Source organism: Lampetra planeri, chromosome 77, assembly GCF_965212315.1.
Source record: "Lampetra planeri chromosome 77, kcLamPlan1.2.h2, whole genome shotgun sequence".
Lineage (NCBI taxonomy): Eukaryota > Metazoa > Chordata > Hyperoartia > Petromyzontiformes > Petromyzontidae > Lampetra > Lampetra planeri.
The window spans coordinates 1,531,177-1,672,630 of NC_136182.1; the positions used below are offsets into that span (position 1 = coordinate 1,531,177).

The 141,454-nt window shown below is 53.3% G+C and overlaps 2 protein-coding genes across 2 annotated transcripts; both read right to left on the reverse strand.

Moving 5' to 3' along the window:
• Positions 1 to 10,613: 10,613 nt before the first annotated feature.
• LOC144738062 (uncharacterized) lies at positions 10,614 to 107,716 on the reverse strand. Its single transcript, XM_078620968.1, has 16 exons — positions 106,279 to 107,716; positions 95,462 to 95,590; positions 89,874 to 90,443; positions 88,858 to 88,967; positions 85,683 to 85,744; positions 81,680 to 81,816; positions 81,134 to 81,189; positions 71,119 to 71,310; positions 69,222 to 69,378; positions 34,408 to 34,639; positions 27,930 to 28,164; positions 26,296 to 27,204; positions 20,034 to 20,075; positions 19,122 to 19,169; positions 18,082 to 18,133; positions 10,614 to 13,502 (listed from the first exon to the last, which is right to left on the reverse strand). The coding sequence occupies exons 1-16, from the start codon at positions 107,537 to 107,539 to the stop codon at positions 13,402 to 13,404; spliced, it is 4,293 nt and encodes a 1,430-aa protein (XP_078477094.1). The 5' UTR covers positions 107,540 to 107,716; the 3' UTR covers positions 10,614 to 13,401.
• Positions 107,717 to 109,599: 1,883 nt separating this feature from the next.
• Positions 109,600 to 132,654, reverse strand: LOC144738078 (uncharacterized). Its single transcript, XM_078620987.1, has 5 exons — positions 131,649 to 132,654; positions 127,866 to 127,908; positions 117,578 to 117,721; positions 113,519 to 115,938; positions 109,600 to 109,620 (listed from the first exon to the last, which is right to left on the reverse strand). The coding sequence occupies exons 1-5, from the start codon at positions 131,799 to 131,801 to the stop codon at positions 109,600 to 109,602; spliced, it is 2,781 nt and encodes a 926-aa protein (XP_078477113.1). The 5' UTR covers positions 131,802 to 132,654.
• Between the last annotated feature and the right edge of the window lie 8,800 nt (positions 132,655 to 141,454).

Here is a 141,454-nt window from a genome sequence, read left to right on the forward strand (position 1 = left end):
CGCCGCGCAACGCGGTTTTGGAATCGACGGGAGTTAAAGTTGGACTTGTGAACAAATCGACTTACGAACACATACCTCTGGAACCTAACTCGTTCGTAAGTAGATGAGTCCCCCACTCCCCCTATACAGGTTTCAATCTCTCAGGACACTCGGCCGTGGAATGTGCTCCTCGTATTTCTCGTGAAAGTTTTTCACTCGTGGGTGTCTGGCTAAGGCCAAGACTCAACTTTGTCGGGGTGTACGCTAGGATATGTTAACTACCTCGCCTGGTGTGCAGGAGATCGTGGGTTCGATCTCTGACCGTGATGTTACACGGTGGCTAGGAGATGTTAACTACCTCGCTGCAAAAAGAGCAACGTAGCTTAGTGGAGCCTTATCTGGTCAAAGTAATAATTTGTACATTAAATCTTGACTTGAAGCTTTCGTGACTGCAGCAATTAATATTCTTTGGGTCTTTCGGTAAAGTCCAGGGCTCCTGAAGTTGGGCGCACTACTACAAGTACAGACAGTCGTTAATTTCCCACATAAAGATAACCATCTCCACTTGTGCTGGCCCCAGAGCAGATGTACCCCGCCCACCTCGTTCTGACACTTGGGCTACTGCCCATCTTAAACCTTTAAAAACAGCTTGCCTTTGGGAGGGTTACCCCCTTTTTTTCATTCAACGGTTTTACTTAACTCGATTCCTGTGTCGTGGTCAAATTTTGTAATCAAAAGTTAGTCTAATTCCTGTTGTCCAAACAATTCCAAATTTTGCACACGTACTCAGATCCGGTGACAATGCATGCCTGTATCAAAATCGGCATCAATTAATTAGCTATTTTAAAGAAATTTTATATTGACGGTTTATTCATTAAATACTTATTTGTGTCGGTGAAAAACGCCGCGGTCCCTAAACTCTGGAATCGCCTCGCCCAAGAAGCAGGCACCACGTGCATCAGGCGCCATCGACGTACCTCTCGACCGCCAGTTAAACGAAGTTGTTAATAATAAAGCGGTTTAAAAACATGTTTTAAAGGAGTTTATCCCACCTGAAGAAGATCGCTTGTGTTGTGATCGAAACGTCGTGGTTTATTTATTTTAAATTACTTTTGAACCTAGCTACTTGACTTTACCGAAAGAACCAAATAATTTGTCACGTCAAAGTTAAGTCATTGCCTTGTAATGTGAAACAAATGATCTATCTCAGGACTTTAACGGTGTCAATTTGTGCCTCTTAATTCCTGTTAAATATTTTCACTCTGGGTTATCTGGTTAAGGCCAAGACTCAACGGTGCCACGCTGGCTAAAGGGGATGTTAAATACCTCGCCGAGTATACAGGAGGTCGTGGGTTCGATCCCGGACCCAAACGCCAGAGTGGCTAGGAGATGTTAACTACCTCGTGTGGTATACAGGAGGTCGTGGGTTCGATCCCGGACCCAAACGCCACAGTGGCTAGGAGATGTTAACTACCTCGCCTGGTATACAGGAGGTCGTGGGTTCGATGCTGAGATGTTGACTACCTCGCCTGGTATACAGGAGGTCGTGGTTTTCATAACGACCTTGACGATGCCTGCTACTGCTGCTGTATATTTGGGGTCTGTGCCTCTCTCCCCGTGGTGGTCTCTACGTGGATTTTTTTCTCAGAGTCCTCCGGTTTTTCCCCCCTCCACATTTTAGAATCAATGTCACCGCACGTTTATTGACTATTTGACTGCTGCTATAAACTCCCACGTGATGATGATGATGATATAATTAATTCATCTGTGACAGCTACATAACTCAGTGGGCTTCATCAGGTAAAATAAAAACATGTATATAGTTTTAGTATGGGTCTCTGTGGGTCTATATTGGTCTGTATGGGTCTCTGTGGGTCTGTATGGGTCTCTGTGGGTCTGTATGCGTCTCTGTGGGTCTGTATGGGTCTCTGGGTCTGTATGGGTCTCTGTGGGTCTGTATGGGTCTCTGTGGGTCTGTATGGGTGTCTATGGGTCTATGTGAGTCCATATGGATCTCTGTGGGTCTCTGGATATCTATGGGTCTCTGTGGGTCTCTGGGTCTCTGTGGGTCTGTAGAAACGCGCACTTCAGAGTGTTTGTCTGCTGCCATCAGTGTCCGCGTGATAATGCCGACGATGATATCAGCCACTCGGTTGAGCCGCCATGGTTTGTGCCAGCCAGGTCTGCTCCTACGTCGTTCAATGGGGCCTTACGTGGTCAAAATACGAAACATTGTTAATTTAAAGTTAAATCATTGCCTGCTATTGTGAAACAGATGAACACTCTCAGGAACTGAACGGTGTAAAGATGTGCCTCTTAATTCCTGTTACATATTTTCACTCTGGGTTATCTGGTTAAGGCCAATATTCAACCGTGCCACGCTGGCTAAAGGGGATGTTAACTACCTCGCCTGGTATACAGGAGGTTCGTGAGTTCGATCCCGGACCCTAACGCCCATGGTGGTTGGGAAATGTTAACTACCTCGCCTGGTATACAGTAAGACGTGGGTTCGATCCCAGATCCTGACTCCACGGTGGCTAGGAGATGTTAACTACCTCGCTGCAAAAATAGCTATGTCGCTCAGTGGAACCTTACCTGGTCAAAATTTAAATTGTTAAGTTAAGCCATTGCCTGCTATTGTGAAACAGATGCACTCTCTCAGGACCTTAACGGTGTCAATCTGTGCCTCCTAATTCCTGTTAAATATTTTCACTCAGGGTTATCTGGTTAAGGCCAAGACTTAACAGTACCACGTTAACTATCTCGCCTGGTATACAGGAGGTCGTGGGTTCCGTCCCGGACTCTAATGCCCTATGGCAGCTAGGAGATGTTAACTACCTCGCCTGGTATACAGGAGGTCGTGGGTTCTATCCCAGATCATAACGCCACCGTGGCTAGGAGATGTTAACTACCTCGCCTGGTAAACAGGATGTCATGGGTTCTGAAAATGAGCTACCCAGCTCGGCCGGGCCTTTAGCTGGTAGAACATTTAAAAGTTAAACGTAGTTTAGTGGAATCGATCGTAGCTCTGAATACGCTTAAAAAAACGAGCAAGAGCTGAACCTGAAAAGGAATTTTAAAGAAAATATTCGGGTTTTGTACCCTTAATGGCCATAAAGCCGGGAGTGGTGTTAACGTGTTAGAACACCAAAGAGATACCTATCGCAAGGCGTCGTCAATTGTGCATTAACCACACACAGTACCCGTGGTGCAGTGTATAGTAGCGTAGTATATCGTGTAGTGTAAAGTAGTAGTGTGTAGTGTATGTGTATAGTCGTGTAGTGTAAAGTAGTAGTGTGTCGTGTATGTGTATACTCTTTTTTTCAAGGCGTTATCAAGTAATGCATTAACCACGCACAGTACGGGTGGTGAACATGGAAACAAACATCGCTTTGATAATTATTATAATCATAATTGTTGTGTTATACGCATTGTTTTGAAGCTTTCGTGACTGCAGGAATCCATACTCTTTGGTTCTTTCGGTAAAGTCACGTAGTTGGAAATAAAATAAAATGAAACAAATCACGACGTTTCGATCGCAACACAAGCGGCCGTCATCTGGCGAAAGAAGCAAAAAGTTTAAGCAATTGTCTTTGAAACGGATGGACCTACACCAGATACACCAGAGACACCAGAGCTTTCTGAACGGCAAAGTCTCGCCAGCAGTGTCGTACCAGAGACCAGGACCAGGGCAATGCCACGCGTATCGAGAGCATTACTAGGTCGGGGTGATACCTTCTTTGCCAGTATCAAAGTATGAAAAATAAGAATAAGTTGATGCCCTTTCTGGCGGTAATCAGGGTTGCGATTTCGGCATGGAAAATGCGGAAGGAGGGTTCAATTTTTCCCGCATTTCTGCTAATGTCAACCGCAAACGGTGGAAAGACTACTCCTGTGACCGCGCGCTTTTAATAACACGTTAATGCGTTCTATTGGAAAGGATATATGCAAGGCCCAACATCACGCAGGGCTTTGAGCTACTGATTGCAATGAATATATGATTTCCGCATTTCCGCACAAGAACCACATACTTTATTCAAATGCAGAGCCGTGTTTACGTGCAAATGTACTTTATTCAAAGGCAGAGCGTGATTACGAGCAAATGTACTTTCTCTTCTTCGCATTCTTCCAGCGCTTCATGTTGTCTTCGGCATCAAAGTTGCTGAGTTTTGGTCCGTCGCGGGCGCAAACCATAAGCGCGTTCAACTGCTTGCACGTGAGGAGCGACCGCTCCTCGGTCTTGATGTTGTTTTGCAGAGAGAAGGCCCTCTCGCAGTCGACAGACCCGTGCGCCAAAGTCGCAGCGATCTTGATGAGCGTGAGGATCTTGGGGTGGGACTTTTGCATGTGCGAGTTGCTGCACACGACCTTGAGGATCTCCGTCGCGCCGACGCCGCGGAAGCTGCCGATGGCAAAGTACTTGTAGTGGTTGTACTCCGTCACGAGCTCGGAGGAGGAGGCGTCCGGCAGGTAGGTCTTGCCGAGCGCGACGATCTCGTGCACGCCAAAGGTCTGGATGTGCGCCGCCTTGGCGATCTCGTCTGGGTACACAACTTTAAGGTGAGTCGCGTGACACCGCTGCCCCCTTTGTTTGATGGGCTAACATCAGCAAGCGTCGGTGAATTCGTCTGCGTCCATTGTTACCACAGCGCTTGCCTGTCTCGCCTGTGCGCTGTTTGATATTAAAATGTCGGTGGCTCCGAAGCAGTCGCGTCGTCTCTCCACCAAGAGTTTATCGTCCCTCCTCCTGGCTCCTCCCCTTTTGTGTCTCTCGATGTGGGGCTCCTCCCCTGTCACTCATGCTCCAGTCACCTCCCTCTCCCTAACCCATCAATGACAAGCAGGCTAAAGCGAGTGGCTCCTCCCCCACTCTCTTCGTGGCTCCTCCCCTCCCCTGTCAATCATGTCTGAGTCACCTCTCTCTCTCCCCAATCCACCAATGACATGCAACCTGGATCGAGTGGCTCCCCTCATTTCTCTCTCTCTGGGGCTCCTCCCCTTTCACTCGTGCCCCAGTCAGCTCCCTCCACCCAACCCACCAATGACAAGCAGGCTGGAGTGAGTGGCTCCTACCCTCATGTTTCTCTCTCTCTTTGGCTCCTCCCCTCCCCTATCACTCATGCCCCAGTCACCTCCCTCTTCCCAACCCACCAATCACAAGCAGGCTAGGAGAGGAGGGAGGGGCCTTCCCCACACCCCTTCTCTTTCGTGCAGAACTCCCGCATCACGTGGGAGGGGGGGTTGTATGGGGCAGCTACTGCTGTCGCGACAGCCCACGTATTAAACTGATACTGGTAGGAACCTCCTGGTTACACCAGCCCACAGGGGATTATTGTGTCTGTCCGTCCGTTGTGCATCCAAAAATGGAGGGGTGGAGAGGGGAGGGTGGGGAGGGGCTGGCTGGTGAGGGGAGGGTGGTGAGGGGCTGGTCACCCCGTGGTGCCCTTATGAAACTCAACGTTTAACCTACTCACGCTGGCTTGTGTCCGACCTCACAGTCGGCCATATTTGCGGAATACACCACGCCGCCGTTGACCCTGGCCATTGACCGAGCAACCCAACGTTCCTACCAGCTCCCTCCGCAGGAATGTGTTGATAGTCTTGCATCTGAGGGAAGAACGCAGTCAAATATTGTGGAGTCAGAAAGAGAATCACAGCCACAGGAGCCGATTTAAAAACATCTTTGTTGTTCCGTTTTATGTAGGTCGGCGCACATTGAACCGAGAAGCGGGACCATAGTCATCGAACACTTTTTCCTCGGCCATCAAACAAAGACGGTCACTGCATCGCTCGCATTCAGATGCACTTCTGCGGCCGTCTGGAACGCCCCTTCCGATATTAGGAAGCCCCTGGGAGTTATCCACGTTTAAATCATCTAGGACTCATTTATTTGAAAGTGATGTTTGTGTTTAGTTTATTGTCCTTCACCCATGCCTCCGATGAGCACGGTTGGCTACATACAGAGGTCGCAACCGGGTACCCGATACCCGTACCCTACCCGATACCCGGCTACTCGTACTCGGCCAGGTACGGGTACCCGTTTGCGACCCTGGTGCGGCCGGGTACGGGTAAGGAATCAAAACCCGTTTGCGACCTCTGGCTACATACGACACGGAATAATTTCAACGCACAGTTCATAGGTGAGGCAGTGGCGGCTCGTGACATTTCCACGAGATGGCGCTGCTGTGAAACTATGGCTTTCTCATTAAGCAAAAACCTCGCCATGTTATTGGCCTTCCCGTGCAAATGATATGACCATCTTATCTACCAACGGTAGGCATTTATAAACAACTAGCGGTAAGTACCCGGCGTTGCCCAGGCGAAAAAGGCAGACGTAGTTACACACGCAAATCCATTGATACACACACATAGAGTTACACGCACAAATGGACTCACACATACATACATAGACTGAACAACAACAACCGCCATTCGCAACTAAGTGGCGGTGACGTCACAACAACGCTTGTGCCAGGCTATGTGCACCTTGAGGCCACGTGAAGTGTCGAACGCCCGCTGGCAAGAGGTCACGGGGCAAACCCAGATGGCACAGGTCGACTGACTGAGACGACTGGCTGATGCACCACCTGTGGCCCCTACTGTGGCAACTTTCTGTGCTTTAGCCCCAGCGCTCCGCTCGTTGTTGTGAGCATCGCTCCTCTGCCCTCCGTTGTTGTTGGAGGGTGACTGCCTCCAACTGGGCCGTAGCGTCCTTCAGGAGCCTACTCCACAGTGGCCGATCTTGACACGGCTGGTACCAGTCGTCCGCAAGTGGACTCAGCTCCAAGTCCTCCTGTAGCACATCACTCCATGTCTTGTCCAGCCCGTGCCGCGCCCGTTTATCTCCCTCGATCCGGCGGAACAAAAGCTGTTTGGGCATGTGGTGATTGGGCATGCGGGCTACAAGGCCCTTCCAACGCAGCCTTGCCTGCCGGAGGTGCTCACCGATGGGCCTTTGTCCAGATCTTTCGAGGATGTGTGAGCTCCTCACACAATCCAGCCTGGTTAAACCCAGGATTGATCGTAGGAAGGCCAGCCTAAATGTTTCTAACCAGCGAAGATGTTCCATTAGGGGGGTCCACGTTTCGCAAGCATAGAGAAGGGAGGGAATGACTGTGGCCAAGAAGACCTGAAGCTTCGTGCAGAGCGACAGACCAGGTAGCTTCCACACAGCGTTACGCAACCGATGAAAATATATTGCCGCTCGACTGATTCGGAGTGAGACCTCTGCTGTTAAACTGGAGCCGGTCATAAGCACACTGCCCAGGTATGGGAAAACTCTCCACTCTCTCCACAACTGCCCCATCACCGATTGGGAGTTGTGGGGATGGAGTGCCCGATGGTACAAAATACCCAGGCAAGTGCTTAGTTTTGGTGGGGCTGATGGTAAGGCCCCACCTCTTAGTGGCACACTCCAGTTTCAGCAGCAACGCCTCCAACTCCTCCTCTGAGTGAGCTGAAATTACCAGGTCGTCAGCATACATAACGTGGTTGACCAATAGGGAGCCAACCCTTGACTGCACCCGGGCATCGATCAGCTTCCCATTGTATCTGTACCAGATGTAAATTCCCCCGGTACAGCTATTGAAGGCTTCATAAACTCCGTGGTCCAAATAGATGTTAAATAATGTTGGAGCCAGAGGACATCCCTGTCGCAACGAAATGTGTACAGGGAATGGCTCTGACTCCCGGCCACATAGTTTTTCCCGGGCCTGCTCACCATCTTGAAGGTCCTTAATGAGCGTGAGCAGAGCGTCAAGGACTCCGAAAGCACGAATAACAACCCAGAGCCCAGGGCTACTGATGGTATCATAGGCCTTGACCAGGTCAATGAAGCAGAGATGTAGGTCTTGTTGTAATTCCCTACACCTCTGCTGTAGCAGACAGACAGAAAATATGGCATCTCTGCAGGACCCCCCTTTCCTGAAACCGCATTGGGGCTCCGCAAGCCTCTCCTCAGCGAGCCTAGCAAGGTGATGTTGAATAATCCTTGCCAGGACCTTTCCCGTCACACTGAAGAGTGATATGCCTCTGTATTTGTCCAGTCTGTCCAGTGGCCCAGACTGTTGTTATAATGTCATGTAGGACAGTCTGTGCACAAACGCCACCCTCCCTCAGCATTTCGCTTGGGAGATCATCTCTGCCCGGTGCCTTTCCTGGTCTCAGACTCTGGATCGCCTTCAGTACTTCCTCAACAGATGGCACCTCAGCCAGCCACTCGCAGACAGACACACAGACAGACACACAGACAGACACACACACGGAGTGTGATGATGACGACGACGATGATGATGATCCTAATCCATAAAACCATTCCCCGGCGCCAAAGATCTTGGACGAGGACGCACGGACGGACGGAAGGACGGAGCATCGCGGATCCTTGCACGAATCTCCTCACAATAATTTATTGCCATTAATTTAAAACCACAAAATTATAACAGATTCACAAAAGGCAAAGACACAAAGATTCCCCCGTGTAGCCTCTAACAGACTGTAGGGGCAAGTGCTCTTAGCGAGCAGCAGCTATGAAGGCCGGCACGGCAAACGAGGGAGCGGGTGGCCAGCGCCACCACGCCCGGCCGCCTTTGTCTCCCCAGTGGCGATGTTTACTACATGGGCATCGAACCCGGGTCGCGCAGCAAAGCGCTAACCGCTCCCCACCGATTTACATGCACACGGGTGTACATACACACACATATGCGTGTACACACACACACGCGCTCACTCTCCCTGGGTGTTGAAGGAGGGGTGACAATTGGCGGGGTCCCAGATTCGAATCTCCCACGCGACGCCAGACACGAGACGTTTGACGGAAGCGCGGCGATTCAATTGGCGATGATCGGTCGCTCGTTAAAAGTTATTTAAAAAAACATCCACCCAGCCCCGGCGCACTACGTCAACTACCACACGTCAGGGTCCAGGATCGAACCCATGACCTCCTGTATACCAGGCGAGGCAGTCAACATTTGGAGTTCGGGTCTGGGATTGAACCCACAACCTCCTGCATACCAGGCGAGGTAGTTAACATCTCCTAGCCACCGTGGATGCGAGGGTCTGGGATCTAACCCATGGCATCCTGTGTACCAGGCGAGGTAGTTAACATCTCCTAGCCACCGTGGATGTGAGGGTCTGGGATGGAACTCATGGCATCCTGTGTACCAGGCGAGGTAGTTAACATCTCCTAGCCAACGTAGAGTTACAAATGATTGGCCTGTGTGCCAGAGGAAGCCTCTTGGCTATGGCTTTGTCTCATCGGTGCCCTTAAGTCAGCGGCTCTTATCCTGTATAGTGTAGTGCATAGTACAGGGCAGTGTATAGTGCAGTGTAGAGTGATGATGCTCGTAACGAATTGGCACAAACATTCACTAATTGTCCGTGTTGGATGGTGGAGGACTTGACGACACACACAGCATTTATATTCATGCCATCTGACCCTAGCAAAAAAAATCCTCGTATACTCTGGAGCATACGCGATTCATTTTTTTTTTCACCGAATGAGGGGCGCAAAGGCCGAGAATAAGCAGCCTTAGAGTCGGACAAAGCGTCAACTCCTCCGTCTAGGAAGCGTCAACTCCTCCGTCTACGAATCGTCAACTCCTCCGTCTACGAAGCGTCAACTCCTCCGTTGAGAAAGCATCAAACTCCTCCATCTCAACAATGATTTGTGCCATGAAGACGTCATCATTACTACAATTATAACCCTTTCTGGAAATAAAACAGAATAATTTCTCAAGGAAATCCTCCCAGCATTAACCACACACGGCACTTTGTGGTGAACATGCAAACGATTAAACAACACCATGCTCTGGTAGTAATCGATGGCGTTGTCTGTGAAACTTATTGGTCCACACCAGAGACACCTTTCTTATGAGCCTCGTCTCAAACAGTGTTAGATTAGAGAACGCCAAAAGGCGAACAGCACAAGGACCATGCCACTGTCGGGGACATTATAGCGCGAGGCAAGCATGTTCAGCACAATTAGCTTGTGTGGTTAATGCGGAGAGGATTTCCTTGAAAAGGGAATTCCGTTTGGTGTATTAAACATCTCATAACCTTCTGTTTTATTTAGAGAAAGGGTAAAAATACCCTATTCTTACATTTTGATACTGGCAAGACAGTTCCCGTTAATATTATTAGGATCATAATAATAATCGTCATAATCGTGACGGTGGTATCGCATCGTGGCGATGTTCTGACATCGCGGGCGACGCAACTAATGGACGCCCCTCCCCTGCTAGGTAATAAAAGTAAAACTATTCTTAGGCTTTTTCGGTAAAGTCACGTAGGTAAAAATTTAAATTAATAAAAGTAAAATAAAAATAAAATAAAAATCACGACGTTTCGGAGGCAACACAAGCTTCCGTCTTCAGGTGGAACCGTCACAGCACGATTGCTGTATCAAGTGAGAGAAATTCCAAGGAAACAGTATTTGTATATATACTGGTTGAGGGTGGGAGGAGCCAAGGTAGGCCCTGAATATTATTTTTGTGAGGTTCGGTGCAGCTGAAGCAAGCTACCTTGGCTCCTCCCACCCTCAACCAGTATATATACAAATACTGTTTCCTTGGAATTTCTCTCACTTGATACAGCTATCGTGCTGTGACGCTTCCACCTGAAGATGGAAGCTTGTGTTGCCTCCGAAACGTCGTGATTTTTATTTCATTTTTATTTTACTTTTATTAATTTTAAATTTTTTACCTACATGGTGACTTTACCGAAAAAACCTAAGAATATGAATCCTTGCAGTCACGAAAGCTTCAAATCTAAAAGTAAAAATAACTGTAGGGGGATCACCTCTACGTAACAACGATCTGGGTTCCAGAGGTCTGTGATCGTAGGTCGATTTGTTCAACGTCATCTCCTGTCGAGTCCAAACGTGGTGTGCAGAGTCTGCACTACACACGCGGGAATGGCTTTAAAAGTCCCCTGTGGATGTGGATGTAGATGTCACTGGTTCTTCATGTTCTGTAGATGTAGATGCCACTGGTTCTTCACTTTCTGCAGATGTATATGCCACTGGTTCTTCATGTTTTGCAGATGTAGATGCCACTGGTTCTCAACGTTCTGTAGATGTAGATGCCACTGATTTTTCACGTTCTGCAGATGTAGATGCCACTGGTTCTTCACGTTCTGCAGATGTAGATGCCACCTCCACCGCCATCTGTTACTCTGGCCGTTTGAACTTACGACTCGCTATCAGTCCGATCAACTGCAACTGGACATTCGGGCAAGGTCTGTGCGTATCTCTCAAAGTTCGTAAGTCAAATACAAGTGGAGGAGTCCCTGTAATAATATATGTTCCAGCATAAAAATAACGTTCGCACGGAAACTTACAAATCGCCTCACCGTCCCGCGGTGCTAACTCTTAAATAAACAAACAAACAAAAACGACTTTATAAAGAACGGAACGAGAGCAGGAGGAGGATTCTTCCAACAACTCTGCGGATATCCATCTGATGATGATGTTGATGGTGATGATGGCGATGGTGATGATGGATGAAGATGATGGTGGTGATGATGGATGATGGTGGTGATGATGATGGATGATGATGATGCTGGATGGATGGATGATGATGCTGGTGGTGATGATGATGGTGGATGATGATGGTGATGCTGGATGGATGAAGATTGATGATGATGGATGAAGATTATGATGGTGATGCTGGATGATGATGATGATGCTGGATGATGATGGTGATGAATGAAGATTGATGATGAAGATGATGGATGAAGATGATGATGGTGGTGATGCTGGATGGATGATGATGCTGGATGGATGATGATGCTGGTCGTTGTAATCACCGGGAAAAAACGCCGCACGTGTTGCTCGAATAGTGAATGTGTGTCGCGGGGTTTTACTCTCCAACACACAATCTGCGCGTTGCTGTACCAGTAACGAGTTGGCTGCACATTTCGTTTACGTGGCAAAACGTTCACTGATAGAACATGTCGGGTGGTGGCGGGTTTAACGATGCATTCATAAACCCACAACAACAACAACCGCCATTCGCCACTAAGTGGGGGTGGCATCACCACGACGCTTGTGCCAGGCCATGTGCACCTTGAGGCTACGACGTGAAGTGTCGACCGCCCACTGCAAAGACGTCATGGGGCAGACCCAGCAGGTGCCACGGGGTCGACTGAGATGACTGAGACGAGTGGCTGATGCACCATCTGTGCCCCCTACTGTGCCAACTTGCTGTGCTTTAGCCACCCGGCGCTCTGCTCGTTGTTGTGAGCGTCGCTACTCCGCCCTGTTGTTGGAGGGCGACTGCCTCCAACTGCCCAGTAGCGTCCTTCACGAGCCTCCTCCACAGAGGCCGATCTTGACACCGCTGGTTCCAGTTATCGGCAAGTCCATTCAGCTCCACGTCCTCCTGTACCACATCACTCCATCTCTTCTCTAGCCCGTGCCGGGCCTATTTACCTCCCTTTATCCGACCGAACAAAAGCTGTTTAGGCATGCGGTGGCTGGGCATGGGGGCTACATAGCCCAGCCAACGCAGCCTTGTCTGCCGGAGGAGCTCACTGATGAGACTGTTCCAAATCTTTCAAAGATTTGTGAGCTCCTAACATAATACAGCCTGGTTAAACCCAGGATGGATCGTAGGCAGGCCAGCCTAAATGTTTCTAAGTTGTTTTCCAAGCAAAAAGAAGGGAAAGCATGACCGTGGCTGAGAAGACCCGAAGCTGTGTGTGGAGCGACAGACCAGGTAGCTTCCACACAACGTTACGCAACCGATGAAAAGATATTGCCGCTCGACTGATTCGGAGTGAGACCTCCGCTGCCAAAGCGGAGCCGGTCATGAGCACATTGCCCAGGTATGGGAAACTCTCCACTCTCTCCACAACTACCCCATCACCAATTGGGAGTTGTGGGGGTGGATTGTCTGACAAAATACCTAGGCAGGTGCTTAGTTTTGGTGGGGCTAATGGTAAGGCCCCACCTCTTAGTGGCACGCTCCAGGTTCAGCAGCAGCGCCTACAACTCATCCTCTAAGTGAGCAGCACTCAGGGTTCAAGGAAAATAGCAAAAAAAACTACGATGTTTCGATCGCAAAGCCAGCGGTCGTCATCAGGAAGATCAGGAAGATGAAGAGCGGTTGCGTTGCGATCGAAAATTCGTCGTTGTTTTTGTTATTTTCTCTTGAACCCATCTACCTGACTTCATCGAAAGACGCAAAGAATCTGATAAACGTCTTTCTGGGGGGGTGGGAGATCGGACCGCCGTTCTGTCCCCTAATGATGGCGATAGGTGTGACGCTGCAGGTTACTTTTGTGATGCAGTTAAAGAGCGATTTGTGATCGCGGGCTATTGGGGCAGACTCCCAATCCACCAACACCACGTCCACCTCCACCAATTTCATCTTCAACTCCTCCATCACCTCCTCCTCTGCTTTCTCCCCGCTCACAAGCCACTGTTCAGAGTTGGTAGTCGGAGTAGATATGCAGAAACTTGATGGAGTCTTTTCTGGACGGACGCATCGATTGAATCTCCATCTCCGGCTCTCTGCTCTCGGAAGCTGTGGGGGAGAGAGAAAGACATAAGAGAGAGTTAAGGGAGAGATAAGGGAGAGATAATAGAGAGATAAGGGATAAAGGATAAGGGAGAAAGGGAGAGATAAGTCGGTGTTTAGTTTTTTGTTGTGAGTGAGTAGGTGAGTAGGTGAGTGAGTGTGTGAGTAGGTGAGTGGGTAGGTGAGTAAGTGAGTGGGTGAGTGAGTGGATGAGTGAGTGGGTAGGTGGGTGAGTATGTAAATGTGTGAGTGAGTAGGTGAGTGAGTAGGTGAGTAGTAGGTGAGTGAGTAGGTGAGTAGGTGAGTGTGTGCGTCAATAGGTTAGTGAGCAGGTGAGTGAGGAGGTGAGTGAGTGAGAGAGCGAGTGAGTGGGTGCATGGGTGGGTGGGTGAGTGATTGGGTGAGTGTGTGAGTAGGTGAGTATGTGAGTGGGTGAGTAAGTGAGTGACTAGGTAGATGAGTGAGTGAGTAGGTGAGTGAGTGGATGAGTGTTAGGGAATAGATGAGTGAGTGTGTGTGTGAGTAGGTGAGTGAGTGACCGAGTGGGTGAGTGAGTGACTGAGTGACTGAGTGGGTGAGTGTGTGAATGAGTGGGTGGGTGAGTGAATGGGTGAGTGAGTATGAGTGGGTGGGTGAGTGATTGGGTAAGTGAGTGGGTGAGTGAGTACGTGATTAAGTGGCTTGTTGAGTGAGTGAGTAGGTGATCGAGTATGTGAGTGAGTGGGTGAGTGGATGAGTGAGTGGGTGAGTTAGTAGGTGAGTTAGTGGGTGAATGAGTGGGTGAGCGGCTTGTTGAGCGAGTAGGTGAGTGAGTGGGTTAGTGAGTGAGTGGGTGAGTGGGTGGGTGGGTTAGTAGGTGAGTGGGTGGCTGAGTAAGTGAGTGGGTGGCTGAGTAGGTGAGTGGGTGGCTGAGTGGGTGGGTGAGTGGGTAGGTGGGTGATTGAGTGGGTTAGTAAGTAGGTAGGTGGCTGAGTAAGTGGGTGAGTGGGTGGCTGAGTTGGTGGGTGGGTGAGTAGGTGATTGGGTGGGTTAGTGGGTGGGTGGGTGAGTGAGTGGGTTAGTGATTGGGTAGGTGGTGAATGAGTGGGTATGTAGGTGAGTGGTTTAGTTATTGCATGAATGAGTAGCTGGGTGAGTGTGGTAGGAGGTAGGCTGTTGAGTGAGTAAGTGAGTGAGTGGGTGAGTGGGTAAGTGACCATGTGACTACCAAACCGGGTGCAGTTCCTCATCCTGACTTGCTAATTCTCACTCTGCCTCTAGAGAGAAGTCTCCATCTCCGGAGTCTCCGTCTCGCTCTCTCTCCATGTTGAGACGTTAACTACCTCACCTGGTACGCAGGAGGTCGTGGGTTCGATGTTGAGATGTTGACTACCTCGCCTGGTACACAGGAGATCGGGGGTTCGATGTGGAGATGTTGACTACCTCACCTGGTACGCAGGAGGTCGTGAGTTCGATGTTGAGAGGTTAACTTCTTCGCATGGTATGCAGGAGGTCGTGGGTTCGATGTTGAGATGTTGACTACCTCGCATGGTACGCAAGAGGTCGTGGGTTCGATGTTGAGATGTTAACTACCTCGCCTGGTGCGCAGGAGATCGTGGGTTCGATGTTGAGATGTTAACTACCTCGCCTGGTGTACAGGAGATCGTGGGTTCGATGTTGAGATGTTAACTACCTCGCCTGGTACGCAGGAGGTCGTGGGTTCGATGCTGAGATGTTAACTACCTCGCCTGGTACGCAGGAGGTAGTGGGTTCGATTTTGAGATGTTAACTACCTCGCCTGGTTAGGCAGGAGGTCGTGGGTTCGATGTTGAGATGTTAACTACCTCGCCTGGTACGCAGGAGGTCGTGGGTTCGATGCTGAGATGTTAACTACTTCGCCTGGTACGCAGGAGGTAGTGGGTTCGATTTTTAGATGTTAACTACCTCGCCTGGTTACACAGGAGGTCGTGGGTTCGATGTTGAGATGTTAACTACCTCGCCTGGTGCGCAGGAGGTCGTGGGTTCGATTTTGAGATGTTAACTACCTCGCCTGGTACGCAGGAGATCGTGGGTTCGATGTTGAGATGTTAACTACCTCGCCTGGTGTACAGGAGATCGTGGGTTCGATGTTGAGATGTTAACTACCTCGCCTGGTACGCAGGAGGTCGTGGGTTCGATGTTGAGATGTTAACTACCTCGCCTGGTACGCAGGAAGTAGTGGGTTCGATCCCAGACACAAACGCTCATGGTGGCTATGAGATTTCGATTTAAAGCTTTCATGACTGCAGGGATTCATCTTCTTGGTTCTTTCGGCAAAGTCACGTAGAAGAGAAATAATAATATATTAAAAATAAAACATAAAAACATAAAAAAATTCTCACGACGTCTCGGCCACAACACAAGCAGTCGACCTCAGGTAAAGAAGCAAAGCTGTCGGAAAAACAGCGTCCCAATGAACATCGCCAAGCTTGGCAGCGTATATTTAAGCTGGTTCAGGGGAGGAGAGCGCCTTGACAAAGGAGTGTACATATGAACAGCGGAATTAAGCATATTGATGGAAAATGCAGATATGGGATTAGTCACTCCTTGTGGAATGTGTAGGTGGTGGGGGGGGGGGTCTCAAAGTCATATTATGCTCGTGTATTATGTAGGATTAGCAGTGATAAAGGGAGGAAGTAGAATTAGCAGTAATAAAGGGAGAGAAATTTTAATCGTGAGGAGCTGCAGCAGCCAAACCACCGTGTATCAAGCTCGTGCATTGTGTGGTCAACAAAAATGGAGGAGTTTCTAAAGAACTGCAAATGCCCTACTACCATATAATACACCTATGTGAAAAAAAAAATAGAAACTACATCAATATAATCAATGTGCTCAATATACTCTCCAAAAAGCTGAGATATTAACATTAAGTAACTGGGTATACGCTACACTATATAATGACTACCATATAGTGAACCGATAAAACACTAAAATATAAAAACATCAATGTAATCAATATACTCAATATACTCTCCAATAAGCTGAGCTACTAACAGTAAGTCATACATTACACTTCTATGTCGCAAAAAATAAATTATATTAATATGCCTCCAGCTAAACTTTTTTTATTTTCTTACATCATACGGATATACCCCGTACTATACACATTGAATTGTACGCTGCGTTACTATAGACTACCCTTTGACTTTAAACTATGCATTGTAATATTACACTATGTATTATTCTACACACCCTACTGTATACCACACTGCTGTATATTCACTATACAATTACGATACTATATATTAGCTTATACATTATATTAGACATTACACTATTATACTATTTATTATTATACAATCTGCTATACACAATCCCATTGACCGTCGCGTGAAAGGTACTAAGAGGAAGCAACGAAATATGTCAATGGGAGAGTGGTGGCAGGAGACTTGCAGCAGAGCAAAGACTCCATTCCCTGCAGAGAATACAAAAGATATATAGAAATTGTCTCTGTGTTTGTATATGTGGATGGCCTCATGAACGAATCTCTCATGGTAGCCGGATGGCTTGCAGAGAACCTCCGTCTTGGAGAAGTCGATGCCATGTGAGCCCACTGAATTAAAACAATGGTTTGCCATGGCTGAGGTGTTTGTCCTACCATGTTTCAGGTCTGCTTCATGTTCACGGATGCGGTCCGAGACATGTCGTTTCGTTTCTCCAATGTAACTGCTACCACAGAGACAACTTAGTTTGTAGACGCCAGGGTACTGTATGTCTGGAATCACATCTTTTACAGATGGGACCAGATCACGGATTTTATGTACTGTGTTGAATCAGACCTGGATATTGTGTTTATTCAGGATTTTGGAGATCTTTTTTGTGACCCCCGCAATGTAGGGTAAGGTGATGGTTTTGAATGGCTCCTCAAGAGGATCCTTCTTCATGGTTGGAGTGATGGCTTTGCGGATTGTGTAGTCGGAGTAACCATTAGCCTTGAGAGCTTGGCGTACGTGTTTGAGTTCACTGGCAATGTGTTTCATTGGGCTCTATGATGTAGTCTTGATAAGGGGATTCTTCTGGGATGGACGGTGGTGGGAATCCGGTTTTTCCTGTAGACAGAGTGGATCATTGAACCATCAGGTCTCCTTTTAATTAGGACCTCCAAAAACTGGAAAAACCACCTCTGCGGTACTAAACTCTACTCACCTGGTATCGACAATCAAGGGTATTTCCCTGTCCCCAGACGACCTGCTTGTCAGTTTTTATGTGGTTTCCTTATTCACCAAAGTTCCTGTACCTGACACCATCGCAATCATTGAAGACTTGGTTCATCAAGGACTGAATACTGAGATACCCCCCCTGGTGAGACACTGCTTAACGAATACATACTTCACCTGGAAGCACCCCAATGACCTCCCCCCCCATCTCCGGTTGTAGCCAACGTTTTCATGGAGAAATTTGAGACTGACGCCATGCAGACTGCCACTCTATGCCCGACCTTATGGAAGAGGTATGTGGATGACACTTTTATCATCTGGCCACATGGCCGGCCTGCTCTAGACCAATTCCTCGACAACATCAATTCCATACACCCAGCCATCAGATTCACCATGGAAGGCATACTCACAGTGAGACTTTGGAGGGTCGACTCGATCCAAACCGGTGCTGCTGGTCCCCTTCTGTCAGACAGAGTGGGGAGGAGAGAGGGGAGAGGAGGGAGGGAGGGAATAAGTATAACCCGTAAAAACAAAGTTTTTCACTATAAATCCTTTATATGCGTGGCGGCTAGAATCCTCTCGTCCTCTGGCTTGAGATGGCTGCCACCTATGGGTCAGATGATTGTCTGCCAGTATTAAGCAATTGGTAATTAAATATTTAATTTGTTTTCCCTAAACAGTGTAAAATTTAGGAAAAAAAATCACGAACATTAATTGTCTCGCACAACGAGTCTGTGTGCAAAATGTCAGCTCGATTGGATCACGGGAAGTGGGTTAAAAAACGACCGAAAGATGTGCACGGTCGTAAGCAAGCAAGCACGCAAGCAAGCAAGCGAACTTAATATAAAGGATTTAAAAAGACGATGATGCACTACACTATACACAGTACTACACACTTCACTATAAACTACTATACACTACACAACACACTATACACTACACTATACTACACACTACACTATACACTATACTATACACTATACACAACACTACACTATACACTACTGTAGTTTACACTTTACACTACTATAAACTACAATACACTAGACTACACTATGCACTAAACTATACACTACACTTTCCACTACACTATACACTACTATGCACAACACTACGATACACTACACTATGATACACTACACTACTATGCACTAAACTATACATTTCTATACACTACTATACACTACATTACTATAAACTGCTTACACTACACTGCTATACAGTACACTCTAAAATACTATACAATACACAGTACACTATACACTACAATACACTACACTATACACTACTATACACTACTATACACTACACTACTATACACTACACTATACACTACACACTACTATACACTACAACAATACGCTCCAATATGCACTAAACTATACACTACACTATTCACTACACTATACAATGTTTTATGTGAGCCAATCTTGACAGCACCACGACTCACCGATTTCTGTGTACCCAGTCCAAGCTTCTTCTTCAGCTCCTTGCGTACCTGGATGGAGAGGATTAGAAATTAGTCTATGGGTTTCTGTGTGGTGGTGAGTCTATGGGTCTCTGTGTGGTGGTGAGTCTGGGTCTCTGTGTGGTGGAGAGTCTATGCGTCTCTGTGTGGTGATGAGTCTATGGGTCTCTGTGTGGTGGTGAGTCTATGGGTCTCTGTGTGGTGGTGAGTCTATGGGTCTCTGTGTGGTGGAGAGTCTATGGGTCTCTGTGTAGTGGTGAGTCTATGGGTCTCTGTGTGGTGGTGAGTCTATGGGTCTCTGTGTGGTGATGAGTCTATGGGTCTCTGTGTAGTGGTGGTGAGTCTATGGGTCTCTGTGTGGTGATGAGTCTATGGGTCTCTGTGTAGTGGTGGTGAGTCTATGGGTCTCTGTGTGGTGGTGAGTCTATGGGTCTCTGTGTGGTGATGAGTCTATGGGTCTCTGTGTAGTGGTGAGTCTATGGGTCTCTGTGTGGTGGTGAGTCTATGGGTCTCTGTGTGGTGATGAGTCTATGGGTCTCTGTGTAGTGGTGGTGAGTCTATGGGTCTCTGTGTAGTGGTGGTGAGTCTATGGGTCTCTGTGTGGTGGTGAGTCTATGGGTCTCTGTGTGGTGATGAGTCTATGGGTCTCTGTGTAGTGGTGAGTCTATGGGTCTCTGTGTGGTGGTGAGTCTATGGGTCTCTGTGTGGTGATGAGTCTATGGGTCTCTGTGTAGTGGTGGTGAGTCTATGGGTCTCTGTGTAGTGGTGGTGAGTCTATGGGTCTCTGTGTGGTGATGAGTCTATGGGTCTCTGTGTGTACATGTCTATAACAAGAGTGAAGTGTCTATAACAAGAGTGAAGTGTCTATAGGTGAGTGAATTGTTATCGACTTACCTCTTTGTCGAGGAGGCAGTTAAAGATCAAGATGAAGAGGCCCTGGGGGCGAGAAGAACAAAGACAAAGATTCCCTGCGTAGCATTAACAGACCGTAGCGGCAATTGCTGCTAGCGTAACGTGTGGCACACAGAGGTGCACACGCTGACTTGGAGGCGATGTGTGTCTATCATGTCTGCCGGGTACTCGTCTATTGATGGCCTTAATCTAAGTTGTCTTGTGGTTGTTGTTGTTTGACTTGCATCCCACTGGGATTTTTGCCCACAGCGTTGGTGTACGCTGCTGTTGTATCCTCAAAAAAGAAATCTTGTAACTCAATTTGTACACACTTCCCAATATGCTATCGACTGCAAACTTGGTCTAGGTGTGTCATACTGATGACAACACGATATTCTATCATAAAAAATCCAAGACATATATTTTTAAACTTTTTACACGCTTTCATTTAACTTACAGTGTGTGTTGTCGTATCCAAAAACCTTGTAACTCAATTTCAACCGTATTCCCAATGTCGTATCGACTGCAAACGTCGTACAGCTATGTCATACTCATGACAAGACTATATTCTATCATTAAAAATAAAATATATATATTTTTAAATAATCTTTTTACGGCTCTAAGTGTCCACGCTCAACTGACGTTGGCTGTAAATCACCGCGGTCCCTTACGTCACGGCAAGCCTCGGGGAGCCACGCCCAGGGGCGGGGCATGTGGAAGGAGGGGGGAGGGGCGATGGGGGAAGGAGGCAGGGGGATGGGCAGCTCGGACAGTACATTTCATGAAAGCATGTTTTTAAAAGTATTTTAAAATATTTTATTCTGCAATATTTTGATGACTTTTCTTGGAATTTCTGTCTGCACAAAGTCATATAGTGACTTGAAGATGTTCAAATAACAGCCAAATAACACCCATGATCCCGAGCTAAGACTCAAGCGACGACGACCCGAATAGCAAAGAAACCCCCAAGACGATCCCGGTTGGGACTCCCCCTTCATTTCCCTGGCCACGGCCTTGCTGGGCCCTCGGCCACGCCCCTACACCGCTGGGTCAAGTCAGGGGCCGCCCCTAAATGACGTCACGCGATTTTGGACGATTTTGGACGATTTTTGACCCCCCCCTCCCCGTCGTCACACGGCGTCACAAAAAGTCAGACCCCCCAAATATGACGTCACAAAGTTCTGCCCCCCCCCCCAAAAAAGTATAAAACATGCTTCAAATCGCCTTCATCTATTGTCATTGTAGTGCGTATTTAATGTGGCGCTGCACTCTGATGTTGTAGGGGAAAACATTGATTAACAAGTCTATTTAATCAAATAGAACGTGTTGTCTATATTTATTTAAAAATAAATAATAAAAATAAAAATTATAGAAATAAAATTATTATTATTTATTTTTACCTACGTGACATTACCGAAAAAACCTACGAGTATGAATCCTTGCAGTCACGAAAGCTTCAAATCTAGAATATATTTATTTAAAGTTGCGCATTTTGATGTGACGTCACATTTCTCAAACACCCCCCCCCTCGTCACACATCGTCACAAATGTCTGACCCCCCCGCCCCTCGCCCCCCCCCCAGGTGCGTGACGTCATTTATGGACAGCCCCTCAGGGGCTCTGGGCTCCCTGCCACGTGTCCCTCGAGCCTCACTAGGGGAGGTTCCCGGCGCTAACGCGATGGTGACATCGTCTGCGTCACTACGCTAGCGAGTAGCAGCTGCTGCGTTCATTGTGCCAGGCGGTAATGTCCCACCGAGCTGCTGTGTGGACCTTTGTTAAGACATGCGACCTGGACATCACACGTTGATGGCCAGGTCCACCCAGTAGCTGATATCATCATCATCATCATCATCAAAATAAACCCACAGAGACCCATAGAGACACACAGTGACCCATACAGACTCATAGAGACTCACATAGACCCACAGAGACCCATACAGACCAACATAGACCCATAGAGACCCACATAGACCCATAGAGACCCATACAGACCCACATAGACCCATACGGACCCACTTAGACCCATAGAGACCCACATAGACCCATAGAGACGCACATAGACCTATACAGACCCACATAGACCCACAGAGACACATAGAGACCCACAGAGACCCATACAGACCCACAGAGACTCACATAGACCCACAGAGACCCATACAGACCAACATAGACACATACAGACCCACATAGACCCAGACAGACCCACATAGACCCATACCCATAGAGACCCCACATAGACCCACAGAGAACCATAGAGACCCACATAGACCCACAGAGACCTACAGAGACCCATACCCATAGAGACCCCACATAGACCCACAGAGACCCATAGAGACCCACATACAGCCACAGACCCATACAGACCCACATAGACACATAGAGACCCATTGCCATAGAAAAACACATAGACCCACATAGACCCACATAGACCCACAGAGACTCACAGAGACCCACATAGACCCACAGAGACCCACAGAGACCCACATAGACCCATAGAGACCCACATACAGCCACAGACCCATACAGACCCACATAGACACATAGAGACCCATTCCCATAGAAACACACAGAGACCCACATAGACTCACATTGACCCACAGAGACCCACATAGACTCACAGAGACCCACACTAAAACTAAACTATGTTTATGTCACCAGGTGTTATGCCCCACTAAGCTGCTGTGTGACTCTTCGTCAGAAGCCACCTGGCCGTCACAACATGACAGCAGCTCGATCACGTGGCTGATGTCATCATCATCAACATCACGTGGCTGATGTCATCAACATCAACATCACGTGGCTGATGTCATCATCATCAACATCACGTGGCTGATGTCATCATCATCATCAACATCATCATCACATGGACATTCATAGCAGCAGCCCAATAACCTAAACGCATAGAGACCCATACTCATAGAGACTCATAAAAACCCGACAGACCCCCATAGACCCTCAGAGACCAATAGACACCCACATATACCTACAGAGACCCATTAACATACAGACCATTAGACCCATAGACTCATATAGAACCATATAGAACCACGGAGACACACAGAGACACACAGAAACCTACAGAGACCCATAGATACACAGAAAACCATAGAACCACAGAGACCCACAGAAACCCAGAGAGACCTACATAGATATTCAGAGACCCATAGACTCATAGAGACCCATAGAGACCCACAGAGACCCACAGAGACCCATAGAGACCAATAGACCAACACAGATCCAGAGACTCATACAGATCCACATAGACTTATAACTCCCAAATCCTCTAAACGAGTCACATCATGTGCTGTTAGCAGCGCCTACAAAGGCCGAAACTGTGGCACACTTAGGGGGTTCGTCCCAGGGACATCCTGCATACCAGGCGAGGTAGTTAACATCTCCTAGCCACCTTGGGCTTTTGGGTCCGGGATCGAACCCACGACCTCCTGTACACCAGGCAAGGTAGTTAACATCTCCTAGCCACCGTGGTGTTAGGATCAGGATCGAACCCACGACCTCCTGCATACCATGCAATGTCATTACGAGCGAAACGTCACAATACTACTCACATTGTAAATCTTGTGGATTTACTCTCCAATACACTGGTGGGCTGAAGTAGTACACTACACTATACACTACACTACAACAGACTGCACTATACCCTACACCAGGGGTCCTCAAACTTTTTAAAATGGGGGCCAGTTCACTGTCCCTCAGACCGTTGGAGGGCCGGACTATAGCTAAAAAAACTATGAACAAATTCCTATGCACACTGCATATATCTTATTTTGAAGTGAAGAAACAAAACAGGAACAAATACAATAGTTAAAATGAAGAACAAGTAAAGTTAAATCAACAAACTTGCCAATATTTCAATGGGAACTATGGGCCTGCTTTTGGCTAATGAGATGGTCAATGTCCGGTTCCATATTTGTCACTGCTAGTCGTAACAAGTGATGCAAGTGTGCATCCGTTAGTCTAGATCTGGTTGGAGATTTCAAATGTTTCATTCTGGAAAAAGTCTGTTCACAGACATAAGTGCTGCCAAAGATGGTTGCCATTTTGAGTGCATGGTTCCTGAGATGAGGATATGTCTCAGAGGGGAGAGATGCATAGAAATGATGAAGGCTGCTTGACTTGAATGCGTCTTTCAGAGAGTCACAATTCTGCAGTTCAGCCAGTTCCATTTGGTAAATTGTATCCACATTTTCAATGTCAATAGAAAATGGGTTACGGAAAAGCTGTATGTCCTGTTCATGGAGATGAAGCTCTTTAAATCTAAATTGGAACTCCTTTTGCAATTTTTCCAGTGAATCCACACATGTTTTGTTTGGGAATTGCAACCAATGGTTTTTCCGCTAACAGATTTTGAGTTGTGGGGAGATGGCAGAAGTTTTCCTCCTTAACTTGTTTGAGCTCTGGTACTTATTTGTTTTTTGAAAGCAGAAACGCTGTAATCTGTGGAAGTAAGTCATAGAAACGTTTCAAAACTCTCCCTCGACTCAGCCAACGGACTTCTGTGTGGTACAGAACATCTTCATAGTCAACATTTAGTTCAGACAGAAATTCCTGAAATTGTCTGTGGTTTAGTGCATGAGCTCTAATGAAGTTAACACAAGATACCACAATTTTCATAACAGAGTTCCACTTCAGTGATTTACTACACAGCGCTTGTTGGTGGATGAGGCAGTGTATGGCTATTGGATGAGAATGGTTATGTTTGTCCATCTCTTGGTTAATGCAAGCAATTACTCCTTTCTTAGACCCCACCATGCTAGGAGCACCATCAGTTGTCACACTGGCTAGTTTAGCCCAATTCAGCTCCAAACCATTCACAGTTTGGCAAACCTTTTCATAGATATCCTCTCCTGTAGTTGTTCCTTTGATGCTTTGCAGTGCAGCAAGCTCTTCTGTGACTTCAAAATAGTCATTCATCCCACGAATAAAAATTAGAAGTTGTGCAGAATCACGAACATCATTGCTTTCGTCGAGTGCCAAGGAAAAATAGGAAAGTTTTTTTGTGGAGTTTTGCAAATGCTGATGCAAATTGTCTCCCATTTCTTCAATCCTCCGTGTAATTGTAGGTCCTGAAAGACTCACTGTACCAAATAAATCGGCCTTCTCTGGACACATATCTTTGGCAACAGAAAGAAGGCATTCTTTAACAAATTCTCCCTCCACGAATGGTCTGCCATTGCACGCTATTAGCTTGGCAACTTGAAAACTTGCTCGCAATGATGAAATATTTAGCTGCTTCTGCTTCACAAAAGTATTTTGCTGAGTTGTTAATGTATTTTTCAGTTTTAATATTTTATCTTTTCTCACTTCTCCGACCAAACAATCATATTTATCTTTATGTTGAGTTTCATAGTGTCGACGTAAATTGTATTCTTTGAACACAGACACTATATTCTGGCATATCAGACACACAGCTCTTTCCTTGTACTGCATGAAAAAGTAATCATAAGTCCACTGTTCTTTAAATATCCTACACTCCGAGTCAATTTTTCTCTTTCTTGACATCAGTTTCTTAGGGAGTCAAAATTGCTATTAGTAAAATACCAATATATATATACAGCGCTACAAAAACAATATACCAGCAATAACTTTGCCCACACAGAGACATACAGACTGCACTGCCCATCAATGCAGTCTGATTGGGGGAACTCCGCTTTTACCCCAGGCTCACACTGGTGCGGGTGCCATTAAAAAGTAAATACACCTGCAGTTTTGTTCAGATCGCAGTACATCCCCAGCACACAGGAATATCACTGGGAGTGGAGCCGAGGGGAGAGTGAGGGAGCTGAGGGAGGGAGAGCCAGTCAAGCGCAGCCAGGGGAGGGCTGGCAGCCTTAGGCCTGGGGGGCAAGTCCAGTCAATTGGCCCATTGAACCATTCACCAGCGCAGCCCAATGAGTGCCCACCGCCGCAGCTCAATCAGTGCCCACCGCCGCAGCTCAATCAGTGCTCACCAGCGCAGCCAAATCAGTGCGCGCCACCACAGCCCAATCAGTGCCCACCACCGCAGCCCAATGAGTGCTCACCAGCGCAGCCCAATTAGTGCTCACAAGCGCAGCCCAATTAGTGACCATGGGCTGGATAAATGTCCTCGGCGGGCCGCATGTGGCCCGCGGGCCGTAGTTTGAGGACCCCTGCCCTACACTATACACTACACTGCTATACATTACACTACCCAATCCCCAATGCGACAACAACAACAACAACAACCTACAACAACAACTTCCCCGCGCTCGCTCGCCCCGCACCTGCAGCGAGTTGAGGATGGCGAAGAAGTAGTGCAGTGCGTGGCTGGCCCTGCCCTCGGCGCTGAACGCGAAGATCCCGAGCCCCCACGTGACTCCGAGCAGCGGCGTGAGCACCCCGACGCTCCGAGCGACCAGCCGGACGTTCACGTCGGGGCTCCCCGAGACGACCGCGGACCTCTTCCGCGAAACCTTGGCCAGGACGAGCGCGAGCGCGACGAGGTTGGCGGCGAGCACGGCGAAGGCCGGCGCCACGAACGCGAACAGCGTCCTGCCGTGCTCCCAGTCGAGCCAGCAGGCTCCGTCGCGCAGATAGGCCCCGCGGGGGTACGTCGCCGCTACGGCGGCCGCCGCGATGACCGCGGGGACGCCGTAGCCGACGGCGAAGGCCGCGGCGCGGAGGCTGCGGGCGGCGAAGCGTTCGAAGACGACGACGACGACGTAGACGAGGAGGAGGCCTTCGCAGAGCATCCAGAAGAAGAGGGCGAGGTAGCCGAGGTGGACGAAGAAGGCGGCGGCCGTGCAGAGCGTGGGGCTGCCGAGGGCGTCGGGAGAGGCGGCCACGATGAACCAGACGTCGGCGAAGAGGAGCGACGTGCACACGTTGACCAGGATCAGGTGGCGGAGGCGACGGTTGGAGCGCCGGCCGGCGCGGCCGGTGGACACCGACGGGCGCCAGGTGACGGCTTCGATGGCGAGGACGGCCACCAGGGACAACATCGAGATGCCGACGCCGACGTAGGAGACGATCGAGAGGGTCGTGTCGTCCACGAGGTCGTCGCCGGGGGAGATGAGGATGGAGAAGGAGGTGGTGTGGTTGCACCGGCAGGAGAAGGCCGTTGCGTTGCCGGTGGTGACGGTGGACGTCAGCTGGCAGCCCACGCCGGACCAGCCGCCCTGCCCGTTGTTATACTGGGGGGTGGGCAGGATAGAGGGGGCGGGGCCAGGGGGGGCGGGGCAAGGGGGCGGGGCCAGGGGGCCTTGAGTCACGGCAACGTTATGAGAGCCCAACGGGGTGGCTCGGATATGTTGACGACCTCGCCTGGTACGCAGGAGGTCGTGGGTTCGACCACGTACCCTGACGCTCCACGCTGGCTAGGAGATGTTGGCTATCTCGCCTGGTACACGGTGACGTCATGGTCGGGATCGAACCCACGACCTCCTGCGTACCAGGCGAGGTAGTCAACGTCTACCTAGCGTGCACCGTGGGTGTCGTCATGCCCCCCACACCACCCACCACCACCACCCCCACCAACACCACCACCCCCCACCCCCACCAACACCACCACCCCCACCACCACCACCACCACCCCCACCAACACCACCTTCACCACCACCACCAACACCACCACCACCCCCACCACCCCCACCACCACCACCACCACCCCTACCACCACCACCCCCACCACCGCCACCACCACCCCCACCACCACGACCACCCCCACCACCCCCACCACCACCACCATCACCGCCCCCACCACCGCCCCCACCACCACCACCACCACCCCCACCACCACCACCCCCACCACCACCCCCACCACCACCCCCACCACCACCCCCACCACCACCACCACCTCCACCAGCACCACCACCACCCCCACCAACACCCCCACCACCTCCACCACCACCCTCCTCACCTTTGTGTCCCAGAACGTGCAGTGGACGATGCTGCCGCTGCCATTGTTGGCCACCGTGAGCGGGAAGCGCAGGACGATGTCCGTGACGCCCGTCAAGTTCCTCGGGTTGCTCACGACGGTGCTGAGGATGTGGCTCCCCACGGCCCGGCTCGCCACGGAGCCAGCGGAGCCGCCGCCCGCGCCGCTGCCGTTCAGCTCGGGGGTCAGCCGGAGGGGCAGGACTTCAGCCAGGGTCCTGCTCGCCCCGCCCACCCGTCCCACACACAGACACACAGACACACACACAGACACACACACACAGACCCATACACATGTAGTGCCATAGATGGGCCACACTTACCGGCAGTGGTGGACAGGGCCCATCTGCAGATACCTTGGACCCCCAGGGGAGGGGCCACTGTGCCAGCCCAAGAGGGGAGGGGCTGCTGGCTAAGCCCCTTAGCGCCACCAACGGGGGGCTGTGGGGTATCTGGAATCCCACACAACTCCACCCCTCGATGGGCAAGAGGGATGAAAGGGCCCCTCCCTAGCCGATCGGGGCCAGTCGAAGCTCAACACCCAAGACCAGCCAGCGTTGGACCCTGGACCCCCTCGTCCCGCTTGTCCTTGTAAGGGCCGGGACGCTGTGCGGGCCAGTGGTGGGACTCTGGGACTCCCGGCTCTACGTACTTGTAAGGGCGAGTTCCGAGGAAGGCAGAGTCCAGACCCACACCTTGGCTGCGTCGGGTCAAGTAGCCTCCCCTAGGGTAATTGTAGCCGGAGGACCCCAGAGCGTAGGCAGAGTCAGGCACGCTAGGAAGAGGCTGTGTCCCTAGGCTGTGTCCCTAGGCTGTAACAGAGTATCAGGACTGTTGGAGTGTTGTATTGTAATAAAGAAGCTACCTCTACAAGTGTCTCCGGAACCCATTACACACACACACAGAGAGCCATACACACACACACAGACCCACACGCACAGACCCACACATAGACCCACACACAGACCCACACACAGACCCACACACACAGACACACACATACACACACACAGACCCACACACATACACACACACAGACCCACACACACAGATCCACACACACACACAGACCCACACACACAGACCCACACACACAGACCCACATACAGATGTAGGGGTGTTAGAGAGAGAGCCCGTTATGCATGGCAGCTTATGGCAAACAAACACAGTGGGCGGGGCTACGTGGGTGCACGGGGAGGTGCTCTCTACGACGTCCGCGCCAGGCACCCCGGGGGGGCTGATTCGGAGTTATGATCCCCCGGGGCCCCACCCCTCAATGGGGGGGTTGGGTATAAAAGGGGATGTGTCGGAGGTGCTCGGGGAGAATGTTAAGCTAACCAGTGAAGACTGAAGACGTCTTAGCTAGAGCCCTGGACTCCCCTGGTTCGCCGTCCTTATCAGGGCCGAACAGGACCGAGCCAGCGGCGTGGTCCCGAGATCCAGAGCCGGTGCTCCTGTCAGAGCTGGTCTGGGACTCAGGGTACCGGGCCCGACTTACCAGTGTCGGGCCAGATAGCCTCCCCTAGCCCGTTAATGGAGGACTAGGAGGCAGGCTAGGAGTAGCTAGCGCGTGTATCCCCAGCTAGCCGGGTGAGGGGGCCGATACCCCCTCTAGTGTTGTATGCCACAACCGTGCTGTGTGAAATAAACCCATGTGCCTCCAACTCCGGCGTCCAAGAGTCGTGAACTCTACTACACAGACAGGCCCACACACAGACAGGCCCACACACCACACGCAGACCCACACACAGACACAGACCGACACACACACAACAACAACAACCGCCATTCGCCAATAAGTGGCGGTGACGTCACCACGACGCTTGTGCCAGGCCATGTGCACCTTGAGGCCACGTGAAGTGTCAAACGCCCGCTGGCAGGAGGTCACGGGGCAGACCCAGGTGCCACGGGGTCGACTGAGATGACTGAGACGACTGGCTGATGCACCACCTGTGCCCCCTACTGTACCAACTTGCTGTGCTTTAGCCACCCGGCACTCCGCTCGTTGTTGTGAGCGTCGCTACTCCGCCCTCCGTTGTTGTTGGAGGGCGACTGCCTCCAACTGCCCAGTAGCGTCCTTCACGAGCCTCCTCCACTGAGGCCGATCTTGACACCGCTGGTACCAGTCATCGGCAAGTCCACTCAGCTCCACGTCCTCCTTTACCACATCACTCCATCTCTTCTCTAGCCCGTGCCGCGCCCGTTTAGCCCCCTCGATCCGGCCGAACAAAAGCTGTTTAGGCATGCGGTGGCTGGGCATGCGGGCTACATGACCCAGCCAACGCAGCCTTGCCTGCCGGAGGAGCTCACTGATGGGACTTTGCCCAGATCTTTCAAGGACTTGTGAGCTCCTCATACAATCCAGCCTGGTTAAACCCAGGATGGATCGTAGGCAGGCCAGTCTAAATGTTTCCAACCTGCGAAGATGCTCCACTAGGGGGGTCCACGTTTCGCAAGCGTAAAGAAGGGAGGGAATGACCGTGGCCGAGAAGACCTGAAGCTTCGTGCGGAGCGACAGACCAGGTAGCTTCCACACAGCATTACGCAACCGATGAAAAGATATTGCCGCTCGACTGATTCGGAGTGAGACCTCTGTTGAACCGGTCATAAGCACACTGCCCAGGTATGGGAAACTCTCCACTCTCTCCACAACTGCCCTATCACCAATTGGGAGTTGTGGGGGTGGAGTGTCCGATGGTACAAAATACCCAGGCAGGTGCTTAGTTTTGGTAGGGCTGATGGTAAGGCCCCACCTCTTAGTGGCACGCTCCAGTCTCAGCAGCAGCGTCTCCAACTCCTCTTCTGAATGAGCAGCTATTACCAAATCATCGGCATACATAACGTGGTTGACCAATAGGGAGCCATCCCTTGATCGCACCCGGGCGTCGATCAGCCTCCCATTATATCTGTACCAAATGGAAATTCCCCCCGGTACAGCTATTGAAGGCTTCACGAACTACGCAGTCGAAATAGATGTTAAATAATGTGGGAGCCAGAGGACATCCCTGTCGCACCCCAAGGTGTACAGGGAAAGGCTCCGACTCCCGGCCACGTAGTTTTACCCGAGCCCGCTCACCATCATGAAGGTCCTTAATGATCGTGAGCAGAGGGTCAGGGACTCCGAAAGCACGAAGAACAACCCAGAGCCCAGTCCTACTGATGGTATCATAGGCCTTGACCAGGTCAATAAAGCAGAGATGTAGGTCTTTTTGGAATTCCCTACACCTCTGCTGTAGCAGACGGACGTAAAATATGGCATCTGTGCAGGTCCGCCCTTTCCTGAAACCGCATTGGGGCTCCGCAAGCCTCTCCTCAGCGTGCCTAGCAAGGCGATGTTGAATAATCCTTGCCAGGACCTTACCCGGCACACTGAGGAGTGAGATGCCCCTGTAGTTGTTACAGTCGGTATGGTCCCCCTTCTTAAAGAGGGGGACCACCAGGGCATCCTTCCAGTCCTGCGGAACCCGTCCAGTGGTCCAGACTGTTGTTATGATGTCATATAGGGCAGTCTGTGCACAAACGCCACCCTCCCTCAGCATTTCGCTTGGGAGATCATCTCTGCCCGGTGCCTTCCCTGGTCTCAGACTCCGGATCGCCCTCAGTACTTCCTCAACAGCTGGCACCTCAGCCAGCCACTCACAGGGGGTGACCTCTTCCAATATTTGAGGCACCGCAGCCTCAGCAGGGTTATCCCCACTTTGTGCCATGATGTTTTCCTGGCTGAGAGATTTTCCCTCCCCCGGGACCTCACAGAAATGCTCAGCAAATCTGCAAACCTGTTCCTGGGGGTCGGAGATTGGATCACCGTTTTTTCCTCTAATGATGGTAATAGGTGTGGCGCTGCAGGTTACTTTTTTGATGGAGTTAAATAGTGATTTGTGATCGCGGGCCACTGAGGCAGACTCCATCTCCTCAGCAACCCGCGACCACCACCCATCCTTACAGTGCCTTACGGCTCTCCGAACCTCCGAGCGAAGGCTGCGGTAAACCTCCTCATTCTCTGACGTGGGATGCTGTAGGCGATGAGAGTGGGCCTGTCGCTTTTTCTCAATTAACCTGAACACCTCCGCTGTCAGCCAGGGTTTCTGGGGAGGTCTGGACCGCATACCCAAAGCAGCCATTGCAGCTGCATGAGTCACAGTCTTAAACCTCGCCCATTTACCCTCGACATCAGGTGGAGTGGGGGACGATGCCAACCCCAGCTGCAAGCGATGATGAAATTCTCACTTGCAACTTTCATTAGCTAACTGAGACCAGGCCACTTTTGGTTGGAATGGGATCCTGGATGTACACCCACCACCGGAGTGGAAGAATGGCAGGCGCATCTTACAGATGACTAGTCGATGGTCAGAGGGCAGATCAGCTCCACGGTAGGTCCTGGTGTCAAGGACATGGGCTCGCATCCGCTGGTCCGTCACTATGTAGTCCAGCAGATGTTCTTGCTTGGACCCGGCATGTACCCATGATGTTGTGTGGATGCGCCGATGCCGGAAGAGCGTGTTGGTAAATACAAGCCCATGGGCTGCACAAAAATCTAGCAGCCTCCTACCGTTATTATTGAGCTGATCTGGCCAATGCCTTCCAATCACTCCAGACCAGGTGCCAGCATTATGACCAACTCGGGCATTGAAGTCACCCAACAAGATGACTCTGTCCCGAGCGGCCACTTTAGCCAGCACCTGTGACAGGAGGTCATAGAAAGCGTCTGACTCATCGGCTTTGCCTGCATCCCTCCACGGATGTTCGTCTTCGGTGGGGGTATAAGTTACCATGACCACCACTCCTCGCCTCTGGTTGATGGGAAGGCGAGCCCAAAGTATCCTGGGGCTTACAGCTTCCCACACCTCACTGCCACGCTGCCACGCCCCCTTCATTCTTTTGTTCAGAAGAAGAGCCACACCCTGTTGTTTGGCAGTCTCCTGCCCCGAGTAGAGGACTGTCCACCCCTCATGGTGGCAGGAGCCAGAACCGTTCCACCGGACCTCCTGAATGCCACAGAGATCCAGGCGGTACCGGTCCAGCTCCCGACAGAGGAGTGGCAGCCTCTCCTCCGCAGTGAGCGTTCGAACATTCCACGTGGCCATCCGCAATGGTTTTTCGTTGTTTCTGGAGGAGCCCCGAGGGTGAAAATTCAATCTCCTGGCTCCGCCAAATGGGGTTTGGCCAGGAGACGTCATAAAAGCCTGACCCCCCGGGGCCTCCGGCACAAGCTTATTAGTTACAGGTTTATGTTTAATTCGAGGTTTTGTGGTAATTAATTGAAGGTGGAGGGGTTACCAGCCCCTCGCACCCGTCCAGAGCCCCCGTTTAGCCACTGTGGTGGTCACAGACGCCATGAGGGGAGAGGCCAATGGGCATTGGCCCTCCCCCCACAGCACTGCCCACGACAGTGTTGCCCGTCCGGCACCGCGAGGAGGTAGGAGGTTGTTTTACTGGACACACACACAGACCCACATACACATACAAAGACAAAAATCCCTCATATAGCCTTAGCAGACTGAAGGGGCAAGTGCTGTCAGCGATCAGCACCTATGAAGGCCGGCACGGCACACGAGGGGGTGGGGTGGCCAACACCACGCCCGCCCGCCTTTGCCTCCCCAATGGCGATGTTGACTGCACATAACTCCAGGTACTCATTTGAGGCCGAGTCGACCTAGGGGAGGTCCATTACCGGTTCGGATAATATAATATACGCATTGTGTGGTTAATGCTGAGTGGGTGGGTGAGTGTGTAGGTAAGTGTGTGTGTGAGTGAGTGGCTGAGCGAGTGAGTGGCTGAGTGAGTGGGAGAGTGAGTTAGTGAGTAGCCGAGTAGCTGAGTGAGTGAGTGAGTGGATAGCTACGTGGCTGAGTGAGTGAGTGGCTGAGTGAGTGGCTGAGTGCGTGAGTGAGTGAGTGGGTAAGTGGCTGAGTGAGCCACGTAGCTATCCACTCACTCACTCACTCACGCTGAGTGAGTGGGAGAGTGAGTTAGTGAGTAGCCGAGTAGCTGAGTCAGTGAGTGCGTGAGTGAGTGAGTGAGTGGATAGCTACGTGGCTGAGTGAGTGAGTGGCTGAGTGAGTGGCTGAGTGCGTGAGTGAGTGGGTAAGTGGCTGAGTGAGTGAGTGAGTGAATGGCTAAGTGAGTGAGTAAGTGGGTGAGTGAGTGACTGAGTGAGTGAGTGGCTGAGTAAGTGAGTGGGTGAGTGAGTGGGTGAGTGAGTGAGTGAGTGGGTGGGTGAGTGGCTGAGTGAGTGAGTGGCTGAGTGAGGGGCTGAGTGAGTGGCTGAGTGAGTACGTTGGTGAGTGAGTGGGTGGGTGGGTGAGTGAGTGAGTGGCTGAGTGAGTGGGTGGGTGAGTGAGTGAGTGGGTGAGTGAGTGGCCGAGTGGCTGAGTGAGTGAGTGGGTGGGTGGCTGAGTGAGTGAGTGGCTGAGCGAATGAGTGGCTGAGCGAGTGAGTGGATGAGTGAGCGAGCGACTCACGTGAAGAGCATGCTCACGACGTAGGTGCCACCGCCGCCGCCGCGGTCGTTGGCGACGTTGTTCAGCTGCTCCTCACCGATCGTCACTGCAGTCTCCCCGGCGACTCCATCGCCCGCGAACACCTTGGAGTAGTTGCCCCACTGGGCGGCGCCGGCCCTGGCGAGGACGGTGCCCAGCAGCCGCACGTTGGCGCTGGTGATGTTGAACGGCGACGGGACGTCAGCACCGGCACCTTCGGGGGTGGAGGGAAATCGGTGAGCGGGAGGAGAGGGAAGGGGAGGGGGACGTGCAGGAGATGGTGACTGCCTCGCCTGGTACGCAGGAGGTCGTGGGTTCGATGTTGAGATGGTGACGACATCGCCTGGTTTACAGGAGGTCGTGGGTTCAATGTTGAGATGGTGACATCACCTGGTTTACAGGAGGTCGTGGGTTCGATGTTGAGATGGTGACGACATCACCTGGTTTACAGGAGGTCGTGGGTTCATTGTTAAGATGGTGACGACATCGCCTGGTTTACAGGAGGTCGTGGGTTCGATGTTGAGATGGTGACGATATCTCCTGGTTTACAGGAGGTCGTAGGTTCGATGTTGAGATGGTGACAACATCACCTGGTTTACAGGAGGTCGTGGGTTCGATGTTGAGATGGTGACGACATCACCTGGTTTACAGGAGGTCGTGGGTTTGATGTTGAGATGGTGATTACATCGCCTGGTTTACAGCAGGTCGTGGGTTCGATCCCGGACCCGAACACCACGGTGGCTAGGATATATTAAAAACCTACCCTGGTACGCAGGAGGTCGTGGGTTCGATCACGGACCCTGACGTCTGTTGCGTATTTGGAGTTTGCGTCTCTCTCTCTCACCTTGGTCGAGGGAATTTTTCTCCTGGTGCCGTCCAGCATCTCCCTGATTCTACGCGTGTCTCCCCGTGTCTCTTAGTGTATCCCAGTGTCTCTTAGTGTCTCTCAGTGTCTCCCAGTGTATGTGCCTGTAATCTGTGCCTCCGCATTTCTCTCCCTGTCTCCCAGTGTCTCCTCATGTCTCCCAGTCTCTCTCGCTGTCTCCCAGTGTCTCCCCGTGTCTCCCAGTGTCTCCCAGTGTATCCCCCTGTCTCCCAGTGTCTCCCAGTGTTTACCAATGTCTCCCCCTGTCTCCCAATGTCTCCCCCTGTCTCCCAGTGTCTCCCAGTGTCTCACCGTGTCTCTCAGTGTATCCCCTGTCTCCCCCTGTTCCCCAGTGTCTCCCAGTGTCTCCCCGTGTCTCCCAGTGTCTCCCCCTGTCTCCCAGTGTCTCCCCCTGTCTCCTAGTATTTCCCCCTGTCTCCCAGTGTCTCCCAGTGTCTCCTCATGTCTCCCAGTCTCTCCTGCTTTCTCCCAGTGTCTCCCAGTGTCTCCCAGTGTCTCCCCGTGTCTCCCCCAGTGTCTCCCCCAGTGTCTCCCAGTGTCTCTCCCAGTGTCTCCTCGTGTCTCCCAGTGTCTCCCCCTGTCTCCCAGTGTCTCCCAGTGTCTCCCAATGTCTCCCCCTGTCTCCCAGTGTCTCCCAGTGTCTCCCCGTGTCTCTCAGTGTCTCCCCTGTCTCCCCCTGTGTCCCAGTGTCTCCCAGTGTCTCCCCGTGTCTCCCAGTGTCTCCCCCTGTCTCCCAGCGTCTCCCCCTGTCTCCCAGTATTTCCCCCTGTCTCCCAGTGTCTCCCAGTGTCTCCTCATGTCTCCCAGTCTCTCCTGCTTTCTCCCAGTGTCTCCCAGTGTCTCCCAGTGTCTCCCCGTGTCTCCCCCAGTGTCTACCAGTGTCTCCCCGTGTCTCTCCCAGTGTCTCCTCGTGTCTCCCAGTGTCTCCCAGTGTCTCTCAGTGTCTCCCCTGTCTCCCCCTGTTTCCCAGTGTCTCCCGGTGTCTCCCAGTGTCTCCCCCTGTCTCCCAGTGTCTCCCCCTGTCTCCCAGTATTTCCCCCTGTCTCCCAGTGTGTCCCAGTGTCTCCTCATGTCTCCCAGTCTCTCCTGATTTCTCCCAGTGTATCCCCCTGTCTCCCAGTATTTCCCCCTGTCTCCCAGTGTCTCCCAGTGTCTCCTCATGTCTCCCAGTCTCTCCTGCTTTCTCCCAGTGTCTCCCAGTGTCTCCCAGTGTCTCCCAGTGTCTCCCCGTGTCTCCCCCAGTGTCTCCCAGTGTCTCCTCGTGTCTCCCAGTGTATCCCAGTGTCTCCCAGTGTCTCTCAGTGTCTCCCCTGTCTCCCCCTGTTTCCCAGTGTCTCCCCGTGTCTCCCAGTGTCTCCCCCTGTCTCCCAGTATTTCCCCCTGTCCCCCAGTGTCTCCCAGTGTCTACTCATGTCTCCCAGTCTCTCCTGCTTTCTCCCAGTGTCTCCCAGTGTCTCCCAGTGTCTCCCCGTGTCTCCCCCAGTGTCTCCCCCAGTGTCTCCCAGTGTCTCTCCCAGTGCCTCCTCGTGTCTCCCAGTGTCTCCCCCTGTCTCCCAGTGTCTCCCAGTGTTTCCCAATGTCTCCCCCTGTCTCCCAATGTCTCCCCCTGTCTCCCAGTGTCTCCCAGTGTCTCCCCGTGTCTCTCAGTGTCCCCCCTGTCTCCCCCTGTTTCCCAGTGTCTCCCAGTGTCTCCCAGTGTCTCCCCGTGTCTCCCAGTGTCTCCCCCTGTCTCCCAGTGTCTCCCCCTGTCTCCCAGTATTTCCCCCTGTCTCCCAGTGTCTCCCAGTGTCTCCTCATGTCTCCCAGTCTCTCCTGCTTTCCCCCAGTGTCTCCCCGTGTCTCTCCCAGTGTCTCCTCGTGTCTTCCAGTGTCTCCCAGTGTCTCTCAGTGTCTCCCCTGTCTCCCCCTGTTTCCCAGTGTCTCCCCGTGTCTCCCAGTGTCTCCCCCTGTCTCCCAGTGTCTCCCCCTGTCTACCAGTATTTCCCCCTGTCTCCCAGTGTCTCCCAGTGTCTCCCCCTGTCTCCCAGTATTTCCCCCTGTCTCCCAGTATCTCCCAGTGTCTCCTCATGTCTCCCAGTCTCTCCTGCTTTCTTCCAATGTCTCCCCCTGTCTCCCAGTGTCTCCCAGTGTCTCACCGTGTCTCTCAGTGTATCCCCTGTCTCGCCCTGTTTCCCAGTGTCTCCCAGTGTCTCCCCGTGTCTCCCAGTATCTCCCCCTGTCTCCCAGTGTCTCCCCCTGTCTCCTAGTATTTCCCCCTGTCTCCCAGTGTCTCCCAGTGTCTCCTCATGTCTCCCAGTCTCTCCTGCTTTCTCCCAGTGTCTCCCAGTGTCTCCCAGTGTCTCCCCGTGTCTCCCCCAGTGTCTCCCCCAGTGTCTCCCAGTGTCTCTCCCAGTGTCTCCTCGTGTCTCCCATTGTCTCCCCCTGTCTCCCAGTGTCTCTCAGTGTTTCCCAATGTCTCCCCCTGTCTCCCAATGTCTCCCCCTGTCTCCCAGTGTCTCCCAGTGTCTCCCCGTGTCTCTCAGTGTCTCCCCTGTCTCCCCCTGTTTCCCAGTGTCTCCCCGTGTCTCCCAGTGTCTCCCCCTGTCTCCCAGCGTCTCCCCCTGTCTCCCAGTATTTCCCCCTGTCTCCCAGTGTATCCCAGTGTCTCCTCATGTCTCCCAGTCTCTCCTGCTTTCTCCCAGTGTCTCCCAGTGTCTCCCCGTGTCTCCCCGTGTCTCCCCCAGTGTCTACCAGTGTCTCCCCGTGTCTCTCCCAGTGTCTCCTCGTATCTCCCAGTGTCTCCCAGTGTCTTTCAGTGTCTCCCCTGTCTCCCCCTGTTTCCCAGTGTCTCCCCGTGTCTCCCAGTGTCTCCCCCTGTCTCCCAGTGTCTCCCCCTGTCTCCCAGTATTTCCCCCTGTCTCCCAGTGTGTCCCAGTGTCTCCTCATGTCTCCCAGTCTCTCCTGATTTCTCCCAGTGTCTCCCCCTGTCTCCCAGTATTTTCCCCTGTCTCCCAGTGTCTCCCAGTGTCTCCTCATGTCTCCCAGTCTCTCCTGCTTTCTCCCAGTGTCTCCCAGTGTCTCCCAGTGTCTCCCAGTGTCTCCCAGTGTCTCCCCGTGTCTCCCCCAGTGTCTTCCAGTGTCTCCTCGTGTCTCCCAGTGTATCCCAGTGTCTCCCAGTGTCTATCAGTGTCTCCCCTGTCTCCCCCTGTTTCCCAGTGTCTCCCCGTGTCTCCCAGTGTCTCCCCCTGTCTCCCAGTGTCTCCCCCTGTCTCCCAGCATTTCCCCCTGTCTCCCAGTGTCTCCCCGTGTCTACTCATGTCTCCCAGTCTCTCCTGCTTTCTCCCAGTGTCTCCCAGTGTCTCCCCGTGTCTCCCCCAGTGTCTCCCCCAGTGTCTCCCAGTGTCTCTCCCAGTGTCTCCTCGTGTCTCCCAGTGTCTCCCCCTGTCTCCCAGTGTCTCCCAGTGTTTCCCAATGTCTCCCCCTGTCTCCCAGTGTCTCCCAGCGTCTCCCCGTGTCTCTCAGTGTCCCCCCTGTCTCCACATGTTTCCCAGTGTCTCCCAGTGTCTCCCAGTGTCTCCCCGTGTCTCCCAGTGTCTCCCCCTGTCTCCCAGTGTCTCCCCCTGTCTCCCAGTATTTCCCCCTGTCTCCCAGTGTCTCCCAGTGTCTACTCATGTCTCCCAGTCTCTCCTGCTTTCTCCCAGTGTCTCCCAGTGTCTCCCCGTGTCTCCCCCAGTGTCTCCCCCAGTGTCTCCCAGTGTCTCTCCCAGTGTCTCCTCGTGTCTCCCAGTGTCTCCCCCTGTCTCCCAGTGTCTCCCAGTGTTTCCCAATTTCTCCCCCTGTCTCCCAATGTCTCCCCCTGTCTCCCAGTGTCTCCCAGCGTCTCCCCGTGTCTCTCAGTGTCCCCCCTGTCTCCCCCTGTTTCCCAGTGTCTCCCAGTGTCTCCCAGTGTCTCCTCGTGTCTCCCAGTGTCTCCCCCTGTCTCCCAGTGTCTCCCAGTGTTTCCCAATGTCTCCCCCTGTCTCCCAATGTCTCCCCCTGTCTCCCAGTGTCTCCCAGCGTCTCCCCGTGTCTCTCAGTGTCCCCCCTGTCTCCCCCTGTTTCCCAGTGTCTCCCAGTGTCTCCCAGTGTCTCCCCGTGTCTCCCAGTGTCTCCCCCTGTCTCCCAGTGTCTCCCCCTGTCTCCCAGTATTTCCCCCTGTCTCCCAGTGTCTCCCAGTGTCTCCTCATGTCTACCAGTCTCTCCTGCTTTCTCCCAGTGTCTCCCCGTGTCTCTCCCAGTGTCTCCTCGTGTCTCCCAGTGTCTCCCAGTGTCTCTCAGTGTCTCCCCTGTCTCCCCCTGTTTCCCAGTGTCTCCCCGTGTCTCCCAGTGTCTCCCAGTGTCTCCCAGTGTCTCCCCCTGTCTCCCAGTATTTCCCCCTGTCTCCCAGTATCTCCCAGTGTCTCCTCATGTCTATCAGTCTCTCCTGCTTTCTTCCAGTGTCTCCCAGTGTCTCCCAGTGTCCCCCAGTGTCTCCCCGTGTCTCCCCCAGTGTCTCCCAGTGTCTCCTCGTGTCTCCCAGTGTATCCCAGTGTATCCCAGTGTCTCCCAGTGTCTCTCAGTGTCTCCCCTGTCTCCCCCTGTTTCCCAGTGTCGCCACGTGTCTCCCAGTGTCTCCCCCTGTCTCCCAGTGTCTCCCCCTGCCTCCCAGTATTTCCCCCTGTCTCCCAGTGTCTCCCAGTGTCTCCTCATGTCTCCCAGTCTCTCCTGCTTTCTCCCAGTGTCTCCCAGTGTCTCCCAGTGTCTCCCAGTGTCTCCCCGTGTCTCCCCCAGTGTCTCCCCCAGTGCCTCCCAGTGTCTCTCCCAGTGTTTCCTCGTGTCTCCCAGTGTCTCCCCCTGTCTCCCAGTGTCTCCCAGTGTCTCCCCGTGTCTCTCAGTGTATTCCTTGTCTCCCCCTGTTTCCCAGTGTCTCCCAGTGTCTCCCCGTGTCTCCCAGTGTCTCCCCCTGTCTCCCAGTGTCTCCCCCTGTCTCCTAGTATTTCCCCCTGTCTCCCAGTGTCTCCCAGTGTCTCCTCATGTCTCCCAGTCTCTCCTGCTTTCTCCCAGTGTCTCCCAGTGTCTCCCAGTGTCTCCCCCAGTGTCTCCCCCAGTGTCTCCCAGTGTCTCTCCCAGTGTCTCCTCGTGTCTTCCAGTGTCTCCCCCTGTCTTCCAGTGTCTCCCAGTGTTTCCCAATGTCTCCCCCTGTCTCCCAATGTCTCCCCCTGTCTCCCAGTGTCTCCCAGTGTCTCCCCGTGTCTCTCAGTGTCTCCCCTGTCTCCCCCTGTTTCCCAGTGTCTCCCAGTGTCTCCCCGTGTCTCCCAGTGTCTCCCCCTGTCTCCCAGTGTCTCCCCCTGTCTCCTAGTATTTCCCCCTGTCTCCCAGTGTCTCCCAGTGTCTCCTCATGTCTCCCAGTCTCTCCTGCTTTCTCCCAGTGTCTCCCAGTGTCTCCCAGTGTCTCCCCGTGTCTCCCCCAGTGTCTCCCCCAGTGTCTCCCAGTGTCTCTCCCAGTGTCTCCTCGTGTCTCCCAGTGTCTCCCCCTGTCTCCCAGTGTCTCCCAGTGTTTCCCAATGTCTCCCCCTGTCTCCCAATGTCTCCCCCTGTTTCCCAGTGTCTCCCAGTGTCTCCCCGTGTCTCTCAGTGTCTCCCCTGTCTCCCCCTGTTTCCCAGTGTCTCCCAGTGTCTCCCCGTGTCTCACAGTGTCTCCCCCTGTCTCCCAGTGTCTCCCCCTGTCTCCCAGTGTCTCCCCCTGTCTCCCAGTATTTCCCCCTGTCTCCCAGTGTCTCCCAGTGTATCCTCATGTCTCCCAGTCTCTCCTGCTTTCTCCCAGTGTCTCCCAGTGTCTCCCCGTGTCTCCCCCAGTGTCTCCCAGTGTCTCCCCGTGTCTCTCCCAGTGTCTCCTCGTGTCTCCCAGTGTCTCCCAGTGTCTCCCAGTGTCTCTCAGTGTCTCCCCTGTCTCCCCTTGTTTCCCAGTGTCTCCCAGTGTCTTCCCCTGTCTCCCAGTGTCTCCCCCTGTCTCCCAGTATTTCCCCCTGTCTCCCAGTGTGTCCCAGTGTCTCCTCATGTCTCCCAGTCTCTCCTGATTTCTCCCAGTGTCTCCCCCTGTCTCCCAGTATTTCCCCCTGTCTCCCAGTGTCTCCCAGTGTCTCCTCATGTCTCCCAGTCTCTCCTGCTTTCTCCCAGTGTCTCCCAGTGTCTCCCAGTGTCTCCCAGTGTCTCCCAGTGTCTCTCAGTGTCTCCGCTGTCTCCCCCTGTTTCCCAGTGTCTCGCCGTGTCTCCCAGTGTCCCCCCCTGTCTCTCAGTGTCTCCCCCTGTCTCCCAGTATTTCCACCTGTCTCCCAGTGTCTCGCAGTGTCTCCTCATGTCTCCCAGTCTCTCCTGCTTTCTCCCAGTGTCTCCCAGCGTCTCCCAGTGTCTCCCCGTGTCTCCCCCAGTGTCTCCCAGTGTCTCTCCCAGTGTCTCCTCGTGTCTCCCAGTGTCTCCCCCTGTCTCCCAGTGTCTCCCAGTGTTTCCCAATGTCTCCCCCTGTCTCCCAATGTCTCCCCCTGTCTCCCAGTGTCTCCCAGTGTCTCCCCGTGTCTCTCAGTGTCCCCCCTGTCTCCCCCTGTTTCCCAGTGTCTCCCAGTGTCTCCCCGTGTCTCCCAGTGTCTCCCCCTGTCTCCCAGTGTTTCCACCTGTCTCCCAGTATTTCCCCCTGTCTCCCAGTGTCTCCCAGTGTCTCCTCATGTCTCCCAGTCTCTCCTGCTTTCTCCCAGTGTCTCCCAGTGTCTCCCAGTGTCTCCCAGTGTCTCCCCGTGTCTCCCCCAGTGTCTCCCCCAGTGTCTCCCAGTGTCTCTCCCAGTGTCTCCTCGTGTCTCCCAGTGTCTCCCCCTGTCTCCCAGTGTCTCCCAGTGTTTCCCAATGTCTCCCCCTGTCTCCCAATGTCTCCCCCTGTCTCCCTCATGTCTCCCAGTATCTCCCCGTGTCTCTCAGTGTCTCCCCTGTCTCCCCCTGTTTCCCAGTGTCTCCCAGTGTCTCCCCGTGTCTCCCAGTGTCTCCCCCTGTCTCCCAGTGTCTTCCCCTGTCTCCCAGTATTTCCCCCTGTCTCCCATTGTCTCCCAGTGTCTCCTCATGTCTCCCAGTCTCTCCTGCTTTCCCCCAGTGTCTCCCCGTGTCTCTCCCAGTGTCTCCTCGTGTCTCCCAGTGTCTCCCAGTGTCTCTCGGTGTCTCTCCTGTCTCCCCCTGTTTCCCAGTGTCTCCCCGTGTCTCCCAGTGTCTCCCCCTGTCTCCCAGTGTCTCCCCCTGTCTCCCAGTATTTCCTCCTGTCTCCCAGTGTCTCCCAGTGTCTCCCCCAGTCTCCCAGTATTTCCCCCTGTCTCCCAGTATCTCCCAGTGTCTCCTCATGTCTCCCAGTCTCTCCTGCTTTCTCCCAGTGTCTCCCAGTGTCTCCCAGTGTCTCACAGTGTCTCCCCGTGTCTCCCCCAGTGTCTCCCCCAGTGTCTCCCAGTGTCTCTCCCAGTGTCTCCTCGTGTCTCCCAGTGTCTCCCCCTGTCTCCCAGTGTCTCCCAGTGTTTCCCAATTTCTCCCCCTGTCTCCCAATGTCTCCCCCTGTCTCCCAGTATTTCCCCCTGTCTCCCAGTGTCTCCCAGTGTCTCCTCATGTCTCCCAGTCTCTCCTGCTTTCTCCCAGTGTCTCCCCGTGTCTCTCCCAGTGTCTCCTCGTGTCTCCCAGTGTCTCCCAGTGTCTCTCAGTGTCTCCCCTGTCTCCCCCTGTTTCCCAGTGTCTCCCCGTGTCTCCCAGTGTCTCCCCCTGTCTCCCAGTGTCTCCCCCTGTCTACCAGTATTTCCCCCTGTCTCCCAGTGTCTCCCAGTGTCTCCCCCTGTCTCCCAGCATTTCCCCCTGTCTCCCAGTATCTCCCAGTGTCTCCCCATGTCTCCCGGTCTCTCCTGCTTTCTCCCAGTGTCTCCCAGTGTCTCCCAGTGTCTCCCAGTGTCTCCCCGTGTCTCCCCCAGTGTCTCCCAGTGTCTCCTCGTGTCTCCCAGTGTATCCCAGTGTCTCCCAGTGTCTCTCAGTGTCTCCCCTGTCTCCCCCTGTTTCCCAGTGTCTCCCCGTGTCTCCCAGTGTCTCCCCCTGTCTCCCAGTGTCTCCCCCTGACTCCCAGTATTTCTCCCTGTTTCCCAGTGTCTACCAGTGTCTCCTCATGTCTCCCAGTCTCTCCTGCTTTCTCCCAGTTTCTCCCAGTGTCTCCCAGTGTCTCCCAGTGTCTCCCCGTGTCTCCCCCAGTGTCTCCCCCAGTGTCTCCCAGTGTCTCTCCCAGTGTCTCCTCGTGTATCCCAGTGTCTCCCCCTGTCTCCCAGTGTCTCCCCGTGTCTCTCAGTGTGTTCCTTGTCTCCCCCTGTTTCCCAGTGTCTCCCAGTGTCTCCCCCTGTCTCCCAGTGTCTCCCCCTGTCTCCTAGTATTTCCCCCTGTCTCCCAGTGTCTCCCAGTGTCTCCTCATGTCTCCCAGTTTCTCCTGCTTTCTCCCAGTGTCTCCCAGTGTCTCCCAGTGTCTCCCCGTGTCTCCCCCAGTGTCTCCCCCAGTGTCTCCCAGTGTCTCTCCCAGTGTCTCCTCGTGTCTTCCAGTGTCTCCCCCTGTCTCCCAGTGTCTCCCCGTGTCTCTCAGTGTCCCCCCTGTCTCCCCCTGTTTCCCAGTGTCTCCCAGTGTCTCCCAGTGTCTCCCCGTGTCTCCCAGTGTCTCCCCCTGTCTCCCAGTGTCTCCCCCTGTCTCCCAGTATTTCCCCCTGTCTCCCAGTGTCTCCCAGTGTCTCCTCATGTCTCCCAGTCTCTCCTGCTTTCTCCCAGTGTCTCCCCGTGTCTCTCCCAGTGTCTCCTCGTGTCTCCCAGTGTCTCCCAGTGTCTCTCAGTGTCTCCCCTGTCTCCCCCTGTTTCCCAGTGTCTCCCGGTGTCTCCCAGTGTCTCCCCCTGTCTCCCAGTGTCTCCCCCTGTCTACCAGTATTTCCCCCTGTCTCCCAGTGTCTCCCAGTGTCTCCCCCTGTCTCCCAGTATTTCCCCCTGTCTCCCAGTATCTCCCAGTGTCTCCTCATGTCTCCCAGTCTCTCCTGCTTTCTTCCAATGTCTCCCCCTGTCTCCCAGTGTCTCCCAGTGTCTCACCGTGTCTCTCAGTGTATCCCCTGTCTCGCCCTGTTTCCCAGTGTCTCCCAGTGTCTCCCCGTGTCTCCCAGTATCTCCCCCTGTCTCCCAGTGTCTCCCCCTGTCTCCTAGTATTTCCCCCTGTCTCCCAGTGTCTCCCAGTGTCTCCTCATGTCTCCCAGTCTCTCCTGCTTTCTCCCAGTGTCTCCCAGTGTCTCCCAGTGTCTCCCCGTGTCTCCCCCAGTGTCTCCCCCAGTGTCTCCCAGTGTCTCTCCCAGTGTCTCCTCGTGTCTCCCATTGTCTCCCCCTGTCTCCCAGTGTCTCTCAGTGTTTCCCAATGTCTCCCCCTGTCTCCCAATGTTTCCCCCTGTCTCCCAGTGTCTCCCAGTGTCTCCCCGTGTCTCTCAGTGTCTCCCCTGTCTCCCCCTGTTTCCCAGTGTCTCCCAGTGTCTCCCCGTGTCTCCCAGTGTCTCCCCCTGTCTCCCAGCGTCTCCCCCTGTCTCCCAGTATTTCCCCCTGTCTCCCAGTGTATCCCAGTGTCTCCTCATGTCACCCAGTCTCTCCTGCTTTCTCCCAGTGTCTCCCAGTGTCTCCCAGTGTCTCCCCGTGTCTCCCCCAGTGTCTACCAGTGTCTCCCCGTGTCTCTCCCAGTGTCTCCTCGTGTCTCCCAGTGTCTCCCAGTGTCTCTCAGTGTCTCCCCTGTCTCCCCCTATTTCCCAGTGTCTCCCCGTGTCTCCCAGTGTCTCCCCCTGTCTCCCAGTGTCTCCCCCTGTCTCCCAGTATTTCCCCCTGTCTCCCAGTGTGTCCCAGTGTCTCCTCATGTCTCCCAGTCTCTCCTGATTTCTCCCAGTGTCTCCCCCTGTCTCCCAGTATTTTCCCCTGTCTCCCAGTGTCTCCCAGTGTCTCCTCATGTCTCCTAGTCTCTCCTGCTTTCTCCCAGTGTCTCCCAGTGTCTCCCAGTGTCTCCCAGTGTCTCCCCGTGTCTCCCCCAGTGTCTCCCAGTGTCTCCTCGTGTCTCCCAGTGTATCCCAGTGCCTCCCAGTGTCTCTCAGTGTCTCCCCTGTCTCCCCCTGTTTCCCAGTGTCTCCCCGTGTCTCCCAGTGTCTCCCCCTGTCTCCCAGTGTCTCCCCCTGTCTCCCAGCATTTCCCCCTGTATCCCAGTGTCTCCCAGTGTCTACTCATGTCTCCCAGTCTCTCCTGCTTTCTCCCAGTGTCTCCCAGTGTCTCCCCGTGTCTCCCCCAGTGTCTCCCCCAGTGTCTCCCAGTGTCTCTCCCAGTGTCTCCTCGTGTCTCCCAGTGTCTCCCCCTGTCTCCCAGTGTCTCCCAGTGTTTCCCAATGTCTCCCCCTGTCTCCCAATGTCTCCCCCTGTCTCCCAGTGTCTCCCAACGTCTCCCCGTGTCTCTCAGTGTCCCCCCTGTCTCCCCCTGTTTCCCAGTGTCTCCCAGTGTCTCCCAGTGTCTCCCCGTGTCTCCCAGTGTCTCCCCCTGTCTCCCAGTGTCTCCCCCTGTCTCCCAGTATTTCCCCCTGTCTCCCAGTGTCTCCCAGTGTCTACTCATGTCTCCCAGTCTCTCCTGCTTTCTCCCAGTGTCTCCCAGTGTCTCCCCGTGTCTCCCCCAGTGTCTCCCCCAGTGTCTCCCAGTGTCTCTCCCAGTGTCTCCTCGTGTCTCCCAGTGTCTCCCCCTGTCTCCCAGTGTCTCCCAGTGTTTCCCAATGTCTCCCCCTGTCTCCCAATGTCTCCCCCTGTCTCCCAGTGTCTCCCAGCGTCTCCCCGTGTCTCTCAGTGTCCCCCCTGTCTCCCCCTGTTTCCCAGTGTCTCCCAGTGTCTCCCAGTGTCTCCTCGTGTCTCCCAGTGTCTCCCCCTGTCTCCCAGTGTCTCCCAGTGTTTCCCAATGTCTCCCCCTGTCTCCCAATGTCTCCCCCTGTCTCCCAGTGTCTCCCAGCGTCTCCCCGTGTCTCTCAGTGTCCCCCCTGTCTCCCCCTGTTTCCCAGTTTCTCCCAGTGTCTCCAAGTGTCTCCCCGTGTCTCCCAGTGTCTCCCCCTGTCTCCCAGTGTCTCCCCCTGTCTCCCAGTATTTCCCCCTGTCTCCCAGTGTCTCCCAGTGTCTCCTCATGTCTCCCAGTCTCTCCTGCTTTCTCCCAGTGTCTCCCCGTGTCTCTCCCAGTGTCTCCTCGTGTCTCCCAGTGTCTCCCAGTGTCTCTCAGTGTCTCCCCTGTCTCCCCCTGTTTCCCAGTGTCTCCCCGTGTCTCCCAGTGTCTCCCCCTGTCTCCCAGTGTCTCCCCCTGTCTACCAGTATTTCCCCCTGTCTCCCAGTGTCTCCCAGTGTCTCCCCCTGTCTCCCAGTATTTCCCCCTGTCTCCCAGTATCTCCCAGTGTCTCCTCATGTCTATCAGTCTCTCCTGCTTTCTTCCAGTGTCTCCCAGTGTCTCCCAGTGTCCCCCAGTGTCTCCCCGTGTCTCCCCCAGTGTCTCCCAGTGTCTCCTCGTGTCTCCCAGTGTATCCCAGTGTATCCCAGTGTCTCCCAGTGTCTCTCAGTGTCTCCCCTGTCTCCCCCTGTTTCCCAGTGTCTCCCCGTGTCTCCCAGTGTCTCCCCCTGTCTCCCAGTGTCTCCCCCTGCCTCCCAGTATTTCCCCCTGTCTCCCAGTGTCTCCCAGTGTCTCCTCATGTCTCCCAGTCTCTCCTGCTTTCTCCCAGTGTCTCCCAGTGTCTCCCAGTGTCTCCCCGTGTCTCCCCCAGTGTCTCCCCCAGTGTCTCCCAGTGTCTCTCCCAGTGTCTCCTCGTGTCTCCCAGTGACTCCCCCTGTCTCCCAGTGTCTCCCAGTGTCTCCCCGTGTCTCTCAGTGTATTCCTTGTCTCCCCCTGTTTCCCAGTGTCTCCCAGTGTCTCCCCGTGTCTCCCAGTGTCTCCCCCTGTCTCCCAGTGTCTCCCCCTGTCTCCTAGTATTTCCCCCTGTCTCCCAGTGTCTCCCAGTGTCTCCTCATGTCTCCCAGTCTCTCCTGCTTTCTCCCAGTGTCTCCCAGTGTCTCCCAGTGTCTCCCAGTGTCTCCCCCAGTGTCTCCCCCAGTGTCTCCCAGTGTCTCTCCCAGTGTCTCCTCGTGTCTTCCAGTGTCTCCCCAAATCTTCCAGTGTCTCCCAGTGTTTCCCAATGTCTCCCCCTGTCTCCCAATGTCTCCCCCTGTCTCCCAGTGTCTCCCAGTGTCTCCCCGTGTCTCTCAGTGTCTCCCCTGTCTCCCCCTGTTTCCCAGTGTCTCCCAGTGTCTCCCCGTGTCTCCCAGTGTCTCCCCCTGTCTCCCAGTGTCTCCCCCTGTCTCCTAGTATTTCCCCCTGTATCCCAGTGTCTCCCAGTGTCTCCTCATGTCTCCCAGTCTCTCCTGCTTTCTCCCAGTGTCTCCCAGTGTCTCCCAGTGTCTCCCCGTGTCTCCCCCAGTGTCTCCCCCAGTGTCTCCCAGTGTCTCTCCCAGTGTCTCCTCGTGTCTCCCAGTGTCTCCCCCTGTCTCCCAGTGTTTCCCAATGTCTCCCCCTGTCTCCCAATGTCTCCCCCTGTCTCCCAGTGTCTCCCAGTGTCTCCCCGTGTCTCTCAGTGTCTCCCCTGTCTTCCCCTGTTTCCCAGTGTCTCCCAGTGTCTCCCCGTGGCTCACAGTGTCTCCCCCTGTCTCCCAGTGTCTCCCCCTGTCTCCCAGTATTTCCCCCTGTCTCCCAGTGTCTCCCAGTGTATCCTCATGTCTCCCAGTCTTTCCTGCTTTCTCCCAGTGTCTCCCAGTGTCTCCCCGTGTCTCCCCCAGTGTCTCCCAGTGTCTCCCCGTGTCTCTCCCAGTGTCTCCTCGTGTCTCCCAGTGTCTCCCAGTGTCTCTCAGTGTCTCCCCTGTCTCCCCTTGTTTCCCAGTGTCTCCCAGTGTCTTCCCCTGTCTCCGAGTGTCTCCCCCTGTCTCCCAGTATTTCCCCCTGTCTCCCAGTGTGTCCCAGTGTCTCCTCATGTCTCCCAGTCTCTCCTGATTTCTCCCAGTGTCTCCCCCTGTCTCCCAGTATTTCCCCCTGTCTCCCAGTGTCTCCCAGTGTCTCCTCATGTCTCCCAGTCTCTCCTGCTTTCTCCCAGTGTCTCCCAGTGTCTCCCAGTGTCTCCCAGTGTCTCCCCGTGTCTCCCCCAGTGTCTCCCAGTGTCTCCTCGTGTCTCCCAGTATATCCCAGTGTCTCCCAGTGTCTCTCAGTGTCTCCCCTGTCTCCCCCTGTTTCCCAGTGTCTCGTCGTGTCTCCCAGTGTCCCCCCCTGTCTCTCAGTGTCTCCCCCTGTCTCCCAGTATTTCCACCTGTCTCCCAGTGTCTCGCAGTGTCTCCTCATGTCTCCCAGTCTCTCCTGCTTTCTCCCAGTGTCTCCCAGTGTCTCTCCCAGTGTCTCCTCGTGTCTCCCAGTGTCTCCCCCTGTCTCCCAGTGTCTCCCAGTGTTTCCCAATGTCTCCCCCTGTCTCCCAATGTCTCCCCCTGTCTCCCAGTGTCTCCCAGTGTCTCCCCGTGTCTCTCAGTGTCCCCCCTGTCTCCCCCTGTTTCCCAGTGTCTCCCAGTGTCTCCCCGTGTCTCCCAGTGTCTCCCCCTGTCTCCCAGTGTCTCCACCTGTCTCCCAGTATTTCCCCCTGTCTCCCAGTGTCTCCCAGTGTCTCCTCATGTCTCCCAGTCTCTCCTGCTTTCTCCCAGTGTCTCCCAGTGTCTCCCAGTGTCTCCCAGTGTCTCCCCGTGTCTCCCCCAGTGTCTCCCCCAGTGTCTCCCAGTGTCTCTCCCAGTGTCTCCTCGTGTCTCCCAGTGTCTCCCCCTGTCTCCCAGTGTCTCCCAGTGTTTCCCAATGTCTCCCCCTGTCTCCCAATGTCTCCCCCTGTCTCCCAGTGTCTCCCAGTATCTCCCCGTGTCTCTCAGTGTCTCCCCTGTCTCCCCCTGTTTCCCAGTGTCTCCCAGTGTCTCCCCGTGTCTCCCAGTGTCTCCCCCTGTCTCCCAGTGTCTTCCCCTGTCTCCCAGTATTTCCCCCTGTCTCCCATTGTCTCCCAGTGTCTCCTCATGTCTCCCAGTCTCTCCTGCTTTCCCCCAGTGTCTCCCCGTGTCTCTCCCAGTGTCTCCTCGTGTCTCCCAGTGTCTCCCAGTGTCTCTCGGTGTCTCCCCTGTCTCCCCCTGTTTCCCAGTGTCTCCCGGTGTCTCCCAGTGTCTCCCCCTGTCTCCCAGTGTCTCCCCCTGTCTCCCAGTATTTCCTCCTGTCTCCCAGTGTCTCCCAGTGTCTCCCCCTGTCTCCCAGTATTTCCCCCTGTCTCCCAGTATCTCCCAGTGTCTCCTCATGTCTCCCAGTCTCTCCTGCTTTCTCCCAGAGTCTCCCAGTGTCTCCCAGTGTCTCAGAGTGTCTCCCCGTGTCTCCCCCAGTGTCTCCCCCAGTGTCTCCCAGTGTCTCTCCCAGTGTCTCCTCGTGTCTCCCAGTGTCTCCCCCTGTCTCCCAGTGTCTCCCAGTGTTTCCCAATTTCTCCCCCTGTCTCCCAATGTCTCCCCCTGTCTCCCAGTGTCTCCCAGTGTCTCCCCGTGTCTCTCAGTGTCCCCCCTGTCTCCCCCTGTTTCCCAGTGTCTCCCAGTGTCTCCCCGTGTCTCCCAGTGTCTGCCCCTGTCTCCCAGTGTCTTCCCCTGTCTCCCAGTATTTCCCCCTGTCTCCCAGTGTCTCCCAGTGTCTCCTCATGTCTCCCAGTCTCTCCTGCTTTCTCCCAGTGTCTCCCCGTGTCTCTCCCAGTGTCTCCTCGTGTCTCCCAGTGTCTCCCAGTGTCTCTCAGTGTCTCCCCTGTCTCCCCCTGTTTCCCAGTGTCTCCCCGTGTCTCCCAGTGTCTCCCCCTGTCTCCCAGTGTCTCCCCCTGTCTCCCAGTATTTCCCCCTGTCTCCCAGTGTCTCCCAGTGTCTCCCCCTGTCTCCCAGTATTTCCCCCTGTCTCCCAGTATCTCCCAGTGTCTCCTCATGTCTCTCAGTCTCTCCTGCTTTCTCCCTGTGTCTCCCAGTGTCTCCCAGTGTCTCCCCGTGTCTCCCCCAGTGTCTCCCAGTGTCTCCTCGTGTCTCCCAGTGTATCCCAGTGTCTCCCAGTGTCTCTCAGTGTCTCCCCTGTCTCCCCCTGTTTCCCAGTGTCTCCCCGTGTCTCCCAGTATCTCCCCCTGTCTCCCAGTGTCTCCCCCTGTCTCCCAGTATTTCCCCCTTTCTCCCAGTGTCTCCCAGTGTCTCCTCATGTCTCCCAGTCTCTCCTGCTTTCTCCCAGTGTCTCCCAGTGTCTCCCCGTGTCTCCCCCAGTGTCTCCCCCAGTGTCTCCCAGTGTCTCTCCCAGTGTCTCCTCGTGTCTCCCAGTGTCTCCCCCTGTCTCCCAGTGTCTCCCAGTGTTTCCCAATGTCTCCCCCTGTCTCCCAATGTCTCCCCCTGTCTCCCAGTGTCTCCCAGTGTCTCCCCGTGTCTCTCAGTGTCTCCCCTGTCTCCCCCTGTTTCCCAGTGTCTCCCAGTGTCTCCCCGTGTCTCCCAGTGTCTCCCCCTGTCTCCCAGTGTCTTCCCCTGTCTCCCAGTATTTCCCCCTGTCTCCCAGTGTCTCCCAGTGTATCCTCATGTCTCCCAGTCTCTCCTGCTTTCTCCCAGTGTCTCCCAGTGTCTCCCAGTGTCTCCCCGTGTCTCCCATAGTGTCTCCCAGTGTCTCCCCGTGTCTCTCCCAGTGTCTCCTCGTGTCTCCCAGTGTCTCCCAGTGTCTCTCGGTGTCTCCCCGGTCTCCCCCTGTTTCCCAGTGTCTCCCCGTGTCCCCCAGTGTCTCCCCCTGTCTCCCAGTGTCTCCCCCTGTCTCCCAGTATTTCCCCCTGTCTCCCAGTGTCTCCCAGTGTTTCCTCATGCCTCCAAGTCTCTCCTGCTTTCTCCCAGTGTCTCCCCTTGTCTCCCAGTATTTCCCCCTGTCTCCCAGTGTCTCCCAGTGTCTCCTCATGTCTCCCAGTCTCTCCTGCTTTCTCCCAGTGTATCCCAGTGTCTCCTAGTGTCTCCCCGTGTCTCCCAGTGTCTTCCAGTGTTTACCAATTTCTCCCCCTGTCTCCCAATGTATCCCCCTGTCTCCCAGTGTCTCCCAGTGTCTCCCCGTGTCTCTCAGTGTCCCCCCTGTCTCCCCCTGTTTCCCAGTGTCTCCCAGTGTCTCCCCGTGTCTCCCAGTGTCTGCCCCTGTCTCCCAGTGTCTTCCCCTGTCTCCCAGTATTTCCCCCTGTCTCCCAGTGTCTCCCAGTGTCTCCTCATGTCTCCCAGTCTCTCCTGCTTTCTCCCAGTGTCTCCCCGTGTCTCTCCACGTGTCTCCACGTGTCTCCCAGTGTCTCCCAGTGTCTCTCAGTGTCTCCCCTGTCTCCCCTGTCTCCCCCTGTTTCCCAGTGTCTCCCCGTGTCTCCCAGTGTCTCCCCCTGTCTCCCGGTGTCTCCCCCTGTCTCCCAGTATTTCCCCCTGTCTCCCAGTGTATCCCAGTGTCTCCCCCTGTCTCCCAGTATTTCCCCCTGTCTCCCAGTATCTCCCAGTGTCTCCTCATGTCTCCCAGTCTCTCCTGCTTTCTCCCAGTGTCTGCCAGTGTCTCCCAGTGTCTCCCAGTGTCTCCCCGTGTCTCCCCCAGTGTCTCCCAGTGTCTCCCAGTGTCTCCTCGTGTCTCCCAGTATATCCCAGTGTCTCCCAGTGTCTCTCAGTGTCTCCCCTGTCTCCCCCTGTTTCCCAGTGTCTCGCCGTATCTCCCAGTGTCCCCCCTGTCTCTCAGTGTCTCCCCCTGTCTCCCAGTATTTCCACCTGTCTCCCAGTGTCTCGCAGTGTCTCGCAGTGTCTCCTCATGTCTCCCAGTCTCTCCTGCTTTCTCCCAGTGTCTCCCAGTGTCTCCCAGTGTCTCCCCGTGTCTCCCCCAGTGTCTCCCAGTGTCTCCCAGTGTCTCTCCCAGTGTCTCCTCGTGTCTCCCAGTGTCTCCCCCTGTCTCCCAGTGTCTCCCAGTGTTTCCCAATGTCTCCCCCTGTCTCCCAATGTCTCCCCCTGTCTCCCAGTGTCTCCCAGTGTCTCCCCGTGTCTCTCAGTGTCCCCCTGTCTCCCCCTGTTTCCCAGTGTCTCCCAGTGTCTCCCCGTGTCCCCCAGTGTCTCCCCCTGTCTCCCAGTGTCTCCCCCTGTCTCCCAGTATTTCCCCCTGTCTCCCAGTGTCTCCCAGTGTTTCCTCATGCCTCCAAGTCTCTCCTGCTTTCTCCCAGTGTCTCCCCTTGTCTCCCAGTATTTCCCCCTGTCTCCCAGTGTCTCCCAGTGTCTCCTCATGTCTCCCAGTCTCTCCTGCTTTCTCCCAGTGTATCCCAGTGTCTCCTAGTGTCTCCCCGTGTCTCCCAGTGTCTTCCAGTGTTTCCCAATTTCTCCCCCTGTCTCCCAATGTATCCCCCTGTCTCCCAGTGTCTCCCAGTGTCTCCCCGTGTCTCTCAGTGTCCCCCCTGTCTCCCCCTGTTTCCCAGTGTCTCCCAGTGTCTCCCCGTGTCTCCCAGTGTCTGCCCCTGTCTCCCAGTGTCTTCCCCTGTCTCCCAGTATTTCCCCCTGTCTCCCAGTGTCTCCCAGTGTCTCCTCATGTCTCCCAGTCTCTCCTGCTTTCTCCCAGTGTCTCCCCGTGTCTCTCCCAGTGTCTCCTCGTGTCTCCCAGTGTCTCCCAGTGTCTCTCAGTGTCTCCCCTGTCTCACCTGTCTCCCCCTGTTTCCCAGTGTCTCCCCGTGTCTCCCAGTGTCTCCCCCTGTCTCCCAGTGTCTCCCCCTGTCTCCCAGTATTTCCCCCTGTCTCCCAGTGTATCCCAGTGTCTCCCCCTGTCTCCCAGTATTTCCCCCTGTCTCCCAGTATCTCCCAGTGTCTCCTCATGTCTCCCAGTCTCTCCTGCTTTCTCCCAGTGTCTCCCAGTGTCTCCCAGTGTCTCCCAGTGTCTCCCCGTGTCTCCCCCAGTGTCTCCCAGTGTCTCCTCGTGTCTCCCAGTATATCCCAGTGTCTCCCAGTGTCTCTCAGTGTCTCCCCTGTCTCCCCCTGTTTCCCAGTGTCTCGCCGTGTCTCCCAGTGTCCCCCCTGTCTCTCAGTGTCTCCCCCTGTCTCCCAGTATTTCCACCTGTCTCCCAGTGTCTCGCAGTGTCTCCTCATGTCTCCCAGTCTCTCCTGCTTTCTCCCAGTGTCTCCCAGTGTCTCCCAGTGTCTCCCCGTGTCTCCCCCAGTGTCTCCCAGTGTCTCTCCCAGTGTCTCCTCGTGTCTCCCAGTGTCTCCCCCTGTCTCCCAGTGTCTCCCAGTGTTTCCCAATGTCTCCCCCTGTCTCCCAATGTCTCCCCCTGTCTCCCAGTGTCTCCCAGTGTCTCCCCGTGTCTCTCAGTGTCCCCCCTGTCTCCCCCTGTTTCCCAGTGTCTCCCAGTGTCTCCCCGTGTCTCCCAGTGTCTCCCCCTGTCTCCCAGTGTCTCCACCTGTCTCCCAGTATTTCCGCCTGTCTCCCAGTGTCTCCCAGTGTCTCCTCATGTCTCCCAGTCTCTCCTGCTTTCTCCCAGTGTCTCCCAGTGTCTCCCAGTGTCTCCCAGTGTCTCCCCGTGTCTCCCCCAGTGTCTCCCCCAGTGTCTCCCAGTGTCTCTCCCAGTGTCTCCTCGTGTCTCCCAGTGTCTCCCCCTGTCTCCCAGTGTCTCCCAGTGTTTCCCAATGTCTCCCCCTGTCTCCCAATGTCTCCCCCTGTCTCCCAGTGTCTCCCAGTATCTCCCCGTGTCTCTCAGTGTCTCCCCTGTCTCCCCCTGTTTCCCAGTGTCTCCCAGTGTCTCCCCGTGTCTCCCAGTGTCTCCCCCTGTCTCCCAGTGTCTTTCCCTGTCTCCCAGTATTTCCCCCTGTCTCCCATTGTCTCCCAGTGTCTCCTCATGTCTCCCAGTCTCTCCTGCTTTCCCCCAGTGTCTCCCCGTGTCTCTCCCAGTGTCTCCTCGTGTCTCCCAGTGTCTCCCAGTGTCTCTCGGTGTCTCCCCTGTCTCCCCTTGTTTCCCAGTGTCTCCCCGTGTCTCCCAGTGTCTCCCCCTGTCTCCCAGTGTCTCCCCCTGTCTCCCAGTATTTCCCCCTGTCTCCCAGTATCTCCCAGTGTCTCCTCATGTCTCCCAGTCTCTCCTGCTTTCTCCCAGTGTCTCCCAGTGTCTCCCAGTGTCTCACAGTGTCTCCCCGTGTCTCCCCCAGTGTCTCCCCCAGTGTCTCCCAGTGTCTCTCCCAGTGTCTCCTCGTGTCTCCCAGTGTCTCCCCCTGTCTCCCAGTGTCTCCCAGTGTTTCCCAAATTCTCCCCCTGTCTCCCAATGTCTCCCCCTGTCTCCCAGTATTTCCCCCTGTCTCCCAGTGTCTCCCAGTGTCTCCTCATGTCTCCCAGTTTCTCCTGCTTTCTCCCAGTGTCTCCCCGTGTCTCTCCCAGTGTCTCCTCGTGTCTCCCAGTGTCTCCCAGTGTCTCTCAGTGTCTCCCCTGTCTCCCCCTGTTTCCCAGTGTCTCCCCGTGTCTCCCAGTGTCTCCCCCTGTCTCCCAGTGTCTCCCCCTGTCTACCAGTATTTCCCCCTGTCTCCCAGTGTCTCCCAGTGTCTCCCCCTGTCTCCCAGCATTTCCCCCTGTCTCCCAGTATCTCCCAGTGTCTCCCCATGTCTCCCGGTCTCTCCTGCTTTCTCCCAGTGTCTCCCAGTGTCTCCCAGTGTCTCCCCGTGTCTCCCCCAGTGTCTCCCAGTGTCTCCTCGTGTCTCCCAGTGTATCCCAGTGTCTCCCAGTGTCTCTCAGTGTCTCCCCTGTCTCCCCCTGTTTCCCAGTGTCTCCCCGTGTCTCCCAGTGTCTCCCCCTGTCTCCCAGTGTCTCCCCCTGACTCCCAGTATTTCTCCCTGTTTCCCAGTGTCTCCCAGTGTCTCCTCATGTCTCCCAGTCTCTCCTGCTTTCTCCCAGTTTCTCCCAGTGTCTCCCAGTGTCTCCCAGTGTCTCCCCGTGTCTCCCCCAGTGTCTCCCCCAGTGTCTCCCAGTGTCTCTCCCAGTGTCTCCTCGTGTCTCCCAGTGTCTCCCCCTGTCTCCCAGTGTCTCCCAGTGTCTCCCCGTGTCTCTCAGTGTGTTCCTTGTCTCCCCCTGTTTCCCAGTGTCTCCCAGTGTCTCCCCGTGTCTCCCAGTGTCTCCCCCTGTCTCCCAGTGTCTCCCCCTGTCTCCTAGTATTTCCCCCTGTCTCCCAGTGTCTCCCAGTGTATCCTCATGTCTCCCAGTTTCTCCTGCTTTCTCCCAGTGTCTCCCAGTGTCTCCCAGTGTCTCCCCGTGTCTCCCCCAGTGTCTCCCCCAGTGTCTCCCAGTGTCTCTCCCAGTGTCTCCTCGTGTCTTCCAGTGTCTCCCCCTGTCTCTCAGTGTCTCCCAGTGTTTCCCAATGTCTCCCCCTGTCTCCCAATGTCTCCCCCTATCTCCCAGTGTCTCTCAGTGTCTCCCCGTGTCTCTCAGTGTCTCCCCTGTCTCCCCCTGTTTACCAGTGTCTCCCAGTGTCTCCCCCTGTCTCCCAGTATTTCCACCTGTCTCCCAGTGTCTCGCAGTGTCTCCTCATGTCTCCCAGTCTCTCCTGCTTTCTCCCAGTGTCTCCCAGTGTCTCCCAGTGTCTCCCCGTGTCTCCCCCAGTGTCTCCCAGTGTCTCTCCCAGTGTCTCCTCGTGTCTCCCAGTGTCTCCCCCTGTCTCCCAGTGTCTCCCAGTGTTTCCCAATGTCTCCCCCTGTCTCCCAATGTCTCCCCCTGTCTCCCAGTGTCTCCCAGTGTCTCCCCGTGTCTCTCAGTGTCCCCCCTGTCTCCCCCTGTTTCCCAGTGTCTCCCAGTGTCTCCCCGTGTCTCCCAGTGTCTCCCCCTGTCTCCCAGTGTCTCCACCTGTCTCCCAGTATTTCCGCCTGTCTCCCAGTGTCTCCCAGTGTCTCCTCATGTCTCCCAGTCTCTCCTGCTTTCTCCCAGTGTCTCCCAGTGTCTCCCAGTGTCTCCCAGTGTCTCCCCGTGTCTCCCCCAGTGTCTCCCCCAGTGTCTCCCAGTGTCTCTCCCAGTGTCTCCTCGTGTCTCCCAGTGTCTCCCCCTGTCTCCCAGTGTCTCCCAGTGTTTCCCAATGTCTCCCCCTGTCTCCCAATGTCTCCCCCTGTCTCCCAGTGTCTCCCAGTATCTCCCCGTGTCTCTCAGTGTCTCCCCTGTCTCCCCCTGTTTCCCAGTGTCTCCCAGTGTCTCCCCGTGTCTCCCAGTGTCTCCCCCTGTCTCCCAGTGTCTTCCCCTGTCTCCGAGTATTTCCCCCTGTCTCCCATTGTCTCCCAGTGTCTCCTCATGTCTCCCAGTCTCTCCTGCTTTCCCCCAGTGTCTCCCCGTGTCTCTCCCAGTGTCTCCTCGTGTCTCCCAGTGTCTCCCAGTGTCTCTCGGTGTCTCCCCTGTCTCCCCCTGTTTCCCAGTGTCTCCCCGTGTCTCCCAGTGTCTCCCCCTGTCTCCCAGTGTCTCCCCCTGTCTCCCAGTATTTCCTCCTGTCTCCCAGTGTCTCCCAGTGTCTCCCCCTGTCTCCCAGTATTTCCCCCTGTCTCCCAGTATCTCCCAGTGTCTCCTCATGTCTCCCAGTCTCTCCTGCTTTCTCCCAGTGTCTCCCAGTGTCTCCCAGTGTCTCACAGTGTCTCCCCGTGTCTCCCCCAGTGTCTCCCCCAGTGTCTCCCAGTGTCTCTCCCAGTGTCTCCTCGTGTCTCCCAGTGTCTCCCCCTGTCTCCCAGTGTCTCCCAGTGTTTCCCAATTTCTCCCCCTGTCTCCCAATGTCTCCCCCTGTCTCCCAGTATTTCCCCCTGTCTCCCAGTGTCTCCTCATGTCTCCCAGTCTCTCCTGCTTTCTCCCAGTGTCTCCCCGTGTCTCTCCCAGTGTCTCCTCGTGTCTCCCAGTGTCTCCCAGTGTCTCTCAGTGTCTCCCCTGTCTCCCCTTGTTTCCCAGTGTCTCCCCGTGTCTCCCAGTGTCTCCCCCTGTCTCCCAGTGTCTCCCCCTGTCTACCAGTATTTCCCCCTGTCTCCCAGTGTCTCCCAGTGTCTCCCCCTGTCTCCCGGCATTTTCCCCTGTCTCCCAGTATCTCCCAGTGTCTCCCCATGTCTCCCGGTCTCTCCTGCTTTCTCCCAGTGTCTCCCAGTGTCTCCCAGTGTCTCCCAGTGTCTCCCCGTGTCTCCCCCAGTGTCTCCCAGTGTCTCCTCGTGTCTCCCAGTGTATCCCAGTGTCTCCCAGTGTCTCTCAGTGTCTCCCCTGTCTCCCCCTGTTTCCCAGTGTCTCCCCGTGTCTCCCAGTGTCTCCCCCTGTCTCCCAGTGTCTCCCCCTGACTCCCAGTATTTCTCCCTGTTTCCCAGTGTCTCCCAGTGTCTCCTCATGTCTCCCAGTCTCTCCTGCTTTCTCCCAGTTTCTCCCAGTGTCTCCCAGTGTCTCCCAGTGTCTCCCCGTGTCTCCCCCAGTGTCTCCCCCAGTGTCTCCCAGTGTCTCTCCCAGTGTCTCCTCGTGTCTCCCAGTGTCTCCCCCTGTCTCCCAGTGTCTCCCAGTGTCTCCCCGTGTCTCTCAGTGTGTTCCTTGTCTCCCCCTGTTTCCCAGTGTCTCCCAGTGTCTCCCCGTGTCTCCCAGTGTCTCCCCCTGTCTCCCAGTGTCTCCCCCTGTCTCCTAGTATTTCCCCCTGTCTCCCAGTGTCTCCCAGTGTCTCCTCATGTCTCCCAGTTTCTCCTGCTTTCTCCCAGTGTCTCCCAGTGTCTCCCAGTGTCTCCCCGTGTCTCCCCCAGTGTCTCCCCCAGTGTCTCCCAGTGTCTCTCCCAGTGTCTCCTCGTGTCTTCCAGTGTCTCCCCCTGTCTCTCAGTGTCTCCCAGTGTTTCCCAATGTCTCCCCCTGTCTCCCAATGTCTCCCCCTGTCTCCCAGTGTCTCTCAGTGTTTCCCCGTGTCTCTCAGTGTCTCCCCTGTCTCCCCCTGTTTACCAGTGTCTCCCAGTGTCTCCCCGTGTCTCCCAGTGTCTCCCCCTGTCTCCCAGTGTCTCCCCCTGTCTCCTAGTATTTCCCCCTGTCTCCCAGTGTCTCCCAGTGTCTCCTCATGTCTCCCAGTCTCTCCAGCTTTCTCCCAGTGTCTCCCAGTGTCTCCCAGTGTCTCCCCGTGTCTCCCCCAGTGTCTCCCCCAGTGTCTCCCAGTGTCTCTCCCAGTGTCTCCTCGTGTCTCCCAGTGTCTCCCGCTGTCTCCCAGTGTCTCCCAGTGTTTCCCAATGTCTCCACCTGTCTCCCAATGTCTCCCCCTGTCTCCCAGTGTCTCCCAGTGTCTCCCCGTGTCTCTCAGTGTCTCCCCTGTCTCCCCCTGTTTCCCAGTGTCTCCCAGTGTCTCCCCGTGTTTCACAGTGTCTCCCCCTGTCTCCCAGTGTCTCCCCCTGTCTCCCAGTATTTCCACCTGTTTCCCAGTGTCTCCCAGTGTCTCCTCATGTCTCCCAGTCTCTCCTGCTTTCTCCCAGTGTCTCCCAGTGTCTCCCAGTGTCTCCCCGTGTCTCCCCCAGTGTCTTCCAGTGTCTCCCCGTGTCTCTCCCAGTGTCTCCTCGTGTCTCCCAGTGTCTCCCAGTGTCTCTCAGTTTCTCCCCTGTCTCCCCCTGTTCCCCAGTGTCTCCCCGTGTCTCCCAGTGTCTTCCCCTGTCTCCCAGTGTCTCCCCCTGTCTCCCAGTATTTCCCCCTGTCTCCCAGTGTGTCCCAGTGTCTCCTCATGTCTCCCAGTCTCTCCTGATTTCTCCCAGTGTCTCCCCCTGTCTCCCAGTATTTCCCCCTGTCTCCCAGTGTCTCCCAGTGTCTGTTCATGTCTCCCAGTCTCTCCTGCTTTCTCCCAGTGTCTCCCAGTGTCTCCCAGTGTCTCCCAGTGTCTCCCCGTGTCTCCCCCAGTGTCTCCCAGTGTCTCCTCGTGTCTCCCAGTATATCCCAGTGTCTCCCAGTGTCTCTCAGTGTCTCCCCTGTCTCCCCCTGTTTCCCAGTGTCTCCCCGTGTCTCCCAGTGTCTCCCCCTGTCTCTCAGTGTCTCCCCCTGTCTCCCAGTTTTTCCACCTGTCTCCCAGTGTCTCGCAGTGTCTCCTCATGTCTCCCAGTCTCTCCTGCTTTCTCCCAGTGTCTCCCAGTGTCTCCCAGTGTCTCCCCGTGTCTCCCCCAGTGTCTCCCCCAGTGTCTCCCAGTGTCTCTCCCAGTGTCTCCTCGTGTCTCCCAGTGTCTCCCAGTGTCTCCCCGTGTCTCTCAGTGTCCCCCCTGTCTCCCCCTGTTTCCCAGTGCCTCGAAGTGTCTCCCCGTGTCTCCCAGTGTCTCCCCCTGTCTCCCAGTGTCTCCCCCTGTCTCCCAGTATTTCCCCCTGTCTCCCAGTGTCTCCCAGTGTCTCCTCATGTCTCCCAGTCTCTCCTGCTTTCTCCCAGTGTCTCCCAGTGTCTCCCAGTGTCTCCCAGTGTCTCCCAGTGTCTCCCCGTGTCTCCCCCAGTGTCTCCCCCAGTGTCTCCCAGTGTCTCTCCCAGTGTCTCCTCGTGTCTCCCAGTGTCCCCCCCTGTCTCCCCGTGTCTCCCAGTGTCTTCCCCTGTCTCCCAGTATTTCCCCCTGTCTCCCAGTGTCTCCCAGTGTCTCCTCATGTCTCCCAGTCTCTCCTGCTTTCCCCCAGTGTCTCCCCGTGTCTCTCCCAGTGTCTCCTCGTGTCTCCCAGTGTCTCCCAGTGTCTCCCCCTGTCTCCCAGTGTCTCCCCCTGTCTCCCAGTATTTCCTCCTGTCTCCCAGTGTCTCCCAGTGTCTCCCCCTGTCTCCCAGTATTTCCCCCTGTCTCCCAGTATCTCCCAGTGTCTCCTCATGTCTCCCAGTCTCTCCTGCTTTCTCCCAGTGTCTCCCAGTGTCTCCCAGTGTCTCCCAGTGTTTCCCCGTGTCTCCCCCAGTGTCTCCCAGTGTCTCCTCGTGTCTCCCAGTATATCCCAGTGTCTCCCAGTGTCTCTCAGTGTCTCCCCTGTCTCCCCCTGTTTCCCAGTGTCTCCCTGTGTCTCCCAGTGTCTCCCCCTGTCTCTCAGTGTCTCCCCCTGTCTCCCAGTATTTCCACCTGTCTCCCAGTGTCTCGCAGTGTCTCCTCATGTCTCCCAGTCTCTCCTGCTTTCTCCCAGTGTCTCCCAGTGTCTCCCCGTGTCTCCCCCAGTGTCTCCCCCAGTGTCTCCCAGTGTCTCTCCCGGTGTCTCCTCGTGTCTCCCAGTGTCTCCCCCTGTCTCCCAGTGTGTCCCAGTGTTTCCCAATGTCTCCCCCTGTCTCCCAATGTCTCCCCCTGTCTCCCAGTGTCTCCCCGTGTCTCTCAGTATCCCCCCTGTCTGCCCCTGTTTCCCAGTGTCTCCCAGTGTCTCCCCGTGTCTCCCAGTGTCTCCCCATGTCTCCCAGTGTCTCCCCCTGTCTCCCAGTATTTCCCCCTGTCTCCCAGTGTCTCCCAGTGTCTCCTCATGTCTCCCAGTCTCTCCTGCTTTCTCCCAGTGTCTCCCAGTGTCTCCCAGTGTCTCCCCGTGTCTCCCCCAGTGTCTCCCCCAGTGTCTCCCAGTGTCTCTCCCAGTGTCTCCTCGTGTCTCCCAGTGTCTCCCCCTGTCTCCCAGTGTCTCCCAGTGTTTCCCAATGTCTCCCCCTGTCTCCCAATGTCTCCCCCTGTCTCCCAGTGTCTCCCAGTGTCTCCCCGTGTCTCTCAGTGTCTCCCCTGTCTCCCCCTGTTTCCCAGTGTCTCCCAGTGTCTCCCCGTGTCTCCCAGTGTCTCCCCCTGTCTCCCAGTGTCTTCACCTGTCTCCCAGTATTTCCCCCTGTCTCCCAGTGTCTCCCAGTGTCTCCTCATGTCTCCCAGTCTCTCCTGCTTTCCCCCAGTGTCTCCCCGTGTCTCTCCCAGTGTCTCCTCGTGTCTCCCAGTGTCTCCCAGTGTCTCTCGGTGTCTCCCCTGTCTCCCCCTGTTTCCCAGTGTCTCCCGGTGTTTCCCAGTGTCTCCCCCTGTCTCCCAGTGTCTCCCCCTGTCTCCCAGTATTTCCTCCTGTCTCCCAGTGTCTCCCAGTGTCTCCCCCTGTCTCCCAGTATTTCCCCCTGTCTCCCAGTATCTCCCAGTGTCTCCTCATGTCTCCCAGTCTCTCCTGCTTTCTCCCAGAGTCTCCCAGTGTCTCCCAGTGTCTCAGAGTGTCTCCCCGTGTCTCCCCCAGTGTCTCCCCCAGTGTCTCCCAGTGTCTCTCCCAGTGTCTCCTCGTGTCTCCCAGTGTCTCCCCCTGTCTCCCAGTGTCTCCCAGTGTTTCCCAATTTCTCCCCCTGTCTCCCAATGTCTCCCCCTGTCTCCCAGTGTCTCCCAGTGTCTCCCCGTGTCTCTCAGTGTCCCCCCTGTCTCCCCCTGTTTCCCAGTGTCTCCCAGTGTCTCCCCGTGTCTCCCAGTGTCTGCCCCTGTCTCCCAGTGTCTTCCCCTGTCTCCCAGTATTTTCCCCTGTCTCCCAGTGTCTCCCAGTGTCTCCTCATGTCTCCCAGTCTCTCCTGCTTTCTCCCAGTGTCTCCCCGTGTCTCTCCCAGTGTCTCCTCGTGTCTCCCAGTGTCTCCCAGTGTCTCTCAGTGTCTCCCCTGTCTCCCCCTGTTTCCCAGTGTCTCCCCGTGTCTCCCAGTGTCTCCCCCTGTCTCCCAGTGTCTCCCCCTGTCTCTCAGTATTTCCCCCTGTCTCCCAGTGTCTCCCAGTGTCTCCCCCTGTCTCCCAGTATTTTCCCCTGTCTCCCAGTATCTCCCAGTGTCTCCTCATGTCTCTCAGTCTCTCCTGCTTTCTCCCTGTGTCTCCCAGTGTCTCCCAGTGTCTCCCCGTGTCTCCCCCAGTGTCTCCCAGTGTCTCCTCGTGTCTCCCAGTGTATCCCAGTGTCTCCCAGTGTCTCTCAGTGTCTCCCCTGTCTCCCCCTGTTTCCCAGTGTCTCTCCGTGTCTCCCAGTATCTCCCCCTGTCTCCCAGTGTCTCCCCCTGTCTCCCAGTATTTCCCCCTTTCTCCCAGTGTCTCCCAGTGTCTCCTCATGTCTCCCAGTCTCTCCTGCTTTCTCCCAGTGTCTCCCAGTGTCTCCCCGTGTCTCCCCCAGTGTCTCCCCCAGTGTCTCCCAGTGTCTCTCCCAGTGTCTCCTCGTGTCTCCCAGTGTCTCCCCCTGTCTCCCAGTGTCTCCCAGTGTTTCCCAATGTCTCCCCCTGTCTCCCAATGTCTCCCCCTGTCTCCCAGTGTCTCCCAGTGTCTCCCCGTGTCTCTCAGTGTCTCCCCTGTCTCCCCCTGTTTCCCAGTGTCTCCCAGTGTCTCCCCGTGTCTCCCAGTGTCTCCCCCTGTCTCCCAGTGTCTTCCCCTGTCTCCCAGTATTTCCCCCTGTCTCCCAGTGTCTCCCAGTGTATCCTCATGTCTCCCAGTCTCTCCTGCTTTCTCCCAGTGTCTCCCAGTGTCTCCCAGTGTCTCCCCGTGTCTCCCATAGTTTTTCCCAGTGTCTCCCCGTGTCTCTCCCAGTGTCTCCTCGTGTCTCCCAGTGCCTCCCAGTGTCTCTCGGTGTCTCCCCGGTCTCCCCCTGTCTCCCAGTGTCTCCCAGTGTTTCCTCATGCCTCCAAGTCTCTCCTGCTTTCTCCCAGTGTCTCCCCTTGTCTCCCAGTATTTCCCCCTGTCTCCCAGTGTCTCCCAGTGTCTCCTCATGTCTCCCAGTCTCTCCTGCTTTCTCCCAGTGTATCCCAGTGTCTCCTAGTGTCTCCCCGTGTCTCCCAGTGTCTTCCAGTGTTTCCCAATTTCTCCCCCTGTCTCCCAATGTCTCCCCCTGTCTCCCAGTGTCTCCCAGTGTCTCCCCCTGTCTCTCAGTGTCCCCCCTGTCTCCCCCTGTTTCCCAGTGTCTCCCAGTGTCTCCCCGTGTCTCCCAGTGTCTGCCCCTGTCTCCCAGTGTCTTCCCCTGTCTCCCAGTATTTCCCCCTGTCTCCCAGTGTCTCCCAGTGTCTCCTCATGTCTCCCAGTCTCTCCTGCTTTCTCCCAGTGTCTCCCCGTGTCTCTCCCAGTGTCTCCTCGTGTCTCCCAGTGTATCCCAGTGTCTCTCAGTGTCTCTCAGTGTCTCCCCTGTCTCCCACTGTTTCCCAGTGTCTCCCCGTGTCTCCCAGTGTCTCCCCCTGTCTCCCAGTGTCTCCCCCTGTCTCCCAGTATTTCCCCCTGTCTCCCAGTGTCTCCCAGTGTCTCCCCCTGTCTCCCAGTATTTCCCCTGTCTTCCAGTATCTCCCAGTGTCTCCTCATGTCTCTCAGTCTCTCCTGCTTTCTCCCAGTGTCTCCCAGTGTCTCCCAGTGTCTCCCAGTGTCTCCCAGTGTCTCCCCCAGTGTCTCCCAGTGTCTCCTCGTGTCTCCCAGTGTATCCCAGTGTCTCACAGTGTCTCTCAGTGTCTCCCCTGTCTCCCCCTGTTTCCCAGAGTCTCCCCGTGTCTCCCAGTATCTCCCCCTGTCTCCCAGTGTCTCCCCCTGTCTCCCAGTATTTCCCCCTTTCTCCCAGTGTCTCCCAGTGTCTCCTCATGTCTCCCAGTCTCTCCTGCTTTCTCCCAGTGTCTCCCAGTGTCTCCCCGTGTCTCCCCCAGTGTCTCCCCGTGTCTCCCCCAGTGTCTCCCCCAGTGTCTCCCAGTGTCTCTCCCAGTGTCTCCTCGTGTCTCCCAGTGTCTCCCCCTGTCTCCCAGTGTCTCCCAGTGTTTCCCAATTTCTCCCCCTGTCTCCCAATGTCTCCCCCTGTCTCCCAGTGTCTCCCAGTGTCTCCCCGTGTCTCTCAGTGTCCCCCCTGTCTCCCCCTGTTTCCCAGTGTCTCCCAGTGTCTCCCCGTGTCTCCCAGTGTCTGCCCCTGTCTCCCAGTGTCTTCCCCTGTCTCCCAGTATTTCCCCCTGTCTCCCAGTGTCTCCCAGTGTCTCCTCATGTCTCCCAGTCTCTCCTGCTTTCTCCCAGTGTCTCCCCGTGTCTCTCCCAGTGTCTCCTCGTGTCTCCCAGTGTCTCCCAGTGTCTCTCAGTGTCTCCCCTGTCTCCCCCTGTCTCCCAGTGTCTCCCCCTGTCTCCCCCTGTCTCCCAGTATTTTCCCCTGTCTCCCAGTGTCTCCCAGTGTCTCCCCCTGTCTCCCAGTATTTCCCCCTGTCTCCCAGTATCTCCCAGTGTCTCCTCATGTCTCTCAGTCTCTCCTGCTTTCTCCCAGTGTCTCCCAGTGTCTCCCAGTGTCTCCCCGTGTCTCCCCCAGTGTCTCCCAGTGTCTCCTCGTGTCTCCCTGTGTATCCCAGTGTCTCCCAGTGTCTCTCAGTGTCTCCCCTGTCTCCCCCTGTTTCCCAGTGTCTCCCCGTGTCTCCCAGTATCTCCCCCTGTCTCCCAGTGTCTCCCCCTGTCTCCCAGTATTTCCCCCTTTCTCCCAGTGTCTCCCAGTTTCTCCTCATGTCTCCCAGTCTCTCCTGCTTTCTCCCAGTGTCTCCCAGTGTCTCCCCGTGTCTCCCCCAGTGTCTCCTCCAGTGTCTCCCAGTGTCTCTCCCAGTGTCTCCTCGTGTCTCCCAGTGTCTCCCCCTGTCTCCCAGTGTCTCCCAGTGTTTCCCAATGTCTCCCCCTGTCTCCCAATGTCTCCCCCTGTCTCCCAGTGTCTCCCAGTGTCTCCCCGTGTCTCTCAGTGTCTCCCCTGTCTCCCCCTGTTTCCCAGTGTCTCCCAGTGTCTCCCCGTGTCTCCCAGTGTCTCCCCCTGTCTCCCAGTGTCTTCCCCTGTCTCCCAGTATTTCCCCCTGTCTCCCAGTGTCTCCCAGTGTATCCTCATGTCTCCCAGTCTCTCCTGCTTTCTCCCAGTGTCTCCCAGTGTCTCCCAGTGTCTCCCAGTGTCTCCCCGTGTCTCCCATAGTGTCTCCCAGTGTCTCCCCGTGTCTCTCCCAGTGTCTCCTCGTGTCTCCCAGTGTCTCCCAGTGTCTCTCGGTGTCTCCCCGGTCTCCCCCTGTTTCCCAGTGTCTCCCCGTGTCCCCCAGTGTCTCCCCCTGTCTCCCAGTGTCTCCCCCTGTCTCCCAGTATTTCCCCCTGTCTCCCAGTGTCTCCCAGTGTTTCCTCATGCCTCCAAGTCTCTCCTGCTTTCTCCCAGTGTCTCCCCTTGTCTCCCAGTATTTCCCCCTGTCTCCCAGTGTCTCCCAGTGTCTCCTCATGTCTCCCAGTCTCTCCTGCTTTCTCCCAGTGTATCCCAGTGTCTCCTAGTGTCTCCCCGTGTCTCCCAGTGTCTTCCAGTGTTTCCCAATTTCTCCCCCTGTCTCCCAATGTCTCCCCCTGTCTCCCAGTGTCTCCCAGTGTCTCCCCGTGTCTCTCAGTGTCCCCCCTGTCTCCCCCTGTTTCCCAGTGTCTCCCAGTGTCTCCCCGTGTCTCCCAGTGTCTGCCCCTGTCTCCCAGTGTCTTCCCCTGTCTCCCAGTATTTCCCCCTGTCTCCCAGTGTCTCCCAGTGTCTCCTCATGTCTCCCAGTCTCTCCTGCTTTCTCCCAGTGTCTCCCCGTGTCTCTCCCAGTGTCTCCTCGTGTCTCCCAGTGTCTCCCAGTGTCTCCCCTGTCTCCCCCTGTTTCCCAGTGTCTCCCCGTGTCTCCCAGTGTCTCTCCCTGTCTCCCAGTGTCTCCCCCTGTCTCCCAGTATTTCCCCCTGTCTCCCAGTGTCTCCCAGTGTCTCCCCCTGTCTCCCAGTATTTCCCCCTGTCTCCCAGTATCTTCCAGTGTCTCCTCATGTCTCTCAGTCTCTCCTGCTTTCTCCCAGTGTCTCCCAGTGTCTCCCAGTGTCTCCCCGTGTCTCCCCCAGTGTCTCCCAGTGTCTCCTCGTGTCTCCCAGTGTATCCCAGTGTCTCCCAGTGTCTCTCAGTGTCTCCCCTGTCTCCCCCTGTTTCCCAGTGTCTCCCCGTGTCTCCCAGTATCTCCCCCTGTCTCCCAGTGTCTCCCCCTGTCTCCCAGTATTTCCCCCTTTCTCCCAGTGTCTCCCAGTGTCTCCTCATGTCTCCCAGTCTCTCCTGCTTTCTCCCAGTGTCTCCCAGTGTCTCCCCGTGTCTCCCCCAGTGTCTCCCCCAGTGTCTCCCAGTGTCTCTCCCAGTGTATCCTCGTGTCTCCCAGTGTCTCCCCCTGTCTCCCAGTGTCTCCCAGTGTTTCCCAATGTCTCCCCCTGTCTCCCAATGTCTCCCCCTGTCTCCCAGTGTCTCCCAGTGTCTCCCCGTGTCTCTCAGTGTCTCCCCTGTCTCCCCCTGTTTCCCAGTGTCTCCCAGTGTCTCCCCGTGTCTCCCAGTGTCTCCCCCTGTCTCCCAGTGTCTTCCCCTGTCTCCCAGTATTTCCCCCTGTCTCCCAGTGTCTCCCAGTGTATCCTCATGTCTCCCAGTCTCTCCTGCTTTCTCCCAGTGTCTCCCAGTGTCTCCCAGTGTCTCCCCGTGTCTCCCATAGTGTCTCCCAGTGTCTCCCCGTGTCTCTCCCAGTGTCTCCTCGTGTCTCCCAGTGTCTCCCAGTGTCTCTCGGTGTCTCCCCGGTCTCCCCCTGTTTCCCAGTGTCTCCCCGTGTCCCCCAGTGTCTCCCCCTGTCTCCCAGTGTCTCCCCCTGTCTCCCAGTATTTCCCCCTGTCTCCCAGTGTCTCCCAGTGTTTCCTCATGCCTCCAAGTCTCTCCTGCTTTCTCCCAGTGTCTCCCCTTGTCTCCCAGTATTTCCCCCTGTCTCCCAGTGTCTCCCAGTGTCTCCTCATGTCTCCCAGTCTCTCCTGCTTTCTCCCAGTGTATCCCAGTGTCTCCTAGTGTCTCCCCGTGTCTCCCAGTGTCTTCCAGTGTTTCCCAATTTCTCCCCCTGTCTCCCAATGTCTCCCCCTGTCTCCCAGTGTCTCCCAGTGTCTCCCCGTGTCTCTCAGTGTCCCCCCTGTCTCCCCCTGTTTCCCAGTGTCTCCCAGTGTCTCCCCGTGTCTCCCAGTGTCTGCCCCTGTCTCCCAGTGTCTTCCCCTGTCTCCCAGTATTTCCCCCTGTCTCCCAGTGTCTCCCAGTGTCTCCTCATGTCTCCCAGTCTCTCCTGCTTTCTCCCAGTGTCTCCCCGTGTCTCTCCCAGTGTCTCCTCGTGTCTCCCAGTGTCTCCCAGTGTCTCTCAGTGTCTCCCCTGTCTCCCCCTGTTTCCCAATGTCTCCCCGTGTCTCCCAGTGTCTCCCCCTGTCTCCCAGTGTCTCCCCCTGTCTCCCAGTATTTCCCCCTGTCTCCCAGTGTCTCCCAGTGTCTCCCCCTGTCTCCCAGTATTTCCCCTGTCTCCCAGTATCTCCCAGTGTCTCCTCATGTCTCTCAGTCTCTCCTGCTTTCTCCCAGTGTCTCCCAGTGTCTCCCAGTGTCTCCCAGTGTCTCCCAGTGTCTCCCCCAGTGTCTCCCAGTGTCTCCTCGTGTCTCCCAGTGTATCCCAGTGTCTCACAGTGTCTCTCAGTGTCTCCCCTGTCTCCCCCTGTTTCCCAGTGTCTCCCCGTGTCTCCCAGTATCTCCCCCTGTCTCCCAGTGTCTCCCCCTGTCTCCCAGTATTTCCCCCTTTCTCCCAGTGTCTCCCAGTGTCTCCTCATGTCTCCCAGTCTCTCCTGCTTTCTCCCAGTGTCTCCCAGTGTCTCCCCGTGTCTCCCCCAGTGTCTCCCCCAGTGTCTCCCAGTGTCTCTCCCAGTGTCTCCTCGTGTCTCCCAGTGTCTCCCCCTGTCTCCCAGTGTCTCCCAGTGTTTCCCAATGTCTCCCCCTGTCTCCCAATGTCTCCCCCTGTCTCCCAGTGTCTCCCAGTGTCTCCCCGTGTCTCTCAGTGTCTCCCCTGTCTCCCCCTGTTTCCCAGTGTCTCCCAGTGTCTCCCCGTGTCTCCCAGTGTCTCCCCCTGTCTCCCAGTGTCTTCCCCTGTCTCCCAGTATTTCCCCCTGTCTCCCAGTGTCTCCCAGTGTATCCTCATGTCTCCCAGTCTCTCCTGCTTTCTCCCAGTGTCTCCCAGTGTCTCCCAGTGTCTCCCCGTGTCTCCCCCAGTGTCTCCCAGTGTCTCCCCGTGTCTCTCCCAGTGTCTCCTCGTGTCTCCCAGTGTCTCCCAGTGTCTCTCGGTGTCTCCCCGGTCTCCCCCTGTTTTCCAGTGTCTCCCAGTGTCCCCCAGTGTCTCCCCCTGTCTCCCAGTGTCTCCCCCTGTCTCCCAGTATTTCCCCCTGTCTCCCAGTGTCTCCCAGTGTCTCCTCATGCCTCCCAGTCTCTCCTGCTTTCTCCCAGTGTCTCCCCTTGTCTCCCAGTATTTCCCCCTGTCTCCCAGTGTCTCCCAGTGTCTCCTCATGTCTCCCAGTCTCTCCTGCTTTCTCCCAGTGTCTCCCAGTGTCTCCCAGTGTCTCCTAGTGTCTCCCCGTGTCTCCCCCAGTGTCTCCCAGTGTCTCCTCGTGTCTCCCAGTGTCTCCCAGTGTCTCTCAGTGTCTCCCCTGTCTCCCCCTGTTTCCCAGTGTCTCCCAGTGTCTCCCCGTGTCTCCCAGTGTCTCCCCCTGTCTCCCAGTGTCTCCCCCTGTCTCCCAGTATTTCCCCCTGTCTCCCAGTGTCTCCCAGTGTCTCCTCATGTCTCTCAGTCTCTCCTGCTTACTCCCAGTGTCTCTCCCAGTGTATCCTCTTGTCTCCCAGTGTCTCCCAGTGTCTCTCCGTGTCTCCCAATATTGCCCGTGTCTCCTCATGTCTCCCCTGTGTCTCCCCCAATGGCTCCCCGTATATCCCGATATTTCCCCGTGTCTCTCCCGATGACTCCCGTTGACTCCCCCATGTCACCCCCCTGTCTCCCCAGTGTATCTCCCCGTGTCGCCCCGTATATCCCAGTATCTTCATCCCCCCCCCCAAACCCGCCCACACCTGCCCACATGCTCACGTGTGCCCGTGGCGAGGCTCGTGGTGTTCATCCTCGTCACGAAAGTCTCCACGGTGCCGAGGAGGTCGGAGCTGTCCGACTGGTTCAGCATCTGCAGCGACTTCCAGGAGTCCAAGTTGCTCATCGCCAGCAGGTTGCTCGCCGTGACGAGGAAGCTCTGTCGAGAGGTGGCACGGCGGGTAGAGTCACTGTACACTACACTATACACTACACTATACACTACACTACTATACACTACACTATACACTACACTACTATACACTACACTATACACTACACTACTATACACTACACTATACACTACACTACTATACACTACACTATACTACACTATACACTACACTACTATACACTACACTATACACCACACTATACACTACACTATACACTACAGTATACACTACACTATACACTACACTACTATACACTATACACCACACCATGCACTACACTATACACTACACTATACACTACATTATACACTACACTATACACTACACTATACACTACACTACTATACACTACACTGCACACTACATTATACACTATACACTACACTATACACTACGTTATACACTGCACTACTATACACTACACTATACTATTATACACTACACTATACACTACACTATACACTATACTACTATACACTACACACTACACTATACACTACACTACTATACACTACACTACTATACACTACACAACTATGCACTACACTATACACTACACTATACACTACACTATACACTACACTATACACTATACACTACACACTATACACTACACACTATACACTACACTACTATACACTACACTACACTATACACTACACTATACACTACACTATACACTACACTACTATACACTATACACCACACTATGCACTACACTATACACTACACTATACACTACACTATGCACTACACTACACTACTATACACTACACTATACACTACACTATTATACACTACGTTATAATATACTACACTACTACACACTACACTATACACTACACTACTATACACTACACTATACACTACACTACACACTACACTACACACTACACTATACACTACACTACTATACACTACACTACACACTACATTATACACTACACACTACACTATACACTACTCTACACTCTACACTACACTCTACACTACACTCTACACTACACACTACACTACTATACACTACACTACACACTACATTACACACGACACTGTTATCCACTACACTATACACTACACTATACACTACACACTACACTACACTACACACTACTATACACTACACTACTATACACTACACTCTACACTACACTCTACACTACACTCTACACTACACTACACTCTACACTACACTCTACACTACACACTACATTACACTATACACTATACACTACACTACACACTAAAGACTACACTACTATAAACTACACTCTACACTACACTCGACACTACACTACACACTACACTATACACTACACTACTATACACTACACTACACACTTCACTACTATACACTACACTACACACTACATTATACACTACACGCTACACTATACACTACACTACACACTACACTCTACACTATACACTACACTACACACTACACTACACACTACACTACACACTACACTGTTATCCACTACACTATACACTACACTATACACTCTACACTACACACTACACTCTACACTACACTACACACAACACTATACACCACACTCTACACTACACTCTACACTACACTCTACACTACACTACACACTACACTCTACACTACACTCTACACTATACACTACACTCTACACTACACTACACACTACACTATACACTACACTGCACTCTACACTACACTATACACTACACCACGGCACACTGGGGCTCACCTCCGCCACCTGTTTGCCGAAGACGATGCTCTTGTTCTGGGTCGCCATCGCGATCAGCCCCAGCGCGGCGCTCGCAGCGCGGATGCTGTCGGGGGTGAGGCTGCCCCCTACAGGGTTCGTCTGCATGGTGAGGTTTTGCAGCAGGATGGGAACCTCCCTCTCCACCACCTCCTTAGGCTGGTTTTGTAAATCCTGTGGGGGAGGTGAGAGATGCATATACAGTGTATTATATAGTGTAATGTATAGTGTAGTTTATAGTAGTGTATAGTGTAGTTTATAGTAGTGTAGTGTAAAGTAGTGTAGTGTATAGTAGTGTAGTATATAGTAGTGTAGTGTATAGTAGTGTAGTGTATAGTGTAGTGTGTAGTAGTGTAGTTTATAGTGTCGTGTATAGCGTAGTGTATAGTGTAGTGTATAGTAGTGTAGTGTATAGTAGTGCAGTGTATAGCAGTGTAGTTTATAGTGTAGTGTATAGTAGTGTAGTTTATAGTGTCGTGTATAGTGTAGTGTATAGTGTAGTGTATAGTAGTGTAGTGTATAGTAGTGCAGTGTATAGTAGTGTAGTTTATAGTGTAGTGTATAGTAGTGTAGTGTATTGTGTAGTGTAGTGTATCGTGTAGTGTAATGTATAGTATAGTGTATAGTAGTGTAATTTATAGTGTAGTGTACAGTAGTGTAGAGTGTAGTGTACAATAGTTTAGTGTATAGTAGTGTAGTGTATAGTAGTGTAGTGTATAGTAGTGTAATATCGTTGAGGACTCTTGGACGCCGGGGTTGGAGGCACACGTATTTATTCCGCGTCAGTTGGCACAATCACGGACATACAACATTGGAGGGGGTATCGGCCCCCTCACCCGGCTAGCTGGGGATACACTTGCTAGCTATGCCTAACCTACCTCCTAGTCCTCCACTAACGGGCTAGGGGAGGCTATCTGGCCCGACACTGGTAAGTCGGGCTTACGGTACCCGGAGTCCCAGAGCACTGGCTCTGGCTCTCGGGACCACGCCGCTGGCTCGGTCCTGTGCGGCCCTGATAAGGGCGGCGATCCAGGGGAGTCCAGGGCCCTATCTAGACGATCTTCGGTCTTCACTGGTTTAGCTTAACATATCTCTCCAAGCCCTCCGGCTCATCCCCTTTTATACCAAACCCCCCGCTGAGGGGTGGGGCCCCGGGGGATCCCAGCTCCGAGTCAGCCCCCCAGGCTGCCCGATGCGGACGTCGCTGGGAGCACCTGCCCGTGCACCGACATAGCCATGCCCACTGTGTTTCTTTCCCATCTGATCCCATTGTATACAGCCCCTCCGTAACACCCCTACATCACCCCCCCCTGTACAGCTCGCAGCCGTCCCGGCTGCAAAAAACAACAATAAAAGTGTATTTACCCCTTGAACCCGCGTGTGCCTCACAATTTTTTTCAACAATAACAAGACCACCAACAAGAACCGCAACAGCAAGAAGAGAATTAACCCGGCGCACCCCCCTGAATAAATACGAATACCGTAAGAGCACCCTATATACAATATGTAGGAGAACACACCACACACACAACACACAATGAACACAACATATGTACAATCCAATGTGCAGGAAACACACCACCCACACAACACACAATGAACACAACATATGTACATTTCTCCGGGCCTCACAAAAGTCTGCGCATTTTTGCGCGCGTTCTTGCAGCGGGCCTGTCACACGGGGCAACCCCGGATGGCGGACTGTCGGGTGGCAACTGTCCGTCTCCGAGTGAGTGTCTTTTTGATGCCGAGAGACCCTCGGCATCCCCAGGAGGGGTTGTCGGGCGTGAGCCCGTCACTCCTGGTGCACCTGGGGGCGGGACAGCCGGCAACACGTCAGGTGAGAGCAGCGGAGACGGACCCTTTGAGTCGGTCGACCCCCCACATGTTTGGCCAAGCGTGTGTGAAGTGGGAAATCATACCGCAACGAAGGGTTTTAATCTGGACGGGTGCACAAACCACCGCCGCTTCCCCCATTTGATGCGTACGCACTGCGGCCGCAAAATCTCAACCACCTCCACAGGGCCCTGCCAAGGCCGCACCAGTTTAGAGGAGGTTGCAAGTGGTACCGGTGGACAGTGCAGCCATGCCTTGTCCCCCGGCTTCCACTGCAGCACGTGCGCCCGACCCAGTCTGAGTCTCTCATTAGCTTTCTGACGGAGGTCGGAATTTTGCATGGCAGCATCCCGTGCCTCTGTTAATTTAGCAAGATTAAATTTAACATGGTCGGCCAATTTAGTTTTACCCTGCGGCGCGGGAATCTGCAGCTGGGCCCGAACAGGCGGGTCAGGTTCGCGGCCATACATCAGGAAGAAGGGGGAAAATCCCGTTGCCGCATGGGGGGCCATTCTATATGCTGCCAAGACCCCTTGAATTTGCAGGTCCCAATCGGTCTGTGAGTCCGAAACCTGCTGTGACAACATCAACGTGATGGTTCGATGCAGACGCTCGACCATCCCGTCAGTTTGCGGGTGATACGGGGAGGTACGAATTTTTTTCGTGCCCAGGAGCTCACAGACTTGTTGGAGTAGTTTGCCGGAAAGATTTTTGCCCTGGTCGGTCAGCAGCCGCTCCGGAGCACCTTTGTCCAGGACGTATCCCTGGACAAAGGCCTCCACGATGGCTGCTGCCGACTGGTTGGCAAGGGGCCAGGCCATAGGCCAGCGCGTAAAGTACTCCACACCGGTCAACAAATATCTATTGCCCCTGGGGGTGGCGGGGAATGGGCCCAGAATATCCAGCGCGACAAGCTCGTTGACTCTGGAGACTTTGATAGATTGCAAAGGCGGGTTAGACTCCCGTGCTGGTGGTTTCCGTTGCGCACACCGAGGGCATGACCCCAACAGATCCGCGACATCCCTTGTCATGCCCGGCCAAAAAAAATCAAGCTGGAGCAAGGCGAGGGTCTTTTGGGTCCCCAGGTGGAGGAGGCGCTCATGAGCTGCCCACACCACCTTACCCCGCAACGCAGAAGGGACCACCAGCTGGTGTCGATGGGATCTCCCGTCCCAATGCATTAGCATACCCTGGACCATTTCCCATGAGTCGGCATCACCCCTCCCCCGCCCAGCACCCCCGACGTGACGACGCAACGCGAGGAGGGAGGTATCCTCCATCTGGAGGCGCCCCCATTCAGTGACAGGCAACCCCAACAGGGAATCTTTTCCCTGTTGTGCGATCGAATTCGTCATTGACGCTGCGTCGTCGGCGGCCGCCAAGACCGGAACGGATATCTGACCCGGAGGCCTGCAACGTCCCAACCCCAGGAGGCATGCACATTCGGAGGTGGTTGGCATGCACGACAGAGCGTCCGCATTGGTGTGGCGAACGCCCTTATGGTACGTAGTTTCAAAATCAAAGTCCTGGAGAATCTCCAACCATCGAGACAATTGTCCCGATGGTTGTTGAACTCGCAGGGCGTACTGTAGTGCCGCATGATTTGTACGGACGGTGAAACGCCGACCGTACAGATACGGGCGGTACTGTTGGATGAAATTGACAATTGCCAACAGTTCCCGACGGGTGACACAATATCTTTGCTCCGCTGGAGACAACACCCGACTACCGTACGCGACTACCCGTTCTACGCCGTCAACCACCTGGGAAAGCACGCCCCCAATACCCGTGTTGCTCGTATCGGTGTTGAGCAAAAAGGGTTTAGAAAAATTGGAGTAAACCAAAAGAGGAGCTTTCACCAGAGCGTCCCGAAGGGAGCGAAAAGCAGCCTCCTCCTCCTGTCCCCAATGAAACCGGACCCCCTTTCACGTCAAAGCGTGTAGGGGCTTTGCAATTGTCGCAAAATCCGCGACAAACCGTCGGTAATACGACGCGAATCCAACGAAACTCCTGACCTCTCCCACAGAGGTGGGAGTCGGCCAGGAGCTGACGCACTGCGTTTTGGCGGGATCGGAAGCAATACCTGAGCGTCCGACGATATGTCCCAAATAACGCACAGATTCGCGTAACAGATGACATTTTTGGGGTTTCAATTTCAAATTAGCAGCCCGCATTTTGAGGAAAACCACCCGCAACCTCTGGAGATGTTCGTCAAATGTTTTGCTAAAGACGATAACGTCATCCAAATAAATCAAGCACGAGTCCCATTGCAATCCAGCCAAAACCAATTCCATCAATCGCTGGAAAGTTGCCGGCGCTGAGTGTAGTCCCATCGGCAACCGGTTGAATTGGAACAGGCCGTGCGGTGTACGGAATGCAGTTTTAGGCTTTGAATCATCGTCCAGAAGAAGCTGCCAGAAACCCGAAAGCAAATCCAATGTGGAGAAGAATCGCGCTCCCGCCAAGGCGTCAAGTGATTCGTCCATCCGTGGGAGCGGGTATGCGTCGGCAACATAAATTTTGTTGAGGCGACGAAAATCGACGCAAAAACGCAACGAGCCGTCCTGTTTTTTAACCAGGACGATCGGCGCTCCCCAAGGGCTGGTGGAGGGAGAAATGATGTCGGCGGCTAACATGTCATCAACGGCCGATTTGACATGGTCCTTTTCGGCGGGTCTTAACCCAAAAGGATTCTGGCGAATTGGCGCGCTGTCACCTGTATCAATATGGTGACGCAGCAGATGAGTACAGCCCAAATCGAATTTGTTCCGACTGAAAACGTCGGAAAATTCACGCAGCAGTGTTTTAAGCTTTTGACGCTCTAAATCCGACAGGTCCGTCGATCCTGCACAAAGCGCCTCGAGCCACCCTTCATCGCTGTCCGAATGTGGTCGCGGCAGAGGGACAGTGCTTACGTGATTCGCGACGGGTTCCTCACAGGGCACCGGCGTTGCGTGAGCAAGCACGGTCCCCTGTGGAACCACCACCGTCTGCGACCCCACATTGAGGACCGCGATGAAAGGATCCCCGTCCCCTTTAACGATGGTCTGGGCCGGAATTAAATGAGGTTCGCTAACCCCGGCCCTAGACGGCCCCAGCAGAACCCCCTGGTCCCCAATGCTTTTAGCGAAGGGCCGACGAAGTTTAAGAGGCACCAACATTTGTGCCCCCGGCAGTACGCGTACCGTTCTATCGACGAACGCCGGTACCGTCGCGAACGCTGTCCGACTCGCAGCGGGGGACGGCAGAAACGCCATGCGTCGGCCCGACGGGAGCTCAATGCAGCCCTGGTCGATCACAATACGAATCGGCATTTTGCCCAGTAGGTCCGTCCCCAGCAGGCACGGAATCGCCAGCGAGGAGGAAACAAAAATCGGGCCAGATAATTTGATATCACCGATACAAATTTGCGCTTGAATTTGTCCAATGATGCCAAGTGAGCCCCCGTTAGCAGCATAGAATGGAACGTTAACGGGCAGCAAAGGACGGCTCTGGACAGGAAGAATATTGTAAATTAGTTCTGAAATGATGGTTGCCGATGCTCCCGTATTGACCAGGATGCGCACCTCAACCCCGTCAATGTGCCCCACAACGGCCGACGATCCCGACGATGCAGCCTCAACGGGATGGGCCAACACGGACCACTGGCTGGGTTCGATATGAGTCCCCACAGTGGTGCGTGTTGGCGCGACGGTGTGCAATGTCGGCCCCCGTTCGCTGTGGTGTGCGAGTGTGTGACGGGTGTGTGCATGGGTCAAACATGAGGGGTGCCGCGACTTGCCGGGTTATGTTGATGGAGCTTGGGAGGAGGGCCGGCGTCCTGTCAAGGCGTCGTCCCGCGCTGCCGAGGAGAGCGGCACCCCGAGGCGACATGGCCCCGGATGCCGCAATTGTAACAGCGTGGGAGCGCTGGCGACGACGATGGATGGTCGAGGCGGCTCGACCCGTCCCGGCCCGCCCGTACTCCCGTTCTCTGATGCAGTTGACGATCGACGGCGCAAATTTCCTCCGCCGGGAGTGTGGCTGCAGCCACTGCACGCCCGGTCGCTGCCTTGCTGGCCTTCCGTCGCTGCGAGAGTAGGTTGGCGTGGAGGAGTCGGGCAGCCTGGAGGGAACACATTTCTGCGTCGTCCTGTGCCACGACGACGATGTCTAAGTCGTCCGCCAGCAGGAGGATCTTCTCGGTTACCATAGCGTCCAGACCTTCGTTGTCCATTCGTGGGAAGGCCGTCTTTGCTAGTGCCAGGAGACTCGTACGATACGCCAGGGGCGACTCCTTTGCACCTCACTGGCGATCATAAAAGAGCTGCCTGCAGTCCGACGGTGGTCCGTAGACTGCAGCCAGCAGCTACAGTGCCATCTGCAGCATGGAGCGTTTGTCCTTCGATGCTGATGTAAGAGTGGCGAGGGCGTCGCTGTCGAGGAGCGCCGGCAGCGCGCGGCGAGCCTCGGCATCTGTCCACTGCGCCATTTCCTGATGCGTGAGGAAGCGCCGCTGGAAGCCGCCCCAGTCGCCATCCTCGCCAACAAACTCCTTGAGTGGAGGTAGCCGTTGGTGTAACGCAGCGGCTGCCGTGGAAGGTCGCTCTCCGTTGTCACCGTCACTCTGCTCGGCTTCGGCGCGAACGACGGATGGCATCGCCGGTCGCACCAGTGGTGACGCTCTGTCCGCTGGTGATGACGCGGCAGCCACTGTACGTCCGACGTCGGATGCGAGGCTCAGGCCGGCCACGCCCTCAGCAACTGCTGCGGCGATGGCGGGAGATTCGAAGTTGGGCTCCGTCGAAATGGCGGGAAGGCGCACTGGTCGTCGGCTGTCGTCGCCCCGTGGCGGTCCACCAGCCCCCAGCCGTGTGATCTGTTCGAGCGTGGCGGCAGCAGCGTACAGCAGCTCCGCCAGTTTTGCGTGAGCCTGCCTCAGTCCATCTGTCGACGGATCTCCCCCATCCCAATGCTGCGGTGTGGATGCATCCGGCCCCGGCTGCTCGATGCCTTCTTCAGCCGTCTCGTGCTCCACAACTGCATCGGTGTCCTCAGCCTCCGGTACCCTGGCTCGAGCTGTCCGGCGCGTGTCCATGTTCGTGGTTGTTCACTTCTGTCACCAGATGTAATATTGTTGAGGACTCTTGGACGCCGGGGTTGGAGGCACACGTATTTATTCCGCGTCAGTTGGCACAATCACGGACATACAACATTGGAGGGGGTATCGGCCCCCTCACCCGGCTAGCTGGGGATACACTTGCTAGCTATGCCTAACCTACCTCCTAGTCCTCCACTAACGGGCTAGGGGAGGCTATCTGGCCCGACACTGGTAAGTCGGGCTTACGGTACCCGGAGTCCCAGAGCACTGGCTCTGGCTCTCGGGACCACGCCGCTGGCTCGGTCCTGTGCGGCCCTGATAAGGGCGGCGATCCAGGGGAGTCCAGGGCCCTATCTAGACGATCTTCGGTCTTCACTGGTTTAGCTTAACATATCTCCCCGAGCCCTCCGGCTCATCCCGTTTTATACCAAACCCCCCGCTGAGGGGTGGGGCCCTGGGGGATCCCAGCTCCGAGTCAGCCCCCCAGGCTAGCCCGATGTGGACGTCGCTGGGAGCACCTGCCCGTGCACCGACATAGCCACGCCCACTGTGTTTCTTTCCCATCTGATCCCATTGTATACAGCCCCTCCGTAACACTCCTACAGTAGTGTAGTGTATAGTAGTGTAGTGTATAGTAGTTTAGTGTATAGTAGTGTAGTTTATAGTAGTGTAGTTTATAGTAGTGTATAGTGTAGTGTATAGTAGTGTATAGTGTAGTGTATAGTGTAGTGTATAGTAGTGTAGATTATAGTGGAGTGTATAGTGTAGTATAGTGGTCTAGGTCAAGGCAGTGAGGTTCTTGAGAAGGAGAGGTGGGGGGTGGTCACGGGTTGCTGAGGAGTTAGAGTCTGCCTCAGCAGCCAGCGATCACAAATCACTCTTCAATTTCATCAAAAAAGTAACTTGCAGCACCACACCTATTGCCATCATTAGGGGAAAGAACGGTGATCCAATCTCCGACTCCCTGGAACAGGTTTGCAGATTTTGCTAAGCATTTCTGTGAAGTCCTGGGGGAGATGAAATCCCTCCACATGGAAAAGATCGTGGGACAAAGTGGGAATGACCCTGCTGAGGCTGCGGTGCCTGAAATATTGGAAGAAGAAGTCACCCCCTGTGAGTGGCTGGCTGAGGTGCCATCTGTTGAGGAAGTACTGAAGGCGATCCAGAGTCTGAGACGAGGAAAGGCACGGGGCAGAGATGATCACCCAAGCGAAATGCTGAGAGAGAGTGGCGTTTGTGCGCAGACTGCCCTACATGACATCATACCTAAAATCTGGACCACTAGACAGGTTCCGCAGGATTGGAAAGATGCCCTGGTGGTCCCCCTCTTTAAGAAGGGGGACCACACAGACTGTAACAACTTCAGAGGCATCTCACTCCTCAGTGTGCCGGGAAAGGTCCTGGCAAGGATTACTCAACATCGCCTTGCTAGGCACGCTGAGGAGAGGCTTGCGGAGCCCCAATGTGGTTGCAGGAAAGGGCGGTCCTGAACAGATGCCATATTTTCTGTCCGTCTGATACAGCAGAGGTGTAGGGATTTCCAACACGACTAACATATTTGCTTTATTGACCTGGTCAAGGTCTATTCCATCAGTCAGCCTAGGCTCTGTGTTTTTCTTCACACTTTTAGACCCTCTGACCCTCTGCTCACGATCATTAAGGACTTTCATGATGGTGAGCTGGCCAAGGTAAAGCTACGTGGCCGGGAGACAGAGCCTTTTCCTGTTCACCTTGGGGTGCGACAGGGATGTCCTCTGGCTCCAACATTATTTAACATATTTTTTAACCACGTAGTTCACGAAGCCTTCTGAGGCTGATTGATGCCCGGGTGCGGTCCAAAGATGGCTCCATATTGGTCAACCACGGTATGTATGCCAATGATTTGATAATTGCTGCTTACTCAGAGGAGGAGTTGGAGGTGCTGCTGCTGAACCTGGAGCGTGCCAATAACAGGTGGGGCCTTACCATCAGCCCCATCAAAACTAAGCACCTGCCTGGGTATTTTATACCATCAGACACTCCATCCCCACAACTCACAATTGGTGATGGAGCAGTTGTGGAGAGAGTGGAGAGTTTCCCATACCTGGGCAATGTGCTCATGACCAGCTCTGGTTTAACGGGAGAGGTCTCACTCCGAATCAGTTGAGCAGCATTATATTTTCATCAGATGTGCAATGATGTGTGGAAGCTAAATGGTCTGTCGCTCCACACAAAATTTTGGGTCTTCTCGGCCACAGTCATTCCCTCCCTTTTCTACGCTTGCGAAACGTGGACCCCCGTAATGGAACATCTGCGCCGATTAGAAACTTTCAGTCTGGCATGCCTACGATCCCTCCTGGGTTAAATCTGCAGGCTGGATTGTGTAAAGAGCTCATAAATCCTTGAAAGATCTGGACACATTCCCATCGGTGAACTCCTCCGGCAGGCAAGTCTGCATTGGCTGGGTCATGTAGCCCGCATGCCCAGCCACCGCATGCCTAAACAGCTTTTGTTCAGCAAGATAGAGCTACTGGGCAGTTGGAGGCAGTCGCCCTCCAACAACAACGGAGGGCGGAGGAGCGAGGCTCACAACAACGAGCGGAGCGCCGGGTGGCTAAAGCACAGCAGGTTGGCACAGTAGGGGGCACAGGTGGTGCATCAACCAGTCATCTCGGTCATCTCAGTCAGTCGACGCGTGGCACCTGGGTCTGCCCCGTGACCTCCTGTCAGCAGCGAGCCTTTGACACTTCACGTGGCCTCAAAGTGCACCTAGCCTGGCACAGGCGCCGTGGTGACGTCACCGTCACTTAGTGGCGATTGGTGCGGCCATTGGTGTTGGTGATGGTGGTGGTGTTGTTGGTGATAGTAGTGGTAATTGATGGTGGGGATTGTGATGATGGTGGTGGTGGTGGTAATGATGATGGTGATAATGGTGGTGATGATGGTGATGATGGTGATGATGGTGGTTCTGGTGTCGATGGTGATGGTGGTGATGATGGTGGTGATGATGGTGATGATGGTAATGATGATGATGGTGGTCGTGGTCGTGACTATAGTGGTGGTGGTGGTGGTGATGATGGTGATGGTGGTAATGATACTCACCTTCGATTGATTTAAGATCTCATTAAGCCTCTCAGTGGTGACGTTAGTGGTGGTACCTGCGGACGGTCATCAATGGGACAGGGTCAGGATTGAGATCGAACCCACGACCTCTTGCGTACCAGGCGAGGGAGTCAACATCTGCTAGCCACGGTGACGTTAGGGTCCGGGATCGAATCCCCGACCTCCTGCGAACCAGGCGAGGTAGTCAACATCTCCTAGCCACCGTGGGTGTCAGGGTCCGCGATCGAACACACGACCTCCTGCGCACCAGGCGAGGTAGTCAACATCTCCTGGCCACCATGGCGTTAGGGTCCGGGATCGAACCCATGACCTCCTGCGCACCAGGCGAGGTAGTCAACATCTCCTGGCCACCGTGGCGTTAGGGTCTGTGATCGAACCCACGACCTCCTGCGCACCAGGCGAGGTAGTCAACATCTCCTGGCCATGGTGAGCATCAGGGTCCTGGATCGAACCCACGACCTCCTGCCCCCGGGGCGAGGTAGTCAACATCTCATAACCCCCCCCTCCCCATCTCTCACCACGTACCGTTGATGTTGAAGTCCCGGATGACCGGAACTCCGGCCGCTATCAAAGCGTCAATGGCCAAGGCGGTCAAGTTGGTGACCTCGGAGTCGGTGAGGCTGTAGCCACTCACGTTCACGGATGCTAGGACACTGCCGGGCCTGCAACGGCGGGGAGAGACATGCGGGTAGTGGGTGAGTGGGTGGGTGAGTGGGTGGGTGGGTGAGTGAGTGAGTGGGTTAGTGAGTGGGTAGGTGGGTTAGTGAGTGGGTAGGTGGGTGAGAGAGTGGGTGTGTGAGTGGGTTAGTGAGTGTGTAGGTGGGTGAGTGGGTAGGTGGGTGAGTAAGTGGGTAGGGGGTGAGTGAGTGGGTGAATGAGTGGGTTAGTGAGCGTGTAGGTGGGTGAGTGAGTGGGTAGATGGGTGAGTGAGTGTGTAGGTGGGTGAGTGAGTGGGTGAGTGAGTGGGTTAGTGTGTGTGTAGATGGGTGAGCGAGTGGGTAGGTGGGTGAGTGAGTGGGTAAATTAATGAATGGGTTAGTGAGTGGGTAGGTGGGTGAGTGAGTGGGTAAATTAATGAATGGGTTAGTGAGTGGGTAGGTGGGTGAGTGGGTGGGTGAGTGAGTGGGTTAGTGAGTGAGTGGGTAGGTGGGTGAGAGGGTGAGTAGGTGAGTGGGTGAGTGGGTGGGTGGGTGAGTAGGTAAGTGGGTGGGTGAGTAGGTGAGTGGGTGGCTGAGTGGGTGAGTGGGTGGGTGAGTAGGTGAGTGGGTGGGTGAGTGGGTTAGTAAGTAGGTAGGTGGGTGAGTGGGTGAGTTGGTGGGTGAATTGGTGGGTGAGTGGATGAGTGAGTGAGTGAGTGGGTTCGTGAGTGGGTAAGTGGCTGAGTGAGTGGGTGAGTGGGTGAGTTGGTGGGTGGGTGAGTAGGTGAGTGGGTGAGTGAGTGAGTAGGTAGGTGAGTGAGTGGGTTAGTGAGTGGGTAGGTGGCTGAGTGAGTGGGTGAGTGGGTGGCTGAGTTGGTGGGTGGGTGAGTAGGTGATTGGGTGGGTTAGTGGGTGGGTGAGTGAGTGAGCGGGTTAGTGATTGGGTAGGTGGGTGAATGAGTGGGTAGGTAGGTGGGTGGGTTAGTGAGTAGATGAATGAGTAGCTGGGTGAGTGTGGTAGGAGGTAGGCAGGTGAGTTAGTGGGTCGGTGATTGGTTGGGTGGGTAGGTGAGTGAGTTAATGGCTGGATGGGTTATTGAGTTAGTGAGTATGTTAGTTAGTGAGTGGGATAGTGAGTGGATGAGTTGGTAAGTGAGTTAGAGAGTGATTGAACGTGTGATAAAGTAAGTGGGTGATTGAGTGAATGGGTGACTGAGTGGGTGAGTTAGTGGTGGTGTGGGTGGGTGAGTGAGTGGGTGAGTGAGCGAGTGATTGGGTGGGAGAGTGTGTGAGTGGGTGAGTGGGTGGGTGAGTGGGTGAGTGAGAGGATGGTTGAGTGAGTGAGTGGCTGGGTGGGTGAGTGATTGATTGAGTGGGTGGATGGGTGGGTGAGTGAGTGGGTGAGCGAGTGAGTGTGTTAGAAGGTGAGCGGGGAGTGAGTGGCGCAGTAGTTAGGAAGGGCAGCGAGTGGGTGATCGGTTTGGTGGGTGAATTCATTAAAAAGTGGATGGGTTAGTGAGATAGTGAGTGGGGTAGTTAGTGATGGGGTAGTTGAGTGGGTAAGTGAGTGAGAGAGTGATTGAACGTGTGATAGAACAATTGGGTGAATTAGTGAATGGGTGATTGAGTGAGCGTGCGGTTATGTGAGTGGGTGAGTGGTCTATGGTGCAGTGTTGGGTCTCAATGCTGAGTCTATGGTACAGTGTTAAGTCTTTGGGTAGCATTGCTGAGTCTCTGGGTAGCAATGTTGAGTCTATGGGTAGCATTGTTGAGTCTCTGGGTAGCAGTATTGAGTCTACGGGAAGCATTGTTGAGTCTATGAGCAGCAGTGTTGAGTCTATGAGTAGCATTGTTGAGTCTATGCTGCAGTGTTGAGTCTCAGTGCTGAGTCTATGGTGCAAAATGCTAAGTCTATGGTGCAGTGTTGAGTCGATGGGTAGCAGTGTTGAGTCTATGGTGCAGTGTTGAGTCTATGGGTAGCAGTGTTGAGTCTATGGTGCAGTGTTGAGTCTATGCGTAGCAGTGTTGAGTCTACGGTGCAGTGTTGAGTCTATGGGTAGCAGTGTTGAGTCTACGGTGCAGTGTTGAGTTTATGCGTAGCAGTGTTGAGTCTATGGTGCAGTGTTGAGTCTATGGGTAGCAGTGTTGAGTCTATGGTGCAGTGCTGAGTCTATGGTGCAGTGCTGAGTCTATGGTGCAATGCTGAGTCTATGGTGCAGTGTTGAGTCTATGGGTAGCAGTGTTGAGTCTATGGTGCAGTGTTGAGTCTATGTGTAGCAGTGTGGAGTCTATGGTGCAGTGTTGAGTCTATGGGTAGCAGTGTTGAGTCTATGGTGCAGTGTTGAGTCTATGGGAAGCAGTGTTGAGTCCATGGTGCAGTATTGAGTCTATGCGTAGCAGTGCTGAGTCTATGGTGCAGTGTTGAGTCTATGGGTAGCATTGTTGAGTCTATGGTGCAGTGATGAGTCTATGGGGAGCAGTGTTGAGTCTATGGACAGTGTTGACTTTATGGGCAGTGTTGAGTCTATGGGTAGCAGTGTTGAGTCTATAGTGCAGTGTTGAGTCTATGGGTAGCAGTGTTGAGTCTATGGTGCAGTGGTGAGTCTATGCATAGCAGTGTTGAGTCTATGGTGCAGTGTTGAGTCTATGGGTAGCATTGTTGAGTCTATGGTGCAGTGTTGAGTCTATGGTGCAGTACTGAGTGTATGGTGCAGTGTTGAGTCTACGGTGCAGTGCTGAGTCTATGGTGCAGTGCTGAGTCTACTGTGCAGTGCTGAGTCTACGGTGCAGTGCTGAGTCTATGGTGTAGTGTTGAGTCTATGGTGCAGTGTTGAGTATATGGGCAGTGCTGAGTCTATGGTGCAGTGTTGAGTCTATGGTGCAGTGTTGAGTCTATGTGCAGTGCTGAGTCTATGGTGCAGTGTTGAGTCTATGGTCCAGTGTTGGGTCTTTGTGCAGTGCTGAGTCTATGGTGCAGTGTTGAGTCTATGGGCAGTGTTGAGTCTACGGTGCAGTGTTGAGTCTATGGGTAGCAGTGTTGAGTCTATGGTGCAGTGCTGAGTCTATGGTGCAGTGTGGAGTCTATGGTGCAGTGTTGAGTCTATGGTGCAGTGTTGAGTCTATGGGTAGCAGTGTTGAGTCCATGGTGCAGTACTGAGTATATGGTGCAGTGCTGAGTCTATGGTGCAGTGCTGAGTCTATGGGTAGCAGTGTTGAGTCCATGGTGCAGTGCTGAGTATATGGTGCAGTGCTGAGTCTATGGTGCAGTGCTGAGTCTATGGTGCAGTGCTGAGTCCAGGGGCAGTGCTGAATCTATAGGCAGTGCTGAGTCTTTGGGCAGTGCTGAGTCTATGGTGCAGTGCTGATTCTATGGTGCAGTGCTGAGTCTATGGGTAGCAGTGTTGAGTCTATGGTGCAGTGTTGAGTCTATGTGCAGTGCTGAGTCTATGGTGCAGTGCTGAATCTATGGTGCAGTGCTGAGTCTATGGTGCAGTGTTGAGTCTATGGTGCAGTGTTGAATCTATGGGCAGTGCTGAGTCTTTGGGTAGTGCTGAGTCTATGGTGCAGTGCTGAGTCTATGAATATCAGTGTTGAGTCTATGGTGCAGTGTTGATTCTATGTGCAGTGCTGAGTCTATGGTGCAGTGCTGAGTCTATGGGTAGCAGTGTTGAGTCTATAGTGCAGTGTTGAGTCTATGTGCAGTGCTGAGTCTACGGTGCAGTGTTGAGTCTATGGGCAGTGTTGAGTCTATGTGCAGTGCTGAGTCTATTGTGCAGTGTTGAGTCTACGGTGCAGTGCTGAGTCTATGGTGCAGTGCTGAGTCTATGGTGCAGTGCTGAGTCCAAGTGATTGCGGAGTGACGGAGTGACGCGAGTTTAAGCGGTCCTCACCGGAAGTTTAAGATCGCCACTTGCACGAACCGAGACCCGAGGCTCTGATAGGAGCTGGTGAGCTGTGGAACGGGGGGGGGTGGAGGTGGTGGGTGGAGTGGTGGGGGGGGGGAGTAGTGGGGGGGGGAGAGCCGTGTCATCAAAGCAATCGTTTATTTCATTATCGTTGTCACAGTCCCACAAGGACACAAACCGTGCCCTGTGGGGTCACGGGAAGAGAGCCATCGCAGATGACGAGCAGGAGGTCAGGGTTCTCTCGTCGGCTATGGTGTGGTGTATAGTATAGTGTAGTGTGTGGTGTGTAGTGTAGTGTGTGGTGTGTAGTGTATAGTATAGTGTGTGGTGTGTAGTGTAGTGTAGTGTGTGGTGTGTAGTGTAGTGTGTGGTGTGTAGTGTATAGTGTAGTGTAGTGTGTGGTGTGTAGTGTAGTGTGTGGTGTGTAGTGTATAGTGTATAGTGTGGTGTGTAGTGTAGTGTGTGGTGTATAGTGTATAGTAGTGTATTGTGTTTATTGTAGCGTATAGTGGTGTAGTGTATAGTGGAGTGTGGTGTATAGTGGAGTGTGGTGTATAGCATAGTGTAGTGTGTGGTGTGTAGTGTAGTGTATAGTGTAGTGTAGTGTGTGGTGTATGGTGTAGTTTGGTGTCTAGTGCGGTGTCTAGTGTAGTGTCTAGTGTAGTGTATAGTGTAGTGTATAGTGTAGTGTATTGTGTAGTGCAGTGCCTAGTAGAGTAGTGTAGTATAGAACATTGTAGTGTTCATTCGTGTCATGTACAGTGTAGTGTATTTTAGGGCATAGTGTAGTGTGTATAGTGTAGTATATTGTGTAGTGTGGTTTATAGAGGAGTGTATTCTAGTGTATAGTGTCGTGTAAAGTAGTATATAGTCGTTTGGTGTCGTGTTATGTATAGTGTTGTGTATAGTCCCATCGGTGAGCTCCTCCGGCAGGCAAGGCTGCGTTGGCTGAGTCATGTAGCCCGCATGCCCAGCCACCGCATGCCAAAACAGCTTTTGTTCGGCCTGATAGAGGGGACTAAACGGGCGCGGCACGGGCTAGATAAGAGATGGAGTAATGTGGTACAGGAGGACGTGGAGCTGAGTGGACTTGCCGATGACCGGTACCAGTGTTGTCAAGATCGGCCTCTGTGAAGGAGACTCGTGAAGGACGCTACTGGGCAGTTGGAGGCAGTCGCCCTCCAACAACAGCGGAGGGCGGAGGAGAGATGCTCACAACAACGAGCGGAGCACCGGGTGGCTAAAGCACAGCAAGTTGGTACAGTAGGGGGCACAGGTGGTGCATCAGCCAGTCATCTCGGTCATCTCAGTCAGTCGACCCGTGGCACCTGCTGGGTCTGCCCCGTGACCTCCTGCCAGCGGGCGTTCGAGACTTCACGTGGCCTCAAGGTGCACATGGCCTGGCACAAGCGCCGTGGTGACGTCACCGTCACTTAGTGGCGAATGGCGGTTGTTGTACTGTATAGTGTATAGTAGTGCAATGTATAGTAGTGTAGTGTATAGTGTGTAGTGTATCTTGTGTAGTGTATCGAGTGTTGTGTATCGTAGAGTAGTGTGGTGTACAGTGTCAATTTTAGTGTAGTGTCGTTATATTTCTGGATGAGTATGGGTCTCTCTCTATGTATCTCTATGGGTATTTATGAATATGGGTCTCCGTGGATCTGCATGGGTCTCTATGAGTATTGGTCTCTGTGGGTCTCTATGAGTATGGGTCTCTGTGGGTCTGTATGGGTCTCTGAGTATGGGTCTCTGTGCGTCTGTATGGGTCTCTATGAGCATGGGTCTCTGTGGGTCTGTATGGGTCTCTATGAGTACGGGTCTCTGTGGGTCTCTATGGGTCTCTATGAGTATGGGTCTCTGTGGGTCTGTATGGGTCTCTATGAGTACGGGTCTCTGTGGGTCTGTATGGGTCTCTATGAGTACGGGTCTCTGTGGGTCTCTATGGGTCTCTATGAGCATGGGTATCTGTGGGTCTGTATGGGTCTCTGTGAGTATGGGTCTCTGTGGGTCTGTATGGGTCTCTATGAATATGGGTCTCTGTGGGTCTCTATGGGTCTCTATGAGTATGGGTCTCTGTGGGTCTGTATGGGTCTCTGCGAGTACGGGTTTCTGTGGGTCTGTGTGGGTCTGTATGAGTATGGGTCTCTGGGGGTCTCTATGGGTCTCTATGAGTACGGGTCTCTGTGGGTCTGTATGGGTCTCTATGAGTATGGGTCTCTGTGGGTCTCTATGAGTATGGGTCTCAGTGGGTCTGTATGAGTCTCTATGAGTATGGGTCTCTGTGGGTCTGTATGGGTCTCTGCGAGTATGGGTCTCTGTGGGTCTCTATGAGTATGGGTCTCAGTGGGTCTGTATGAGTCTCTATGAGTATGGGTCTCTGTGGGTCTGTATGGGTCTCTATGAGTACGGGTCTCTGTGGGTCTGTATGGGTCTCTGTGAATATGGGTTTCTGTGGGTCTGTGTGGGTCTGTATGAGTATGGGTCTCTGGGGGTCTCTATGGTTGTCTATGAGTATGGGTCTCTGTGGGTCTGTATGGGTCTCTATGAGTATGGGTCTCTGTGGGTCTCTATGAGTATGGGTCTCAGTGGGTCTGTATGAGTCTCTATGAGTATGGGTCTCTGTGGGTCTGTATGGGTCTCTGCGAGTATGGGTCTCTGTGGGTCTCTATGAGTATGGGTCTCTGTGGGTCTGTATGGGTCTCTCTGAGCATGGGTCTCTGTGGGTCTGTATGAGTCTCTATGAGTATGGGTCTCTGTGGGTCTCTATGGGTCTCTATGAGTATGGGTCTCTGTGGGTCTCTATGAGTATGGGTGTCTGTGGGTCTCTATGAGTATGGGTCTCTATGCGTCTCTGTGAGTATGGGTCTCTGTGGGTCTGTATGGGTCTCTCTGAACATGGGTCTCTGTGGGTCTGTATGAGTCTCTATGGGTATGGGTCTCTGTGGGTCTCTATGGGTCTCTATGAGTATGGGTCTCTGTGGGTCTCTATGAGTATGGGTCTCTGTGGGTCTCTATGAGTATGGGTCTCTATGGGTCTCCGAGTTTGGGTCTCTGTGGGTCTGTATGTGTCTCTCTGAGCCTGAGTCTCTGTGGGACTGTATGGGTCTGGTCAAATGACAAGTGAAGTGAGTTTATACTTCGCCGTTGTGAGATGTCTTACGCTGGGTAGGAGCCTGTTGGACATGGTCCTGTAATCCAGCGAGTTTGGGTCACTCAGGGCAGAGTTGAAGACTTCACTGATTGTCAGCGTGACTGGGACCACCTTGAGGTCTGTGGGAGACAAAGACAAAGATTACCATTACAGCCTCTACCAGACTGTAGGGGAAAGTGCTGTTAGTGGTACTGAGTAGCGGAACAGACACACACACAGACACACTCAAAGATAAACAAAGATCCCCCCGGATAGCCTCGAACAGACTGTTGGGGCAAGTGCTGTTAGCGAGCACCTATGAAGGCCGGAACAGCGCATGAAGGCATGGGTAGCCAGCAACTACACTCGATCGCCTATGTCTCCACAGTGGCGATGATTACACACCGCACCAGGTATTCATTTGAGGCTGAGTCGACCTAGGGGAGGCCAACGACCGGTTCAGATAATCGTCACTGGTGGTGTTGGCCGTGAGTGGGAATCGAACTTGGGTCTCTTACTGGGTTCGTAGCGCTAACCACTCCTCCACCTATTCCCACTAACACGCACCAACTCATACAAGTGCACATACACACACTCATCCACACGTACAAACTCCACTCACTCACTCTGTAGAACAGGTGGAGATCATACAAACTCCACTCACTCACTCTGTAGAACAGGGGGAGATCACACAAACTCCATTCACTCTGTAGAACAGGGGGAGATCATACAAACTCCACTCACTCAATTTGTAGAACAGGGGGAGATCATACAAATTTCACTCACTCACTCTGTAGCACAATGGGAGATCATACAAACTCAACTCACTAACTCTGTAGAACAGGGGGAGATCATACAAACCCCACTCTCTCACTCTGCAAAACAGTTGGAGATAATTCAAACTCGACTCACTTGCTCACTCTGTAGAACAGGGTGAGATCACACAAACTCCAGACTGACAAAAGTAATTCAGAATCGGGAATGGACCCAAAGGCCGCCTTTCGCTGCCTGCGAGAGCCATCGCAAGTGCCACCTTCCTCGCTCACCTTGGGGCGCGTAGGGGCTGCTCGTGTGATTCGAACCACCGGTTGCCATCGTTGTGCCCAGGACAGGAGTCGCAGTGGTGTTCAGGACCACTGCAGTGGTCGCAGTGGTGTTCAGGACCACTGTAGTGGTCGCAGTGGTGTTCAGGACCACTGCAGTGGTCACAGTAGCGTTCAGGGTCGTCTCAGAGGTCACAGTAGCGTTCAAGGTCATCTCAGTGGTCGCAGTGGCGTTCAAGGTCATCTCAGTGGTCGCAGTGGCGTTCACGACCACCGCAGCGACCGCCGTAGCGTTCAGGACGGTAGTGGCATCGGTGGGGTTGGCGGTCGTGCACGATGGCAGAGGCTCCGGCCGAGGCACGCACTGCACCCCGTCGGGCGGCAACCCCTTGATGCACGTGCAGGAAGGGAAAAAGCTGGAGCCGGAGTAGGAAGAAGGGGCGGAGCCGGGCGAGGGGGAGGGGCCGGACGCGGCAGCGTCATCGCACGCGCCCACCTGCCGGCAGGCAGCGGCGCTCCACAGCAAGCCGGGGCCGCAGTGGCAACGCGTTTGAGGACCGTCCAACACGCACCCTGGCGAGAGATCGGTGGGGCATGGGGGGGGTGGTGGTGGAGGAGGAGGGGAGTAGGGGGAGGGGAGGGAGAGGAGGGGGGGTGGGACGAGGTGATGACGAGGTGATGACGAGAGGAAGGAGGCGGTAACATTATGGTGGCGGTCGCGGTCAGATACGGTTGCATTGTGGGGGCCATTGTCTTGTCCGGCTGATATGGGGGACCACCGCTACTTGCGAACATTCGACTTACGAACTTTCGGAGACACCAACAAACTGTGTTCCCGTACGTCCAGTTGCAGCTGTTCGGAATGAGAGATGTAAGGTCAACGTGAAGAACCAGTGGCATCTACATCTGCATAACGTGAAGAACCAATGGCATCTACATATACAGCATATCAAGACCCAGTGCCATCTACATCTGCAGAACGTGAAAAACCAGTGGCATCTACATCTGCATAACGTGAAAAACCAATGGAATCTACATATACAGAAGATGAAGAACCAGTGGCATCTACATCTGCATAACGTGAACAAAAAATGGCATCTACATCTGCAGAACAAGAACCAGTGGCATCTACATATACAGAATATCAAGAACCAGTGCCATCTACATCTGCAGAACGTGAAAAACCAGTGGCATCTACATCTGCATAACGTGAAGAACCAATGGCATCTACATCTACAGAAGATGAAGAACCAGTGGCATCTACATCTGCAGAACGTGAAGAACCAGTGGCATCTGCAGAACGTGAAACACCAGTGGCATCAACATCTACAGAAGATGAAGAACCAGTGGCATCTACATCTGCAGAACGTGAAGAACCAGTGGCATCTACAGAACGTGAAGAACCAGTGGCATCTACATCTGCAGAACGTGAAGAACCAGTGGCATCTACATCTGCAGAACGTGAAGAACCAATGGCATCTACATCTGCAGAACGCGAAGAACCAGTGGCATCTACATCTACAGAACGTGAAGAACCAGTGGCATCTACATCTGCAGAACGTGAAGAACCAGTGGCATCTACAGAACGTGAATAACCAGTGGCATCTACATCTGCAGAACGTGAACAACCAATGGCATCTACATTTGCAGAACGTGAAGAACCAGTGGCATCTACATCAGCAGAACGGAACAACCAATGGCATCTACATCTGCATAACGTGAAGAACCAGTGGCATCTACATATACAGAAGACGAAGAACCAGTGGCATCTGCATCTGCAGAACGTGAAGAACCAGTGGCATATACATCTGCAGAACGTGAATAACCAGTGGTTTCTACATCTGCAGAATGTGAAGAACCAGTGGCATCTACAGAAAGTGAAGGACCAGTGGCATCTACATCTGCATAACGTGAACAAAAAATGGCATCTACATCTGCAGAACAAGAACCAGTGGCATCTACATCTGCAGAACGTGAGAAACCAGTGGCATCAACATCTACAGAAGATGCAGAACCAGTGGCATCTACATCTGCAGAACGTGAAAAACCAGTGGCATCTACAGAACGTGAAGAACCAGTGGCATCTACAGAACGTGAAGAACCAGTGGCATCTACATCTGCAGAACGTGAAGAACCAGTGGCATCTACATCTGCAGAACGTGAAGAACCAATGGCATCTACATCTACAGAAGATGAAGAACCAGTGGCATCTACATATGCATAACGTGAAGAACCAGTGGCATTTACATCTTCAGAACATTAATAACCAGTGGCATCTACATCCGCGGAATGTGAAGAACTAGTGGCATTTACATCTTCAGAACGTGAAGAACCAGTGGCATCTACATCCGCGGAAAATTAATAACCAGTGGCATATTCATCTGCATAACGTGAAGAACCAGTGGCATCTACATCTGCAGAACGTGAAGAACCAGTGGCATCTACATCTGCAGAACGTGAAGAACCAATGGCATCTACATCTACAGAAGATGAAGAACCAGTGGCATCTACATATGCATAACGTGAAGAACCAGTGGCATTTACATCTTCAGAACATTAATAACCAGTGGCATCTACATCCGCGGAATGTGAAGAACTAGTGGCATTTACATCTTCAGAACATTAAGAACCAGTTGCATCTACATCTGCAGGAGATTCTACAACTTTAAATCCATTCCCCGTGTTTAGTGTACACTCTGTACAACATGTTTGGAATCGCAAGGGAGTAAAGTTGAAAATTGCGAACAAAATAGACTGACAAACAGACCTCTGGGACCCAACTCGTTCGTAAGTAGAGGAGTGCATGTAAATATGGAAGTTACACTAATAGGGTTTTCCCTCTTTTTTCTGGAATCAAAACTGACACCTTTTGCAAGGAATCATGTTTACATTAACCACAATACTTGCAGTCAAATGCAAAAAAACATTACTCTGATAATGTATGCATTGTCCTTGAAACTGATTGGTCCACACCAGAGCATACATTATCAGAGTATTGTTTTTTGTTTGCATTTGACTGAAAGTTCTGTGGTTAATGTAAACATGATTCCTTGAAAAAGGTGTCAGTTTTGTTGCCAGAAAAAAGGGGAAAACCCCTATTAGTATATTTTGGTACTGGCAAAGAATGTCCCTGTAAATATGGAAGTTTGTCGTCAAACCTGCCACCACCACCATCGCTGCCACCCATCATGGCCAATCAGTATGATGTTTTTGTCACGTAAACCACAAGATGTGGCTAATTAGTTACTAGTTCAGTACTATAACCTGTGTGTGTGTATTCGAGAGTTAAACCCACCACAAAACACGGGCATCGATTTGCCTCCCATTGTATATGTACCAGATCAAAGTTCCTCTGGGACAGCCATGGAAAGCTTATCGAACTAAGTGGTAATTTTTTAAATGTAAATAATAATGTAGGTGCCAGAGAACATCCCTGTCGTACCCCTAGGTGAACAGGGAATGGCTCCATGTCCCAGCCGTACAGTTTTACCCGGGCCTGCTCACCATCACGAAGGTTCTTAAATGATTGTGAGCAGAGAGCCAGAGTCTCTGAAAGTACGAAGAACAACCCCAAACACAGGCCTATTGATGGTATCAAAGGCCTTGACCAGGTCAATAAAACAGAGATGTAGATCTTGTTGGAATTCTCTACACCTCTGCTGTAACAGACGGACAGAAAATATTGCATCTGTGCAGGACTGCCCAGGCTTGAAACCGCATTTGGGCACCGCAAGCCTCTCCTCAGAGTGCCTGGCAAGGCGATGTTGAAAAATCCTTGCCACGAATTTTCCTGTCACAATGAGAAGGGAGATGCCCCTTTAGTTATTATAGTCTGTGGGACCCCCCTTCTTAAAGAGGGGGACCACCAGGGTATCCTGCTAATTCTGCGGAACCCGTCCAGTGGTCCAGGCTGTTGTTATGATGTCATATTGGGCAGTCTTTACACAAACGCCACCCTCCTTCAGCAGTTCACTTGGGAGATCATCTCTGCCCGGTGCTTTTCCTGGTCTCAGCGTTTGGATCGCCTTCCTTAAAACCTCAACAGATGGCACCTCAGCCAGCCACTCACAGGGGGTCACAACTTCTTTCAATATTTGAGGCACTGCAGCCTCCGCAGGGTTATCCCCAATTTGCCCCATTGATGTTTTCCAGACTGAAGGATTTCCCTTTCCCCAAGACCTCACAGAAATGCTCGACAAATCTGCAAACTTGTTCCTGAGGGCCAGAGATCGATCACCCTTCTTTCCACTAAGAATTGCGATAGATGTTGCACCGCGGTGCCGCACGGCTCTCCTAACCTCCGAGCGAAGGCTGCAGTAATCCTCCTCATTCTCCGATGTGGGATGCAGTAGACGGTGGGAGTGGTCCTGTCGATTTTTGTCAGCCAGCCTGAACACCTCCTCCGTCAGCCAGGGTCCCTGGGCGGGTTTTGCATCGTGTACCCAAAGCAGCCATTGCAGCTGCATGAGACACAGTTCAAAACTCTCGCGCCATTTTCCCTCGGCATCAGGAAGAATGGGGGACGATGCCAACCCCAGCCGCAAGCGATGATGACATTTTTGCTTCCAACGTTCATCTTCTAGTTGAGACCAGGCCACTGTAGGTTTAATTGGGGTTCTAGATGGACACCCACCATGGGAGTGGAAGAATGGCAGGCGCATCTTACAGATGACAAGTCGATGGTTAGTGCGCAGATCAGCTCCACGGAAGGTCCTGGTGTCAAGCACATGTGCCCGTATCCGCTGTTCCATCACTATGTAGTGCAGCAGATGTTCTTGCTTGTGCCCAGCATGCATCCATGATATTGCGTGGATGTGGCGATGCCAGATAAGCGTGGTTGGTTTATTACAAGCCCATGGGCTGCACAGAAGTCTAGCAGCCTCCTACCGTTATTTTTTAGCTGATCTGGCCCATGCCGTTTGATCAGTCCATGCCCAGGTGCCAGCATCATGACCAACTTTGGCATTAAAATCACCCAACAAGATGACTTTTTCCCAAAGGGGCCACTTTAGCTAGCACCCTTGAGTGGATGGATGCATCCATCCACTGATGTTCATCTTCGGTGGGGTGCATAAACAACCACCACCAACACCACTCCTCACCTCCAGTTAATGTGGAGGCCAGCCCAAGTAGCCTGGAGCTTACAGCTTCCCACACCTCACCACCACGCTCCCACACCCCCTCGATTGTTTTATTCAGAATAGCCACTCCCCTTTGTTTGGCATTCTCCTGCCCCGAGTAGAGGACTGTCCACCCTCATGGTGGCTGGAGCCAGAGCCGGTCCACCAGACCTCCTGAATGCCACAGAGATCCAGGCGGTACCAGTCCAGCTCTCGACAGATGAGTGGCAGCCTCTCCTTCGTTCGAACATTCCATGTGGCCACCCGTAGTGTTTTCTAGTTGTTTCTGGAGGAGCCCCGAGGGTAATGATTCAGTCCTCTGGCTCCGCCAAAAGGGGTTTGGCCAGGAGACGTCATGGATGCCTGTTCCTCTGGCACCTCGGGCACAAGCTTAGATTCATTTCCACGTAGTTTAGTGATCACACACTCACACACGTGTACACACACGCAGGCCGTAGCCATGATACTCACAGCTGAGCACCGTGACGCTGCTGGTGACATTCTGTTTGCTGACGATGAATTCAAACGAGCAGTTCCCACTGCCGATGGGAGCATCCGTCTCGATCTGCATGCTCGCCTCGGTCGTGAACGACGTCGTGTCTGGAGACCAGATGGAGAGACGGAGAGACAGACAGACAGGCAGACAGATTTTATCTAACCATGCGTAAGGTCCCCACTGAGCTAGGTAGCTCTCTTTCAGAAGCGACCTGGCTCATCGCGCATGAAAGCTCAACCAAGTGGCCGATATCACTGCGTGGAAATTTACAGTGGCAGCCGAATGCTCTCAACGCGTGGCGATGTTGATTCTAAAATGTGGAGGGGAAAACCCGAAGGACTCGGAGAAAAATGCACAGGAACCACGGGGAGAGAGAGAGACACGCAAACTCAAAATATACAGCAGTAGGCGTCATGGTCGGGATCGAACCCTCGACCTCCTGCGTACCAAGTAAGGTAGTTAACATCTCCTAGCCACCGTGGTGTTAAGGTCCGGGATTAAAACCACGACCTCCTGCGTACCAGGCGTGGTAGTCAACATCTCCTAGCCACCGTGGCGTTAGGATCCGGGATTAAAACCACGACCTCCTGCGAACCAGGTGAGGTAGTCAACATCTCCTAGCCACCGTGGCGTTAGGGTCCATGATTAAAACCACGACCTCCTGCATACCAGGCGAGGTAGTCAACATCCCCTAGCCACCGCGGCGCCCAGTAAGAAGGGAATATTCACCCTTTCCCTGTTTCTGAGACACCTCCAAGTCGCAGGGGTGGATGGGCAAGCGCCCGTTCACCGCGGAATCCCGTAACTCGTGTGTACGCACGGCAGAGGTCGCAAACGGGTTATGATTCCTTATCCGTACCCGTACCCGGCTGCACCAGGGTCGCAAACGGGTACCCGTACCCTACTCGGGTAGAGTACGGGTATCGGGTAGGGTATGGGTATCGGGTACCCGATTGCGACCTCTGGCACACGGGCTCGGTTTTAATTTTATTTCAGATTAGAGGCGTAGCAGTAGCAGTCGTCACAGTAGCAGCACCGCCACTGCCATCGTCGTCGTTACAAAGACGCCGTAACCCACCGCAGAGAACCGTAGCAACACGACCTACCGCCAGAACAAACACGTGTTACGTAATTATAACTTTATGTAACACGATTTCTGTTCCTGGGTAGTAAGTGTTATTTTCCAATTGCTTATGCCTCAAAAGTAGAGCGAGTGGCTATTATTCCCCACAACACTTTGCTTTTGTGACCAGGACTTCACGTGAAGGAATGACACAAATGCACACCACGTTGTCTCGTTGAAAATAGGTACATTTCAAAATGATGACTTTACCCCACCATGCTACCCCCCCATGCCCCCCACCCGCCCCTCCAATCTTGGCCCTCCCCCCAACGCCCACCCACCCGCCCCTCCACCCCACGCCCCCCTCCCCATCTCGGCCACTCCCCCCATGGCCCCGCCCCCCATCTCGGCCCCTCCCCCCCACGTCGGGCTGTAGAGGAACGGGGCGGTCCACTCGCCCCCAATTGAGATTCGGTGGCGCGCGTCGGTGGCGGGGAGATTGGAACCGCGGACAGTTTGGTGCCGTTGTGGTCTTTATTCATATAGAATACTCTCGATGATTCCAATTTTAGACACTTTCTTTGAACTCACTCTGTTGTTGTCGTTGTTGTCGTTGTTGTATCCTCAAATCTTGTAACTCAATTTTAACCCACTTCCCAATGTGGTATCGACTGCAACCTTGGTATACTGATGTCATACTAATAACAATATATTCTATCATAAAAATATATGTTTTTAAACATTCTTTTTTACATGTTATGTTTCGGCTTGGGTAAAATTATCCTCGGTAAACTGACGTTGGCTGTAATTGGCCACGGTCCCATACAATATGGCAAGCTTCGGGGCCACTTCCTGGAGTCGTGGAGTTCTGCCATTACTAGTACATTTCATAAAAGCGTGTTTAAAAAAAAAGTGTTTTTATATTACTTATTAAATGGAGGCCACGGACTGCGCCAATGAGCTTTTAGCGGTAAACAAGGAACCATATTTACCGGGTAATACTTCGCACTTCCTTTACCCTTCCGGGTAATTCTTCCGAGCTACCTTTACCCTGTACCCTTTACCTTACCCCTTGGCATGTCGACACCTTTACCCTTTACCTTAATCCCTTTTACCTGGGAAAAAGGGTAAATTACCTTACTTTGCCGAGGTCTAGTAATGTGTGTCCGTGTGTGTGTGTGCATGTGTGTCTGTGTATGTATGTGTGTGTCCGTGTGTGTGTGTCCCTGTATGTATGTGTGTCAGTGTGTGTGTGTCCGTGTGTGTGTCTGTGTGTGTGTCTGTGTGTGTGTCCATGTATGTGTAAGGGTGTCAGGGGAAGGATTCCCACCAATAGGAGTGTTAGTGGGAGGGGTAATCGAGGAGATATAAGGGGAAAACGGGCGGGAAGAAGGGGCCTTTGGCGGGAACGAGATTGGGACGGCTGGGGACAGGTGTGGATGGGAGAAAAGGATTAAAAGACGAACCCCCTGCAATCTTGTGTCGGCTCTCCTTTACATATGTATGTGTGTGTCAGTGTGTGTGTGTCCGTGTGTGTGTCCGTGTGTGTGTCCGCGTGTGTGTCTGTGTATGTGTAGTGTAGTAACTCCACGGGAGACGACTTCACGGGTAACACACTCTTTATTTTATCAAACTTGGTTACAGGTGACTAACACCTACTTTGTATCTCGGGTGACAAACACCCACTTAGCTACTTGGCGACTAACGCCCACTGAGCTACTCGGATGACCCACATCCACTTAGTACTCGGGTGACAAACACCCACTTAGCTACTTGGCGACTAACGCCCACTGAGCTACTCGGATGACCAACATCCACTTAGTACTCGGGTGACAAACACCCACTTAGCTACTTGGCGACTAACGCCCACTGAGCTACTCGGATGACCAACATCCTCTTAGCTACTTGGCGACTAACGCCACTGAGCTACTCGGATGACCAACATCCACTTAGTACTCGGGTGACAAACACCCACTTAGCTACTTGGCGACTAACGCCCACTGAGCTACTCGGATGACCAACATCCACTTAGCTACTCGGCGACTAACGCCACTGAGCTACTCGGATGACCAACATCCACTTAGCTACTCGGCGACTAACGCCACTGAGCTACTCGGCTTCACTAGGTCTTCAGCTCCGTCTTCGGGTCTTCAACTGGGTAACTCTCCCCGAGTGCTCTCGCGCGTCCCCCTTTATACCCCACCTGCGGACGTCGCTGCGAGCCCCCACTTATTCGACCAATCGCCGGGCGCTGGCTACGATCCTCTTTTCCCACATCTCATCGTGCCTCACCACTCACTCCGCGCCGCCCCGTCATCTGTCACTCCCGGCGCGCGCGTCCACACCACGCCCACAACGCGTGCCCAACCCCGCACCCCGCGCCGCCCCGTGATCCATCACTGTCACAGTCGGCGCACGTCAATACCACCACTACATCACCCCCTACCACATAGCTCGCAGCCGCCCCGGCTGCTATAAAAATATACAAACCCCCCCTGTGTGCCCCGTAACACAACACAACAACAAGAACAACAACTAAGCTAACAACACAACACGACGCGAACACTACCATCCGCAACCCTCAACCAATGCCACCGCGACAATAGAACAATATATACAAACCGGCGAGTGACAATAGCAATGTGTATGCAAAAAAAATAAATGGAAATTTTTTTTTTTCTTTCGACTCGTGCAGTGTCCCCTTTTCTTCCGAGCGTCCCTACAACGGGACATTACCCCGGCAGAGGGGAACACCGGGCGAGCTCGGTGTAGAGCAAAAAAACCGTCTTCATGAAAATTGTTGAGACCTAGCCCGAGTCCGCCTTGCCGGTCCGTCGTACGGCACCAGACGCGGTTGAACGTCCGGTGGTGCCGGCGGTTCAGGAAGACATCGGCCAGGCATCGAGGACTCGTGCGTGCCCCGGGGTTCAGGCTCCCGACGGTCAGCAGCCGTCAAGCCCGAGGCACCTGGGGGTGGGTCAGGTGGAGACATGTGAGGAGCAGCCTGTGACACCTCCCTCCCCGAGTCGATGGTCACATCACACGCCCGGTCGTCACGGCACAGAACGGGGTCACACGGTGCCGCATAGGGCTTCAGTCGGGAGGGGTGCACATACCAACGGCGTTTCCCCCATTTAATCTGTATACTCTGGGGTCGTGCAACCCGCACAATTTCCACCGGTCCCCTCCAAGGTCTCAACAACTTGGGGGACGTAGCCAACGGTGCATGTGGACAATGCAGCCAGGCCTTATCGCCTGGTTTCCAATCATGCGTATGCACCCTCCGCTCATGCAATTTCTCGTTTGCAATTTGCCGCGACCGCGAATTCAACCTTGCCGCCTCCCGCGCTTCAGTCAATTTGGCGATATTAAATTTGATGTGGTCTGCCAATTTAGATTTTGCACGTGGCTGGGAAATCCCCAGTTGGACGTCCATGGCCGGATCGGCCTCCCGCCCATACATAAGAAAAAATGGGGAAAACCCCGTCGCCGCGTGAGGGGCCATTCGATAGGCCGCGAGTACCCCCGGCACCTGTAAGTCCCAATCAACCTGATCGTCGCAGACCTGTTGGCACAACATAGACGTAATCGTCCTGTTCAGACGCTCAACCATCCCGTCAGTCTGCGGGTGGTAGGGGGAAGTACGCACTTTCTTTGTACCCAACAGGTCGCACACCTCGCGCAACAAAACGCTCGAAAAATTCTTCCCTTGATCCGTCAGCAAGCGTTCGGGGGCGCCCTTGTCCAACACATAACCCTGGACAAAGGCGTCCGCCACCGCCGCAGCCGACTGGTTGGCGAGCGGCCATGCCATAGGCCATCGGGTGAAGTATTCCACGCCAACCAGCAGGAACCTATTTCCCCTTGGTGTAACCGGAAAGGGCCCCAAGATGTCCAACGCTACCAATTCGTTTATACGCGAAACCTGAATGGATTGCAGCGGTGGATTAGCTGCCAATGGTGGCGGTTTCCTTTTGGCGCACCCTACGCATCCCTTAAGAATATTCGCCACGTCGTTACCCATCCCCGGCCAATAATAGTCTCGCTGGATTAGGGCGAGCGTTTTGTGAAAACCCAGATGCATGAGCCGTTCATGAGCTGCCAGAACAACCCTACCCCGCATAGCAACAGGCACAACGAGCACGTGACGCCGGGACATGTTGTCCCACCTCATCAAAAGGCCCTGTCTGCACACCCAGGAACCGACCCGCGCCTCCCCTTCTTCGGGAGCGCCAACTTTCCGACGCAGCGTAAGTAGGGAGCTGTCGGACATCTGGAGGCGGCCCCACTCAATGAGGGGCAACGACAACAGCGAATCCCTCCCCGTGGGGGCGTCCTCTCCCGGGGTGTCAGTGGCGGCGAGCGCAACTCCCGGGGTGCCGGCGACCGGGGGTTTGCACCGCGCTGATCCCAACAAACATGTGCAGTCCGTGCACGGCGGCAACCGCGACAAGGCGTCCGCGTTTGAGTGCCGCAACCCCTTTCGGTAAATCGTCGTGAATTGGTAGTCTTGAAGGACCTCCAACCATCGGGACAATTGGCCCGATGGCTGTGCCACGCGCATAGCGTATTGTAGAGCCGCATGGTCCGTCCGGACCGTAAAATGACGGCCGTAAAGATACGGCCTGAATTGCTGTGTAAAAACCACAATGGCTAACAATTCACGACGAGTTACGCAATAGCGTTGTTCTGCGGGGGAAAGAACCCTACTACCGTAGGCGACCACCCGTTCAACCCCCCCGACCACCTGTGAGAGCACCCCCCCGATACCCGTATTGCTGGCGTCCGTGTCAAGCAAAAACGGTTGTGTGAAATCGGGGTAACACAAGGGGGGAGCCTGCACCAAAGCGTCACGGAGGGAGCAGAACGCAGCCTCCTCTTCCGCCCCCCAGTGAAACCTCACACCCTTAGCCGTCAAAGCGTGCAGGGGCTTGGCTATGGTGGCAAATTGCTTGACAAAACGACGGTAATAGGAGGCAAAACCAATGAAACTACGAACCTCCGTGACCGAGGTTGGCGTTGGCCATGAGCTGACGCAATGCGTCTTAGCAGGGTCCGTCGAGATCCCTGAACGACTCACGATATGGCCCAAATACCTGACCGATTCCCGAAGCAGAAAACATTTAGCCGGTTTAAATTTAAGCTTAGCGGAACGCATCCTGAGGAACACCGCTCTCAGTCGCTGAAGGTGCTCCTCGAAAGTCCGACTAAAGACGATAATATCGTCAAGATAAATCAAACAGGTATCCCATTGGAGCCCCGACAAAACCAATTCCATGAGTCTCTGGAACGTGGCGGGAGCGGAATGTAAGCCCATGGGCAAACGGTTGAATTCAAATAGGCCCCCAGGTGTTCGGAAAGCAGTTTTAGGTTTAGACTCGTTATCGAGTGGCAATTGCCAAAATCCAGAAAGCAGATCGAGTGTGGAAAAAAACTGCGCTCCCGCCAAGGCATCCAGCGACTCATCCATCCTGGGGAGCGGATACGCATCCGCCATCGAGATTTTGTTTAAGCGGCGGAAATCGACACAAAACCGCAAGGACCCGTCCTGTTTCTTTACTAGGACAATAGGAGCACCCCACGGACTAGAAGAGGGCGAAATGATATCTGCCGCCAACATATCATTAACCGCCGATTGCACATGTTCCTTCTCGGCCGGGCTGAGCCGGAAGGGATTCTGACGAATAGGGGCCGCGTCCCCTGTAGCTATGTGGTGGCGCAACAGGTCAGTGCAGCCGATATCGTACTTATGTTTGCTGAACACGTCAGCAAACTCGATGAGCAAACCCCGCAATGCTCCCAATTGCACCCCGGACAAGTTATCTGAACCCGCACACAGCGAGTCCAACCACTCAGTCCCCTCATCACTTTGAGGATGCGACTCGACAGTGAAATCTGCTTGAGCCACGAGCCGTTCCTCAATGGGTAGCGGCGCGGCGTGAGCCAGCACCGTTCCCTGCGCAATTACGGCCGGCCGCGACCCCGTATTCAGGACCATTACGAACGGCTCACTGTCCCCTCTCACCATGGTTTGAGCAACCGCTAAGTCGAGGCCCTTACTGGCTCTGTTTGACGGCCCCAACAGCACCCCCTGTGCCTCCGCACCCACCTCGAGTGGCTTCCTGAACCGAAGGGGTACTAACATTTGCGATCCCGGGGGCACCCGTACAGTGTGAGTCGCCAGCGCCTGCACCGTCGCACAAACCGTGCGCACTTTGGTAGGGCTCGACAAGAAGGCAACCCGCCGACCTGACGGAAGCTCTATGCAGGCCTGATCTATAAGAATTTTGATGGGCATTTTTGACAAAAAGTCCGTACCTAGCAAACAGGGAACGGCCAGCGATGATGATACAAAAATAGGGCCCGCTAATTTAATGTCACCAATACAAATAGTCGCCCGAATCTGGCCGATGATCCCCAGGGATCCCCCATTCGCCGCATAAAATGGCACGTCTACCGGCAGAAGGGGTCTACTTTGGACGGGAAGAATGTTATAAATAAGGTCCGAGATGATGGTGGCCGACGCACCCGTGTCAACAAGCACCCGGACCTCAACCCCGTCAATGAACCCCGTTACCACGGACGACCCGGCCGACGCAGCCACGATCCTGTGGGCCAATTCGGACCACTCGACTGCTTGCGGGCCGCGTACGGACCCCCCTCGCCGAATTGAACCCCCGGCACCCAGCCGCGAACCCCCCACCGCGAAGCGGCGACCCGAATGTGCCGTGTTTGTGGACCGAACGTGTGAGGTGCCGCGACTTGCCGGGTTTTGTTGGGATGACTTGTGGCCCTGGTCGTCGTCCCGACGTGGTCCTGCGGCGCGCTGACGCGGGGCCCGGCACCCGGCTGCGACGTGACCCCGAAGGCCGCAGTTGTAGCAGACGACGGACGTCGTAGGTTTCGGTTGCTCCAGCTTGCGGGGCGAACGTGTGGGCGAACGACCTCCCGTTCTCCACTCCCCCGGACGCGATGCAGCGAAGGCCTGCTCCTGCACCGCAGCTGGCTGAGGTTCGGCGATCGTGGCGGCCAGTGCCGCGTTCCCCGGCCATTTGCAGACGACCCCCGGCTTGCGTTTGAGGACCTCGTACGCGTGAATGCTCGTGGCGATCGCCAGGGAGCAGATCTCCATCTCGTCTGCCACGTTGATGGGGACCCCCAACTCGTGGGCCAACACCAGCAGCTGCTCCGTCACCATGGCGTCCTTCCCCTCCTTATCCATGCGGGGAAAAGCTGCGTCCGCCAAGGCGAGTAGTGCCGTGCGGTAGGCTAGCGTCGTTTCCCCAGCCACCTTCCGCCGATCGTAGAACTGGTGGCGACACGTGGAGGGCGGCCCGAACACCTTCGCCATCAGGTGTAGTGCGGCCTGGAGCGTAGAGCGGGACGACCTTGCAGCAGATGTGAAGGCTGCAAGCGCGTCGTCGTCAAGCATCGCTGGCAACGCACGCAGGGCAGTGGTGTCGGACCACCCCGACATCTCCTGATGAGCGAGGAACCTTCGTTGGAAGGCTCCCCAGTCGCCCCCATCCGCCTTGAACGCCGACAGCGCGGGCAATCTTTGCTGGAGGACCCGATCGTCGTCGACGTCGGAGAGATTTTCCCGCGCTCCGCTGGAGTTGTGTAAAATGTCGGCTCGGTTGTCAGGCGCAAAATGGAGGGCTCCGGCGCGCTCTGATGACGTGGGCTGCGCTGCGCGGAGGTGTCCGGCCACGTGGCGTCCGTGTTTCCCGCCAATCAATGGCGGCCCCTCAAAAACGGCGGGAACTTCCAGACTTTTGGCGCGAAGCGCCTTTTGGCGGGATCCCGCCAGCCTCGCTCCTTCCTCCAACCCCGCAGCCGTTTTCCCGCCCGCTGGAACGGAGATCTCGGCCAAGATTGCAGCGGCGGCGAGCAGCAACTCCGCCAACCGGGAGTGCGCGTCCTGGAGGCTGGTGTCGGAGGCAAGCGGAGCGTCGGCCATCACCGCGAAGTGCTGCATCGGCGGCAACTCCTCGTCCTCTACTCCCGAGGTCGGTGTCCCCGGTACGCCGTCGTCATCCCGACCTCGCTCGTGGGTACGGGTAGTCTTCCTTGTGTCCATACTTCTTGAAGACAGGTTTACTTCTGACGCCAGTTGTAGTGTAGTAACTCCACGGGAGACGACTTCACGGGTAACACACTCTTTATTTTATCAAACTTGGTTACAGGTGACTAACACCTACTTTGTATCTCGGGTGACAAACACCCACTTAGCTACTTGGCGACTAACGCCCACTGAGCTACTCGGATGACCCACATCCACTTAGTACTCGGGTGACAAACACCCACTTAGCTACTTGGCGACTAACGCCCACTGAGCTACTCGGATGACCAACATCCACTTAGTACTCGGGTGACAAACACTCACTTAGCTACTTGGCGACTAACGCCCACTGAGCTACTCGGATGACCAACATCCTCTTAGCTACTTGGCGACTAACGCCACTGAGCTACTCGGATGACCAACATCCACTTAGTACTCGGGTGACAAACACCCACTTAGCTACTTGGCGACTAACGCCCACTGAGCTACTCGGATGACCAACATCCACTTAGCTACTCGGCGACTAACGCCACTGAGCTACTCGGATGACCAACATCCACTTAGCTACTCGGCGACTAACGCCACTGAGCTACTCGGCTTCACTAGGTCTTCAGCTCCGTCTTCGGGTCTTCAACTGGGTAACTCTCCCCGAGTGCTCTCGCGCGTCCCCCTTTATACCCCACCTGCGGACGTCGCTGCGAGCCCCCACTTATTCGACCAATCGCCGGGCGCTGGCTACGATCCTCTTTTCCCACATCTCATCGTGCCTCACCACTCACTCCGCGCCGCCCCGTCATCTGTCACTCCCGGCGCGCGCGTCCACACCACGCCCACAACGCGTGCCCAACCCCGCACCCCGCGCCGCCCCGTGATCCATCACTGTCACAGTCGGCGCACGTCAATACCACCACTACATATGTATGTGTGTGTCAGTGTTTGTGTGTCCGTGTGTGTGTCAGTGTTTGTGTGTCCGTGTGTGTGTCTGTATGTGTGTGTGTGTTCGTGCTGACCACTACGAACAAGCCACTTGAACCAACAGACTGCATCGGGGGCGGCGTCCCATTTGTCAACTTTGTCGGCAGCACAAAGCCTCGGCCGCCTTTGTCTCCCTATTCCATCCTGTTGTCGATGTTTACCCAGGGACCAAACAAAAGCGACAATGGACCGCTCAAGAGTCTATCCTTTTGTGATGTTTCTCGTTCGGTGAGGCAAACCTCCGGGTGAAGGGCTCTCACTTTTTGGTCGGCTGGAAAAACACGCTCAACGGTTTCAAGAAGGCTGCTGTCACCACTGAACTCTAAAACTGCTATCACCACTGCTGTCCCAATCAACACCACCACTGCTATCACCACTGCTATCCCAATCAACGTCGTGATTTTTATTTTATTTTACTTTTATTAATTTAAATTTTTTACCTACGTGACTTTACCGAAAAAACCTAAGAATACCAATCAACACTACGACTGATATCACCACGACCAAACACGTCACCGGATGACAAGCCCATGACGCGCTCGTACACGTCATGGACTCGTGTGCATGTACTCAAGCCCATGACGCTCGCGTGCTCATCATCGCCACGGCAACAAAAAGTTGGGTTTCGAAGTGAAGAGAAAGAAATTGTGAAGTGCGCTTGTCAAAAACACGACAAAAATGGCTGCGCTTACCATTCACAGCGGGACAAGATGGCCGCTGGGAGACGGCGGTTGCTGTGGAGGTGGTCAGCATCACTGCTGCAGTGGTGGTGGCGGTTGCTGCCGTTCCGTTTGTTGTTGTTGTTGTTGGTGCGGTTGTCACACTTGGCGTGGCCAACGTCGTCGTCGCAGGGAAGACAAAGGCGGTCGTGCTGCTCGCGGACCCGGTGGTTGTCGCCGAAACGGTCGTGTTGGTTGCGACGGGAGCGGTTGTGTTGTCCGCAGCTGTTGTTGATGTTGTGCTCAGTGTGACAACAGTCGTGGTGATGATTGGGACAGAAGTGGTGGTAGCAGTCGTGGTGGTGATTGGGATAGCTGTGGTGATAGCAGTCGTGGTTTTGATTGGGGTAGCTGTAGTGATAGCAGTCGTGGTGTTGATTGGGACAGCAGTGGTGATAGCAGTCGTGGTGTTGATTGGGGCATCAGTGGTGATAGCAGTCGTGGTGTTAATTGAGATAGCAGCTCTGATAGCATTCGTAGTATTGATTGGGACAGCAGTGGTGATGGCAGTCGTAATGTGGATTGGGACAGCAGTGGTGGTAGCAGTCGTAATGTTGATTGGGGGAGCAGTGGTGATAGCAGTGGTGGTGATGATTGGGGCAGCAGTGGTGATATCTGTCGTAATGTTGATTGGAACAACAGTGGTGGTAGCAGTCGTAATGTTGATTGGGACAGCAGTGGTCATAGCAGTCGTAATGTTGATTGGAACAGCAGTGTTGGTAGCAGTCGTGGTGTTGATTGGAACAGCAGTGGTGGTAGCAGTCGTGGTGATGATTGGAACAGCAGTGGTGATATACGTCGTAATGTTGATTGGAACAGCAGTGGTGGTAGCAGTCGTGGTGATGATTGGGACAGCAGTGGTGGTAGCAGTCGTGGTGATGATTGGGACAGCAGTGGTGGTAGCAGTCGTGGTGATAATTGGGACAGCAGTGGTGATAGCAGTCGTGGTGATGATTGGGACAGCAGTGGTGGTAGCAGTCGTGGTGATGATTGGGACAGCAGTGGTGGTAGCAGTCGTGGTGATGATTGGGACAGCAGTGGTGATAGCAGTCGTGGTGTTGATTGGGACAGCAGTGGTGATAGCAGTCGTGGTGTTGATTGGGACAGCAGTGGTGATATCAGTCATAGTGATGATTGGGACAGCAGTGGTGATATCAGTCGTATTGTTGATTGGGGGAGCAGTGGTGATAGCAGTCGTGGTGATGATTGGGACAGCAGTGGTGGTATCAGTCATAGTGATGATTGGGACAGTTGTAGTGATAGCAGTCGTAATGTTGATTGGGACAGCAGTAGTGATATCAGTCGTAATGTTGATTAGGACAGCAGTGGTGATATCAGTCGTAATGTTGATTGGAACAGCAGTGGTGGTAGCAGTCGTAATGTTGATTGGAACAGCAGTGGTGGTAGCAGTCGTGGTGATGATTGGGACAGCAGTGGTGATAGCAGTCGTGGTGATGATTGGGACAGCAGTGGTGATATCAGTCATAATGTTGATTGGGACAGCAGTGGTGATATCTGTCGTAATGTTGATTGGAACAACAGTGGTGGTAGCAGTCGTAATGTTGATTGGGACAGCAGTGGTCATAGCAGTCGTAATGTTGATTGGAACAGCTGTGTTGGTAGCAGTCGTGGTGTTGATTGGAACAGCAGTGGTGGTAGCAGTCGTAATGTTGATTGGGGGAGCAGTGGTGAGAGCAGTGGTGGTGATGATTGGGACAGCAGTCGTGGTGTTGATTGGGACAGCAGTGGTGATATTAGTCGTAATGTTGATTGGGGGAGCAATGGTGATAGCAGTCGTGGTGATGATTGGGACAGCAGTGGTGGTATCAGTCATAGTGATGATTGGGACAGCTGTAGTGATAGCAGTCGTAATGTTGATTGGGACAGCAGTGGTGATATCAGTCGTAATGTTGATTGGGGGAGCAGTGGTGATAGCAGTGGTGGTGATGATTGGGACAGCAGTGGTGATATCAGGCGTAATGTTGATTGGAACAACAGTGGTGGTAGCAGTCGTAATGTTGATTGGGACAGCAGTGGTCATAGCAGTCGTAATGTTGATTGGAACAGCAGTGGTGGTAGCAGTCGTGGTGTTGATTGGAACAGCAGTGGTGATATCCGTCGTAATGTTGATTGGAACAGCAGTGGTGGTAGCAGTCGTGGTGATGATTGGGACAGCAGTGGTGGTAGCAGTCGTGGTGATGATTGGGACAGCATTGGTGGTATCAGTCGTAGTGATGATTGGGACAGCTGTAGTGATAGCAGTCGTAATGTTGATTGGGGGAGCAGTAGTGATAGCAGTCGTAATGTTGATTGGGACAGCAGTGGTGATATCAGTCGTAATGTTGATTGGGGGAGCAGTGGTGATAGCAGTGGTGGTGATGATTGGGACAGCAGTGGTGATATCAGGCGTAATGTTGATTGGAACAACAGTGGTGGTAGCAGTCGTAATGTTGATTGGGACAGCAGTGGTCATAGCAGTCGTAATGTTGATTGGAACAGCAGTGGTGGTAGCAGTCGTGGTGATGATTGGGACAGCAGTGGTGGTAGCAGTCGTGGTGTTGATTGGGACAGCAGTGGTGATATCAGTCATAGTGATGATTGGGACAGCAGTGGTGATATCAGTCGTATTGTTGATTGGGGGAGCAGTGGTGATAGCAGTCGTGGTGATGATTGGGACAGCAGTGGTGGTATCAGTCATAGTGATGATTGGGACAGTTGTAGTGATAGCAGTCGTAATGTTGATTGGGACAGCAGTAGTGATATCAGTCGTAATGTTGATTAGGACAGCAGTGGTGATATCAGTCGTAATGTTGATTGGAACAGCAGTGGTGGTAGCAGTCGTAATGTTGATTGGAACAGCAGTGGTGGTAGCAGTCGTGGTGATGATTGGGACAGCAGTGGTGATAGCAGTCGTGGTGATGATTGGGACAGCAGTGGTGATATCAGTCATAATGTTGATTGGGACAGCAGTGGTGATATCTGTCGTAATGTTGATTGGAACAACAGTGGTGGTAGCAGTCGTAATGTTGATTGGGACAGCAGTGGTCATAGCAGTCGTAATGTTGATTGGAACAGCTGTGTTGGTAGCAGTCGTGGTGTTGATTGGAACAGCAGTGGTGGTAGCAGTCGTAATGTTGATTGGGGGAGCAGTGGTGAGAGCAGTGGTGGTGATGATTGGGACAGCAGTCGTGGTGTTGATTGGGACAGCAGTGGTGATATTAGTCGTAATGTTGATTGGGGGAGCAATGGTGATAGCAGTCGTGGTGATGATTGGGACAGCAGTGGTGGTATCAGTCATAGTGATGATTGGGACAGCTGTAGTGATAGCAGTCGTAATGTTGATTGGGACAGCAGTGGTGATATCAGTCGTAATGTTGATTGGGGGAGCAGTGGTGATAGCAGTGGTGGTGATGATTGGGACAGCAGTGGTGATATCAGGCGTAATGTTGATTGGAACAACAGTGGTGGTAGCAGTCGTAATGTTGATTGGGACAGCAGTGGTCATAGCAGTCGTAATGTTGATTGGAACAGCAGTGGTGGTAGCAGTCGTGGTGTTGATTGGAACAGCAGTGGTGATATCCGTCGTAATGTTGATTGGAACAGCAGTGGTGGTAGCAGTCGTGGTGATGATTGGGACAGCAGTGGTGGTAGCAGTCGTGGTGATGATTGGGACAGCATTGGTGGTATCAGTCGTAGTGATGATTGGGACAGCTGTAGTGATAGCAGTCGTAATGTTGATTGGGGGAGCAGTAGTGATAGCAGTCGTAATGTTGATTGGGACAGCAGTGGTGATATCAGTCGTAATGTTGATTGGGGGAGCAGTGGTGATAGCAGTGGTGGTGATGATTGGGACAGCAGTGGTGATATCAGGCGTAATGTTGATTGGAACAACAGTGGTGGTAGCAGTCGTAATGTTGATTGGGACAGCAGTGGTCATAGCAGTCGTAATGTTGATTGGAACAGCAGTGGTGGTAGCAGTCGTGGTGTTGATTGGAACAGCAGTGGTGATATCCGTCGTAATGTTGATTGGAACAGCAGTGGTGGTAGCAGTCGTGGTGATGATTGGGACAGCAGTGGTGGTAGCAGTCGTGGTGATGATTGGGACAGCATTGGTGGTATCAGTCGTAGTGATGATTGGGACAGCTGTAGTGATAGCAGTCGTAATGTTGATTGGGGGAGCAGTGGTGATAGCAGTCGTAATGTTGATTGGGACAGCAGAGGTGATGGCAGTCGTGGTGTTGATTGGGGCAGCAGTGGTGATTGCAGTCGTGGTGATGATCGGCACAGCAGTGGTGATTGCAGTCGTAGTGATGATTGGGACAGCAGTGGTGATAGCAGTCGTGGTGATGATTGGGACAGCAGTGGTGGTATCAGTCATAATGTTGATTGGAACAGCAATAGTGATAGCAGTCGTAGTGTTGATTGGAACAGCAGTGGTGATATCAGTCGTAATGTTGATTGGAACAGCAGTGGTGGTAGCAGTCGTGGTGATGATTGGGACAGCAGTGGTGATAGCAGTCGTGGTGTTGATTGGAACAGCAGTGGTGATAGCAGTTGTGGTGTTGATTGGGTGAGCAGTGGCGGTAGCAGTCGTGGTGATGTTTGGGACAGCAGTGGTGATAGCAGTCGTGGTGATGATTGGCACAGCAGTGGTGAAAGCAGTTGTAGTGTTGCTTGGGACAGCAGTGGCGATAGCAGTGGTGATAGCAGTCGTGGTGATGATTGGAACAGCAGTGGTGATAGCAGTCGTAATGTTGATTGGGGGAGCAGTGGTGATAGCAGTCGTAATGTTGATTGGGACAGCAGTGGTGATATCAGTCGTAATGTTGATTGGAACAACAGTGGTGGTAGCAGTCGTAATGTTGATTGGGACAGCAGTGGTCATAGCAGTCGTAATGTTGATTGGAACAGCAGTGGTGGTAGCAGTCGTGGTGTTGATTGGAACAGCAGTGGTTGTAGCAGTCGTGATGATGATTGGAACAGCAGTGGTGATATCCGTCGTAATGTTGATTGGAACAGCAGTGGTGGTAGCAGTCGTGGTGATGATTGGGACAGCAGTGGTGGTAGCAGTCGAGGTGATGATTGGGACAGCAGTGGTGATAGCAGTCGTGGTGTTGATTGGGACAGCAGTGGTGATAGCAGTCGTGGTGATGATTGGAACAGCATTGGTGATAGCAGTCGCAGTGATGATTGGGATAGCAGTGGTGATAGCAGTCGTAGTTTTGATTGGAATAGCAGTGGTGATATCAGTCGTAATGTTGATTGGAACAGCAGTGGTGATATCAGTCGTAATGTTGATTGGAACAGCAGTGGTGGTAGCAGTCGTAATGTTGATTGGGACAGCAGTGGTGATAGCAGTCGTGGTGTTGATTGGGACAGCAGTGGTGATAGCAGTCGTGGTGATGATTGGGACAGCATTGGTGATAGCAGTCGCAGTGATGATTGGAACAGCATTGGTGATAGCAGTCGCAGTGATGATTGGGATAGCAGTGGTGATAGCAGTCGTAGTTTTGATTGGAATAGCAGTGGTGATATCAGTCGTAATGTTGATTGGAACAGCAGTGGTGATATCAGTCGTAATGTTGATTGGAACAGCAGTGGTGATAGCAGTCGTAATGTTGATTGGAACAGCAGTGGTGGTAGCAGTCGTGGTGATGATTGGGACAGCAGTGGTGGTAGCAGTCGTAATGTTGATTGGGTCAGCAGTGGTGGTAGCAGTCGTGGTGATGATTGGGACAGCAGTGGTGGTAGCAGTCGTGGTGATGATTGGGACAGCAGTGGTGATAGCAGTCGTAATGTTGATTGGAACAGCAGTGGTGGTAGCAGTCGTGGTGATGATTGGGACAGCAGTGGTGGTAGCAGTCGTGGTGATGATTGGGACAGCAGTGGTGATAGCAGTCGTAATGTTGATTGGGTCAGCAGTGGTGATAGCAGTCGTGGTGTTGATTGGGACAGCAGTGGTGATAGCAGTCGTAATGTTGATTGGGTCAGCAGTGGTGATAGCAGTCGTGGTGTTGATTGGGTCAGCAGTGGTGATAGCAGTCGTAATGTTGATTGGGTCAGCAGTGGTGATATCAGTCGTGGTGATGATTGGGGCAGCAGTGGTGATAGCAGTCGTAATGTTGATTGGGGGAGCAGTGCTGATAGCAGTCGTGGTGATGATTGAGACAGCAGTGGTGATAGCAGTCGTAATGTTGATTGGAACAACAGTGGTGGTAGCAGTGGTGGTGATGATTGGGAGAGCAGTGGTGGTATCAGTCGTAGTGATGATTGGGACAGCTGTAGTGATAGCAGTCGTAATATTGATTGGGGGAGCAGTGGTGATAGCAGTCGTAATGTTGATTGGGACAGCAGTGGTGATATCAGTCGTGGTGTTGATTGGGACAGCAGTGGTGATAGCAGTCGTGATGTTGAATGGGACAGCAGTGGTGATAGCAGTCGTAATGTTGATTGGAACAGCAGTGGTGATATCAGTCGTAATGTTGATTGGGGCATCAGTGGTGATAGCAGTCGTGGTGTTGATTGGAACAGCAGTGGTAATATCAGTCGTAATGTTGATTGGAACAGCAGTGGTGGTAGCAGTCGTGGTGATACTTGGGACAGCAGTGGTGATAGCAGTCGTAATGTTGATTGGAACAGCAGTGGTGGTAGCAGTCGTGGTGTTGATTGGAACAGCAGTGGTGATATCAGTCGTAATGTTGATTGGAACAGCAGTGGTGGTAGCAGTCGTGGTGATGATTGGGACAGCAGTGGTGATAGCAGTCGTAATGTTGATTGGAACAGCAGTGGTGATATCAGTCGTAATGTTGATTGGGTCAGCAGTGGTGATATCAGTCGTGGTGATGATTGGGGCAGCAGTGGTGATAGCAGTCGTAATGTTGATTGGGGGAGCAGTGCTGATAGCAGTCGTGGTGATGATTGAGACAGCAGTGGTGATAGCAGTCGTAATGTTGATTGGAACAACAGTGGTGGTAGCAGTGGTGGTGATGATTGGGAGAGCAGTGGTGGTATCAGTCGTAGTGATGATTGGGACAGCTGTAGTGATAGCAGTCGTAATGTTGATTGGGGGAGCAGTGGTGATAGCAGTCGTAATGTTTATTGGGACAGCAGTGGTGATATCAGTCGTGGTGTTGATTGGAACAGCAGTGGTGATATCAGTCGTAATGTTGATTGGAACAGCAGTGGTGGTAGCAGTCGTGGTGATGATTGGGACAGCAGTGGTGGTAGCAGTCGTAATGTTGATTGGGACAGCAGTGGTGATAGCAGTCGTAATGTTGATTGGAACAGCAGTGGTGGTAGCAGTCGTGGTGATGATTGGGACAGCAGTGGTGATAGCAGTCGTAATGTTGATTGGAACAGCAGTGGTGATATCAGTCGTGGTGATGATTGGGGCAGCAGTGGTGATAGCAGTCGTAATGTTGATTGGGGGAGCAGTGCTGATAGCAGTCGTGGTGATGATTGAGACAGCAGTGGTGATAGCAGTCGCAATGTTGATTGGAACAGCAGTGGTGGTAGCAGTGGTGGTGATGATTGGGAGAGCAGTGGTGGTATCAGTCGTAGTGATGATTGGGACAGCTGTAGTGATATCAGTCGTAATGTTGATTGGAACAGCAGTGGTGGTAGCAGTCGTGGTGATGATTGGGACAGCAGTGGTGATAGCAGTCGTAATGTTGATTGGAACAGCAGTGGTGGTAGCAGTCGTAATGTTGATTGGGTCAGCAGTGGTGATAGCAGTCGTAATGTTGATTGGGGGAGCAGTGGTGATAGCAGTCGTAATGTTGATTGGGGGAGCAGTGCTGATAGCAGTCGTGGTGATGATTGGAACAACAGTGGTGGTAGCAGTGGTGGTGATGATTGGGAGAGCAGTGGTGGTATCAGTCGTAGTGATGATTGGGACAGCTGTAGTGATAGCAGTCGTAATGTTGATTGGGGGAGCAGTGGTGATAGCAGTCGTAATGTTGATTGGGACAGCAGTGGTGATATCAGTCGTGGTGTTGATTGGGACAGCAGTGGTGATAGCAGTCGTGATGTTGAATGGGACAGCAGTGGTGATAGCAGTCGTAATGTTGATTGGAACAGCAGTGGTGATATCAGTCGTAATGTTGATTGGGGCATCAGTGGTGATAGCAGTCGTGGTGTTGATTGGAACAGCAGTGGTAATATCAGTCCTAATGTTGATTGGAACAGCAGTGGTGGTAGCAGTCGTGGTGATACTTGGGACAGCAGTGGTGATAGCTGTCGTAATGTTGATTGGAACAGCAGTGGTGGTAGCAGTCGTGGTGTTGATTGGAACAGCAGTGGTGATATCAGTCGTAATGTTGATTGGAACAGCAGTGGTGGTAGCAGTCGTGGTGATGATTGGGACAGCAGTGGTGATAGCAGTCGTAATGTTGATTGGAACAGCAGTGGTGATATCAGTCGTAATGTTGATTGGGGCATCAGAGGTGATAGCAGTCGTGGTGTTGAATGGGACAGCAGTGGTGATAGCAGTCGTAATGTTGATTGGAACAGCAGTGGTGATATCAATCGTAATGTTGATTGGGGCATCAGTGGTGATAGCAGTCGTGGTGTTGATTGGAACAGCAGTGGTAATATCAGTCGTAATGTTGATTGGAACAGCTGTGGTGGTAGCAGTCGTGGTGATGCTTGGGACAGCAGTGGTGATAGCAGTCGTAATGTTGATTAGAACAGCAGTGGTTGTAGCATTCGTGGTGTTGATTGGAACAGCAGTGGTGATATCAGTCGTAATGTTGATTGGAACAGCAGTGGTGGTAGCAGTCGTGGTGATGAATGCGACAGCAGTTGGGATAGCAGTCGTAGTGTTGATTGGAACAGCAGTGGTGATAGCAGTCGTAATGTTGATTGGAACAGCAGTGGTGATATCAGTCGTAATGTTGATTGGAATAGCAGTGGCGATAGCAGTCGTAGTGTTGATTGGAACATCAGTGGTGGTAGCAGTCGTGGTGATGATTGGGACAGCAGTGGTGATAGCAGTCGTAATGTTGATTGGGACAGCAGTGGTGGTAGCAGTCGTGGTGATGATTGGGACAGCAGTGGTGATAGCAGTCGTGGTGATGATTGAGATAGCAGTTCTCATAGCAGTCGTAATGTTGATTGGGTGAGCAGTGGTGATAGCAGTCGTAATGTTGATTGGGTTAGCTGTAGTGATTGGAGTCGTGGTGATGATTGGGACAGCAGTGGTGAAAGCGGTCGTAGTGTTCAGCGTGATGACCATGGCAGAAGTAGCATTTTGATCCGTGGTGATGACCGCAGCGACAGTGGTGGCAGTGGTGGCGATGGTGGCAGTGGTAGTTGTGGTCATAGTCGTGGTGGTGCTGTTGGTGGTGGTGGCAGTGGCGGTGGTGGCGGTGGTGGCGGTGCTGGCGGTGGTGGAGTAACAATCAACGTTGGGATCCAGCGCCACGTTTCTCCTGCCCATGCATTGCGTCCCGTCCGTCAGGGGCCCCTGGATGCACTGGCAGGACGAGGTGGAGGAGGAGGTGGAGGTGGTCGCCCCGGGGGTCCAGTTCGTGCCATCCGGGCACGGCTTGGACGAGCCGCAGGTGGCAGGAGCCCAGTGGAGGTAGAAGCCGCCGCAGTAGCAGCACTCGACCTGGGCACCCGCACGGCATGCTGCATCGCAAACGACTGCCGTCACCCAACGCTGTGCCGATCAACACTACAACTGCTATCACCACTGCTGTCCATATCATCACAACGACCGCTATCACCACTGCTGATCACACAAACTCGATTCACTCTGTAGAACAGGGGGAGATCATACAAACTCCACTCACTCTGTAGAACAGGGGGAGATCATACAAACTCTACTCCACTCACTTTGTAGAACAGGGGGAGATCATACACACTCCACTCCACTCACTCTGTAGAACAGGGGGAGATCATACAAACTCCACTCACTCGCTCTGTAAAACAGGCGGAGATCATACAAACTCCACTCACTCACTGTAGAACAGGGGGAGCACATACAAACTCCACTCACTCGCTCTGTAGAACAGTGGGAGATCATACAAACTCCACTCACTCTGTAGAACATGGGAGAGATCATACAAACTCTACTCCACTCACTCACTCTGTAGAACAGGGGGAGATCATACAAACTCCACTCACTCACTCTGTAGAAGAGGTGGAGATCATACAAACTCCTCTCACTCACTCTGTAGATCAGGGGGATATCATACAAACTCCACTCACTCACTCTGTAGAACAGGGGGAGATCACACAAACTCCATTCACTCTGTAGAACAGGGGGAGATCACACAAACTCCACTCACTCACTCTGTAGAACGGGGAGAGATCATACAAACTCCACTCACTCACTCTGTAGAACAGAGGGAGATCTTACAAACTCCACTCACTCACTCTGTAGAACAGAGGGAGATCATACAAACTCCACTCACTTACTCTGTAGAGCAGGGGGATATCATACAACTCCATTCACTCACTCTGTAGAACAGGGGGAGACTACACAAACTCCACTCACTCACTCTGTAGAAGAGGGGGAGATCATACAAACTCCACTCGCTCACTCTGTAGAACAGGGGGAGATCATACAAACTCCACTCACTCACTCTGTAGAACAGGGGGAGATCATACAAACTCCACTCACTCACTCTGTAGAACAGGGGGGAGATCATACAAACTCCACTCACTCACTCTGTAGAACAGGGGGAGATCATACAAACTCCACTCACTCACTCTGTAGAACAGAGGGAGATCATACAAACTCCACTCACTCACTCTGTAGAACAGGGGGGAGATCATACAAACTCCACTCACTCTGTAGAACAGAGGGAGATCATACAAACTCCACTCACTCACTCTGTAGAACAGTGGGGAGATCATACAAACTCCACTCGCTCACTCTGTAGAACAGGGGGAGATCATACACACTCCACTTACTCACTCTGAAGAACAGGGGGGAGATCATACAAACTCCACTCACTCACTCTGTAGAACAGGGGGAGATCATACAAACTCCACTCACTCACTCTATAGAACAGGGGGAGATCATACAAACTCCACTCACTCACTCTGTAGAACAGGGGGGAGCTCATACAAACTCCACTCGCTCACTCTGTAGAACAGGGGGAGATCATACACACTCCACTCACTCACTCTGTAGAACAGGGCGAGATAATACAAACTCCACTCACTCTGTAGAACAGGGGGAGATCATACAAACTCCACTCACTCACTCTGTAGGACAGGGGGAGATCATACAAACTCCACTCCACTCTGTCGAACTTACAGCTCAGGATGCTGAAGCTCGTGACAGAGACGTAGTATTGGCCACCGCAGAGCGTCTCGGAATGGAACATCAGAGCGTCCGGTGAATTCGAGCCGACGATCCGGACATCCACCGTATAGATCGCAGTGGCGTTGACAGCTGTGCCTGAAAAAGGGGGGGGGGGGGGGAATGAACCTCATAGCGGGACCTCCGGGGGTCCCCGAATAAACGGAAGTTAAAAAATCGCACCACCGCGCACACAAACGTCGCAGCCCACGTGGCGCGGATCATCCCTGCAGAGTTTGCTGGTACATGTTGTTAACGTCGTTTATTGTGAAAATTCGGTCACAGTTCCTATGATCACTGTTTCATTGCTTTTATGGCTTTATTTTGGTGATTTTCGTTTAGTTTTTTGGTTTGGCCATGTTTGTTTGTTGTAGTACAGAGTTAGACTGATGGCCTTAATCTAAGTTGTCTTGTGGTTGTTGTTGTTGTTTGACTTGCATCCCACTGGGATTTTTGCACATTTTTGTGTTCGATGCTTTTTCTTGTATTTTCTGTTTGCACTCAGTCACATATTCACTTTAAGATGTTTTCTTGTTCATGTTTTAGTTTTGTTTGTTTGTTGCGGTTGCACCCGATTCAAGAGCCGAATGGCTCACAGGGCTGTACCTAATAAATGAACTTGAACGTGATCCCGTCGACGTGTCGTCCAAGCAGCAGCGACGAGGACGAATGCCTTCGTCGTCGCGAACAAAACTTTTGAAATCTCGATTCGAAGTTTCCGTGACCGCTGGAATCCACACTCTTAAATTATTTCGGTAAAGCCACGTAGGTCGACAAATTAGTAGATCACGACGTTTCGATCGCAACGCAAGCAACCGTCTTCAGGTGAGATAATCAGACTGCTGTGGACGAGGCATCATCGATGAGGTTGAGCTTCTTGACTCGCAGTCTGTTAAAAGATCTCAAAGTTGTTGTGTGGAAACCCTCCCCGTAGAGGCGGTTCAATCTCCGTTCGAAGCTTTCGTGACCGCAGGAATCCACGCTCTTTGCTTGTTTCGGTAAATTCACGTAGGTTGACAAAATAAATAATGAATCACGACGTTTCGATCACAACACCTGCAATCGTCATCAGGTAGAAAGACGCTGCAGCAGTTCAGCAGTTTCACTGCGGAATCTACCTGATGCCATCGAAACGTCGTGATTTTTTTATTCAACCTATACGTGACTTCACCGAAACAACTTTGAAACTTTGATAAGCGTGTCGTGTGGAGCTCGTCGAGAGAAATCAGATGGCCGAATCGCTCGCCTTCAACAGACGTGAAATGATGTCTCAACGCAGTTTATGCGAGAGCCGGGGGCTTACGGGACCCCGAGGTCACGCCATGAGGTTCAGATGCACTCCTGAGCCTCATGCAGGGACCAGCTCTACTTAATGGACGAGTTGGGGTTCCCAGGTCTGTTCGTAAGTCGATTTGTTTGTAAGTCCAAACTTTACTCCCTGGCGATTCCTACGTGTTGTACGGCGTGTACACTAAACACGGGGGTGGTGGTGGTGGGAGTGGCGGGGGTGGTTGTAGGGGTGGTGGTGGTTGTAGGGGTGGTGGTGGTGGGGGTGGTGGTGGTTGTAGGGGTGGTGGGGGGTAGTGGTGGTAGGGGTGGTGGGGGTGGTGGGGGTGGTGGGGGTGGTGGTTGTAGGAGTGGTGGCGGTGGTGGGGGTGGTGGGGGTGGTGGTGGTGGTTGTAGGGGTGGTGGGGGTGGTGGTGGGGGTGGTAGGGGTGGTGGTGGTGGGGGTGGTGGTGGTGGTTGTAGGGGTGGTGGGGGTGGTGGGGGTGGTGGGGGTGGTGGTGGTTGTAGGGGTGGTGGTGGTGGTAAGGGTGGTGGTAGTGGGGGTGGTGGTGGTGGAGGTGGTGGTGGTGGTGGTAGAGGTGGTGGGGGTGGTGGTGATAGTGGTGTGTGTTAGCGCTTCTACGACCCCTGGCCACCCGGGTTCGATTCCCGCTCACAGCCAACACCGCCAGTGACGATTATCTGAACCGGTCATGGGCCTCCCCTAGGTCGACTCAGCCTCAACTGAGTAGCTGGTGTAGCTGTGGTGGTAGTGTAGTGAACATCGCCAGCACTGGGGAGACAAAGGCGGCCGGGCGTGGTGCTGGCCACCCACCCCCTCGTGTGCCGTGCCGGCCTTCATAGGTGCTCGCTAACAGCACTTTCCCTACAGTCTGTGACAGGCTACACGGGGGATCTTTGTCTTTGTATGTGTGTACGTGAGTGTGTGTGAGTGTATTTGTGTATGTGTGTGTGAGTGGATGTGTGTGAGTGGATGTGTGTGTGAGTGGATGTGTGTATTTGTGTGCATGTGTGTGTGTGAGTGTATGTGAGTATGTGTGTCTGTGTGTGTGAGTGTATGTGAATGTATGTGTGGATGTATGTGTGAGTCCATGTGTGTGTGAGTGTGTAACTACAAGGGCATCTCACTCCTCAGTATGCCGGGAAAGGTTCTGGCAACGCAGGATCGCCCATTCCTGAAACCGCATTGGGAGCCCCAATGCGGTTTCAGGAATGGGCGATCCTACACAGATGCCATATTTTCCGTCCGTCTGCTACAGCAGAGGTGTAGGGAATTCTTACAAGACCTACATGTCTGCTTAATTGACCTGGTCAAGGCCTGTGATACCATCAGTAGGCCTGGGCTCTGCGTTGTTCTTCGTGCTTTTGGATTCCCTGACCCTCTGCTCACGCTCATTAAGGACCTTCATGATGGTGAGCAGGCCCGGGTAAAACTACGTGGTCGGGAGTCAGAGCCTTTCCCTGTACACCTTGGGGTACGACAGGGATGTCCTCTGGCTCCCACATTATCTAATATCTATTTTGACCACGTAGTTCGTGAAGTCTTCAGTAACTGTACCGGAGGAATTTCACAACAACGAGCGGAGCGCCGGGTGGCTAAAGCACAGCAAGTTAGCACAGTAGGGGGCAAAGGTGTTGCATCAGCCAGACGTCTCGGTCATCAGAGTCAGTCGACCTGTGGCACCTGGGTCTGCCCCGTGACCTCCTGACAGCGGGCGTTCGACACTTCACGTGGCCTCAAGGTTGTTGTTGTTGTGTATGTCTGTGTGTGTTTGTGTATGTGTAGGGGTGTTACGGAGGGGCTGTATACAATGGAATCAGATGGGAAAGAAACACAGTGCGCGTGGCTATGTCGGTGCACGGGCAGGTGCTCCCAGCGACGTCCGCATCGGGCAGCCTGGGGGGCTGACTCGGAGCGGGGGGGTTGGTATAAAAGGGGATGAGCCGGAGAGCTCAAGGAGAGATGTTAAGCTAAACCAGTGAAGACGGAAGATCATCATAGATAGAGCCCTGGACTCCCCTGGATCGCCGCCCTTATCAGGGCCGCACAGGATCGAGCCAGTGGCGTGGTCCCGAGAGCCAGAGCCGGTGCTCTTGTCAGAGCTGGTCTGGGACTCCGGGTACCGAAAGCCCGACTTACCAGTGTCGGGCTAGCTAGCCTCCTCTAGCCCATTAGTGGAGGACCCAGAGGTAGGCTAGGTGTAGCTAGAGAGTGTATCCCCAGTTAGACGGGTGAGGGGGCCGATACCTCCTCCAGTGTTGTATGTCAGTGCTGTACTGTACCGACACGGAATAAATACGTGTGCCTCCAACCCCGGTGTCAAGGTCTTCTGGAACATTATTACATCTGGTGTTAGAAGTGATCATCCACGAACATGGACACGCGACGGACAGCTCGTGCCAGGGTACCGGGGGAGCAGGACAACGCTGCAGAAGCTGAGCCCGAGATGGCTGAAGGCGACGCCGAGCAGCCGGGGCCGGATACGTCCACACCGCAGCGTCCGGATGGAGGGGAGCCGTCAGCAGATGGACTGTGGCAGGCTCACGCGAGACTGGCGGAGCTGCTCTACGCTGCTGCCGCCACGCTCGAACAAATTACGCGGCTGGGGGCTGGTGGACCGCCACGGAGCGACAACAGTCAACGACCAGCACGGGTTCCCGCCATTTCGACGGAGCCGGAGTTTGATTCTCCCGCCATCGCCGCAGCAGCTGCTGAGGGCGTGGCCGGGCTGAGCCTCGCGTCCGACGTCGGCCGTACAGTGGCTGCAACGTCATCGACAGCGGCCAGCGCGTCACCAGTGGTGCGACCGGCGATGCCACTCGTCGTTCGCGCTGAAGCCAAGACGAGTGGCGGGAGCAACGGGGGGCGACCTTCCACTGCGGCCGCTGCATTACACCAACGTCTGCCTCCCCTCACGGAGTTTGTGGGCGAGGATGGAGACTGGGGCGGCTTCCAGCGGCGCTTCCTCGCACACCAGGAGATGGCGGAGTGGACCGATGCCGAAGCTCTCCGCGCGCTGCCGGCGCTGCTCGACAGCGATGCCCTCGCCACTCTCACCTCGGCGCCGAAAGACAAGCGCGCCACGCTGCAGATGGCACTGCAGTTGCTGGCTGCAGTCTACGGACCACCGTCTGACTGCAGACAGCTATTTTATGATTGTCAGCGGGGTGCAAAGGAGTCGCCCCTGGCGTATCGCACGAGTCTCCTGGCGCTAGCAAGAACGGCCTTCCCGCGAATGGACGACGATGGAGTGGACGCCATGGTCACCGAAAAGATACTCTTGCTGGCTGACGAATTGGACATCATCATCGTGGCGCAGGATGACGTCGAGATGTCTTCCCTCCGGGCCGCACAACACCTCCACGCCAACTTACTCTCGCATCGACGAAAGGCCAGCAAGGCGGCGACCAGTCGTGCTGTGGCTGCAGCCACCCTCCCGGCGGAGGAAATTTGCGCTGTCGACCGTCAGCTGGAGTGGAGAGCGAGAGTACGGCCGGCTCGGGACGGACCGGGCCGCCTCGACCAGCCAACGTCATCGCCAGCGCTCCCGCGCTGCTACAATTGCGGCCTCCAGGGTCATGTCGCCTCGGGATGCCGCTCTCCTCGGCAGCGCGGTGCGACGCCGCGACAGGACGCCGCGCCTCCTCCCAAGCTCCAACAACATAACCCGGCGAGTCGCGGCACCCCTCATGTTTGGCCCACACACACACCCGTCACACACTCACGCACCGCAACGAACGGGGGGCCGAAATTGCACACCGTCGCGCCAACACGTACCACTGTGGGGACTAATATCCAACCCAGCCAGTGGTCCGTGTTGGCCCATCGCGTTGTGGCCGCGTCGTCGGGGTCGTCAGCCGTTGTGGGGCACATTGATGGGGTTGAGGTGCACATCCTGGTCGATACGGGAGCATCGGCGACCATTATTTCGGAATTGATTTACAACATTTTTCCTGTTCAGAGCCGTCCTTTGCTGCCCGTTGATGTACCGTTCTATGCTGCTAACGGGGGCTCACTGGGCATCATTGGACAAATTCGAGCGCATATTTGTATCGGGGATATCAAATTATCTGGCCCAATTTTTGTCTCTTCCTCGCTGGCGGTTCCGTGCCTGCTGGGGACGGACTTCCTGGGCAAAATGCCGATCCGTATCTTAATCGACCAGGGCTGTATTGAGCTCCCGTCGGGCCGACGTATGGCATTTCTGCCGTCTCCCTCTGCGGGTCGGACGGCGTTCGCGACGGTACCGGCGCTCGTTGACAGAACGGTACGCGTACCGCCGGGGGCCCAGATGCTGGTGCCTCTTAAACTACGTCGGCCTTTCGCTAAAGGGATTTGGGACCAGGGGGTTCTGCTGGGCCCGTCCAGGGTTGGGGTTAGCGGACCTCATTTAATTCCGGCCCAGACCATCGTTAAGGGGGACGGGGACCCTTTCATCGCGGTCTTCAATGTGGGGTCGCGGACGGTGGTGCTTCCACAGGGGACCGTGCTTGCTCACGCAACGCCGGTGCCCTGTGAGGAACCCGTCGTAAATCACGTGAGCGCTGCCCCTCTGCCGCGACCACATACGGACAGTGATGAGGGGTGGCTCGAGGCGCTTTGTGCTGGATCGACGGACCTGTCGGACTTAGAGCGTCAAAAGCTTAAAACACTGCTGCGTGAATTTTCCGACGTTTTCAGTCGGAACAAATACGATCTGGGCTGTACTCATCTGCTGCGTCACCATATTGATACGGGTGACAGCGCGCCAATACGCCAGAATCCTTTTCGGTTAAGTCCCGCCGAAAAGGACCATGTCAAATCGGCCGTTGATGACATGTTAGCCGCCGACATCATTTCTCCTTCTACCAGCCCTTGGGGAGCGCCAATTGTCTTAGTTAAAAAACATGACGGCTCGTTGCGGTTTTGCGTAGATTTCCGTCGCCTCAACAAAATTTCTGTTGCCGACGCATACCCGCTCCCACGGATAGACGAATCGCTTGACGCCTTGGCGGGGGCGCGATTCTTCTCCACATTGGATTTGCTTTCGGGATTCTGGCAGCTTCCTCTGGACGATGATTCGAAACCCAAAACTGCATTCCGTACACCGCACGGCCTGTTCCAATTCAACCGGTTGCCGATGGGACTCCACTCAGCGCCGGCAACTTTCCAGCTATTGATGGAATTGGTTTTGGCTGGGTTACAATGGGACTCATGCTTGATTATTTGGATGACGTTATCGTCTTTAGCAAAACGTTTGACGAACATCTACAGAGGTTGCGGGGGGTTTTCCTCAAAATGCGGGCTGCTAATTTGAAATTTAAACCCCAAAAATGTCATTTGTAACGCGAATCCGTGCGTTATTTGGGACATATCGTCGGACGCTCAGGTATTGCTACCGATCCCGCCAAAACGCAGTGTGTCAGCTCCTGGCCGACTCCCACCTCTGTGGGAGAGGTCAGGAGTTGTTGGATTCGCGTCGTATTACCGACGGTTTGTCGCGGATTTTGCAACGATTGCAAAGCCCCTACACGCTTTGACATCGAAGGGGGTCCGGTTCCACTGGGGACAGGAGGAGGAGGCTGCCTTCCGATCCCTCCGGGACGCGCTGGTAAACGCTCCTCCCTTGGGTTACCCTGATTTTTCAAAACCCTTTTTGCTCGACACGGACGCGAGCAACACGGGTATTGGGGGCGTGCTTTCGCAGGTGGTTGACGGCGTGGAACGGGTAGTCGCGTACGGTAGTCGGGTGTTGTCTCCAGCGGAGCAAAGATATTGTGTCACCCGTCGGGAACTGTTGGCAATTGTTAACTTCATCCAACAGTATCGCCCATATCTGTACGGTCGGCATTTCACTGTCCGCACAGATCATGCGGCACTACAGTACGCCCTGCGAGTTCAACAACCATCGGGACAATTGTCTCGATGGTTGGAGATTCTCCAGGACTTCGATTTCCAAACTACGTACCGTAAGGGCGTTCGCCACACCAATGCGGACGCTCTGTCACGGATGCCAACCACCTCCAAATGCGCATGCCTCCTGGGGTCGGGACGTTGCAGGCCTCCGAGTGAGATATCCATTCCGGTCCTGGCGGCCGCTGCTGACGCAACGTCGATGACGGATTTGATTGCGCAACAGGGAAAAGATTTCCTGTTGGGGTTGCCTGTTGCTGAATGGGGGCGCCTCCAGATGGAGGATACCTCCCTCCTCGCGTTGCATCGTCGCGTCGGAAGTGCTGGGTGGGGGAGGGGTGATGTCGACTCATGGGAGATGGTCCAGGGTCTGTTAATGCATTGGGACGGGAGATCCCATCGACACCGGCTGGTGGTCCCTTCTGGGTTGCGGGGTAAGGTGGTGTGGGCCGCTCATGAGCGCCTCCTCCACCTGGGGACTCAAAAAACCCTCGCCATGCTCCAGCTAGATTTTGTTTGGCCGGGCATGACAAGGGATGTCGGGGATCTGTTGGGGTCATGTCCTCGGTGTGCGCAACGTAAACCACCAGCATGGGAGTCTAACCCGCCTTTGCAATCCATCAAAGTTTCCAGGGTCAACGAGCTTGTCGCGCTTGATATCCTGGGCCCATTTCGCGCTACCCCCAGGGGCAACAGATATCTGTTGACCGGGGTGGAATATTTTACGCGCTGGCCTATGGCCTGGCCCCTTGCCAACCAGTCGGCAGCAGCCATCGTGGAGGCCTTTGTCCAGGGATACGTCCTGGACAAAGGTGCTCCGGAGCGGCTGCTGACCGACCAGGGCAAACATTTTTCTGGTAAACTTCTCCAAGAGGTCTGTGAGCTCCTGGGCACGAAAAAAATTCGTACCTCCCCATATCATCCGCAAACTGACGGGATGGTGGAGCGTCTGCATCAAACCATCACGTTGATGCTGTCCCAACAGGTCTCGGACTCACAGACCGATTGGGACCTTCAAATTCAAGGGGTCTTGGCAGCATATAGAATGGCTCCCTATGCGGCAACGGGATTTTCCCCCTTCTTCTTGATGTACGGCCGCGAACCTGACTCGTCTGTTCAGACCCAGCTGCAGATCTCCGCGCCGCGGGGTAAAACTAAATTGGCCGACCACGTTAAATTCAATATTGCTAAATTAACAGAGGCACGGGAGGCTGCTATGCAAAATTCCGACCTCCGCCAGAAGGCTAACGAGAGGCTCAGGCTGGGTCGGACGCACGTACTGCAGTGGAAACCGGGTGACAAGGCATGGTTACACTGTCCACAGGTACCGCTTGCAACCTCCTCTAAACTGGTGCGGCCGTGGCGAGGCCCTGTGGAGGTGGTTCAGGTTTTGTGGCCTCAGTGTGTACGCATCAAATGGGGGAAGCGGCGGTGGTTTGTGCACCCCTCCAGATTGAAACCCTTCGTTGCGGTCCGAGTTCCCACTTCACACACGCGTGGCCAGACATGTGGGGGGTCCGCCGACTCGCAGGGTCCGTCTCCGCTGTTCTCACCTAACGTGCTGCCGACTGTCCCGCCCCCAGGTGCACCGGGAGTGACGGGCTCACGCCCGACAACCCCTCCTGGGGATGCCAAGGGTCACGCGGCAACGGAAAGTGACTCACTCGGCCACGGACGGTTGCTACCCAACAGTCCGCCATCCGGGGTTGCCCCGTGTGACGGGCCTGCTGCAAGAACGCGCGCAAAAATGCGCAGACTTTTGTGAGGCCCGGAGAAATGTACATATGTTGTGTTCATTGTGTGTTGTGTGGGTGCTGTGTTTCCTGCACATTGGATTGTACATATGTTGTGTTCATTGTGTGTTGTGTGTGTGGTGTGTTCTCCTACAAATTGTATATAGGGTATTCGTATTTATTCAGGGGGGGTGCGCCGGGTTAATTCTCTTCTTGCTGTTGCGGTTCTTGTTGGTGTTCTTGTTGTTGTTATTGTTGAAAAAAAAATTGTGAGGCACACGCGGGTTCAAGGGGTAAATACACTTTTATTGTTTTTTTTTTGCAGCCGGGACGGCTGCGAGCTGTACAGGGGGGGGGGGGGTGATGTAGGGGTGTTACGGAGGGGCTGTATACAATGGAATCAGATGGGAAAAAAACACAGTGGGCGTGGCTATGTCGGTGCACGGGCAGGTGCTCCCAGCGACGTCCGCATCGGGCTGCCTGGGGGGCTGACTCGGAGCGGGGGGTTTGGTATAAAAGGGGATGAGCCGGAGGGCTCAAGGAGAGATGTTAAGCTAAACCAGTGAAGACGGAAGATCATCATAGATAGAGCCCTGGACTCCCCTGGATCGCCGCCCTTATCAGGGCCACACAGGATCGAGCCAGTGGCGTGGTCCCGAGAGCCAGAGCCGGTGCTCTTGTCAGAGCTGGTCTGGGACTCCGGGTACGGAAAGCCAGACTTACCAGTGTCGGGCTAGCTAGCCTCCTCTAGCCCATTAGTGGAGGACCCAGAGGTAGGCTAGGTGTAGCTAGAGAGTGTATCCCCAGTTAGACGGGTGAGGGGGCCGATACCCCCTCCAGTGTTGTATGTCAGTGCTGTACTGTACCGACACGGAATAAATACGTGTGCCTCCAACCCCGGTGTCAAGGTCTCCTGGAACATTATTACATATGTATCCGTGTGTGTGTCTGTGTGTGTGTGTGTCTATCTCTGTCTATGTGTGTCTGTATGTGTCTGTGTATGTGTCTGTATGTATGTGCCTGTGTGTATGTGCCTGTGTATATGTGCCTGTGTGTATGTGTCTGTGTGTATGTGTCTGTATGTGTCTGTGTGTGTGTCTGTGTGTGTCTGTGTGTGTCTGTGTGTGTCTGTGTCTGTGTGTGTGTCTGTGTATCTGTATGTGTCTGTGTGTGTGTATGTCCGTGTGTGTGTATGCCCGTGTGTGCGTGTCTGTGTGTGTGTGTGTTGCTACTCAATACCACAACTTAACGGCACTTGCCCCCCTCCCCAACAGCTTGCTAGAGGCTACCCGGGGGACCTTTGTATTTGCGTCTGTGCCCTGACCATCACCTCTTCTGACTCTGGAGTTCGGAATCCCCGGTTGGACACGGACCTGCGGGGCACACGGACACAGACACGCGCCAGCGGACAAGAACAACGGGCAAGTTAAAAGGCGACGTTGAACAGGGGGCAGTAAGATGAGGAGGATGATTGAGAGATATCAATGGTATCTGTACTAGAGGGGTCTTTGTGTCAGACGTTGTAAATATTTACAATGTCGTTAAACCCTCCAGGAGCACGACTCGGCTGCTGAACCACTCGCTCACCCACTCACTCACTAAGACACTCAGTCACTCACTAACCCACTCACTCACTAACCCACTCACTCACTAACTCACTCACTAACCCACTCACTCACTAACCCACTCACTCACTAACCCACTCACTCACTAACACACTAACCCACTCACTCACTAACCCACTCACTCACCCATTCACTTACTCACTAACTCACTCACTCACTAACACACTAACCCACTCACTCACTAATCCACTCACTAACCCACTCACTCACTAACCCACTCACTCACTAACCCACTCACTCACTAACCCACTCACTAACACACTAACCCACTCACTCACTAACTCACTCGCTAACACACTAACCCACTCACTCACTAACCCACTCACTAACCCATGCACTCACTAACCCAATCACTCACTAACCCACTCACTCAGTAACCCAATCACTCAATAACCCCCTCACTCAGTAACCCAATCATTCACTAACCCACTCACTCACTAACCTACTCACTCACTCACTAACCCACTCACTCAATAACACACTCACTCACTAACTCACTCACTAACTCACTAACCCACTCATTCACTAACTCACTAACCCACTCATTCACTAACTCACTCACTAACTCACTCACGAACTCACTAACCCACTCACTCACTAACTATCCCACTCACTAACCCACTCACTCACTAACTCACTCACCCACTCACTCACTAACTCACCCACTCATTCACTCACTCACTAACTCACTAACTCACTTACTCGCTCACTAACTCACTAACCCACTCACTAACCCAATCACTCACTAACTCACTCACTAACCCACTCACTCACTCACTAACTCACTAACTCACACACTTACCCACTCACGAACCCACTCACTCACTAACTCACTCACTAACTCACTAACCCACTAACCCACTAACCAAGTAACCCACTAACTCACTCACTCACTAACTCACTCACCAACTCACTCACTCATTCACTAACTCACTAACTCACTCACTAACTAACTAACCCACTCACTCACTAACTCACTCACTCACTAACCCACTCACGAACCCACTCACTCACTAACTCACCCACTCACTCACTAAATTACTCATTCACTAACTCATTCACTAACTCACTCACTAACTCACTAACTAACTAACTCACTCGCTCACTAACTCACTAACCCACTCACTAACCTAATCACTGAATAACTCACTCACTAACCCACTCACTCACTAACTCACTCACTCACTAGCTCACTCACGAACCCACTCACGAACCCACTCACTCACTAACTCACTCACTAACCCACTCACTGACCCATTCACTCACTAACCCACTCACTCAGTAACCCACTCACCCACTAACTCACTAACCCACTAACCCATTAACTCACTCACTCACTAACTCACTAACCCACTCATTCACTAACTAACTCACTCACTCACTAACCCACTCACGAACCCATTCACTCACTAACTCACCCACTCACTAAATCACTCACTCACTAACTCACTCACTAACTCACTAACTCACTCACTCGCTCACTAACTCACTAACCCACTCACTAACTCACTAACCCACTCACTCACTCACTAACTCACTCACTAACCCACTAACTCACTAACTCACTCACTCGCTAACTCACTAACCCACTCACTAACCCAACCACTCACTAACTCACTCACTAACCCACTCACTCACTAACCCACTCACTCAGTAACCCACTCACTCACTAACTCACTCACTCACTAGCCCACTCACTAACTCACCCACTCACTCAGTAACCCACTCACTCAGTAACCCACTCACTCAGTAACCCACTCACTCACTAGCCCACTCACTAACTCACCCACTCACTCAGTAACCCACTCACTCAGTAACCCACTCACTCAGTAACTCACTCACTCACTTGCCCACTCACACACTAACCCACTCACTCAAGAACCCACTCACTCACTTACCCACTCACTAACTAACCCACTAACCCACTCACTAACTCACTCACTAATCCACTCATCCACGTATTAATCCACTCATCTACTCACTCATGCACTCACCCACTCACTCATCCACTCACTCATCCACTCATTCATCCATTCACTCATCCACTCACTCATCCACTCACTCACTCACTCACTAACTCACTAACCCACTCATTCACTAACTAACTCACTCACTCACTAACCCACTCACGAACCCATTCACTCACTAACTCACCCACTCACTAAATCACTCACTCACTAACTCACTCACTAACTCACTAACTCACTCACTCGCTCACTAACTCACTCACTAACTCACTAACCCACTCACTCACTCACTAACTCACTCACTAACCCACTAACTCACTAACTCACTCACTCGCTAACTCACTAACCCACTCACTAACCCAACCACTCACTAACTCACTCACTAACCCACTCACTCACTAACCCACTCACTCAGTAACCCACTCACTAACTCACTCACTCACTAGCCCACTCACTAACTCACCCACTCACTCAGTAACCCACTCACTCAGTAACCCACTCACTCAGTAACCCACTCACTCACTAGCCCACTCACTAACTCACCCACTCACTCAGTAACCCACTCACTCAGTAACCCACTCACTCAGTAACTCACTCACTCACTAGCCCACTCACACACTAACCCACTCACTCAAGAACCCACTCACTCACTTACCCACTCACTAACTAACCCACTAACCCACTCACTAACTCACTCACTAATCCACTCATCCACGTATTAATCCACTCATCTACTCACTCATGCACTCACCCACTCACTCATCCACTCACTCATCCACTCACTCATCCATTCACTCATCCACTCACTCATCCACTCACTCAATCCACTCACTCAATCCACTCACTCAATCCTCTCACCCGCTCAATCACTCACGCACTCACACACCTTTTTAGGGAGTGAGTGTGTGTGTAAGGCCCCACAACTCAGTGTAAAATAAACATCATTTAGTTTTGGGATGGGTCTCTGGATGCATCTCTGTATGGGTCTCTGTGGGAGTGTAACGGGCTCTGTGGGTCTCTGTGGGTCTGTATGGGTCTCTGTGGGTCTGTATGGGTCTTTGTGGGTCTGTATGGGTCTCTATGGGCCTGTATAGTTCTGTATAGGTCTGTATGGGTCTATTTGTGTCTGTATGGATCTCTGTGGGTCTGTATAGGTCTGTATGGGTCTATTTGTGTCTGTATGGGTCTATTTATGTCTGTATGGGCCTCTGTGGGTCTGTATGGGTCTGTATGGGTCTCTGTGCGTCTGTATGGGTCTCGGTGGGTCTGTATGGGTCTCTGTGGGTCTCTGTGGGTCTGTATGGATCTCTGTGGGTCTCTGTGGGTCTATATGGGTCTATATGGGTCTGTATGGGTCTGTATGGGTCTCTGTGGGTCTCTGTGTGGGTCTCTGTATGGAACTCTGTATAGCAGCTCAACAGTTATGGGCCTTACCCCCCGATAAAATAACAAACAAACAAATAGGTAATAATTTAAACAGTCGGTTTGAATCAGTGGGTGGAAGTCCTCCGCAGCTCTTACCGTCAGGGTCAGGAGTTGCAGGACGAGTAGGAGGATTATACTTGAATCCAGGACCAGCATCCGAGTGGCTGAGACCCCCCCTCTGTTGCAGGCTCCTCGTCTGTCCCCTCGCGAGTCCATGAGTCCACCCCTCCACTCCGCTCCTGCCGACATTGCCGGGGGGGGAGCGGTGGTGCAGTGGTTAGCGCACTATGTGTGTGTGGGGAGCGGTGGTGCAGTGGTTAGCGCACTGCGTGTGTGTGGGGAGTGGTGGTGCAGTAGTTAGCGCATTGCGTGTGTGTAGGGAGTGGTGGTACAGTGGTTAGCGCACTGCGTGTGTGTGGGAAGTGGTGGTAAAATGGTTAGCGCACTGCGTGTGTGTGGGGAGTGGTGGTACAGTGGTTAGCGCACTGTGTGTGTGTATGGGGAGTGGTGGTACAGTGGTTAGCGCACTGTGTGTGTGTGGGGAGTGGTGGTACAGTGGTTAGCGCACTGTGTGTGTGTGGGGAGTGGTGGTGCAGTGGTTAGCGCACTGCGTGTGTGTGGGGAGTGATGGTGCAGTGGTTATCGCACTGTGTGTGGGGAGCGGTGGTGCAGTGGTTAGCGCAATGCGTGTGTGTAGGGAGTGGTGGTGCAGTGGTTAGTGCACTGTGTGTGAGTGGGTGAGTATCTGGGTGAGTATGCGAGTAGGTGATTGGGAAGGTGAGTGGGTGAGTAGGTTAGTGAGTGGGTGGGTGAGCTGATGAGTGGTTGAGTGAGTGGATGAGTGGTTGAGTGAGTGGATGAGTGTGTGAATGAGTGAGTGTGTGAGTGGATGAGTGGATGGGTGAGTGTGTGAGTGCTTAAGTGGGTGAGCGAGTAGATGAGTGGGTGGATGGAGGAGTGGGTCGGTGTGTGGATGAGTGGGTGTGTGGGTGAGTGGGTGGGTGGATGAGTGGGTGGATGCGTGGGTGGGTGTATGAGTGGGTAGGCGAGTGAATGAGTGAATGATTGCATAAGTGGATGAGTAATTGAGGTGGTAGCGAGCGAGCCGTCTTCGTGGGTGCACATTAAACAGCACTTCCCTTCGCAGGCTATAAAAGTTTACCCCGTAGAAGCTCTGCGTCCAAAAAAAAAATCAGTGGAACGTGCTCGGCACGCATATTTGTGCAGTGAGTTCAACCGAGTAGCAGACGTTCACGTGGAGACAACACATTTATTTAAAACAAAACACGGGATAACTGCCCCTAAACAGAATACCAACCTTGATTTGAAGCTTTCGTGACAGGAGGAATCGATACTCTTTGGTTATTTCGGTGAAGTCACATAGCATTGCTGCTGCATTGGCATTTATGCTGCATTGGCATTGTATTGTTGCTACATTGGAATTTAATGCCCGAGTTGGTCATGATGCTTGCACCTAGCATGGGCCAGATCAGCTCAATAACAACGGTAGGAGGCTGCTAGATTGTTGTGCAGCCCATGGGCTTGTAATTACCAACACGCTGTTCCGCCATCGGCGCATCCACACAACATCATGGATGCATGCCGGGTCTAAGCAAGACGATCTGCTGGACTGCATAGTGATGGAAGAGTGAATGCGGGCTCATGTCCTTGACACCAGGACCTACCGTGGAGCTGATCTGTCCTCTGACCATCGACTAGTCATCTGTAAGATGCGCCTGCCATTCTTCCACTCCGGTGGTGGGTGTACACCCAGGACCACATTCAAAACTAAGGTGGCCTGGTCTCAGCTAGCTGATGAAAGTTGCAAGTGAGAATTTCATCATCGCTTGCAGCAGTTGTTGGCATCGTCCCCCACTCCTCCTGATGTCGAGGATAAATGGGTGAGGTTTAGAACTGTGACTCAGGCAACTGCAATGGCTGCTGTGGGTACAGGGTCCAGACCCCCCAGAGACCCAGGGATACAGAAGAGGTGTTCACGCTGGCTGAGAAAAAGCGACAAGCCCACTCTGTGGGTCTCTGTGGGTCTATGTGTGTCTTTATGATGATACTTATGATGATGTCAGCCACTTCGCTGAGCTGCAATCATTTCTCATGGCCAGCTCCACTTACTGAAACAAACAGCTACACAGCAGTTCAGTGGGGCCCTTTAGGCTGCACTCGCTTAAACAAACGGATGATAACTCAATAAGGAAAGCGACTAAATTTCGATTTAAAGCTTTCTTGACTGCAGGGATTCATCTTCTTGGTTCTTTCGGTAAAGTCACGTAGAAGGGAAGTAATAAAATAATTAAAATAAAACATAATAAAATAATTATCACGACTTTTCGGCCACAACGCAATTAGCCGTCCTCAGGTGAAGAAAATGTCTGTCGATAAGACAGAGTCTGAAGAGGAAAGCGACGATTCACGCGAACCTCACCGATAACGTTCCACATGAATCCTCCAATTACAGGGGCTTGCGGTGATATCCTATCAACCAGTCAGTCAATTTGAATCGCGCACTTCAGACTCCTTCGATGGGTGCTGTAGCCACTGGCTACGATGGCTATCTTCATATCTGTGTGTGTGTGTCTGTCTGTATGTGTGTTGTGTTTCTGTGTGTATGTGTGTTTGTGTTTCTGTGTTTGTGTGTCTGTGTGTATGTATGTATGTGTGTTTGTGTGTCTGTGTGTCTGTGTGCCTGTGTGCCTGTGTGTATGTGTGTTTGTGTGTCTGTATGTCTGTATGTATGTGTGTCTGAATGTGTGTTTGTGTGTATGTGTGTATGTGTGCCTGTGTGTATGTGTGCCTGTGTGTATGTGTGTTTGTGTGTATGGGTGTCTGTGTGTCTGTGTGTTTGTGTGTATGAGATGATATTGACGGACAAACACGCAGGGCGATCGAGTTACAATTTGCTTTCAAGCACCGCGCTCATATTGTTAAGTGGGTCGCAAACGGTGTGCTGGGGAGATGTTGACTACCTCGCCTGGTGTTCAGGAGGTTGTGGGTTCGACGCTGAGATGTTGACTACCTCGCCTGGTGTTCAGGAGGTTGTGGGTTCGACGCTGAGATGTTAACTACCTCGCATGGTGTACAGCAGGTTGTGGGTTTGACGCTGAGATGTGAATTGCCTCGCCTGGTGTACAGGAGGTCGTGGGTTCGATGCTGAGATGTTGACTACAACACCTGGTGTACAGGAGGCCGTGGGTTCGATGCTGAGATGTTATCTACCTTGCCTGGTGTACAGGAGGTCGTGGGTTCGATGCTAAGATGTTGACAACCTCGCCTGGTGTACAGGTGGCCGTGGGTTCGACGCTGAGATGTCAATTACCTCGCCTGGTGTACAGGAGGTCGTGGGTTCGATGCTGAGATGTTGACTACCTCGCTTGCTGTACAGGAGGTCGTGGGTTGGACGGTGAGATGTTGACTACCTCGCCTGGTGTACAGGAGGTCGTGGGTTCGATGCTGAGATGTTAACTACCTCGCCTTGTGTACAGGAGGTCGTGGGTTCGATGCTGAGATGCGAACTACCACGCCTGGGACACAGGAGATCGTGGGTTGGATGCTCAGATGTTAGCTACATCGCCTGTTGTACAGGAGGTCGTGGGTTCGACGCTGATATGTTAACTACCTTGCCCGGTACACAGGAGAGCGTGAGTTCGATCCCGGACCCTGACGATGCCTGCTGCTACTGCTGCTGTACATTTGGAGTCTGCGTGTCTCTCTCTCTCTCGTGTCTCACCCCGTGGTGGCTGGGTTCACGGCATGGATTTTTCTCTCCGGATCCTTCGTCTTTTCCTCATCGCATTCAGCATCGAGGTCACCCACCACGTCGTTCAGGGAATGTGGCTGCTGCTATAAATGTCCACGTCGTGGTGATGATATCAGCTGCTTCAGTGAGGCATTACCTTCGTGATATAAACATAGCTTAGTTTGAGAACTGGTCACGGAGGGTCTCTGTGGGGGTCACTGTCCGTCTGTGGGTCTGTATGGATCTGTGTGGGTCTCTGTGGGTATGCATGTGTATTGATGGGTCTCTGTGCGTTTTCTGAGTCTCTACGGGTCTATGTGTGTCTCTATGGGTCTCTGTGAGTATGGGTCTCTATGAGTATGGGTCTCCGTGAGTATATGTCTCTGTGGGTATGGGTCTATTTGGGTATAGGCCTCGGTGAGAATGGGTCTCTGTGAGTCTCTCTGGGTCTCTGTGGGTCTCTGTGAGTATGGGTCTCTATGAGTATGGGTCTCTATGATTATGGGTCTCTGTCGGTATGGGTCTCTGTGAGTATGGGTTTCTGTGGGTCTCTAAGGATCCCTGTGGGTCTCTATGAGTATGGGTCTCTGTGGGTATGGGTCTCTGTGAGTACGGGTCTCTGAGTATGGGTCTGTATGAGTATGGGTCTCTATGAGTATGGGTCTCTGTGGGTCTCTTTGAGTATGGGTGTTTCTATGAGTATGGGTCTCTAGGGGTCTCTGTGAGTATGGGTCTCTATGGGTCGCTATGGGTCTCAGTGGGTCTACGTGGGTCTCTGTGGGCCTCTATGGGTCTCTGTGGGTCTCTGTGGGTCTCTGTGGGTCTCTATGAGTCTCTGTGGGTGTCTATGTGGGTCTTTGTGGGTCTCTGTGGGTCTCTGTGGGTGTCGATGTAAGTCTTTGTGGGTTTCTGTGGGTCTCTGTGGGTGTCTGTGGGTCTTTGCGGGTCTCTGTGGGTCTCTGTGGGTGTCTATGTGGGTCTTTGTGGGTCTCTGTGGGTCTCTGTGGGTGTCTATGTGGGTCTTTGTGGGTTGCTGTGGGTCTCTGTCGGTGTCTATGTGGGTCTATGTGGGTCTCTGTGGGTCTCTGTGAGTGTCTATGTGGGTCTTTGTGGGTCTCTGTGGGTCTCTGTGAGTCTCTGTAGGTGTCTATGTGGGTCTTTGTGGGTCTCTGTGGGTCTCTGTGGGTGTCTCTGTGGGTCTTTGTGGGTCTCTGTGGGTGTCGATGTCGGTCTTTATGGGTCTCTGTGGGTCTCTATGGGTCTCGGTGGGTTTTTGTGGGTCTCTGTGCATCTTTGTGAGTCTCTATGGGTCTATGTGAGTCTGTATGGTCTCTATGATGATGATAACATCAGCCACTTCCTCAAGTAACAGCTCAGTGGAGCATCACCTCGTGATATAATCATAGATTAGTTGTAGTGCCGGTCTCTGTGGGTCTCTGGGTCGCTGTGGGTCTCTGTGAATATGCGTGTCTGTGAGTATGGGTTTCTATGAGTGTGGGTCTCTGTGGGTCTCTGTGGATCTCTGTGAGTATGGGTTTCTATGAGTATGGGTCTCTATGAGTATGGGTCTCTGTGAGTCTCTATGAGCATGGGTCTCTGTGAGTATGGGTCTCTGAGTATGGGTCTCTGTGAGTATGGGTCTCTGTGAGTATGGGTCTCTATGAGTATGCGTCTCTGTGAGTATGGGTCTCTATGAGTATGGATCTCTGTGAGTATGGGTCTCTATGAGTATGGGTCTCTATGAGTATGGGTCTCTATCGGTCTCCGTGGGTCTTTGTGGGTCTCTATGGGTCTCTATGGGCTCAGTGGGTCTAATGTGGGTCTCTGTGAGTCTATGCGTCTATGTGGGTCTTTGTTGGGTCTCTATGGGTCGCTATGGGTCTCAGTGAGTCTCCGTGAGTCTCCATGTACAGTATCTCTATGGGGCTATGTGGGTCTCTGTGGGTTTATGTTGGTCTCTGTGGGTCTATGTGGGTCTCTGTGTGCCTCTATGGGTCTCTGTGGGTTTCTATGTGGGACTTTGTGGGTCTCTCTGGGTCTCCGTGGGTCTCTTTGGGTCTCTATGAGTCTCTGTGGGTGTTTATGTGGGTCTTAGTGGGTCTCTGTGTGTCTTTGTGGGTCTCTGTGGGTCTATGGGGGTCTATGTGGGTCTCTATGGGTCTCTGTGGGTCTCTGTGGGTCTCTGTCGGTCTCTATGGGCCTCTGTCGGTCTCTGTGGGTCTATGTCGGTCTCTGTGGGTCTCTGTGGGTCTCTGTGAGTCTATGTCGGTCTCTATGGGTCTCTGTGGATCTATGTAGGTCTATGTCGGTCTCTGAGGGTCTATGTAGTCTCTGTGGATCTATGTGGGTCTCTATGGGTCTCTGTGGGTCTATTTGGGTCTATGTAGGTCTCTGAGGGTCTATGTGGGTCTATGTTGGTCTCTGTGGATCTATGTGGGTCTCTGTGGGTCTCTGTGGGTTTATGTGTGTCTTTATGATGATACTTATGATGATGTCAGCCACTTCGCTGAGCTGCAATCATTTCTCATGGCCAGCTCCACTTACTGAAACAAACAGCTACACAGCAGTTCAGTGGGGACCTTTAGGCTGCACTCGCTTAAACAAACGGATGATTACTCAATAAAGAAAGCGACTAAATTTCGATTTAAAGCTTTCGTGACTGCAGGGATTCATCTTCTTGGTTCTTTCGGTAAAGTCACGTAGAAAGTTAGTAATAAAATAATTAAAATAAAACATAATAAAATAATTCTCACGACTTTTCGGCCACAACGCAAGCAGCCGTCCTCAGGTGAAGAAAATGTCTGTCGATAAGACAAAGTCTGAAGAGGAAAGCGACGATTCACGCGAACCTCACCGATAACGTTCCACATGAATCCTCCAATTACAGGGGCTTGCGGTGATATCCTATCAACCAGTCAGTCAATTTGAATCGTGCACTTCAGACTCCTTCGATGGGTGCTATAGCCACTGGCTACGATGGCTATCTTCATATCTGTGTGTGTGTGTCTGTCTGTATGTGTGTTTGTGTTTCTGTGTGTATGTGTGTTTGTGTTTCTGTGTTTGTGTGTCTGTGTGTGTATGTATGTCTGTGTGTTTGTGTGTCTGTGTGCCTGTGTGCCTGTGTGTATGTGTGTTTGTGTGTCTGTATGTTTGTATGTATGTGTGTCTGAATGTGTTTGTTGGTATGTGTGTTTTTGTGTCCGTGTGTATGTGTGCCTGTGTGTTTGTGTGTCTGTGTGTCTGACTGTGTGTCTGTGTGTATGTGTGTATGTGTGCCTGTGTGTATGTGTGCCTGTGTGTATGTGTGTTTGTGTGTATGTGTGTCTGTGTGTCTGTATGTATGTGTGTCCGTGTGTCTGAATGTGTGCCTGTGTGTATGTGTGCCTGTGTGTATGTGTGTTTGTGTGTCTATGTGTCTGTGTGTCTGTATGCACGTGTGCATGTGTCTGTGTGTATGTGTGTATGTGTGTATGGGTGTCTGTGTGTTTGTGTGTTTGTGTGTATGAGAGGATATTGACGGACAAACACGCAGGGCGATCGAGTTACAATTTGCTTTCAAGCACAGCGCTCATATTCATCTTCTTGGTTCTTTCGGTAAAGTCACGTAGAAGGGAAGTAATAAAATAATAAAAATAAAACATAATAAAATGAAATAATTCTCACGACGTTTCGGCTACAACGCAAGCAGCCGTCTTCAGGTGAAGAATGAGACACTACCAAGCTAGGAGCTTATATATAAACTGGGTTGGAGGTGGAAGAGCGCCTTAACAAAAAAGAATGTGCATATGAAGAGGAATTTAGCATATTCATGGAAAATGCGTAGGAGGTGGGCGGGGGGGGGTTCAAAGGCAGATTATGCCCATGCATTATGCAGGATCAACAGCACCAAGGGGGGGTGCAGGGAGTAGCATTAACAAAGGAAAGGAATGTTATTGATATGTAGCTGCAGTTACTAAACAACCACGTAGAAAACTAAAGTATAAACTACATAAAAAACTAAAGTATAAACTGCATAGCACCATCAGTATACTTACTATACTCTACAATAAGCTGAGTTACTAACAGCAAGTAATACATTACAATTCTACGTCGTAAAAATTATATAATATGCTTCCATCTAAACTTTATTCTCTTACATCACACGAGCATATACCGTACTATATACTGCCATAGATAAACCCAACATTAAATTATATACTTATACATTTCAACATAACACTATGTATTATTCTACCCACCCTAATGTGTATCGAAATGGTTTATTACGTCCTTCCAATGATTGCTAAGCCAGAATCCATCTTCTCGGTTAAAATTGTCTCTGTGTTTGTGTATGTGGATCGCCTCATGAACGAATCTCTCATGATAGCCAGATGGCTTGCAGAGAACCTCTGTCTTGGAGAAGTCAATGTCATGTGAGCCCACTGAGTTGTAACAGTGATCTGCCACGGCTGAGGTGTTTGTCCTACCGTGTTTCAGGTCAGCTTTATGTTCACGGATGCGGTCCGAGACATGTCGTTTGGTTTCCCCAATGTAACTGCTACCACAGAGGCAACTTAGTTTGTAGACACCAGGGTACTGTATGTCTGGAACCACATCTTTTACAGACGGTACCAGATCACGGATTTTATGTACTGTATTGAATCGGACCTGGATCTTGTGTTTAATCAGGATTTTGGAGATCTTTTTTGTGACCCCAGCAATGTAGGGTAAGGTGATGGTCTTGAAAGGCCCCTCAACAGGATCCTTCTTGATGGTTGGAGTGATGGCTTTGCGGATTGTGTAGTCGGAGTAACCATTAGCCTTAAGAGCTTGGCGTACGTGTTTGAGTTCACTGGAAATGTGTTCATGGTCGGAGATGCATTGGGCTCTATGATATAGAGTCTTGATGAGAGAATTCTTCTGGGATGGATGGTGGTGGGAATCCGGTTTTAGATAAGCATCCGTATGGGTGGTTTTCCTGTAGACAGAGTGGCTCATTGAACCATCAGGTCTCCTTTTGATTAGGACATCCAAAAAGGGTAGCTTGCCATCATTTTCGACTTCCATGGTGAATCTGATGGCTGGGTGTATGGAATTGATGTGGTCGAGAAATTGGTCTAGAGCAGGCCGGCCATGTGGCCAGATGACAAAAGTGTCGTCTACGTACCTCTTCCATATTGTTAAGTGGGTCGCAAACGGTGTGCTGGGGAGATGTTGACTACCTCGCCTGGTGTCCAGGAGGTTGTGGGTTCGACGCTGAGATGTTAACTACCTCGCCTGGTGTACAGGAGGTTGTGGGTTCGACGCTGAGATGTTAATTACCTCGCCTGGTGTACAGGAGGTCATGGGTTTGATGCTGAGATGTTGACTACCTCGCCTGGTGTACAGGAGGTCGTGGGTTCGATGCTGAGGTGTTATCTACCTTGCCTGGTGTACAGGAGGTCGTGGGTTCGATGCTGAGGTGTTATCTACCTTGCCTGGTGTACAGGAGATCGTGGGTTGGATGCTCAGATGTTAGCTACATCGCCTGTGGTACAGGAGGTCGTGGGTTCGATGCTGATATGTTAACTACCTCGCCCGGTACACAGGAGATCGTGAGTTCGATCCCGGACCCTGACGATGCCTGCTGCTACTGCTGCTGTACATTTGGAGTCTGCGTGTCTCTCTCTCTCGTGTCTCACCCCGTGGTGGCTGGGTTCACGGCATGGATTTTTCTCTCCGGATCCTTCGTCTTTTCCTCATCGAATTCAGCATCGAGGTCACCCACCACGTCGTTCAGGGAATGTGGCTGCTGCTATAAATGTCCACGTCGTGGTGATGATATCAGCTGCTTCAGTGAGGAATTACCTTCGTGATATAAACATAGCTTAGTTTGAGAACTGGTCACGGAGGGTCTCTGTGCGGGTCACTGTCCGTCTGTGGGTCTGTATGGATCTGTGTGGGTCCCTGTGGGTATGCATGTGTATTGATGGGTCTCTGTGCGTTTTGTGAGTCTCTATGGGTCTATGTGTGTCTCTATGGCTCTCTGTGAGTATGGGTCTCTATGAGTATGGGTCTCCGTGAGTATATGTCTCTGTGGGTATGGATCTATTTGGGTATAGGTCTCGGTGAGAATGGGTCTCTGTGAGTCTCTCTGGGTCTCTGTGTGTCTCTGTGAGTATGGGTCTCTATG

What these genes read in the sequence shown, in the direction of transcription:
- LOC144738062 (XM_078620968.1), bottom strand. Translation starts at nt 107,539, where the DNA reads ATGACTGATACCACCACTGCTGTCCCAATCATCACCACGACTGCTATC. An exon ending in ATCTTGTCCCGCTGTGAATG is followed by an intron (nt 95,591 to 106,278) that starts GTAAGCGCAGCC and finishes TCTGGTCTCCAG; the next exon opens with ACACGACGTCGTTCACGACC. An exon ending in GTCGTGAGCATGCTCTTCAC is followed by an intron (nt 28,165 to 34,407) that starts GTGAGTCGCTCG and finishes CGGGGCGAGCAG; the next exon opens with GACCCTGGCTGAAGTCCTGC.
- LOC144738078 (XM_078620987.1), bottom strand. Translation starts at nt 131,801, where the DNA reads ATGTCGGCAGGAGCGGAGTGGAGGGGTGGACTCATGGACTCGCGAGGG. An exon ending in TGCAACTCCTGACCCTGACG is followed by an intron (nt 127,909 to 131,648) that starts GTAAGAGCTGCG and finishes TGTGCCCCGCAG; the next exon opens with GTCCGTGTCCAACCGGGGAT. An exon ending in CGACTGCTACCACCACTGCT is followed by an intron (nt 109,621 to 113,518) that starts GTCCCAATCATC and finishes CTATCACTACAG; the next exon opens with CTGTCCCAATCATCACTATG.